The sequence below is a fragment of the Lepisosteus oculatus genome, chromosome 5 (genome assembly GCF_040954835.1).
Source record: "Lepisosteus oculatus isolate fLepOcu1 chromosome 5, fLepOcu1.hap2, whole genome shotgun sequence".
Classification (NCBI taxonomy): Eukaryota; Metazoa; Chordata; class Actinopteri; order Semionotiformes; family Lepisosteidae; genus Lepisosteus; species Lepisosteus oculatus.
In genome coordinates this window covers 58,454,047-58,579,538 of record NC_090700.1, presented here as the reverse complement: position 1 = coordinate 58,579,538, position 125,492 = coordinate 58,454,047, and the positions used below count along the sequence as shown (strand labels likewise).

The following is a 125,492-nucleotide window of genomic DNA, read 5'->3' as shown; positions in this document are numbered from 1 at the left end:
GCTCAGAGACTGAATACATTCGTTTTTTTAACAGATCTTGGAACCTTTACATACACTTTCAGGTCACCTGAATTGGTATCCAACTCTTTATAAAGACGTATTTTAATATAGTGCACAGCAATGAAAAAAAGAATGGCATATCAGATGTGAACCCATCTTCTTCAGCAGGAATCAGTAGAAAACAGACTATTTAAGCTTAATTTCTCACTGACATTTGATTAATGTAAGAATGCCATCAAGATCTTTAAACTCAAGTTTGAATTTCCTATTAAAACTTTTTCACGTCATTTGCAATATGGCAGAGCCTTGCTAAAACGAATCACAAGATTTATAGGGTATATAAGGCCGATGTTCATATTTTAAAAACATTCCTCAATGTGGATGTCAGATGTGGCAAGCACACCCTTTAATTTTTGCAATAGTTAACCATGGTGGTTATAGATTGTTCCCACTTACCATTACATGTGAAGTGGAACTTCATCGTAGGGCAGGCTGCACATTATGTAAAACAAGGTACACCAACTCTCCCTGCATTGTGAATAAAACAAGGTTTGGTGTGTCAGGGATTTAAATGAGCTTCATATTTATATGAACCTGACAAAGGGAAAAGCAAAGTCAATATCTGTTAAAGTGTGCTTGATGTGCATTATGGAAGAAATTCTGGAAGACAGCAGGATCCTGTTATGTAACTGAGGTATTAGGCCAGCTGGGTTTCATCCCTGTGTTTCACATGTAGCACCTATTTTACCCATTCTGGGACAGGGTGCTAACACTTAGCCACCCTTTAAGGAAAGGTTTCTTTAGTTTTGCTTTTGTTTTTATCCTCATACTTTGTACACTAATTCGTGTCAGGGTATATGAGTATGCTGAAAGCTAATATTCTTTCTGCTTGTGATCGGTCTTCATGAAGAAACGTGACAAGTGTTTGAGACACACAGGACAATTGTGCAAGAGCGAATCTTATTAGCCACTGTTATTAGAATTTTCCATTTTCAGTTCCGTGTTCTAGAAACATTAATTTGCCCTTTTTATTGTCTGCAGGAGAAATGCAAATGTAAAGCTAAACTTTGAAATCATACTTAAAAAGGCTTTAAAAAGCTTTCCATGCTCACATGTGTGACATACTGTACTATGGTTAAAGTCACTCAACTCCCCGCTGAGTAGGCGAGTTACAAAGGTACAGAACACTCAGTAGGAATAAAAAAGTTTCAGAGCATTCAAGAGCATTTGTGAAGTAGTTTTCAGTTAGGAGCAGCTCGGCAACCGGCATCATCCCCCTGTCTCAGATTATGAAACATTACAGTTTCTCAGACAGATGATCCCCCAGGATTTCTGGGAAGGAATATCAAGAAAAAGAAAATTGTATCAAATTATTTGCCAATGCTGTTCTTCTGACTTTTTTTGTTGGCTGACTTCAAATAGGGGAATTCACCGACAAAATGACTTGTGCTTTTACATCTTGATACAAAAAACCTTTGGGAAAATGTGGGACGGAATAACATCTCCTTGTAAGCATTCTGAGTGGACTATCGGAAATGAACTAAAATTGTCCTAAAATGTATCAATAAGTTATTCAACAATTGTTAGGCTAAAGACTTTAAGGACTGTCAGAGTGGATAGCTGAGAATTTGAAACCTTTTTAAATCAACAGCAAACTTTCAACTAAACACTTCTGCAAAACATTTGCCTCTATGGTTCTCTACTGCGTTGTCTAGAGAAGAAAGATTATATCCCATCATTCAGTCTTTATCACAGGTATTGTCTTTAAGTTCAGCATTTCTGCTCCTTCATTACATTGTAGCACTCTACACTTGTCCACATTAAAATGTCATCTGCAAGTGCTCACAAAGTCTTTAATTCAGTCTTTTTGACTTTTTGAATTTCATTTATTGCATCTACAGTGTTTTTTTAATCTCTGTATTTACTGTAGGCATCTTCAGGTACAAATCTGGAATTGTAACAGTCACAATTACCTTTTGTTGTTTAGGGATTAAGTACATTATTCTGAGTTACTTGCCTTTTCACGTCTTTTACAGGTGCACTTTTAGACTCATGGTGGTTAGTGTTTCATATGTACACCTGATTTATATAATGTGCATGTGGCACTAAATTCTCTGTATCCCTAGAGCAATAAAAGTACTGTTATTTTGTACTCGATGCCAAGCTAGTTCTCCAAGCGCAATCAGGGCAATTATAAAGATGAATCATGTCTTGCGAAGATGTAAGAAACTGAACACTCTTTCAGTGTAGAAGTCAGCTGTGAATGTTATAAATGCAATAATTCCCTTGAGTTCATGTTCAAAGCCAACAACGCATCTGAAATGTTTACCCAAAAGTCAGGAAAGTATTAATGGCTTACTTTGCTGTAACATGCAGTTGTGAAACTATTTCAAAGTGCAGCTAAAACAAGTAAAGAAAAAAAAAATTATATCTGTAAAAAAAGTAACAGGATGTTTTTCCAAAAGTACATTCTGCTCGCACTGAGTGAACCCTTTGCTACTCATTTCTACCTTTGTTCTTTTACATAATGTACCTTTAGCCATTCTATTCCAAAGAGGGTTGCCTGTAGAAATAAGGCAGGATGGTTTTCAGAAGATGTCCCCCAGGCTGAGGCCTAATACACAGCCAGTCAAATGAATAGACCGTGGAGCCTATCCTCTCTTCGTTGTCCAGACTGCATTCGTGTCAGCGTACTGTGGCAACAGTAAATGCCAAGTGGTTTGCTTTTGCCAAACTTTATCGCTTGGTCCTCATCTGCTATTTAGTTATTCAGAAAATCTTGCAGTCATCCACCTGTTTACAAAATCAGATTGGCCAAGTGTCCTGTACAATGCCTGAGGTCAGAAACCTGAGAGGATAGACTGTTATCACAAGCAGCCCTCTCTCTCACTGGCAGCAGGACTATCTTGTGATTTGCTTAGAATTTGGGTTACCCTACCTGAGCAATTTCAAAATTTATATTCTCTTTTACAGTACCTCCACTTGTACAGCAGGAAGTACTGACTGTACCTTCCACTTGAAATATGTAAATATTTACTGGCATTGATAGTAGTTAAATTTAGATAAGAAAAGGCAGGTCATTGTTTTCATGAGATTTTATACAAATTAATTCTATTTTCCAAGGTTTGAAAAACTCACTGAACATACAGTGTTTATGCTTATAACATTTCTGGTTTGGTGAGGAACAGTCTTGTATTTTGTTCTGATCCATACATGTAGATCAACAGCACGTTCTAACTTCTTTGACAGGTTTTTGTCCATTCAAGTTCCCAAGACAATATTTTCATGCTCTTGATAAACTTGAATACTCGAGGTTGACCCAGGATTAGGAATACTGCTGCACTGTCCTCAGTGTTGTAGGTGGAGGAGGCAAACAATGACCATAAGGAACCAAAAGAACTATAAGGACCATAAGAAATAAAGACTGAGGTTTTCTCACTTGAGTTGAAAAATCTGAATTGCACTTTATATCAAATAAGGGGGTTTTAAATTCAGTGTCGCCTTGGCTAGGCATCTCGAGAACAAGGCCTCCATCGCCAATTATAGGGTTAGTAAAGGCAGTTCTGAACAGGCCTGTGTGGCTTTGACCACAGTTGCATGGAGGAACTCCTCTTGCTCAAGGATATTGCATCAGCCATGATTACCAAGCAAAAAAAGTGGTATCTATAACCGTGCTCGTTTGTTGTAACCTTATGTTCGGTTTTTCAAGACTGCTCTAAGCTCTTAAATGGAAGAAATGATGAACATTGTAATAATTATGGCCTAGAACATTGATTTATCTAAAACATCAATGAAAATCTCAAACAAGCAGGTGTAGTGTTAACATAAAAAACATATGCATATTGACATGTCATGTTAGACCAGTCTGGGTTTTAATAACTATGTCCCCAACTATTATGCAGTTCACCGTCAGGTAAAAAGGGTTTTACCCTGACATCTGTGTGTCTCCAAACTGATTAAAACACAACAAATAATGCTGTCTGGTTGACTCTACAGTAATGAAAAACATTTTTAAAAAAGCATAGAAAAACCACAAAGCTGAAAAAAAAACACTTTTTTCAGCAGTTGGACATACATTACAGTAAACAGTACTCAGTACTTTCAACCTTTGCTGCATGGATATATAAAATTACTTCTTTTTTTTAATAAGTCCTTCGTAGAATCTAGGGAATTGTAATGGTCAAGAGATTGGTGAGAGAAGAAATCTATTTTTAGTGGAAACACCAAAACGACAGAACAGAAACGCTCTGTTTAAAAAACCCAGTGCTCTCCCTGCCCCCAGTAGAAAAAACAAAACACCTTGAGAAGAGCTAGCTACCTCTTGGGCTTCTCCACTCCCTACCTACAGCTCTATTCTTCCTCAGCTGCAGTCAGTAAATCCCATGTGTAACAGGAAGGAAAATGAACTAAAAATACAAGTACAAAACTGCCGTGTACAGTGTGTATTCTGACTTTATCTGCCTACAGCAATAAATTGTGCAGCCTGAGCCTCCCACATGATAAGCAGCAGTGTCAGACAGCAGTCAACAATCAGATTGCTGGGATGTGTGTGCCTTACTGTGTAATAGGAGTTTTCCATCTCTTTCCCTTAATTTCCAGACTTAAATACAGGGCAAGGTCTATATAAATATGCCAAGGAAATTATATCACAGGAGAATGTCTACCTCTTAAACATGCTGTAAAGTGGCTCAGTGGGTGCGCCAAATTATGCTCAATCAGAAACAAGGTACAGGATGAGAGTTCATGAAGTTTCTTTTTGCAGTGTTTGATGACACTTCAGTTAACATGATAAACGTCGCCAGGAGAATAAAAACAGCAAGTTTTGGGAAAGTCCTTGAATACCACTTTATTTATTATGAAAGTAACAGACATCTGAGCGCAATATGCACCAATAAATAACAAATAACTAAAGAACCTCCGCACAAAATTCAGTAAATGGGAATCATTTACCACTTTTCCGCTAATGCAAGCAAGGCTTGTCACATGTAACTTTGGAAGGAACTTTGTGTTACAATGAGACAACTTTTGGAGCAGGTCTCCTTTAGGTTTTCTGTAGGGCTGGCATAGGTTTCAGACACAGACAAGGGATTTGTTTTTGTCTTTTTGTGGGTATAGTGGGTATAGCTCACCACATCTAATGCTCAGCTTAAAGCTGATTGGCCAGTGAAGCACTTGTGATTGCTTTCCCATGCGTCCAAAGGGAACTGATGCCAGATGTTGGAGCCTGATTGGCTGGCATGCTAGCAGACCTTTTCTATGGAGATACAGAGAGCCTCCCAGTCCGCAGGGCTTATTACAGAGCTATGGCAAACAAAGATAGGCTAGGTATATGTCAGGTACCAATTGTACAGAAGGACTTGAGAAAAATCAAACCTGAGAAGCAAGCCAGTGGAGTTTACCTGGATGAAGGAAGCATGGGCCAAGCAATAAGAACTGGTGCAGGACAGGACCTAATCATGAGAAGTCTGAAGTGTAGAACCGGTTCTAATTAAAAATATATATTTTCTATGATCTTAACAATCATCTCCTATTTAAAATAAATAGCTCTCAGCATTGTGTTGCTTTCCTTCAATATTTTAATAAAATGGTAAAGTAATTAACAAATGAACCCCCATCTGAAATAAAAATTGTACAAGATGGATTTTGCTAAAAGTTTGCAAAACGGTAAAATACACCCCATAGCCATTTAAGCCAGAAATCAGGAGAACAGTTATAACTTTAAATTACATGGAAAGAGCAATCCACACAGAGATTTAAGGTATGTTAGGAACCTACTTCAATAAAGTCCCAAGCAGCTCCACAAGAGTTTTAGGATAAGCTTTTTGAAACAGTTAACTGACTTTGGTAAATACAGTGCATCCTGGAGCATAATATTTACCAAAGTAAATACTTTGATAAATTCAATTATATTCAATTCCTAGTTTCGGACAAAAAAAAAAACGATGTTATTTCATTTAAATTATTTTTTGAGCTAGGCTGTAAACACAAGTAAATTCAGTATTGACTGCAGGGCTGTGTGTTGTGTAATTCCAGCTTTCGAACTTCCAGTAGGGACTTTATTGCAGCCTCGCAATGTTCAGAAGGCTGAATTTTTATGCTTGCACCAGAAGCATTTCAGGCCTGACCTATCACGAATAACAAATGAATAATGGACTTCCAGACAGTTATATGAAAAAAAAGCTCTCAGAACATGCCACTTACGAGCGGAACCTTGTGGGAGTATGTATATGCACTATGAAAAGAGAGGGGGGATTTCGGGGATTATGAAAAGGCAGTTCAAGGGAGGCCGGTGAAGCACTCTGTAGGAGGGAATCATTAAAACCGCATTTTTGTGTGCCAATTATTACCGACACCCACACTGAATAATGTGCTATGTGTGGAAAACACAAAAGCTGGAATGAGAGGAATAACGGGAGGCGGTTTTGGTGGCGGGGGTAGCCCGTTTTTGAACGCGGGTCAGACAAGTGCTCAGGCAGAATGGCTGACATTTCGTGTAGGCTGGTACAGCGCTCCCATTTTCCCACCTCCCGGAGAGAGGTCTCACTTCCACACTTCCAGTCAGCAGTAGGTGTTTCTGATGGGCTTCCCTGGAAACTGCACATGGGTACAGGCAGCATCTGTGCTCAGGCACAAGAGCGGGGGATGGCAAACAATGTGGAGGTCCCCTGATTATCTCCCTGGAGGCTGCCATTGGGCACAGCAATGGGAAAAAATCACCCAGTGGCACTCCCTGCATGCCAGCTGACTTAATGCATCGTTATATTGTTGAAATTGGATGTGATGTAAATGCATTCCAGTATGTAACTGGCACTGTTTAAAAGGGCATTACAGTTGCCAGCAGTTTTAAATGCCACTTCTTACAATGAGCTACAGAACAGTATGACTTCTGTGTTTATTACAACCCTGTCAGGTAGGTAAAGCCACTAAAATCTTCAGCATCCTACTAAATAAAATTCTTTTAAAAAGTAAGAGATTTTGATGAGTAAAACTGTTCCCTGCATGCACCATCCTGCTTGGGTTCTTTCAAAATATGTTCACCTCTTATTTTTTATATATTTCTCTTTGGTTTATGACATTAATTTTTATAAGTAGAACTTGCATGTGATGTTTTTCAAAAGTGTGCTTGGATATCTATCATCTTAACTAATGAGAAGAAACTGTTTTTTATAATATCATAACTCTTTTGATGGGTTCAATGACAATTATTTCTTTATTAAAACATCCTTTTAGATGAGCAAAGTACAAGTACAAGATGTATATTATTATAGTAGTGAAACTGGCACATTCTGCCGTGTCATATTCATTGAACACCGGTTTAAAATGCTTTTTTCCTACCAAGAAAATCTGAGTTTTCTGTAATATATTTCAGGTGAAATTCAGATCTTATAATATTTCTTTTCATTTTAATGCGCTTTTAAAGAGCTAGGCTGTTAATTAAAAGTATCAATATTAATTAAAATACATTTACATTTTGCTTTTTTCTATCTGCAATCCAAATAAAGGCTGATTACTTCAAGCCAAAAACAGCTGCCACTAAAATGACATGAAAGTGAAGATTTTAATGAGTGTTTTTGATAAGCACTCTTGTTGGGAAATTACTGCCAAGCAAGTGGCAACATGGAGATGGGCCTGCATTTAATTTCAGAGCACAGATTTATTTGCAAAAAGGTATTGTGCCCATATAACTCAGGCTTCTTCAGCGTTCAACAGAGGATGTGAGTTTGAATAGCTAAATACAAGTGCTCTTAAGCTGTGCAAATGTTTTGTTTTTTGTTGATCCTCAGCTATTTTATAATGTACAGTATGAAAGCTGAATGGCTATCAACAAAACAAGTTGGTATTTTGGATTTCGTTTTCCCACTTAAACATCAGCTTGTAATTATGTGACTGGTGGCCCCTAAAGTTGTCGGCTAACACATGTTGTCAGATTTTTTATCCTACAGTATTCATAACACAAGGTTACAAACACAGGGGAGCCATTAGGCCCATGAAGCCTGTTTGGCAGTTAGGAACTGATTGACCTGGGGACCTCATCCAGCTGTTTCATGAAAGAAGCCAAGGTGTCAGCTTCAAAAACACAACTATTATCCCCCCAGCCCTTTTGGTAAAGAAGTGCCTTTGGTTAGGTGTTATTCCTGCTATTCTACCGATGACTTGCTAATGGAGAAATCTCGATCAGGTTAGAGACTATGGAATTCCCCATAGCTGGCACCAATACTTTCTCAGAAGGCTGCAAGCATCATTGTACCAAAGTAGAAAAGCGAATCTCTCTGCTCCCCTTTAAAAGGTAGATGGCCTTTTCGGTAGGAAGGACTTCTGGTACTACACCTTTGTGTAGCAAGAAGAGTTGATTTTGTCAAATCCCTTAGATTTCTCTACTTGCATTGTATATCTACTGTAGTACCCAAGAGGTGCTTAACTCAGAAGGGAATACTATCCAATTGCAACAGGAGTTCAATCAATTCCTTTGGCACACTTTGTGTAATTTCACTCTATTTGTCAGACTCCAAGACTGCACCACCTCTCATTTCTGCTTCCTGTTTGTCTGCCTATGCACACTATTTCTGGGGAAAATGTCATTTAAATAAACATTCTAACTGTAGCAGCCACAGAGGAGAAGTGACTTTGCAAAGCTAAAGATACAAAATGTAAAGACAGCGATCAAAGAAAATGAGGCTGTGGATCTAAAGCAAACGGGCTTTTCCTAGTGGTTGTGTTTTTTTTTACATGAATTTGTTACTTATAGATGCTTTAAGGTTGATGAGATACATTTTAAAACATTTTTGCAACAATGAATGGAAGGCCTGTTTCCTAGAACGTCACAGATCACCACATTAGGCAAGAACTGAGCTTTTACTTATCTCAGCATTAGTGGCCACACCCCCTCGCACATCTAAATGCATGTTTAGAGATAAGCATGTCCTAGGCAGAGCTGCATGTGCTTTAACCTCTCCCATTTGTCAACAGGGGGTGTCTCAATAAACCAGTTTAATACGTCAGCAACTTTCCAGTAATCTCCTAGACTTAAGCACCTGTGAACTGTGCTTTCTAGGACAGTGCAGATCAGCTCCACATCTATCTATCCATGACAATCTGCATTCACTGTATATAACATTCTGAAGTCTGTGTAAAGTCCTCCCTTTAGATTTGTGAGTGAGAGGAGTTTGAGAAATAAAAATAAATTTAATTGGTGTTTTTACAGCCTACGTCTGAAGGGAAACAGAAAAAAGGAAGTCACTTTCTTGTACATTTCGGTCCTTATGCGTTACTAGGTTTTAGCTGACTATTATATTACTGGACTGGTAAAAAGTTGTCGTTGAATTTAAGAATCATTTATGAATGTGCAGACAGTCCTTACAAGTGTACGAGCAGGATTTAGCCTTTTCAAATTTAGAAGTAACCTATATTCAGAGCATGTAAGAGCCTGATTGCAACGGAAGCATTTTTGATAAGCAGAAAAAGGTTAAGACACAATATTTTCTAAGATCATGTTCTGCATGGAATGCCACATGAATTTAAGAACACAGTATATGTTTTTAGGATCTCCATGAGCTTTTTTGTCATAATATGCCATGCAGTTCTTCGTCAACCACAGAGTTACAGCACCTAAAGTAGGTCGAGGTTATGCAAGTATGCCATTGTCTCAGAGCAGGTTTGGAAAAATGCTTTTGTTTATCCAAAATCTTATCTCACCTTATTCATGGGAATTTGAAAAGCAGATTCTACTTCATTTCATAAGCTTTGGTTTTAAAAACACAATTCTTTGTTCAATGCATAAGGATACTTGCTATTTTTCTAATAAGCTGAATCATATCTCTATGGTTACAGACTGAAAAAGTTATCTAAGGACAAGACTGCAGTGTTCAGAACACAAACACTGCCACCCATTTCTCAGTGTCAGACTACAAGCTGTTCCTGCAGAGTTGTATCTAGTGGGAGTGTAGCACACTCTACTGTGAAACGGCCAAGTCTAATCAGCTCACACGAACTGGCTTTACAAGTTCTTTATTTTCTTCAATGCGTTTCAAGTTTTAAGGCTTAGTACTCAACTGTGTGGTAAAATAAAAGACACTAAACTCAAAAGTGATACCGTGTATTAAAGTTGATTGACATTGTAAACTCTGAAACTGGTACAATGTAATAGGGAAGAAAATTTGACCATAACAGAGAATCTGCCACAAAAACACATCATGTTATATAAGAAAAATAAAATAAAATTGGATACCAGTGCAATGCTACACTCCAGAAAACACCCTATTTCAATTTTTGAACATTGTCCATGTTGAAATAAAAAAGCTAGTAATTAAAATGCAATTCACAAGAAGGCATAAAAACATAGAACATTTTGTACCAAATGGTTTGAAAGTAATGGGGCATAATATTACAAGATATGAAATGCTGTTATTTAACTCTGGAGTCTTTTAAGTACACAACTGACATGAGAACTGATATGTGATAACACACGTTAAATGGGAGTCAGAAGGTTCTGTTGTCTTTCTCTTTCAAAGACATAGACACTGGAGATCAATCAATTTTACTGCTGACACCAGTTTTTTAAAGATATTGTTGGTTTTCGTGAAAGGGAAATGCTCAATATTGAACTTTGGGCCTTATCTGTGCATTTAGCATCCTTGGGGAGCACCTATTTACAGAAAACTTGAAAAGACAGATGACCGGAACAGGTTTCATAGAAAAACACAGCAGCATTTTAATTCCCACGTTCACTGCAAGAAGAGATTGTGTTTGATTGTTCCTCTTACGGTACTAAACAAATGCGCCATGCATTACTGTTAGGAATTGGATGGACTTGAAAACAATGCTTTTATAAATTGCTTTATGAATTCTTATATCAAGCATGAGCACTGCATTATCCAATATGCTTTATACTCAGTGTTTGTGTTTTTAAAACGTGGCATTTTATAGAGCCAAAATTTGTTCTTCACAGCTTTTTCAGCTGCCACCCCCTCTGATTTTAAAATCAAAGGTTCTGAATGCCCAAATGAAAGAGAACACTCTTCACGTCTACACAACTTGACCTAAAGGTGTTCACATGGCCGAGCAGCGGATCGCATTCATTAGACCACCACAATAGAGTAGTGACAATCTTAAAAAATACAAAAAAATACCTTCTTTCAGGAATCTAGGCACACTGAGCATAGGTGCAAGAATCCTTAAACATGACGAAAACTGTGATATGGTTTCCTTCACCATCCAGGCATTTTCTCTTCTATGGGAAAATAAGGCTTACTCCACCAGTTATGACCAGAAAAGGACAACCCTGATCAATAACTGTATGTACAACCCAGTGATTGTTCATTTGTTTAAAATGTCACTTATCTGTGCATAAAAATAATAAAAGCAGAAGGCAAAACCATTCTATATCTTGAAGACTTTGAAAGCATTTCTTACTGATCATACATTCACTTGGTGGACACTAACATTAATATACAGTATAAATCTTTTTATCTCATAGTATGGTTTATGGTCTACATAATTTCTCAAGTAGTTGGTAGAAACTAAAACATGCTACAAGAAAGTGAATCCCACCAGCATTTACATTATATCCATTTATCACTACCAAAATCAAAAGCAAATTAAATACCTACCTTAGTGTATCACGGTGGTAACTGTAATCAAAATAAATTATATCAGTTTAAGTAATTGGATCTGCCCCCACGACACCATCTATAAATTCAAAACATTTAAATTCTGACATTACTTTTCCTAACATTGAACTTGTTATGGCTTGTCTTGCCTAACTGCAGTGTCTGTCTGAGACATGGTATTAAAACACAATGCAACAGTATCTCTAAGCACTAAATGAGACAGTTCACTCAATTTTTTTCTAAATGGATCTTCTTTTAAAAATCACAGGAGGAAATTGGTTAATATTCAGTCAGTTTTAAAATGTGTTTCAAGGGAAGACTATAAATATTTTAGGGTATTTAATAAAGTACACTTTGTCAGCGAAATATCTAACAAAATAGTGGTTCTACATTAGAGTTCACTGTGCCAGTTCTTTTTGTATCCTTGGCTGAGCCACCATGGTGATAGAAATGTTTGGGTTTTTCTGAAAATTAGGACCATCTTCTCCACTTGAAAAACTTACTTGAGCTGCCTGGTAGGTATTTCTTTATTCCCTTCTACGTGGTTAGTATGACCTGGAAAAAAAATTATGAATGAGAGACACCTGTAGTATTAATAAACTGAAACACAGGGAACCAAATGCAAAGAACGTCAGATAGAGCATCAGTCATAAAGCTAATAAGGGAAATTCGTTCCACTTCACAAAAAGTGCAGCCCACTCAAAGTCATGCAGGTAATGTTAATGGAGGGACTTTGATAAAACATTAATGTTTGATAAAGTATTAATTCATAGTAGTCACTATATATCTTATAGTGGTATCACTGTAAAACCTCTGCTATAAATTTCTCATCTTGTTTTATTCAAAACTAGGATCAGTAGGTCAATATGTTGGATATTTTGTCATTTATCAGTAAATCTGGTCTTGTGATACATGAGCTACCAATGGAAGAGTAGGTAACAAACTTGCAAAATACTTTATATCCAAATGCAATTCACTCTATCCCATAGGTATACACTATATGTAGAATATACAGTATATGTACTTTAAATAAAGACTTGTATATCTCTTTGTGTTGCTGATTCAGATAATCGGATGATGGAATTTTCCTTCAGTTCTGTGCAAACACATCCTCTTCTCCTTTTTTTTAAATTTACATCTAAAACTATTACATCACTGAGACAAAAAGATCATTCTGTGCTGAATTTGTGCCTCTGCAGGCTTATATTCATTTCCCAAGAACAATTTAATAGTACCCTACAGTGCAGTCATGTTTCTAAATAGCATTGTACAATCACCATAATTAGTGCTCATAAGTGCATGGTGCATCAGAAAGACCAGGCTTGTTGCAAAGCTCTAAGTATGTCTGCACATATAGCGTACATGTTTGGGAATAAGTGAGTGGCCTGCATGTTAAATCATTTATAGTAGAAAAATAAAAATAAAAACGCCACACGCAAGAGCTGTCTTGGTGTTCCACAGAGGCTGATCTCTGTGGTTGATAGTGTGAAGGGCTGTGGTTATACATTAAATGCAGCTTTTATGAAAAGACCTTTTTATTATGCTTTCTCAAGGCATGTGGTAACTTTAGGATAGAGGTTATACTGTTTTCCACAACTCTAATAAGATAGTTAAGGTACCCTGCTGTAAATACTTTTATAGCAGGGGGAAAAGTGAATGCAATGTGATCAATAGCATGGGCGTAATTCCTCAGTTTGAACTCCATAATACGTGTTTTACAATGTACAATAGAGGAAGATTCAGAATGCTTCTGTCCTGCAAGCAGAATCAATTGATTGAAGATCCCTTCTACACACAATTGCTGACTGGGTTTCTACATCACAATCCCTGGTTTCTGCTGGGCCAGAACAAGAAAGTAATGATGACGGTTTACAACAGAAAACAATAAAAGCTGTAACTCTCTTACTCACATAGAAAAAAAAAGCTGATTTTTTTCCCCAGACATTCATTCACCTTACATTTGTATGCCAGCAGAATGAACCTAAACATCAGTGAATCTAAATGATTTTTTTTTAGTTAAAACCACACAATAGAGGTTAAGGTGGGTATATCTCCTTTAACAATAAAAAAGTGAGTCAGCGAAGCGAGAACTTTAGCACAGGCATAGTTTTGCTCGTAGTTTTTTTTTTGCTCAAAAACTAAGATTGTTGCACACACTAAGACTTGTTTTGAGCATCAGTATTTTTCCAAATGAATAGATTTGACATTCATTGGACTGCATGTCAAATCCTTAATCATACAAATTGCAGGGCACAAACCGCAGGCTTTACAATGGGAAGATTTTATTGTTATTGTTTCTTTGTCTAAATATGGCAACGGTCTTCATGACAAAGATAGTAATTATATCTAAACATGGACTGTTCTATGTTTATTAAGAATTAACCATGATTGCATTTTTGCATTTTGGTAACATCTGAAGTGTGACAATGGTGCTACTTGCTGAATCGAGGAGATGAATTTACTGAATCACTGTTCTACTTTAGGGTGTGTATACTTAAGCTTGATTTGACCTTTTACGTGTGTACATGTGTACAACACCAAGAGAAAAAAGCTACTCTGGTACAGTAAGAAACACCAATATTGTTTTTCCCCTTTCTGTAACAACGAAACAGGAGATACATTTAAAAAAAAAAAATTAAAAGGCTAAAAGGGAGTTTTCTTTTCAAAGATGTGCAGGCTTCTAATCATACTAGAAGTTGCAATCTCTTTACAAAAACAAAAGAGCCTAAACATGTAATTGATTCCCCCATTTTTGCATTTCATGGAAAAAATAATTAAACACATATGGATAGATCTGTAAAGGACTTCTAACCATACTTGCAGGTCTCAGCCTTTTTAGAGGCCTCACTTTAAGTAGAATCCACTTCCGAACTGAAGACTAAAACCCTGGAACACTGAAGCACACTACAGCTACAGTATGTGAAAACTATTCGTATTACGTGTGCAGTGTATGCCAGCCATTTAATGCTAATGCATCTTATTGCAAACTGCAGGCCTCAAGGCTATGCAAAATAAAGGTTAGCTGCTTTTAAAGCCAAATGTCCCACAGTTCTCAGATATGTCCCTTACATGGCAAATATAAGAAAACAGAAATACATTACTAGTATTTGTTATATAAATCTCTTTAGTTATACATGTAGCTTTTTCACTACTCCAGTTTTAAATTTTTTATGTTTTAATAATGGAAAATAATTGCATTTCCACCTCAATGTTTAAAAGAGGCTGCACAATGGAGCGATGATTATTAGTATGACTGAAGTACAAAGTACCAAGTAATTCACTGAAAAAAAATAAAATAAAGCTTTTTCATAACTCAGCTTGATGAGTAGTAGGTTTTGTTACAAATGTTTGAAACTATCGAGAACATAAATAGTCATAACTTAAAACACTTCTTTTACAAAGCTCCTTTTTTCAAGGTTATTTTCTTCAAACAGCCCTGCAGTTAAAATAACCTACCAAAATGACAACTGTGTCCATAAGAAAAAGAGCAAAATATTGCTTTGCGGCATTTTGTGAAAATAATATAAAAATAATTTCTATATTACAATTTAACCTTGGCTTGTAAATTCCCAATGTAATCACATTCTCTAGTCCACAAACAAAACACACAAACAACTCTCTTTTTTGTAACAATAAACTAATCTTTTTTTCTTTTTTTGCTATTTACATCGGTACCTAATGTGCAAATTAATAATTTAAAGTAGTGTAAAAGTCTCAAATTAATATAAAATAACATTTTACACTTCTAAGGGTGAGAGTCCATGAAACTGTTACATACAAACGAGGAAGAAAGTTGCAGTATGTTCAGTAAAAATATGAAAGAGAACTAAGAGACAGTCACAGCTTTGACCAGGGACATTTAGTCACGATATTTGAGTACATACAAATCTATGAATGGCTGTCTAAAATGAATGTTTATTATCTATTTGGAGTATATCTTACTGTATTTAAAAATAATAAAGAAAACAGTCCTAAAGACAGATAAAAATCAAACTATTATTTTTCTTGTTAATAAAGCACACTTCATGACAGTAGCTTTGTAATATATTTTACAACCAATATTTAACAGGTGAACCTCCATATCAACTAAAAAAAAACAGGATTCCTGTCTACTGCCAAAAATATTTTATACTGAAAGTTTCAATAAGCTTTGTTTTCAGTGCTATTTTTCTGTTTACAGATATTTGCACATAATACTGAAAATGTAAGCACATTATAATTACACATAGCAACTGCTTGTGTCATTGGTACAGTACATTTTCAGCTCTTCCTTTCTGAATTAAACTCACATCCATTTTCACACTCAGCTGGATCTGCTGTGTGCGAGTTTAAATTTGCCTTTTCATTTGTCCTCTTCATCTCTTGCACGTCACATTGCCTTCTTCTTCGGGAATTTTGGTGAAGGTGCACAAGATGTTCTCAAATTTAGATACATTAAAAATGTTCTGAAAGCATTTTGTGTTACTGCTGTATACCTGAGAACAATGGCATAGCTGTATTTAAAAATTACTTTTAATTGTTTTTGGCACATTGGTTTTATGTCAGAATTTATGTGTGTAAGCAGTAACCATTTTAATATAAAGAACACTAGCTTTGGGTGAGGAGAGAAGAGGGGAAAAGGCCCTCTGTAAATGTACATAAGTCTTTAATCTAAAACGGCAAAACTAGCATTTTGCATACAACTGCATCTGACTACAGTTGTACAGCCTACAATAAGCTACTTTAAAGTTGTGTGTTGTGTCTCAATTTCTGGAAGTTTTTAGCTTCAAGCAACCAGACGTCATATCAAGAAACAAAAAATGTTGGGGCCTGTAGTTGTGGCAGCTGAAGCCTGTAAGGTGCTACAAAAATGAAAGAAAAAAGCCTTGAAGTTAGATACTATTTGTGCAAGGACATAAGGGAGGGATTATGTGAACACTTCTGACACTAAAGCAATTATTGCTTTTAGATGTATAATTCTTCCTAGACGTGAATATAACAGCAAATGCCTTTGGACAAACTATTCTATACAAACTATTTATAAATTAATCTATTCTTTACAAACTTGCAGATAAAAGTCATAAAGCATTAGACTGTTTCTAATTCACACTAAAAGGGAACTCACAAAGCTCCTCATACTCACTGTTGAAGCCATTCACTTCTGTACATATGCTTTAGTTACAGCAGAAATTACTTATTTTTAAAGTGGTACCCTGCAGTATGACCGTTTCTGTAGGTACCACAGCGCCTCTGTGCCCGTTTGATAAAAGTATTTCATTTTCTTTATTTTTCATACAGGTTTGAAATCTAATTAAATCTAATTAAAAGCAGAAAATAGAAATTCAAACCAGACCTATAATGTTACTCAGGAAGGCCCTGGCCAAAGCTGTGAACTGAGTTTCAGTTCTACCTTCTTCATTATCAAGTAACTGTGTCCTTCGATACTGGGGGAAAGGTAACAGGAGTAAAAGGAACTGTTCTTAAATAGAGTAGGAAATTTGTTATGGTCTACTTCTGCCATTATTTTTTATTATTCTTAGAGCACAAAGGGATATGTTTCCATTTTCTAAGAGAATTTCTGCAGCTAGCATGAACCAGCTGGTTATACCAGCTGGCGTGTGCTAGGGGCTATCCAGGTCTTTGCGTCTTTCCTTCCTTTTCCCTACGTTTCAGCTCCTCTTTGTAGCAATACGAGCAGTAGTTCTCTGTCTCTGGCCGGCCATAGAAAGAACAGTTCTCCTTCTTGCACCGGTTTTGCTGGAGTCTGTAAAGCGGGCACCCCGTGCTGCGGCCTTTGGTTTTGTCATGGCTTAGCCAGGCCTGGGGGGAATCGGCGTCGGCAAATTCAAGGCAATCCCGGACGTCGTTGGCATCGAAACCGTTGGTGTAGGTGTGTGACTTGTGTTCCCCAGGCATGGCGTAAGAGAGGGACTCGACTGTGTTCACTGTACGGATCCCCGACATGCGGGCAGGGCTGTAGCTTTGAGAGGACAGCGAGCGGTTCTGCTGCGGGTAAGTAGCGCAGGTCTTTAGAGTGCCTACAATAGGTTTGTAGGTATCGTCCTGGAAGCTGGACGACTGCACGTTGACATCTCGTAGGTGAATGACGCTTTGCCTCTGGATAGGTGGTGTATGGCTGTAGTGGGCTGATACCGGGATGGGCCCGGATTTTTTAGCACCATTGCTGGGGGAGGAGAAAGGGGCCGGTGTCGGGCTGTGCCTCTCCTGCAGCTTCAAAACCAGCTGGGAGGTATGGCTTTGGTGCAAAACCGGAGAGCAGCCCTCCCGAGGCGAGGTGTCTGTTTTTTCTCGCTGGAAGGCGGCCTCTTGCTCCGGCTTCTTAGAATCAGACCCGCTGACAGCAGGCTTCTTTTCCGACTCTTTCCTCTTCTGCTCTTGCTCCGCGCTGAACCGCTCCTGGGCGTTCGTCAGGTAGAAACTGATCATCTCCTCGTGGAACTGGTGGCGGTGGCTGGTCAGGAGGAGGCCGGCGAAAATGAACTTGCGTTCTCCCTGCATGGCTGCTCTGAGGATGTTGAGGCTCAGCTTGACATCAGTGCTGTACTTCCAGTGGTCCGACACCTTCTCGTACGGGGGCTTCGACGAGCTGTTGCGCTTCTCCACGGGAGACGCCCCCGAAGGCCTCTCTGTAGGGGACGGGCTGGTGGTCTTTTCAGATGAAGACGTGCTGGCCGACTGTCCAGATTCCTCTTTGCTCCCTTTGCGGGATTTCGATTCCTTCTTCTTGCTCTTCTCCCCGCTATCCCCGTTCCTGCCATTGCCGGAGTTGGATTTGCTGATTTTGCCATGGACCAGCCCCCCCAGACCCCCCATGTTCTTTTTCAGCTTGATGCCCAGGGTTTTGCTAAGGCTCCCGAGTTTGTTGGCAACCGAGTCGGTCCGGTTCTTGTCCTTCTCCTTGCGCTGCTTGTCCTTCTCCTTCTCCTTGCTGGGTTTGCCGTTGTTGACGTTGGAGTTGCTGCAGACGGACTCGCGGTCGGAGTCCATGGAATCAGCTAGTGACTGCACGTCCTCTCCCGCTGAGGCTGTGGGTGACTCTGGCTGAGCGAGGGGAGCCTTTGGGATGAGCAGAAATAAAAAGGACATGAGCATCTCATCGGCATTCTGGGAGATCTCCCTCGAGTGTCTCCTAACCAAGGGTCTCTTCTGCCCAAACATTTTTTTTTATTTTCCACATTTATCTTTTTCAGTAAGGATGACTGGCTGCAAGGGGGAATTCACCAGCATCAGTTTTAACAAATATTTGTCTTTAGTGAGTGCTTCTCAAGCTCGTTATTTACTGTAATTACTCAACATGTTTGACTCTGACCTCCTAGAAAATTCTAGAGAAGGATGTTTCAACACCCTTACTTTTTATTTTAAGTCACAGATGTTACTTGGGCTAAGAAGCAAAGATTTAATAAATATGGTTAATGTGAAACCCCAAAAACTAAATAACTAAAAACAGTAAAAAATAAGTTTAAAAATTCAGATTAAAAATATGTTATAACATTAATGGTGCATTTTATCTAAAAGAAACTGAAGTAGTACTTTTAATGAGATATATTCTTCAGGTCACAAAATAAAAAAAAGAAAGAAGTACCCTTGTTTCTGAAGGAATTCGAATCCATGTTACATTCATGTAGTTGTGCAGGAGGTTTAGTTTTGCTTCCAAAGACAGGATAAGACTGAAGAGAAACATATATGTTATTCGCCATTTCTGTATCACTTCCACAAATTTGTTTTTCTATTTCTTGTCAAATGTTATGCTACTGATCCTTGAATTGATATTTATAAAACCTTTACTACATTACAAAGGGGTTGTAAGATGTTTGAGCAATGGCAGATGCCAAATTTAAAACCAAATGATTAAAACCTAAATAACCCACGTCTATACAGAATACATTTTCAACAGGTAAAAGTGAATGTACTTAGGATGACATTAGCATGTGTGCCAGCTGATGATTATGAGTCTGCATGAAGGGGCTACAGGTGGCCTTCTGAAGCCCGTTAGGAGAAGAGTGAACGCCACACTGTCTTGAGAGCACTCCCAGGCAACGCAGAAAGTACCTAAGAGTCTCAAGTGAGTGTGACCTAATCTGAATTAACGTTATTGGCCAGCTATGTTTGTTTTAACTAGATATCTGATAAGCATTTCTGTATCAGCCTTTCAAAAACAAATTGGACATCAAGATGAAGTGCTAAACTAGATCTTCTGAAAATGAATACCTTATTTCCATAGAGGGCTGTTTCTTCCCCCCCCCCCATGCACAAAGAAACAAGGCATTAGCAGTTTTTATTACAAGCATGGCATGCGGGACTATTTCATTCGGGCTGTTTTGAATTTATACCTCCCAAGCACATTTCTTAAATCTCCATCTCCTGGCTGTACAAGAGCTTTCCGACACAAAAAAAAAATGTTTTCCCGTCTGTATTTGTTCGACATTCTAAATCATCGACTGAAGAAAACTCTGGCTGGATGCAGTGTGGCGTGGTGATTTCTCTGTGCAGACCTGCGGGCGATCGGCTGACTCACTTGGCTAGCTTTGCGTTATCGTTATCATCCTTCTCCCACTCCCAGTCCCTCCCTGGGTCCACTGCGAAGTGAAGAGGCAGCAGCTTGTGTTCGGAGTCAGTCAGTGGGATAACCGCTGGAAACAAACAAAGGAGAGGGGGTTGCAGCTTAAACTGGGAGAACACAAAAAGAGGGTGGTGGTAGGCCTTTAGTTAATTCCCTATCCCCAACTCCAGAGGCCCCAGCTCAAAAAAGGCTGTTTAAGTGCTCTCCTAACTAGAACGGGCAGAGAGGATCCAAAGAGAAAATCCAGTTAAAGGACGCTGGTTGTGCTGACATTATTACATGCTGAGGTGGCACGATTTCAGCACAAAACCATGAAAAAATATTTTTTTTGGTTGCACAGCTGAAGTGTTGCAAGTATTAATGTTTTAGGTTCACCCGAGCTGAGGTGTGGAAGTGGCAGTAATAAACACTATCCTGAGGGTAACAGACTTCCTTTTTTTCTTTAGTGCAAAGTGTATACTGTGTGGAAGGAAAAAAAAAATGTTTCACCTTTAGGAAACAAAACACAAACCAGACATGAAGGCTTTGGTTGCTTTGAAAGTTTAGGTATGGGCCTTTTTCACCAATTACATGTACTGGTCATAGGAAGCTGTTTTTCATATCTGAAAACTGTAGTGACACTGACAAATGTTGTACGTTGCAAAGGAACAAGTAATAGGTTTATTCCACGCTGAAAAGAGAAGAATATTCTTACTTTGTTTAGTAGAGAGTCAATACTGAAGACCAAACAGTAGCTGTTACGCTGGTCTCTCAACACACACAAGGAACTGTGTGCCAATAAGCCAAACTGGTGTGTCATACAAGTGTGACTACCTATATGTGACAAGGGGTAAACTGTCACAGAGCATTTGTAAAGACAGGCAGAATAACCTCAGTTATTAGACAAATATACTAATAAAATGAAGCACATGAAATGAATATGCTATTAGGCAAATGAGAAATGTATTTTAAATAAAATAAATCATTACTTATTTTATTTATTTGCACAAAGAAGGCATGTTTTACCTCCTAGTTCCCTGTGATAAACTGAAGACACGCTCTGGCTTATTTGCTAGAACTAGAAAGATACAGTTAAGACAGAAGAAGATGTCTCACTGAAGTCCACAACCACAAGGTTTTGTTTCCAATTTTAAGAGAAGATGTCTCACCGAAGTCCACAACCAGAAGGTTTTGTTTCCAATTTTAAGAGCAAGTGCACATTGTAGATTAGTTACGATCTTTTACAAGAACATCTTGCACAACACCTACATGATTTGTAAATAACATCACTGCAGTAAGAGTGAGGCCTGCCAATTCTGCGAAGCTCCAAACCAAACTGCAGTAAGAGCTATGGCTTATTTATGAGCAATTGCAGATTCACAGGATTGGTCTACTCTTAATGACCTTTACAGGCAGAGAAAGCATAAACAGAGGAATTAATATTGTCCTACACATTGAGTAAAAATGTGCACTAGGTGTGTAAATATAACAAACAGATTTACAGCAGTCTGTGCACGTTGGCTGAGGAAGCAGCCTGATTTGCTTCTTTCTGTCAGAAAGAAGAGTTATAAATCAAAATTTATTTTCAAGGCAGCAAGGAATGTTTTGCTTCAACATTGATTGCACTCCTACATAATTAACACAACATAAAAAGTTAGCTTGATTATATTTTTAGCACATGAGTATGCATATGTGTCCTACACTAAAAGAATCCTTTCTGTACCTGCTTCCCCAGTTAAAGGAGGTTATCCCTGTATATCCTAGACATGTTTTTTTCATGACTTCTCTTTCAGGTTTTTCCACAATGGTTCAATGACCGAGAAATCAGTGGAATGGAAACAATCAAATCAAATTTTGGCAAACCTGCTTCATTGTACCAAGCACGCACAAATTTAATTGTTTATCATTTGCTGCACTGCATTTAAAAAATTGGGAGTACTATAGACAACTATGAAGTGTACTTTATTAACTGAAACATCCACCACTCAGAAAGGGGAGGTCAGGTTCAGTGACAGCAAAATGTTCTTACAGTGCAACAATTCAATGCTCAGTTCTGCTTCACAACTCAGCTGAAAAATAAAAAGATTAAAGAAAATTGATTTCTGCATTTAGTTCCAGATACTACTATTCAAGCAGTTCCAAAAGATATCTACATCCTGTATGTAGTCAGTCTGGCTCGGCTGAAGGCATGTCCTGAAATGACATTATAAAATCTCCATTTGGATAGTGACATCACAGACCTAACAGAAATTTGAAGAGCCTGCCAGGTTTTTTTTTCCTGTGAGGTATTTGGACGGCTATCTGAAATGCCAAGGAGATGCTGATAATAAAGGAGAAAGGATACCTCGGGAACTGATAAAGAGAATCAAGATCGATGCTTGTGCAGTCTTGCACAGCATGTTTCATTTAGTTACTACATGTTCATTTTACTTCCATAATAAACAAAGAAGATGCCCTATCAGTTATGGTGGCCAAACGCAATCAAACCTCCTGACTAGAGTCAAAACAAATGTCACTGTAATTTAATATACTTTGTACACACAGTGGAAAATAAAATAGGCATGAAAATAACATTAAAAACTCCACAACCCTTTTACTGGGACATACAGACCTATTTTAGCAGGTCTTCCAGAGGCGAATGAAGGTCTAGTTTCCATCTGAAATGGTTTGAAATAGCAACCAAATGCTGTGCTATGAAGCAGACAAAAAATAAACAGGGAACTTTTGTAATAGTTTGCACATCTCTGTTAATTTGCCCTCAAGCTTGGCTGTGGCCTCCTTTGTACAAATTACAAGTATTTACCTGCACAGAAAATAATGTTTAGATGTTTTCATTTTTTTTTATAACAGTTCATACATTATGTCCCATTGGTATAGGAACACATGGTAACAACAGTTATCAAGTTGGTCAATTACACAAGGCTGCCCTCTGGTGGACATTAGCAAAATCTACCCAGTAAAAATACCAGTTTGATTATGTGTGTTACTGTTGTTGATTATATTGGTTAAAAACAAGATGTCCAGTTAAAATTGGAAGTAGATGAGGAAATGTGAAGAAAACAGGACTGTTACAATAGAAGTGACATATCACATAACATATCATATAACATGGGAGTACAATTTTGGGTGTCACATGTTTTGCCACCTTGATGTGTGTTTAATGCTTGAACAACAACTCCTGTGAAAAAAAGCACAGGTAGATAAAATCATCTCTTGTACAATTGTGGTTTTCTTGAAAAGGCATCATGGTCAACAGCATGCAGAAACTGTGTGAAGTTTTTTGTAAAAACTGATACAGGTGCTGACCACTGAGTCCCGTCAGAGGACTATGTTCTTGTCATCTAGAAACATGCACATGCTCATCAGTGAAGTCAGAGGTGATTTAGTCTGAAAATGATGGCTTATTGAGATCTTCCTCTCCATTCCTCTGACACAGGTGTGGACAGCTGTAGGGCTCCCCAGCGTGGCTTTGAAGACCAAACCAGGCTACTTGTCAAGTCACATTCGTGAGGCATCACCTGAATGCTGTCCTCATTCAGAGGTGAACCACTTTCTCCTCTCCTGCCACTGTAAATATGCTGCAGCATGTTGTCCTCATGCTGATCTTTATGACCAGCTCCTGGAAAAATGATACAGTATAATCCCCCAGGCCAGGGGTTCCTACTGGGATCAGAGGATCTTTCTAACACCTGCTGGTTGTTGTTCCACCCGAGCCCTCAGTTCCATAAATCAAACCCTTCATTGACTTAATAATAATGAAACGAAATTGAATGGCTTGTTTCCAGCTTTAACCACCATATTGTGTTACTGAAATAAAATCCCAAACTTGTGACTAGAAACAATGTGCAAATATTCATTTGAAGCAGCCTCTTAATTCCAGAAAGGCTTCAATTATCTCATGAAGGTGGGATGGGATGAAAATCAGCAAGCTTGTGGGTCACCAGGACCAGGACTGGGAACCCCTGACCCAGGCAATAAGATTTGGGTTAGTATGAGTTCTTTGTCACAATATACTCCGAACTGTGGCCATCGTTTTCCGTTTCATCACAGGGGTCATAGAACCTTCATACATGAGTGGTCACTGGTCCATTAGCATGCATTTAAGCTCGTACCAGATCAGTCCAGAAGGTGGCAACAAAGACAAGCTAACCACCTTTACTAATGTCTGTATGATATCATGCCACAAGTCAAGTCCTTCCCTTTTTAAGACAATGCATTGTCATCTTACTTTCAAAATACGTTCTGCTTGGTGGGATGAAAGTTTAGCTTAGAGACAAATGACTTCTTGTTTCATCTTGTAGTTCAGCAAATAAGGTAACGTTAGCCGTACCATTCTGGCACTTGAAGTAGTTGTCGCTGGCAAGCCATAGAAAAAGTCTAATGCTAAAATCACAAACTCCGCTGTGATACTGTATCTTATAATATTTATTTTGAAAGTCTATAAATGGAAGCTAAAGCTGTTGCTTTACTTGGATTTAACAAGACTTCACATTAAGCAGGTGCAACTGAATGTGTGACTTTTTCATGTTGCTCTAAATAGACCTTTGGGAAATAATGTGGGCGAACGTTGTGCTTAGCATAATGTGGAAGTGGTGATCATGGATTTAAAATAGGTCTTTTACTGGTGTGAGAGTTAGCTGATGCCAATGTAAATCAGAGGATCTTTCTAATACTGGAAGTAAACCTAAATATATCCTCATACGTTTACACAGGCTGGTTCTGCTCATACTTATTGCACATCAGCAGCCAAACCAGCCATATAAAAACCACAACTCCTGGCCTTCCTTCAGGAGGGAGCTGCAATGCAGGTACAGTGCAAGTACATCTCAACTCATATAGCCATTTCTCAACTGACAGAAGCTATTAAAATAGGTCAACTGTTCCATGTGAGAATATTCCTAGCACGTGTTTCAGTAAGTCTCAAGCTACATTTCACAAAGCATTTAATCTCCATTCTTGAAAAAAAAAAAGACTTCAAGCCTAACACCTGTGGGTTTTTTTATCAGGTATGATTTTTACAGAAAATCAGCTATCAGGTATCAGTTTTACAGAAAATCTGACACACCTTGTTTTTCTCCCACTAAATTTAAAAACCTATCAGGGATTTTTTTTTTTAATTCAAGTTGGCAAAAGCTTACAGTCTCACAGTTTACAGAAGGCCCAGTGACAACACTGTCACCCATTTAAAGCTGCATCTGGAGTCAGAGACAAAGCCCTTGAAGCTCACTGTAGCATTCGGCCTGCTGCGCAGCTGCAGATGTGTTCTGCTCTGGCTGCCACGGTCTGCACTGCTCTAATTATTAGCAGTCACAGCATGGAATGCCCCCACCCCCCCCAGCAGGAGGTCAAGACATCTTGGCACAGAGGGAAAGCAGGGTGGCAGCCAAGCTTTGTAATCAGCCTGCTCTCTCACAGAGCTCAAGCCACACAGCCCAAACAGACTCCACTTTATTAGTACTTAGGCATTACATCTCCTCCCAAAGTCTCTCCATTCACTGCAAATGAAGAGCCTAACCTCAGCTTCTACAGATCTTATACAGAAGAGCTTGCATATTCTTTATGCCCTGAATTTAAAAATATCTTTAGGCTCTACAGTGACTACAAACATACAGTAGACAAGTGCTAAAACAGTGAATTCTATTTATTCTTGCATACACAAAGGAAGGCACTCATAAGCAATTTATATATCAGACAGTACATAAAAGCACTGCCAAGGACAGTTCATTCTATACATACGTGTTCCTAAAAATGCCTCAATAAAAACTGAAACAGACACTGACCACTATGCAATAAAAAGCTGGGTGTTTCTTTCTGGTACCATGTCTAGAAAGCCATTCTTTGAACTATAGTAACTATACATACAACATTTAGCCAGCAGCCATATCACTCTGCAACTCACAACTGGCAGCCCACTGAAGCTCAGCAGTTGTGAGCTTGGTCAGTACCTGGATGGGAGATCTCCTGGGAAAACTAAGGTTGCTGCTGGAAGAGGTGTTAGTGGGGCCAGCAGGGGGCGCTCACCCTGTGGTCCATGTGGGTCCTAATGCCCCAGTGTAGTGAAGGAGACACTATACTGTAAACAGGGCCGCCCTTCGGATGAGACGTAAAACCAAGGTCCTGATTCTCTGTGGTCATTAAAAATCCCAGAGCGTTTCTCGAGAGTAGGGGTGTAACCCCAGCGTCCTGGCCAAATTTCCCATTGCCTCCTGATAATCCCCCTCTATGAACTGGCTTCATTACTCTGCTCTCCTCCCCCCCGGGATCTGATGTGTGGTGAGCGTTCTGGCGCACTATGGCTGCCGTCACATCATCCAGGTGGTGGAGGGGAGTCCCCATTACCTGTAAAACGCTTTGAGTGGAGTGTCCAGAAAAAGCACTATATAAGTGTAAGCAATTATTATTATTATTATACAAAGCCATATTCAACACAAAAATTGCATAGGCAATCGTTCCCTCCTATATTCAAGGATTGTATTTACCGTGAACCAGAGAATTCCCTTTTCCATTTTCATACCTTGTTTCCCTCTTGGAAACAGGCTATTATTGATTAGCCCTGTATTTGCTGCAGTACCATACGCTGCTCTATGAGAGACAAAGACAACACTCAGGTCCCATCTGATGCATGTGTGGCCAAGCCACTGACATTCCAGAGTGCTTAGCTTTCGGTGTACCCCCTCCAGGAAGACCTTAGATTCGAACTGGCAGCCTTGAGTTTGCAATCTGCCCTCTAATCAGAGGGATTTTTCATGAAGTGAGCGCTCAGTAATAAGCTGAACATACCCTCAACCCTGATCCTGGCCAATCAACTGTGTCTGGCAAGGCAGACTAGAGCTGTCAACACTGTCACAGGCCGGGATAAACTATTTTTCCAAAGGCAGGATAAGTCAACTAGGATACCAGGAAGTGTAAAGCAGGCTGCACCAATGACATCCTTTTGAAAATCACAATTCCAGCTCAGCAGGGCGCTCGGCAGGGGGTGTCTATTTCTCTTCATGAATGTTTCTCGCTGTAGTCAGGAAAGGGAAAATAGCAGACAAAGGCTTTCTTCCACTCAGTCTAAAACAGTGTTTTACTTCAGGAAATGAAGAAGACTAATAGTGTTTACTCTTAAATGCCAACTCAACAGGACCATCATGCTGAAGTAACCCATCATAAACACAGTTTTATCACCATGCAGGTTAGTATAAACTAACTCACTTGACCATATTACATCTGTTAGACTTCATTTCACTAAACCTGTCTTCAGGTTTGACTTTTGGTTTTGATATAACGCCACCAATACATTTTGGTAATATGGAGCATCTTTCTATTATTAGTATCTTCAGAGGTGAAAGTACCTGTGCATAACTATTTGTCATCAAAATGACGAAATACGCATGACAATTATAATTATGTGAAACAAACTATATCAGATAGTGAACGTACATTGTAATTAAACCTTCAAATATTCAGACTTTACTTGAAGAAAGAATTTAACACAAAATTAATCAACGGGTTAGGATCTTTGCAGGCTGTTTAAATTCCTTGCACCACGTAGGAAGTCACTGTCCCCTTCCCAAACCAGTTCAATATCATGGAAAACACTTTTCTGTACAGTATTTGCCCAAAGTCAAATCCTCTTCCAGTCCTTTTTTGTTCGCAGTATTTCTGCATTAACCCCCTTCAGATTCTTTTCTAGATTTAACCAGGGGGGATAACCAATACCTGGCTATCGATTCTTTATTAGTCTTACATTTTTAAGCACGCGTTCTGATCAAGTGATCAAAGCAGACTCAAATGCCATACCAACTTCCAAATAATCTGTTCCTTAAATATATCTTTCTATCTTTAATAATTCATTATATGCAATTAGATATTTTGTTCGTTAGACCAGGGTCATTAATCTTGGTTGACACTACTCTCTAGCTCATTTAATGGCACAGCATCAACCTTCTCACTTGCTGAAGACTAGTGAGCTGTAACCATATCCCCCCTGGAATTTGCCCTGGGTGATGTTCAACTTTACTGTATTTCATACTGTAGATCAAAAACATATTTTGTAATACTGGGTTGGGCTGCTCAGTACAGTAAGCCCTGGAATTTGGAGGGCGTACGATATGATACACCTGAAGAAGGCTCCACAGCTGAAACGTTGTTTTCTCTCTTCTCTTTTCAGCATGGAATAAACCTGTTACTTGTTCCATTTGATATGATATGCAGCTCTGAAGGTGCTCTCTGAGCTTTAGTGCTGAGTTCTACTGTACCAACCAAGGCAAAAGATGCTGTTAAACCACAATCAGTTATTTTTAATGTCATCTGCTGTGCCCAGGCTTCTGCCCTTGAGACCTTAGAATTCCAGGTTTTTGCCTCGTTTCAGACAACGTGAATAGATTGACTTTCAGCTCCTCCAATTACCTTGCTCTCGCTGCTGGTCTTTCTGCTCCATAGACACCAGCGCAGAAAAGTGTGCTTGGTCGTAGGCCAGGACCAGTGGGGAGCAGTGACAGCGATTTGGAGGGACTTCCAGCGGTAAATAAATTCCCCCGAATGGAATAGGGGCGAATGCTGCAAAGTCACAGAAAAGCAAAATCAGTAATAAAATCTTTCCATGCAAAGCAGATGTACAAATTCATAATTTCGTAATCCCAGTTTTTCCCCTACTATATATGGTAATGAATTTAAGAAGGAATCAGATGTTCTTATCTTTCTCCCTTAATTATTTTTAATCTTGGCTTTCCCAGTTCTAATCTTTTGCCCTACTTAACTTTCAGTATGCATGACAAGGAAGTGACTTTAAGAAAACGCAGAATGTTACAGAAGCCCTCCTTCCATAGATCAAGAAGACGATTCAATCACAAGCTCTAACTGGAGTTCGTTAATCTCCAAGTTAGTCGTTTAAAAAGGAGGAGGTTCTGGGCATGTTTTTGCCCCAAAAAACCTAAAGGACAGGATTCGGTTGCTGTCTCCTGACAGAGGTATTTCTCAACATATGTTTCTTGGAAATCATCTCACACAATGAGGAAACCTTTCGGACGTATTGCTCATGTAAGGATGACTGTGAGCATGAGTTTTTCCAGGACCCGTTGAAAAAGTCAGGGCCTTGCCTTCGCCTCCAGAATCTCTCAGCATTGTGTCTGCCACCACCACGATGGGCCGCCGAAGGACATGAGCCAACACAAACACATGGAACTCCTCCAGGCTTTCATACACAGGATCCTCTGCATTGTCCACGCTGTGGAACACAGAAAACTGTTAGAACCACTCGAAAAGGCTTCCAAGCCAAATTAACTGGACATTCTGTGCCTTTTCACAGAGATGGCTCAAGCAGTGCATAATTTACAACTGCCCTCTGATTACCTCAGTTGCTACTAAAGCTCCTCATTGAGGTTGATTTCAAAGAGCGGTTTGTAAAGCGGGGATATTTTATATTGATGCAGCTGCATTAATCATAACCTTGCAATAGGACCAACATATACTTTGTCCTTTAAAGCCACATTTGTGTGTTTTAACTCTTGCCACTCTTGAACACCAGGCACACCAGCCAAGTACACCGTGATTAATAGACTTTCTGTTAATGTGCTTCCACCTAAGGTTAATTAAGAATTATTTTAAAGCAGAGATTCCTCTATTCCCATATTAATATGCCTGTCACATACAGTACAAAAGGAAGAAATGCTGTGCTGCCATTCCCTAAAACTTTCTCAATGAGACGTCTGTTGCATGCTTGTACCCCAACAGGCACATTAAATGGTTTCCCCATTCCATTTTTAATAAAACGACATATGTAAAGCTAAAAAAACAGGCATTGAATCAAGATTTCTCCAAGTTCTTTAACAGCGGGGTTTCCTGGAAGATAATGTTGAATGCTGTGTTCAATTTTAAAAAAGTAATGAGACCAAGGGGAAGATAAGCAGCATTTACAGAGTTCAGTGGCGTTTCCAGCATTATAACCAGTGACACCCGTAGTTCTGAAGTATTAAAAATCTGTAACGCCAAAACCTGAAATACTAAACATATTCTTCTATCGTGACAAGCCTTTCTTTATTTTTTTCTTTTTTTCTCTTGAAGTGTACAGTCCCATCTGTCTTCTGAGGCTTATACAGTCCTTATTGCCACTTACAGGGAAGGTAATCACCAGAGAGCACGCGGTGTGAAATGAATGAGTTGTCCTCAGGAGCTGCTGCTGAGACTCCTGCCCTGAAACCTTGCAGACTGCAGCAGTGAACCCATGAGAGCAATGAGCCCTGCACACTGCACCCTTAACGCACATTTAAAGAGGGAGAAAAACACCAGTATCCACATGCAGGCAGCCTACAGATGCAGACAGATGACTAGCCAGAAGCAAACCTTCAGCCATGCGATCCTTCTTTCTGCTCTTCATTTTTCCTAACTGCTCCCTTACACTGGGGTAAGGCAAAGCGTCAATTGTGACAAAACTCAAACCTCTCCATGTTACATTTGAATACAGCTATAATGTGTACTGCATTCTTCTTGTGCTTTCAAATCGTAGCCATGCTTTCTGAGAGTTAGTGGATTAATACAATTATATAAATAAAATTAATATGAGTTGCATCTGCCAGTGAAATGAACTCAGTAAAATAAGTAAGTAAAAACCACACTTAACAAGAAAGACAGCTATTTGGCAGCAAGCTTCTTTTCAGGGGTTGATATGAAACCACAGATGTTTATGTAATGTGAGGCTTGCGTGTAATACAGCCTTGCTTTTAAATGCTGCTATTTAGATTGTGGCTGTAACGCTCCATCTCAGATTGGCCTAGAAGCAACCAAAATCAACATGAGCTCGTTCATGCAGGCTAAAGTCTTGAAAATTTGTTCCCTCAGTTTTACAGGCCACAATTAAAAACTTTCAATTTTTGCCCTTAATCGTGTATAAGATAAGCAGAGATCATAAGCCACTTTTGGATAGCTACAGGAAAATATATTTTCTAATACCTCTGAAATGTGAAATGATCTACTCTCTGACATATTATTTTATTTTTTATACATATTCAGCTCTGTTGCACCTACTGTAATTTAATTGGAGCCGTGGCTAAGTGCCACAACCAATTCACAGTTTATCTGGCAATATGGAGGAGATGTTCTGCGGAGAAAAGAAAGACTGGTCTTGTATGGGTGTTTATACTGTAAAGATGTATATATAGTTACAGAAGCACAGCATTTAATGAAGAACGGTGTTTGAGTTGACTGCAGTAAATTAAACATCTCTAGTTGAAAATTTCAGTGAGATTCATGTTCATTTGTCTCTCATGTCACACTTATAAGTACAAAACGCATCCTCTATCCCCCTAATCAACTGACCTTCTTACTGTATGTTATTAATCTTTTGGTCTGACTTTCAGCAGATTATTGGTATATTTTTGTTTTTAATGAGAAATGGTTTAATATTTTAAATTAACCCAGCACTAACGAACAAGACAATGTTGTCCTACACAGACAGATGTGACAATGTTTCACTAACCACATTTGTAAAAAGATAACAGTAATGAAAAATGTCTAGAGGTCACAGGAAAAGCACATTTGTCTTAAATGACACCCACACAAGAACCCAGCTGAACAAGAAAGATAAGTGCAGCTGTGAAGTGTCGTAGGGCCTTATTCTCTTATAGTACACCCAGTTATTTTTACTTCACTGTTTCCCTATCTACACTATGCTTTTAACTTTCCTCACAAAAATCGATTCAGATCCAAAGAGACAGAAATAGACACAAGACCAGCTTCCGACATTCCTACAGAGAGACCAAGGTGCTATAGCATGCTTTTAACATTTGAAGGTACAATTTATTTTTCCAATTATGCTAAAAGGGGTAAAATGAAGCAATTCCACCACAATACTACAGTTTTGTTTTTAGAGTGCTCATTTAATGCAGTGGTTTAATATGGACTTTTATTTGGACAAAGCTAAATGAGGGTCTTTCATACCATCCAACATATGGCATTAACAGGATACAGAATACTGTTCTGCTGTCAATTAAATTTCACTGTAAAGCCTTTGCAATTTTACAAAAACATGTAGCTTAAAAAACACATTTACAAGAAGCCAGAGTATCAGCTCCACCATAATGTTTTTTTGGCACATCAATGAATATATTCATCACTTTATTAATATTTGTGGGAAAAATAATTCTAAAGATCCCAAAGCATGACTCTTACATAAACATTTAGTGTTGAACTAACCTACATCTTTGAAATGATGTCGGACTGTTTAAATGCTGAGTTGAAAACAACACCTTTAACTCAATACCAGCAGATTTCAAACAAGTCAGATATCTAATGGAAATCTGATACAAGAACAACTTCTCAAAATGTAAAAGGAATTAGACCAGAAGAGTGCTCTAAATATAAGAGATTTCCATTGAGTGCTAAGACTTTTTAAATAGAAGCAGCCACTGAAAAATATTTTAGGTTTCAGTTCTCAGATTGAATTTTATCAGGCGGTTTATATGTTGACTTCAAAGGAGTCTCAGTATTTCACAAGTAAAGTACTGTATATCTCTGAACCTAAAAATATGTGGTACAGTATATGGTAAAATGAAAAATGTATATTGTATGTTTGTAATCAAGAAGGTTAAATATATCAGCATGTAGGGCAAGGTTGTTATTTCCTGCCTGGGGTGGGAAACAGAAAGGTGATGAGATTTTCTACACAAGATGCTTGTGAAGTTTCCTTTAAAGGAATTCATGAAAACATGAACTTTCCTTTGAAGCATTTCCTGTTATGTGTTCCATACACTGTGCAGGTTAATACTATATTCAGAATCCTATTAATAACAGTAGACTAAGAAAAGGGAAAATAACCAAAAACTCTACCGGCAGTATGTTCAATATTGACGCTCACATACTTGAAGAATATAAAGAAAATTCAGCCAATAGCCGTTTACAGGTAAACCTTTAAAATGTGTGTTCTATTTGTGAATGTACACAAGGAACAGGGTTTATGATGTGTATCTTGTGAAAGGAAGGGCCCACTATTGGCATGCAAGTTGCAGTTGATGGCTTACAGCTTATGAAGCATTCAGAATCATTTGGGAAATATTCCTTTCCTCCACTAAAAATTCCACTTTGGTCTTCATCGTTTTAGCTTTGAACAGCTCTCTCCACAGAAAGAAACCTACTGTAGGTTCTCAGATGGACGGTCTTGTGCTGCAGCTCCCTTGTAATGAATTAACAAGTCTGGAAAGGTCAGAGCTTTTAATTGTGCTCCCCAAATCCTACACCGAAACTCTTAATCTCCGTTGACCTTTAATAAATGTAGTAATATGTCTCCATCAAGAAGTATTTACCAAACCTGTGATGTTAGCATGAATTTTTTCCCTCCGCCAATGCACCCTCTTTGACAGTTCAGCTGAAAAAAGCCATTAATCAAATGCACGTTCTGAAAGGTCTGATTGTCTCAGCAACCGGAGGCCTGTAATGACCGTCAATCACTGAGTGGTTTCAGTCTGTGTGCCTTTTCCCTGTACAATCCTTTTTTTATTTTTCCCTCGTTCACATCTTTACCAATTTTGCTACCTGAAAACCACCCACAGATTCAATTCAGCCTTCTTCCTGTGTTTTAAGTTTAAGATTAATTAAAAAGCCATGTAACATTTCCTCAAGTGCTACCACAACTTCAAAGCATGCATTATTGCTTCCTTTAACTATTGGCATATGCTCATTCACGCCTGTTACACCTCTACTGAACTATGCAGTTTCCCCTCATTAACATGGCTAGGTAAAGCACTTGAGATGGTGCTCACAAGGGCTGTATTCAAAGAGTCAAAGCTTTGAGGGTGTGCTAGGTATTTACAAAGTATCGGGCAGACCATAAAATGGAATAGTAACCTTATTTAAGTACGGTAAACCCTTGCTATACGAGCAACTGCTACACGGTTTCGTTTATAAGAGAGGTAGTAATTCCTACCTGCTTTTTCATTTAACAAGCAGACTCGAACTCCTACGAACTGGGCTCTCGTAAAGTATTGCTGAGATTCTTCTATTCTCACATCTTCCCGGATGAAGAATTTACTTTTTATTTTGTATTAACTTTGTTTTTGTTTTTTAAACGCTAGTATGTGTTAATAGCATACAGTACAGGACAGCACTAATATTTATGCATTTGATAACCACTGTAACAGTGTAATTGCTGTACCATGCTGTAAATGAGCAGGAATGTTGTTGTTACTTATTGTTTATACAGTACATCTATTAATTGGCTACTGACGTCAAGCATGTCACTTGAATAACTGCCCTGGAATGTTATTGTTTTCATATTTAGGTACCGTTCTGTGCTGTATTAAGGTGAAGTTTGTGAAGTCGCTTGTAACACGAGAAATAACGGGAAATTTAATTTTACGTTAGATTTTTGGTCACTTTACGAGCAGTTGTCGAGGAACAACGTCATTCTCGAATAATGAGGGATTACAGTATTTAAAAAAAACTTGAATGTTTCACTCATTGTATATACATATCCTGCAAAGGTAAAGGGTCGGAAAACAATTTGAAACGAACTAAATTAGCTTAAAAATAAAACAATATGTCTACCAATTCAAACCTGTATTTACAGTGCCTTGCGAAAGTATTCGGCCCCCTTGAACTTTTCAACCTTTTGCCACATTTCAGGCTTCAAACATAAAGATATACATTTTTTATTTTATGTGAAGAATCACCAACAAGTGGGACACAATTGTGAAGTGGAACGAAATCTATTGGATTTTTGAAACTTTTTTAACTAATAAAAAAATGAAAAGTGGGGCGTGCAAAATTAGTCGGCCCCCTTGCGTTAATACTTTGTAGAGCCACCTTTTGCTGCGATTACAGCTGCAAGTCGCTTGGGGTATGTCTCTATCAGTTTTGCACATCGAGAGACTGAAATTCTTGCCCATTCTTCCTTGCAAAACAACTCGAGCTCAGTGAGGTTGGATGGAGAGCGTTTGTGAACAGCAGTTTTCAGCTCTTTCCACAGATTCTCGATTGGATTCAGGTCTGGACTTTGACTTGGCCATTCAAACACCTGGATACGTTTATTTGTGAACCATTCCTTTGTAGATTTTGCTGTATGTTTGGGATCATTGTCTTGTTGGAAGATAAATCTCCGTCCCAGTTTCAGGTCTTTTGCAGACTCCAACAGGTTTTCATCCAGAATGGTCCTGTATTTGGCTGCATCCATCTTCCCCTCAATTTTAACCATCTTCCCTGTCCCTGCTGAAGAAAAGCAGGCCCAAACCATGATGCTGCCACCACCATGTTTGACAGTGGGGATGGTGTGTTGAGGGTGATGAGCTGTGTTGCTTTTACGCCAAACATATCGTTTTGCATTGTGGCCAAAAAGTTCGATTTTGGTTTCATCTGACCAGAGCACCTTCTTCCACATGTTTGGGGTGTCTCCCAGGTGGCTTGTGGCAAACTTTAGACGAGACTTTTTATGGATATCTTTGAGAAATGGCTTTCTTCTTGCCACTCTTCCATAAAGGCCAGATTTGTGCAGTGTAAGACTGATTGTTGTCCTATGGACAGACTCTCCCACCTCAGCTGTAGTTCTCTGCAGTTCATCCAGAGTGATCATGGGCCTCTTGGCTGCATCTCTGATCAGTCTTCTCCTTGTCTGAGCTGAAAGTTTAGAGGGACGGCCAGGTCTTGGTAGATTTGCAGTGGTCTGATACTCCTTCCATTTCAAGATGATCGCTTGCACAGTGCTCCTTGGGATGTTTGAAGCTTGGGAAATCTTTTTGTATCCAAATCCGGCTTTAAACTTCTCCACAACAGTATTACGGACCTGCCTGGTGTGTTCCTTGGTCTTCATGATACTCTCTGCGCTTTCAACAGAACCTTGAGACTATCACAGAGCAGGTGCATTTATACAGAGACTTGATTACACACAGGTGGATTCTATTTATCACCATCAGTCATTTAGGACAACATTGGATCATTCAGAGATCCTCGCTGAACTTCTGGAGTGAGTTTGCTGCACTGAAAGTAAAGGGGCCGAATAATTTTGCACGCCCCACTTTTCATTTTTTTATTAGTTAAAAAAGTTTCAAAAATCCAATAGATTTCGGTCCACTTCACAATTGTGTCCCACTTGTTGGTGATTCTTCACATAAAATAAAAAATTTATATCTTTATGTTTGAAGCCTGAAATGTGGCAAAAGGTTGAAAAGTTCAAGGGGGCCGAATACTTTCGCAAGGCACTGTAAAAATGCGTTCCCAGCCCCGGGAGGTCAAAGGGCACTCCTGGCTGCCGCTGCCGCCGCCGCCGCCGCCGCGCTCAAGGCCCTGTCGAAAGGCGGGAAACCGAGAGCGACCGGAGCGCTGGGTCACGGTCACACTCACCCTCCACTGGTGTTGCCGCTCTTGCCGAAGTGCGTCCGAGGCTCGCTGGAGGCCAGCTTCAAGAGCTCGCTCCACTCCCGCTCCCACTCCTCTTCCGTGTAAACCAGGCCCGACTGCGAAGAGAAAACAGCAGCAGCAATAAAAAAAAACCCCAATAACAACAACACAAAAACCGCAGCTGGGTCTTGGAAGTCTTCCGGGGGGCCAGAACGTCTAACGTGCTCGCAAAAACAAAAAGATGGCAAGACGAGGAAAAAAACAAACAAACAAACAAACGACTCAAACCCAACATCGGCACTGTTAATTGCACTTACATTTTGAAGTTTTTGTTATTGTATAAAAAACAGACTTTGGTCTCCGTTTTTATCCTTTTCTATGCGATGTTCTGTGAAAACCTTAAAGCCAAGCTCAATACATCTGAAGCACAGAAATATTCTCAAAGACTGTTGTACTTTGTGCAGGATGTTGGTTTTTAATAGTGGAAATACAGGATTGATAAACTTTTTGTGCAATCATGAGCAGACATTTTATTAAATTCAGCTGATGTAAATATAAATGTGAAGATGCTCTAAACCTTATTAAATGGAGGCTCCAGGAAAAGTAAGAAATAAGCTATTGAACCATTATGTAGAAGCCAATATGCCTGCCACTGTTTTCACTGTTCTGGACATGTTGGAGCAACTCAGCTGAGTTCATTATGGAAAGAGCTCATGTCAGTATCCACTGCTGGTCTTTAAAAGCAGCTAGACTAATTTTTTAGATGCACTGTTGTTGTGAGGACCTTTCACTTGTGGCAGTACAAATCCCAAAGGAACTACAGCCAGTCTAAATAAATCATCTTTTCTACTGCACAGCCATCCTCCTCAATCAGATAAAAGGACATTAGGTTTAAGGAGGCAAAGATATTCCCTTTTAAGATAAAACCTGAATGAATTCTTATTTTTCATTACAAACTGTTAATGTCTTTTATAAAGTTTAAAATTAAAACAATTTTAAGTACTATCATAATTGCAAATACCAATTTGGAGTTGATTGTTTGAATAGGATAGTAGCATAAAACGTGTTAAAGGTGCAAAGGTTGCAGGTGCAACACAAAAATGTGTTTATTCCTTTGCAGTGAAGTGTTTACAGGGGACTTTTACGAATTTGCCAGGCATTTCCATTATTTTAAAACAGGTTTAGACTTATTAAAAAAAGGGAAACTTTAGTGAAGTCATCATGTTTAACAAAGAATACTGTGCAAAATAAAAAAAGCAATATAATACTGCTGCTATATAATATGTAAGATAATAGATTAAAAAAATCTAATATACTGTATATTGGATACTGCTGCTACTTATTAAAATAACAGGGCACTAGCAAGGTTTCTGTACTGGTGCACAAATGATATTGTTTTCAAATACAGCACATAAAATCGGTTAAAAACACAACAATACGTACAAAAGAGGCCCATTTAGCTGGTTTGGGTGCAGTCTGATCTGAGGACCCTATCCAGACATCTCTCGAAGGAATCCACAGAATCAGCTCCACCACCCTCGCTGTTTTCAGCATCACTGACTATATTCATCACTTCAGTAACACTTGGCGGAAGAAGTCTAAAGATCCTCACACTGCGCTGCTTTGCCATTCCGAAGCAAAGGGGGCACATTCTGCTCTTCCTGTGTTTTGTAAGGACGGTAGTGGAATTTGCGGTTGAGGCTCTGGACTCATAAATGGAAATTTGTCAGTGCAGGTCCCGAGGGGCCCATCGCTGTTATGCCCTTGGCTTGGGGACTTCAGTAAAATCCCCAGCTGCCGAAATGGATTCAGACGTTAAGTTGCTCTGGATAAAAAGGGTCAGCCAAACAAATTGATTAAAATCTTCTTTAGGAAGCCCCCCGGGGGGCTGTTTCATACAGGACAACGTGAGCTCCAGTTCGGTGGGGAGGCTGCCTTACACACCAACCTCCTTATTTTGCTGTGTCTGCTGCCATCGCCAGCGCCTCTTCAGGGCCTCTCTCTCTGCTCCGCTCTTCATCATGGCGTAGAGGGATTTCCTCAACACCAAGTCCCTGTCGTGGAACCCCCACATCCCTGAAACACAGAAAGCCTCTTTGACACTCTAAATAATGCACCAGCGCCCAAGAGGGCCTCCCGGACCGAACCCGGAGCCGAAGACTGTCTTGCAGAGCATGGGAGTTGTGATGAAACTCCCTCAGAAGAAACGGTTGAATCAGAGATACTCCGAGTAATTCATTCCAGTCGCCTTGCTTTTTCTTCCATACAGCTCCATCTTCCTTGTTGCTTTTATAGTGAAGCCAGGGAGTGTTTCTTTATCCTCACATTGTGGGCAACGGTGTATTGAGGTTTAGTTTTAAAATATAATTCAGTCTCTTCAGAATTTTTTTTCAACAGAAACAATGAAAGCCTTGTCTTTCCTCTTTTATTTCCCAAACACTGAATTTATATGTGGGATAATCTTCTAGTTATTACACTTCATCATCATGCACACAATTTCATATTTGGTTCGTGCCTTATTATTATTAGACTTTATTGTATAGTGAAATAAATTTTTAACAGTAACAAAAATGTGATTCTGAATATAACATACCTAAAGAAAGTTTCAATACCCCATGTTTTCTACCAAAATAATTTGATAATAACCTCACATTTGACATAATCCAATCCAATAAATCCATAATATGCATACATTTGCAGTTTTCTGTGGACAACACAGTGAATTTAATATACATCTTATTATATACATCAGATTAAAAATCAAAACTAGAGCAGTCTGATTTTTAAAAAATATTCACCCCAAGATTTCAAGCTCCAAATCTCTTATCTTGCATTCTGATTCCCCGCTACAGTGATAGGATGTGTTATACCTCTCTCCAGCTTGAAATCTGGTCACAGGGGACCACAGAACTAAAACCCATATGAGTGTTTCAGGAAGCAAGCTGTCTGGCTGCTTGCAGGGATGTAATAACAATTGTCAAATCAGATCACACTAATAGACGAAGTTACAAGAAAAAGGTAAAGTCGGTGGACAGTTTCTGTCCTACTTTATAGAAACAGTTACTTTATAGAAGCAGGTTGCACAAACTTGAATTTAAGCTTTTGTCCACGATAACTTGGGCTGGAAATCCTGTTTTCAATCCGGTCCTACCTTAGGCCAAACATGGTGTTTGAACTCACCTCTGAATCAGGACTAATACTGATAAGAACCAGCCATAGCAAACATTCTCATCCATTAACTGGCACAGTTTTATCGCTAAACAACATCAACCATGCATTACATTAACAACAAGCACTTTCATTATTAATAAATTACATATTCATTACTAAGTAAAGTACACAGATTGCACTGCACAGAAAAAAAGGACTCGCACATCTTACCAGATGTTTGCACTAATATGGTACAGTTTAATCAAAAGTGACACTGAAAAAAAAATCAGGAAATTACCTAGCAACAGAAGTTCAGTAAGTTGAAACATATAGCCTAACTGAATTAAAGTAAGACATTGGCCTTACTTGCTTATTATTACAGCTTATTTCTTACCAATTCGACGGCAACTTGCAACTTCTTTCTCAAGCAGGGTTAAAAAATGCATGCGGAACCAGGCACACTTACAGTGTTAAGCTACAGTGCGTCCTTATACATAGCCAAAGGTGTTATGAGAATAAGTGTCTAGGAATTGTTTTCACAAAAGCTTGAAATTAAGTTTTTTATTTTATTTTCAGTGATCAAACTCAGAATTGTTTCTCATCGGTACATCTGTTATACCAATAATTTTCCTTTAGGGCTGCTTCTTACTTCTGGAGATGAAACCAAAGTGAACTAGCCAAAGGAAGCTTGACAACACAGGCTGAGTGAAGCAACTCCTCTTCATCGACTTTCATTAGCCAATTTCATGCCTGAGATCTTATGAATCTCCCAGGTCTTCGAAGCCACTCTTCTCCCGTGTTTTATCTCACTGTTCTCCACTGGCACAAGTAATCTCACGAACTGTTCAGAGGTGCTGAAGCCATAACAGGTCTTCTCTGACTTTAGTTCTCATTTCCTGCCGTAGTTTTTCAGGGAGGCTGAAAATACTAAACTGGGTCACACTGTAATGATCTGAAAGGAGTTCTGAACACGTTTTTGGCAGCCAAATAGCTATTACCAAATAGCTCTCAACAGTACATGACCCCTCCAAAAAAAAAACCCCACAAAACCAGCAATGCTTATAGTTTTTGTCTTCCTCACCTGGATTTCCTCAACCTCTGAAGGACACAATGCAGAGAAGAGAAAAACACTGAAACCCACTGAGACTGAGATCATCACCAACAATCCTAGTCTACAGCCCCCTGCGCACGGCTCTCTTAAGGTCAATGTGACCAAGTGATTTTCCAACTGTTCTACGGAGGACTGACTAATGTGTTTCCCTCCTAACACTCCCTATCCAAGATGAGACATTACGGGCACAAACCTCACAAGAATGTGTAGAAGACATGGACCCTCAGTATATTTACAGAATTAAGGACTGAGAAGCTCCTGTCTTACCTAAGGAGGCTGCGTGAAGGAGGCAATTTCCATCGCCTGTGGTAGCCAGGGGGAGGAGACGCTTACAGCTGGTGCACATGGTGGACCACCAGTTCAGACGACCTGGAAACAAAGAGTCCATCCATCAGGCTTTGTGATTGGGTTGGACAGCAAACCTGCTCTTTATTTTTTTAAATAGACTTTTTTCCCCACGTTGTTCTCTCTTTTACCAATGGGCTTTGTTTTTGTGGCTCATAAAAAATGTGTTTGCTCAATATGACATAGATCACCTGTTATGGTTTTAAATTCTCTGATTTCGACTGTACACACCCTTTTTCGAAAACAAAAAAGGCATTTAAACCTCTTACCCAGTTCCTTTAAAGACTGTTATAGCGCCCTCGCCGGACGCTATGGCGGCTGCACGTCCACATTAGTTATGTGCCCACAAGCCAGTCTGGGAACAGCTGCCCAGGGACTGGACTAGTGGTCAGTGTGCTGACCTGGGACTGACATTGTTGTGCAAATAGCTGTAGTGCGTAACTGAGTAGCCCTTGTAAATAGTTGCTGGCGTTTATTGCTTTCCTCTTATGTCTCTGTTATCCATCGCAGGCTGTCCTATCCCTTCCTAATTGTTACCCTGAGTGTGAAAACCCCATTGTTTTTGAGTTCCAAATCTCTTGACTGTGACGTCTGACGGGCAGAGGTTTAATAAATGTGGTGCCCCTGCATCAAAGGCGTGTGCTTCATTCTGTGTATACACTCCAGTCATTTCACTAATAATAATGCTGCAATTTTGTGCAATCTGTGAAAAAGGTAAGACTGTACCTAATACCTAATAAAGGTAAGACTGGTAAGCAGGAAGAGAAAGGCACAATCTTTTATTAAGGGTGATATGGTATCTACATCCCAATGGTGTATATTGGTGTACATTCATCATTTAGCAATGCCCTTGATGGTGGCCCATGGATGAGAAAACACCTTAAAAGCAGAGCAGTGCAGCCAGAGCTTATTATAGCTGAGTACATAAAGAGAGCCCCCTCTGGAAAACACTGAGGCACAGTCGCGCGAATTTCAATGTGTCAGGACTGTGGGAACAGCACAGGGACAAAGAGCCCCACTGTCCTCATCTGTGCTTAGGATCAGGTGGCGGAGCTTGAGGGCACAGAGAATGTTGTCACGGACACACCAGCAGCCCTCTCTGCATGTTCCTGAGACAGTAAAATAGTAAAACCCCTCACAGGCTTCTGTTGATCTTCATACTGTAGATTATGCTGTATTATTTATTGTTTGTCTGTAACTCACAGTATATACTGTATACAGTAGTCCTAACTCTTTATCCTCCGGACTAATGAATGAATAAATATATATTTAATGGCATGTTAGCCCTTAATTGATGTAACCATTTATCTCGTCATGTTTGCAACAGTGGCAGCTGGTGACTTCTGAGACAGAACAGACACAAGTACCAGTTGGCAGGGAAACAGGGGGCAGTGAGCTGTGATGAACAACTGAATCCAGCTGTGACTTCTTACCCTGTAGCTAAGAAAAAGAGGGGTTTCACAAGCATAGACACTCATGTTAGCCACTAGTTATAATTTTGTTTTTAACCAACTTTGGAGAGGAAATATAATATAGCAATATATATATATATGGAAATATAGCAATCATTTTACTTTACATTAATCAGAACCAGATCTCAACCACTAAATGTAAACTACACTTGGGCAGCCAACCTGCCAACAAGTGCTACAGCAGAATCTTCAGTGACAAATATTATTGAATCACATGTTCCTCCTCATAAACATCCTTTAGTTCGGTTTATGGCTGTGTAGTTCCTCTCTACACAGCCATAAAGATCGAAATTAAGCAGCATTATTCTTGGAATTGTTCTGCATATAGAAGGAAAAAACGTTTTGCACAGCAGTGTTGAATTTATTTGTCTGCATGCTCCTCTGCAACAGTGCAGCTTGAGTTTGCTTTGCAGCAGAACACGATGTCAAGACATTCCTGCAAGCTGCAGTGAGAGGGAGGGCAGCACAGACCCCCGCAGCTCACCTGCTTGTTCTAATGCTACCATGGTGGACTGCTCGATGAGGTCGCGCTCGATGAAGCTCCTGAAGTCTTCGCTGTACACGCTGAGGTCAGGCAGCTGGAATGTGTAGATGGGCATCTCCAGGGGGAACTGCTCGCTGTTGCACTCGCCGGCCACGTGGGAGCGGGCCAGGGAGACGATGGCAGAGCTGGCGTGGGAAATTCCTCGGGAGAGGCGCTTTTCTGTCGTGGGAAGGAGACGCAGGAAGGCGCTGAGTACATCGGCCAGACCGCGGACGAAGCGTGATGCGCATTTTCTTCAAAACAAATCACCCTGCTTATGGCCACGATAAAGCAGGCCCTGATTTTTGCAGTGTTCAGAGACCCATATTCAACAACTCTTTTCTATAAGTTTAGAAAAGGCCCCCAAAAAATAAGACTTTTTTCTCTGGGGCTACACTACACTTGTATATCGTTCTCATGGTTTTCAGAATACACAGGACCGAATGCAAACTTACCATACCGTACTGTACCCGAACTGTTCATTTATTTTTAAAATCAGGGGTTCTTTGAACAGGGAACCACACCTTGAAAGTTTGTGTTTAATAGAAAAAAAAAACACAGCGAATGTCTTCATCTGCTGATCCGCAAAAATAAAGCCGTGCCTTAATAGTACTACTAGACATTTCATATGTAATGCTTCATAAGGTTGTGCACAGCAATCACCAATGAGCTCCAAGGGCTGAGGAATAAAAGACCATGATTTATGGAGAGGTTTCTCTGGGCTTCAGGCTGAATTAGTCGAAGCAGCTTTGCCAATGGGGTGGTGAGCACGGCACTCTGAGTAACAAGGCTGTGAGAATTCCTTGGCGGAGCCCGACGGCCCCTACCAACCTTGAGCAATGTCATCCTGCCTCGGCAGACTGGGCCGCTCGATCTTGCTCAGGTGCTGGGGGGTGTCGCGCTCCTGCTGCTTGTAGTAGCGGCCCTCGTTGAAGACCTGCGGCAGGTTGGCCGTGTGGACCTGCCGGAGCTGCTCGAAGTCGCTCAAGGCAGCACTCAGGTCCCAGTTTTTACCTGGGAAAAAAAGGGAACCGGCAATAAACACACAGAGGTCAGCTGCCTGTTCTTCTTCTCACGGCTTGGAGCTGTAATGAACCAATACAGCCTGGGAATAGAACAAGAGTGAATATATTCCTGGCCATACTGTATATGCATAAGCATATCGTAAAAGTCTGAGAAACACAGTGAGAAATAGCTAACTTTCTTAACACACGCAAATGCATAATGTATTTTTTTAAATGGCACACAAAGTACTAACTTAAGAAATGTAAATATGGTCTTTTTAAAGTAAATTTCAGTTCTAGTCAAATATCATTTATTTTACTCATTATAATTTACCTAGTGCTGTACCGCAGGTGGGAAGATCAAGCAAGTACCTGTGCATTTTTCTAGCAGCCAGTAATGGAATTTGGCCATTTATGCAGAAATGCTCTACCGGCTAGGAGAACAAGTCATTAAAGTGTTGTAAAAGACAGCAAATATGGCACAATGAGTGAGAATGAGTTGCAGTCCAGTAAGGAACTAAGTGAAGGCTTCACAAATGCACAGTATTTCAATTAGCCATGTTCGGAAGAAAAAGGTGGTAAACGGTATATACAGTTTATATTCAATGAAAAACACCAACTGCTAATGGTGATTAACCACTTATTTTCCAGTTGCTTTAATTTGACTATATGTACATTGAACAATTTAAAGCAAAGACCAGATAAAGTGAAAGTTATAAGGGAAACGAAAGGAGAAAGTCATGAAAATACTAAATGATCAGTATAATAATGCAAAGGGACCCCTCAAGAGACTCAATGTCAGATGTTCCTCATCATAACACATAACATTTTGCCAAGATTTAAAGACTTATATAAACACAAATACTTCATTGGATTTCTTTCATCAAATGAAATATGAATATTTCTAAATATTTTATCTGTATTGTTGCAAAATATATGGGTTTTCATCCCATTACATTAATATATTAATATTGATTTACCTGGAAATTAAAGTTCACTATCTGGAAATACAGAAAATGTTTCCAACCCAAGAAGTATAGATGAATAGGATGAATATTTTATGTTCCTTGGCATCTACTCAGATGTTATGACTAAAACATATTTTTAAATGTGAAGGTTGAAATTATTGGAGACAACACTTAAGGATATGTTTTTCGAATGCTGTTCTTTTTTTCCGAAAAAAAGGAAAGGAAGTCTAATGGCTTTTTGAAGATCACAGCATACATCTGGATTTTTTAGAACAGCACGATAAAGAAATGTATTACTGAATAAAACAGTGTTTATGGTTCACAACAACAATTTTATTTTTCAGAACTGCCTCAAAGGTTTTAAAAAGTCTTTACTTTCAAGAAGGTTACCGTAATATAGACAACTCACAAAAATCAAATCATTGCAAAATTCTTCCTGCTGCAAAGAATCAATTTCTGCTGCCATAATTAGTATTGATTAAACTTGATTTTTCCCAGGAGAAGAGGTCTCTAGCCGGTTGAGCTTGGCCTACTGAGTCCCAATCTTGGTTTCCCAATTTGTGCTGAATGTTAAAAAAGCCTTCTCTCTCTGTAATGCATTTCATCCGAGTGATCACACTTCTATTGCTCACTATGAATAAAGCAGTACACTCACTTATGCTCTATGTTAGACCTTGGTAACACTAAGACATATCAATTAAATGGTATTTCCTAATTAAATTAAACAAAAACTTAACCCACACAAAAAGCATTCTGTGATTTACTTTCAATAAACTACATTGATACCTGATGACAGCTACATAGTGGAATACCCACAGACAAACATGCTGTGCTATAGAACTATTCAGGACCCACAAAGTACATCAGTTCCAGGAAATTTGAGAATATGCTGCTAATCTAGATAGCCTATACATTAAGAAACAATACACGGATTAAAAAAAAGTTATTAAAAATGTATTATAACTGCAAAAAATTCACAAAGTTATCAGGAAAATGGCATTTTCTGTAGCAAGTGCACTGACATTTTATGAAATAGATATGGCAAAGGTAAATTCATTATGCTGATTAATATCTGTGATCAACAGGGGGTGGTCAACACTGAGTGTACTGTGAAAGTCACAGGCTGCTAAGGTATGTGGGCACTGCTGAAAACAATATACGCTGTTCATTTTTTATGCATGTTTTGCATCAGGTTGCAAAAGCTATCTAGTGTGAATTGCCTCATTACTCTCACAGAGCCTGGACATGCATGGACTGTTCCTGCTCAATCATCTCAGAGTCCTAGCAGGGTGCCATTCACCACCTTCCACTTCCAATAAATATTAAATGTCCCCATCTTCTGTGAGAGAGAACACCTGAGGTGACGACAGAAAGACTGGTAGTGTTTTTTATTCACAAGGATGCAGACTTGCTACAGACTGCGGTCAACTTTACAGTTTTTCTGTTCCTGCAAACCATTAAAGTTGTGATAGAGTGAGAGAAGGTTTTCATGGCAAATCTCCATCTTGGCTCAAACCCAAGCCACATGGTAGCCTTGAGCCAAGATGGCTGCTCAGAGTAACTGGAAACAGTTGTTAGAATAGACACACAGAGGGAAAAGAACTATTGGGACAGGCTCCAGCTGAATTAGCCCCACCCCTTTTTAAGAACCAAGAGTTACGTACCTAGAAAGAGAAACACTCTAGGAAACCTACACCTGGACTTCAATAAGGATATCAAAACTGACTGCTGTCATGTCGAAGGTCGTAGTGTTTGGTATAGAGATGCATTCCTGACAAAATATGGTCAGTCAGGGGAAAGAAAGATTTAGGACTCTATATCTAGGAGTGCTTCCTAGAACTGGTTTGCCAGCACTCTGTGGGACTTAACAAGCAATGTAACAGCTTGAGAGGACAGCAAGAATACAGAACTGAGGTCTATCACGGCCCTGGACAAATAGGTTATATGGTGGCCTGTATGCCAGGCTCAATGGAGCACGTGGAAGGAGTGAGGGACTGTCTGGTAAGACAGCAGTTTATCTTCTCACTGCACCAAAATAGTAACAGGGTCTAGATAGCATGGAGTCATTCATATTGCACGCCCTGAATCGTAACAGCTGCAGACAGATGGGCGACCTGAGAAAGTGTTTGTAAGACCTTGAGAGGGAGTTTGGAATATCTCGATTAAGAGTTGAGCAAGTTTTATAAGAACTTGAGAAGCATTTTAAGAGGGCTGGGCACTACACAAGAAAGCAGATTTCTATGCCTATGCCTAGAAAAAGAGACAGGTAAAGTGCAGACTGGCAGGCCTTATGAAGTAAATAGTAGAGAATCCTCCAAATCCAAGAGGACTCCCTGAAGGAGGGAGTCTGGAGTAAAAGAGGAGAGATGTGAAAGAAGAGAATGGCAAGACCTGTAGAAGGAAGGTGTCTGCTCATTCTTCCCTGGAAGGGAAACGATCAGTGGTCCCAGAGTGTGGTCAACACCTTGTGGCAAAGCAGTGTCAGACCACTGAATATGCTCGAGAAATAACAGAAACATACAGAGCTCCTATTTCATATCACAGTAACCAGGGACGTTACAAAGGAGGTGATGCATATCACACAGTGCCAGAATTAACAACGGCACAACTTCCAACTTCCAAGGAATTGCCTCTCTCCATGGCCTGAGTTATCACCTGATATGAGTCCAACAGGACATCTATGGGATCAACTTGTCAATGTCATCAACACGAGACAACTGTGAACAGCGAGCCATTTCCAGCCATCTGCACTTTCCCAGGAAGAGTGGTGGATCATCCACAGCTACCTGTTCAGAGTCTGACCTGGTCAATGTGTCAGCACTGCCAGAATTGTATTAATTACACACATATTTTGCATAATAAAAGGCATCAAGATCCAAAACATTAATGTGCTGGATGTATCTTACTGAATGACCCATCTTTTAAAATAAATTAAATATACCTTGAAATCAAATCATTACAAACTGAGTGTTTTTGATCATTCTTTAAACTATAAACATTTGTATCTTTTTAAACATTTTAGTGCTCCTTTTATCCTTTTACCTCATGCCATTTCCCATAAAATACCTATTCATCCTATACAGTACAGACTGAATATCTGGAAAGGAGAACAGATGACTGTTTTCTCACCTCCCCTTAGATCTCAAATGACATATCAGCTGATATACAGTACTAGTAAGATGACTTCTTGAATAATGTGGCTCTTTACCAGTCAAGAGAAACCAGTCAACCTGGCACAGCAAGATACTGATAAACAAATAAAGAAGTGTGGGTGATGCTGTTATCCCATCCCATCTGTTTCTTCCAAACTCTAGACCTGTAGAAATTTTACTTCATCTAAATTCTGAGATATCATTCTCGAAACATGTACCATGAAAACAACCTCCACCTATCAATTCCTTGTTAAAAAAGTGCGCTGCTTGCTACCCCTGCTGTAAGAGGACTCTGCAGGCTGGATACTTGATGCACTGTGCGAGCTGAGAAAGACTCAGTGCTTCTAACACAGTCTGACAGCTGTGACTGGACACATTCTAAAAGAAAGGAGTCAGACTGCTTCTTTTATCATCCTGACCACGACCCCTTCCTTCCTACTCAGGGAAAACACAGGGAGTTCAGGGTTGCCACCGGGGAATTGTTAGAGGCCCGAGAGTTAGCTCTTGAACAACTCCCTGAAAACCTGCTATGGTAGTCTAGTGATAGCACGAGCAACACTTCACATTCCAGCTGTTCAGAAATATTAAACCGCTGAAATCTCAATATTAACCTATAAAACACATCAATAAATTGGAAAAACATATAACACCTTTGAAATGTTATAGAAGCCCATAAAAATGCCTTTTCTAGTGAAGTGAGTACATAGGTAGTGCTGACATGGTGTGTCACTACAACGACTTCTGTCCTGGTTCATAACTGGACAACTGAGGCTTTGGAGATAAAACAAATGGCAAGACACCATACCTGTGCTCTTAAATTGTATACAAAGCAATTATTGACCTATCTAAGGCTTAAAAAGCAGCTAATGAGCTACACAGGAGCTCAAAGTCTAACACACAGACACAGGTTACAGTAGGTGCAGGTTATAAAACTGCAGAGCAAAATACAAGCAGTAATGGGAGAATGTACAGGAGCTGCTAATTACAATCACACAATGTGAAAAAAAAAACAGGTGAATCCCAACTATAAAGCAACAACTTAAAAGACATTGCTTTCAGCTTTGTTTGAAGGACTTAAAAAACACTTTTTCGCGTCTGAGGTTTGAAATGCAAGCAGCAATTAAAATATATTCATTACTGACATTAATCATTTCCTTGTCTTTGCACCTGCATGGCTACTGCAAGTCTCCTAAAAATATGGCTGTATTATGAATAATTAGGATGACTATTTGAACCCCATTATGGCATGATTGGTTATGATGTGTTAAGGTAAATTGTTAAGAGGTACTTCCTCAGATCAAAATGATAATCAGGTATATTAAGGAATGAGCAGAAATGAGAAGATACTCTAGCAAGGTCAGCTGTACTCAGAGTTAAATGGCTGGCCCAATGAGCTGACAGCTAGAAAACCACATCCCGGTCAGGAGTGTACCACGCTGCAGAAGAGCACCTTCAGAGGGACTTCAGGGAGCTTTGTGCTTTGAGACCAGCAGATGTCTTGGGCTCAGCTGCAAGACATGTATGTGCTGAACACAGGAAATCCCCCCGGATATACAGAAGGCAACCTGCAGGCAGGACACTCACACCCAGAATTCCCCTCCAGAAACAATCTCTCATTTTGTATATCATGTTCCCTGCAACATCTTGACCAAGGGTTGTCATCAAGAGTGGATGATGCATTTTTGGAAAATTCCACATCCATCACATTCTGAACAAAGCAGGAGAAAATCAATTTCACTCACTGACATTTTTTCCTCAACTTAAAATTCCTTATCTGTCTCTTTTTCCTAGGGGGAGTAAAACGTGGAATGTAAAAATTCTTACGTTTAAATGCATACAGAAGGAAAAAAAAATCCTAAAAACTATTCAAAACCACAATTGTGAGAACTACCAAGTGGCTCAATAAAGGTGTATGTCCAAGCACAGGGTGTGGTGGGTGGAGGGATGGCACTGTGGCTAAGGATCTGTGCCTGTGGCTGGAAGGTTGCTGGTTCAAAACCTGCGGCCGGCAGAGGAATCCTACTCCGTTGGGCCCCTGAGCAAGGCCCTTAACCCCAGCTGCTTCAGGGGTGCCGTATAAATGGCTGACCCTGCGCTCTGACCCCCAGCTTCTCTCTCCCCATCTGTGTACCTGTGTTTCATGGAGAGCAAGCTGGGGTATGTGAAAAGACAAATTCCTAATGCAAGAAATGTATAGGGCCAATAAAGTAAAGTGATCTTAGTGTAGTTTGTGAGCGAGATGTCACGATCGAGCCTGGGTCATGTCACTAGCTGACTAGCTGCTAGTAACAAAAATGTCAGTGGGCCAAACGCAGTCGAGGGTAAGAGGGGTTGGTCAATCAAGGCTCTCTCAGCTCTCAGCAACACAGCGAAGAGCTGAGAACCCCCACAGCTTCCTGGCTGCCTGAGGTTTGCAGTACTGTGGGCAGAGGATGTGATTCTCCACTAACTGGCACTGAACCTCCTGCACAGGGCTATGTAGCCTATGGTGTGTTAAACAGATTACATTTCCTCATTCTCCCTTGTGCAGGGTTTGTACAGTAGCTGTGAGATATAAAAAAATAAGAGAAATATTCTTTATTAAGCTTGTAATATTTTATTTTGTTAAATAATTTGCCTGTATTAGAACTGCTCTGAGCAAAGCACTGGAATGTAGAAGTATTATGCATTTTCTTGCAAACAGTGTTTTTCCTTCACAATTTTGTCATGGAAAGAAAATTTCCCCTGATAAAACAGACCAGGGTAATATAAAGGCCAGTAGTTTTCAGGAGCATACTGTATCAGGTTTAATTTTTGTTTCTTCTTGAGTTGCATTTTCAGGAATGGATGTGTGTGGCCAAGCACACAATCACAGTGAACATTCTACATATACTGCAGAAATGCTACTCTTTCTAAAAGCTTTTCTTAACACTTTTTAAACTTCAAGATGGAGCAAAGTTCACATTCTATTTTATTCCATTTTTGTATTTTACAGAGAGCCTTTTCATGGGGAGCACCATGAAAACAGAGAGTCCAACCAACTCTGAAAGCATCATCAAAATATTTTTGTGCTGCAATAAATGTGAGCAGGATTCTTAGTGTACATCAGACCACCTAGCGTGTTTACTATTTTTAGAAAGAATAGAGTGTGGTGGAAAAAGATGTGAATGTGGATATCTAATTTAACATGACTCTCGGTCTAGTCAACATAAAGGCGGTATGCTGGTAAGCATTTGTTTTACCGAAATATACTTTATCTCTTAAGAGAACTTCTGCATGGAAAAACACTGTGACCTTTGTCAGATGCATGTCAGTTTTATTCTCGCTTTAATGAAATTTGTAAGATTGTAGACCACATGGTGGCACTGTGAGCTTTACCAATTCTCCATTAAAAACCAGCTACCACCAACACGTACAGCATAATAGATATGGCCTGTCTGCTTTAGGCTTGCATTTTTTGTATTGCATATATACTTATCTTGGCACCCTATTTTTTTAATTTACAGTTTTTTCTAAAACGGTATGTTTTAAAAAAAAACTATAGGGCAGCACAGTGGGGCAATGCAATCAATTCCAGTCCTGGGGTTCCATCTGCATGGAATTTGTATCTTCTCCATGTGTTTGCATGAATTTCCTCCAGGTGCTCTGGTTCCCTTCCACAGTCCAAAGACATACTGGTAGGTTAATTGGCTTCTAGGTCAACTGGCCCAGGTGTGAGTGTGTGCGTGTCTGTGCGTGTCCTGCACTGCACCGGCGTCCTGCCCAGGGTGTACCCTGCCTTCCTCCCTGTGCTTGCTGGGATAAGCTCTGCCTCCCTGCCAACCGGTATTGGACGAGATGGTTAGAAAATGGATGAAAGGGGAAAGAAAAGTATACAGATTCTGTAGATTTATAAAATGTTTCTGGGGTCACTTTGATCATTTCATCGCTGATGATAGTGGGTTTGACTGTTGCACAAGCCCTGAATTACCTCAACACCAGCATTAACCTGGTGAACAATCAAGGGAGATAGGAACCAACATGCCCCGCTGTTCAAGAGAACAATGAATGTTAAGGGCTGGCCGAAGTCAGTGCACTGGGTCAGTGTCAGTGGGTCAGGGAGGGAGGTGCCATAAACTGATCATTCAGTTGTGTAAATATACTGATACATACCTGTACAGACAAAAGGCAATTCATCTCTAGAAACAGAAGCACAGAAAACGACCCCCCTGGTCTAGGCTAGTGCACTTTGGACCAGTGGCAGTCACTGGAGTTCTGTATGTTACACCTATAGTCTAACATTGAGGCTCTTACCTTTTTGATCTGCAATCCAGCTACTGTAAAAGGGAGAACTTCTCAGATCTACTCAGCCAAAGGGGCTCCATTCTCAGATTGCACCAACTTACAGTGAACAGAAGACACTGCACACCAATTTCACACTAATGAAACAAAGACACTACACTACAGATCTCATGAGCTTCAGGAGAACCTCCAAACATAAAAACAATTGCTAATATGAAAATATACTCTTAACCCAAAATAAACAATGTACCACAACATTAAACAGAAACATTCCCAAAAGGCTTGTTTGTTTTGATACACTCAGCAATTTGAATGATAGCTCCTAATGTACTCCCCCTTACATAGAACAAGTTTCTATGTACTGTAATTTACTTTTTTGGGGAAATTTTTTAAAAATTTAATCCTTGTATAATAAACTAATCTTCTGATTGCGGTTCTGACACATTAATAACTTTCACAGCTGTCGCCTGTCCATTTATATCAAAGGAATTCAAAGGATAACCATCCCTCAATCTCAGTTTAACTTGTGGGGTAATGTTTTTTCATCTTCATATTTTAAATTATCTTGTCTGATTTCTTTAGACTGAAGGAATGTTATTGAAATGTCCCCCAGCTCCTTCAGTATTCTGACATGTCCTTAAATGCCTTCTCTTCACAAAAGATGAATTACAAAGCTACTGCACTCTTATGCTGTGGAGTGATTTTTTTCCAATTACTAATACACTTCAACAAATTGTAAAAACATAACTGATAGTTGGGAAAATAATACTTCTGATATTCATGTGACTACCATCCAAGTCACATCTCAATAGTATAGCATTTGAGAAGAGTCATGTCAGGTTCTATTCCTATAAAATAAATTGACTGCACTGCTATCACTGTCAGACATCCCAGCATAAAAAAGCCAACATACACACTGTCCATCAAGGTACCCATAGGAGCAATAAAAATCGAGCATGTCATTTTAGGCCACAGTAAACCATTACATCTAAGTTGAGCAATCAACTCATCTTTGCAACTCATGATCATGTGAAATATACTGTAACAATCAGGAGTAAGGAAGTCATAGTGTTTCTGCTGTTTTTTAATTCTTTATTCTTTACTTGTATTAATAGAGTATTTTTAATATTTACAATTTGTTTTCTATAAAAACAAGTAACCAAATTTTGTGTGCCCACATTTTTGGACTCCTTTTTGTTATTTACAGCAATGTCACTGGGGTTCACACAACAGAAAAGAAACACTTAACATATGTTGTTGAGATCACCCACGTCTAAATGCTACAAAACAATTTACAAAACAGGCTTGTATCTTGTAGTATCGCCCTTTATGATAATCAATGTTGTGACACACAACTGCAAAGGAATAATAACATACTGTATGAAATAAAAAAGGGCTTTGAGCTGAAATCTTGTCGAGCACAGAGTGTTTCAGTTTTGCATTCCGATTAGGAGCACACGTGGGTGTCCAAACAGAAAACTCCAGAGAAGCTGAGATCCCACACGATCTGAGGACAGCCCCTTCAGTTGTGCACACTCTGGAAGTCCAAAGGATGCTTTCAGCCACTCCTCTGGAAAGAACTCAATTTCACATGCATCCAGATCCTGATTCCATTTACTAAATATCTTTTCAGCTGAATGTACAGCACCTAACTGCTACATCTATACCAACTTGGCCACTTTGTTCTTGGACTACTGGAACACTGTCTTTTAAAGCTGCTGACTTCTTATAAACTGAATCTCAGCATCAGTGTAATTCCAGACTGACCCTACTCTTTCGCACTCAGCTCTCAGAATGTGTTTACAAATATCACACAGCGCTTAAAAATACTCCAGTTGGGTGGAAGAAGACAGGACAACAGGCTGAAGTTAAGAGACTTTACTGCTATGTGGAGATGATCTTTTTTCCATCTGTTATGTAACATTCAATAAAGACTGGAGTGCTTATATGTGGCAATTAATTGCAAGCTGTTATACTGTAAATGAGTTTCATCGATAAAAAATCATAAACTTCCACATTATTTATTGTGCTGACATTTCTAACAGCCTCACTTCAGCTACATAGAAAACATTTTTTGCACCATTTGCATAGTAATATAGAACTGATTAGAAAAGAAATGAGGATTTTGCTAAACAGTTTTATGACCATAATGTAATTTTGTTTTTAACCGTCCACATTATTTAAAGAAATGCAGTAACACTTTATTACAGAAATATCGAAGCTTATACAGAACTACTTTCCCTCTTTGCTACTGCAGTCTTTTGATAAGGCGTTTTTATGCTGTGCTTGATTAGTCATGCTCAAAGCTAATTAAATTGTTTAATCTAAATTAAATTATTATGTTTTACTTTAAAATAAATACGGAGATGCCTTCAGTTTAATGCAAATTAATCCTCCCCATCAGATGTCCTGATTTTGGCACAAGAACCGTTACCATGGCCACCATTAAGACACACAGAGCCATTTTCTCTCTGTGACTATTGGGGAATCATGGGCCCATGTCACGTTTCACGAGTTTTAAAGTATTTACTCTCTTTAACCATTGTGACAATAATCTCTCGAATAATCTCTCTTTTTCTGCACAGAGGAAACTAACAACTACAATAAATTAATTTTAAAATATAACAAATATAACTGTTAGCATCAGATAATAAAATACCTCAACCCACTAACTTCCCAGACCTTAAGCAGGCCTCTTCAGAACTCTGGCCTGGCACACTAGTCTACTGTTGCAATACTCTGATGATGTCCATCTCCATAGAAAGTGTACTGGCCGTAGTATGAAGTAAATAACTTGAGGGTTGACCACCCAAAGCCCAATGAGTAGAATCAGAGCAGAAACCCCCCTCCCCTCCGGCACCAAAAGGTAGTTTCAGTGCCATTTCCCCTAGAGGGCAGCCCATCAACATCCTTGTCCAAGAAATGAAGCATTTCATGCAAGCCACCTCACATGGCAAAATTCTCCTCAAAGGCTAATACAAGTCCCACCTTCACTAGATAAATATGTGCTCTTTTCCCCTGTGAACAAGGACTCCCTACATTTAGACTGCAGAAAAACATATCAGTAGGGGCAAAATGAGCTGGTGCGTAAAGTGAAAAGATTTAAAGGTTATATTTTAAGGAGACTTGTTCACTTGGTGGTCTGTGCACTACTGTCTGTAGTGTTGCGCTTGAACTCATACCTCAACTGTTCAAGGTCGAGAATAAGGCTGAATCTGATCCGAACTTAAGCGACATTCCGCCACTGATCCGTGAATCCTACAGAAAAGGAAGCCTCACATCCATTACCACAAACGCACTCAATTTGTCTAGTAATTTGGCACTCCCTGAGACAGTCATGACCACAAGAAACTGACTGGCTTTTGGAGAAAACAAATGTTAAACTATGAATTGGCTACATTACTCTGCTCTCCTCCCCACTGATAGCTGATGTGTGGTGAGCGTTCTGGTGCACTATGGCTGCCGTCGCATCATCCAGGTGGGGCTGCACATTGGTGGTGGTGGAGGGGAGTCCCCATTACCTGTAAAGCGCTTTGAGTGGAGTGTCCAGAAAAGGGTTATATAAGTGTAAGCAATTATTAATTAATTATTAATTATTAAACTGAAAGCAGGGCAGAACATGTCTGAAATCCCACCTCGTCCCTGCCTCATTCCAGAAACGACATGAGGAATTTCATATGGGAATAGAAAGCTTGAATCATAATTTGCATTTTCGGTCTTGAGGGAGGGGTGGGTGCCCGGTGCACATTCATATTCTGCACGTGATGAACAGCTTTAACGACAGAGAAAAAAATAATTCAAATACAGATGAACACAAGTAAAACAACATGACCGAAAACTCCTCATCGTGTCTCACTTCAAGAGGAAAGGATCAACTCATCGCCTTCAAAATACAGGACCTTTCTGCAATGTTTTAACAATCTATGACAAAACAATCTATGTCATCAAATCAAATAATTATGCCGTGAATGAACCAAAAACAACTGACTTTGTTAAATTACATTTTGTTTTCTTTACGTTTAATGAGTCTGAATGTCAGATAAAATATGGATTCGTATTCATTAACCATAAAGCATCTGTGGCTAGAAACAAAAATATTTTGCTGAATACCATCCATTCCATTATCTGCTTTTTTTTCTGAGACGCATGTATCACAAGTGATATTTCCTTATAATTCCCTATCAAGCTTTTATAGCACTTTGGTAACCTTTTGTAACCAAAAACAGTATAAATGCATTCTGATAATTTGCAGATGTTTAACTCAAATACACTGGCCAGGGTTTAAATAAAGTATATCATTTTTCCAGTACTTATAGCAATGGGATCACTGAAAAGGTGCCAGAATAAGTCACTTTAAGCTGCAGATATACATTACAGAACACTGAGTGTGCACCTGTCTTACACTGATCAAATGAAATACATCTTATTGAAAACAATACAGGAAACCAAGACAAGCTAGATGTAGGCTGTTGCATGTGAAACATAACAGATCTTTCATTTCAAATTGAAATTTAAAAAATTGTCCTTCCATAACATAATAAGCAAACTTAAACATGACGCATAATGCGATAGGTTTTGTGCTGTTTATACTAAATATAGATTATATATACACACACTGTTATCTCCATTTCAGAGCTGTAATTTTAATTCAAGAGGAATAACATCATCAAATAAGAAAATGCATCAAGGAATGTTTATTGAGGAGTTAGGTATAAGCAGTGGCTTAACCCAATTGGCTGAGGACCAACCACCTGGCCACAGGACCAGGATGAAAGGAGCCCCATAGAGACAGAAGTATTAACCAGGAAGTAGCTGCAAAGCTGGGGAATGGGTTGAGTTGGAACAAAATAGACAGGCTTACTATGGGATGTACAGTACGGCTTTTCAAGAAGTGATGTCAATGATAATTACAAGCCGGTATAGCACATGTATAAGAGACCTTGGTTTTTCATCCATCTCAAACTTTGACACAGAGTTATACTGTACCTTATTCCTTAAGCAGAATTAACCAAAAAAAAAAAACAGCGATGAGACATGAGACACTGCTATATCTAATAAATCATCAAAATCAAAACACTTTTGATGCATGCCAAAGAAAGTGAGAAAACAGAAGCATTACTGTACCGTATATTCAGTATTTGCAAATGCAAGGCCTGTATGTTATAATCATACCCTAGACACTTGAACCTGTGCCTGGTGTGGTAATCAGCTGAAGAAAAACTTGATTTTAGCCATTCATTTCAGCGATCATGGCTAATTTATTTTTTTGTTTTGTCCTAGAGTCTCTTGTACTTAATGTCATCGTTATATCCAATAGGTTATATTATCATCAACCAATTACTGGTGAGAACTGTTCACTTGGAGACTGGTAAGCAGTGTACCTGCTGCTCAGCCGTGATGGTTGGGACTTAGAAGGAGCTCAAAAGAGCTTAGGCTTCTCTTTTGATTTATTTGGTTGTGGTGTTTTGATTTTTGCCTTACAATGTGAATCAAGGCACTGGTGATTACAACTTTACAGCTGTGTGTTTGGTGTGCCTGTTGGTTTGGAGATGCCTATTTTAAAAAATCCTGTCATGTCACACCCCAAACCAGCTATTTAAAAGTACAGTTTGTCTCTGGGTTTGTTATTACAGGGTATTCTATGGATCAATTCTCATAAATGTGTAGCATGAAGACCTACAGTCGTTCACAAGTGATTTTTATATTTTATATTTTATATTTTTATATTTTTATATTTCAAAACACCTCTTGTGACAGGATTCACTGTTTTCAGATACAATATTATAAGAGACACTCAAAACCAACAAACAAGAAATATCAAAATTATTTATAAATTTACTTTGCATTAAATTAGCTTGTCACAATATTTCTCCTTCATATCTAGCGAAGGGAAGTTTACCACAAATCGCTCTTTATTTTTAAAGACTGAACAGTGGTGAAGTTACACAAAAGACTTTTAATGGAGAAAATGACCTATTTTATTAAAGACCTGGAATACCACGTAAGATACATTTACAGATTTGCTATTTTTCCATAGATTGGATCAATTTTTATATGTCTTGTTAGAAAGTCTGTCTTAGACTTTTTACAGCTACTTTTTAAATACACCTGCAACGTAAAGTGTTTTTTTTTCTGTGAAGAAATCAAATCTACAGATATAAAAAATTGGGTAAATTTAATCTCATGGAAAACAAATGCATATTAAGCATGCATTTAATGCCTAGTGTGTATGAGTCACTCAATCCATCTACAGTTCATTGGGAAACATGTCTAAATGTCAGTCATATGTGTCCATGAACATTCCATTAATAAAACAGTGCTTAACTATGATTCACAGGTTCTCTTCCAAACACATGACACATAGACTATAGCTTACCGTTTCAGAAACCCACATACAGTAAGTCTTATAGGTTCAGTAGTGCTGAACAGTCTGGCTCACCATTCTTTTAAAGTTTTCTGCTACGTGTGGGCCAAATTATCACAGAGAAAATGTCAATCAGATGTCTATCAGGAAGACAGGAGAAATAAAGATGCCACTAAAATGCATCTAAATGGATAACTCGACATTGGATAATGGATAAAAACCTTTCACCCTGGGCATTTAGGCAAATATAGACTAAAAACACATTTCTTATTAATTCCACTGCCACAAAATAACAATCTAAATGAAACATAATCCACTATACATACAAGGAAAGCTCTTCCAGGATATGGTGTGTTCTTTTAGAGCAAGCAGCCATTGAGAATTATGGAATGTAAATATGATTTAGCACTATGTTTCACAACACCATTAAGCAGAAAAAGAGTCTATGGTTAAACAGACTTCTGTACGTACTGTATATATGTACATGTATGTATATGTATGTAACCTGTTTACTGTACACTTTCGCTTGGTGTTACTATTTGTTGCTATAATATGTGTCTGCCCACTAGCATCAATTCATTTTTCATGATTCTTCACTGTACAATTTTTATTTTTTTTTAGAAGACAACGGTAAACTCAGGAACAAGGAGTTAAACACAAAACATCTGAAGGAAAACTTTAAAGCTGCCAAACAGTGCTACAGACAATAACAAGATCCAGGAGATTCACTTTGGAAACTTCATTAAACTAGCCGTAGAATCTAATTGTCTTTTCCACTCAAGGCAAAACTGAGTCTGGAGGTTTCTCTGATAATTGGAGCGTAACAGTTCATATGCAAAATAACAGCCTCCGTCTGTACCACCGTCTTCAAATAACCATCTTTAAATTAAAAATATTTACCATCACCTATGTACCATCACCACACCTAATAAACTCTGAGGGAAAACATAAAAGGATAAAGTGTGTTGATCCATTAGATCTGTAGAAAACAAACTTCAACATGTCTTTGTTACTTAATATTTAAAAAATATCTCACAAGATATAAAGTAGGAATACGAGTCTTGATTTGGTGATACAAGCTGGAAATAAGAAGATGAGTATGTCCTTATTTAGTCATTAGCTTAAACACTTAACATTCTACAGATTAATTTCTGGTGTTCAAAAAACTCTGGTTTTATGCAAACAATCTTTGCAGTGGTTTAACTTCTTGTCAGGATACAGATGGATCTATAGGAATGCAGTCTTACTATTTCCAGATCCATAGAAAGCTATGTGCTCTACTTACAGGAATCGAAAAGAATAAAAAACAGTTGAGAAAAAAGACTGCATCTACTGCATCTAGTAAGTGCAAGGACTATAAACGATCCTCTAGCTTCGCTCTAATACTTCTGGACTTGTACAACCCTTACACAGAATTCAGACAAGTATTTTCTGAAGTTTCACGAAAGGTACACAAGAACCTTGTATTGTGTCAAGGCCATGGTATGTAAGATTCATACCACCAAAAAAAAAACAACACAGAGGACAAATCAGAGTTGGCAACAATGCTACAAGAATTTGTTTATACAACAGTACACACCTATAACTGGAAAAGGACCTTCCTGTTCCCATTCGTAGCAAAAGAAAGCAATTTTGTACAACCACAAGCTCATTATGCTTCTGTGACACCGCAAATCGTCCAAGAATCAGCTTCCTTACCTTCCAGCAGGTCTCTTGCCAGACCCGGTTCTGCCCCTGTGGACCGAACAAAGTCTGACAGGACCGCGTCCATATCAAGAGTCATGTGATCATGTGGATGTGCTGCCCAGGCTGCAGCAGAACCCTTCGTCGTCGCCAGGCTTTTAATCTCTCATCTGGAAACACAAGGACACTTGACTGAGAGAGGGAATCACTCGAGAACCATTTGTTTTGCCTTAGCCGCACGTACACCAGTAGTGTAGTTACTATAACCAGTGAGGAAGGAAAAGGGAACTTAAGAGCTAAGATTTGTGATTCATCATCATAGTTCATTAGGGCTGCTGTTCAGTCCAAGCATACATGTGGTTTATTTGATTACTCATTCTCAATTTTAAAAGTTAACATGAAAAGCCTAAAGAACATAAATCAATGTTCCAAACAGCTGTTCACTATTGTTAATGATTCTTAAATGGGTAGATACTGTAAATACCATGTAAAGCAATGTGAGTATAAATCTATAAAATGCATTCTGAAAATGCATAAAGGACAGTTATGTAATAAAACGCACTTTCTCAATATAATAATACTTTAACGCAATTTAAATTGACTACTTATTCCCTGAATAAATGTGAAACAGAGAACATGCTCTATGGTATTGCTCACACAACAGAGCAGGAGAGCTAGAATCAGGAATGTAGCACAGAAGGAAAACCTCTCATTCTGTTAGGGTCACATGTAGAGGCAGCAATAAATCCAGTAAGAAACATCACTTGTCATCAAGTGTCTTGTTCCTCACAGAGCTGGAGGCAAAACAAATGTACAGATAACCATGTTTCAAAAATACAATTTTCAAATAAAAACAATTTTCAATACTATTCCCAAATAACAACAACCTGACCAGTGAACGCTTTAAGAAGAAAGTAAAAAAAAGTGCCCCTTTTTGTGCTCAACGTCATTTTCTGAAGGAGGAACAGAATAAAAACACAGAAAATAAACAAAATGAACTACCTAAAGGGGCTCATGCACAAGCACAAACAACGAATAGAGCAAAATTAAAATGTCTGTTAACACATACTGTAACTCCCCCCGATAGACGCTTGGCCAATAAAGCAGAGACATGGTCCTATGATTCTGTTAGAAGTGAGCCCACAGCATTTCGCCTTGCAGTTATCTGCTCAAGATGAATACATGGGCCCATTTTAAGATATTTTCCATCCACTGGTGTTGTTGAAAACACCGCAGGAAGCACACTTCTTATTTGCATTAATGAAAGCAAAAGCAGCCATCAGAATGCTAATCTCAAGGAAAACAGCCCTTTACCTGAATCCACCAAGCACCTGTTACTCTGCAACCAGCCAGAAACTAAGTGAGGAGAGCCTCTTAACCCATGCCCCTCTGAGAATGACACTGATCCTCTCAATGGAAAAAGAAAAAGAAAAAAACTATTTCACGAGGTGACCTCTTCGTGCTCAGTAGGAAGTAAAGTTTCCTTTGTCAAGTGAGCCACTTGTTCCACGCGCAGAGCAATGCAATGTGTATTCAGAAGCTTACTGTCAGCATTTTGTACCATCCTCTAGCTGAGGAGACTAACAATTCCACTAGTGTGTGATAATGACTCATGTCCTAGAGAGCAAGAGCATTCACAGCTACTCGAACCACAACACCAGTGAGACGGTCCATCGTGTTTTACTTCTTTCTGTTGTGTTTTTATCTCTTTGTTTTCTTTCCTTTTTAAACAGTTGATTGTCCACTGGCTACTTGGCTTACAGTTGTCATACAGGTACACTAACCAGTGTCAACAACCTATCCCTTATTTATGGGTATTTTCTGTATTTTGTATTGATTTATGTATTTTTAGGACTGTCTGTAATATCATTAATAACAGGTTTATACTCTGTTTCTAGAATGTTACTTAAACAAGACAAACAAACATGTGACAAAACATTATTGCAGAAGTTACAGTATATAACCTATACTTCTTTGATTTTCATTATAGCAGAGGCATGCTTTAAATACTTCAAAGTATGAATCTACTCTGCATGATCCAGTGCTTGATAGGGTATTATTTTATCATTCATTACACAACTGAAACATAAAAATATTTTCTCCCTCTCTAAAGTACTGTGGCTGATTAGAATTTATCTTGGATGTTTTCCAGAAAAAGCATTAGAAGAGGTATTTTACCCTTTATTAAATAATGTTGGTTATACACAGTACAATATGGACAGACGCTAAATATTGGAAGTATATGCGAGTGGTTAGAAGTGATTAATTAGACAGCACCAGGGACAAATGACGAGCTCATTCAGTAGAAAGACTCTGAACTTCAAATACCCTTGGAAAAAAGCCCCACCTACCAAAGGATCTTATTTACAGTATTTTCATATGAACTAATTAGACTTTAAAAATCTTTATTAATGCTAGCATGTTTGCACGTTTTGTTAAATATTGAGAGTATGCTCTGACCTGTAGTTTATCACAAGAAGCAAAAAGGTATGGAATGACATCGTGGATTTCTTCTGCATAGTTCAATCAAAACTACTTTCAAATGTACATTTCAAATGTAATCATCGGCATTGTTTAAAAATAGAAAAAACAGCTTTGTCCATTTTGTATCTTAGATACACATGCTGCTGTATGTTCAATAGCAACCTTACGTTTTTTTATGTTGTGGGCTAGTGCATCCACAGGTCAAAGAAATATGTGGAAATGTTATTTGAATTGATCCTATTGATCTGTTTGGAAATGTTAGTTCAGAGTAATTTCTGGGTGAATATTCTCCCAATCTTATATTTCAGAGATATGAAAGGACCAATTATTACAAAGGTAAAGTAGTTGAGGTGGCATTCTGGAGTAGCGGTTAGGACTCTGAACTCGTAATTAGGTTCTGGGTTCAAATTCTGTATCTTATACCCTTGTGCAAGGTACATCACTCAGATTGCTGAGGCTGTATATTGAGATACTTATTTAACCTGCAAAGGAACAAGTAATAGGTTTATTCCCTGCTGAAAAAAAGAAGAAAGAAAACACAATGTTTCAGCCGTGAAGCCTTGACACCTGAAGAAGGCTCCACGGCTGAAACGTTGTGTTTTCTCTCTTACTTGTTCCTTTGCAGCCTACGCATGCTGACGCAGCTACCCTCCTGAACTTATTTAACCTGCTTTGGATAAAAGTGACAGCTAAATTAATTAATTTCAGAATCCCTCTTCATAGATTTAAAAACACTAACACACAGTCTTGTGCAGTAACTTCACAACTGCTGCTCCACAGCAAGTGTAGTACAGAGACACTATACTTCCATGCTTAGAAAAACATTTTGGTCAGTAAAAAACTCTTTGTCGTGACAGTGTACAGACAAGTGACAAGTGTGAGGACTCATGTTTCTCACCAAACCAGAAATTGAATTCTTGCTGCAAACAAGAGAATATCCACCTTAAGAGTAAGACCTGCAATAGCTAGCCAAAAAAGTCTCCTTACGTGACATTTAAGAAATCAAATTTGTTTTATCGTTAATAAAACATCTCATCTGCTTACTGATTTATTGCTGGCACTTTTATCTTAAGGGATGTACATTTCACCCATTTATACAGCTGGGTATTTTACTGGTCTGGTGAAGTGTCTTGTTCAACGGTACAACGGTACAACAGTGCTGTAACAGAAATTCGAACCCCCAACCTTCCAGTTACAAATCCAGAACCCAAACCACCACTCCACACTGCTGCCCTTTTTAACGCTTGCTGCTCATTTTTAATGCATCGGAGAAAAAGGGAAAAAAAATTCTTCCAGCTCCCTCAGATCAAAGCCCGTTTGACAAAATTGTGTTTTCTTCTCAGAGGCTTTACTTATCACAGTGCAGCATGCCTGGCTGAAATTCACAACACATGCACGGCATCCTGTTGTCTGACATGGACATCTGCCAATGAAAAGGATTTTTGTTTTATTTGCAAGCAAAAAAGGACATGAAGCAGAGCCCACCAACATTTTGAAACAATTAGACTCAACTGACAGGATTCTCAGATAGGGAAAGGACATGTCCTGAAATGCTCCATCTCAGACAGCTGCTTTTGTATGTTGTGTATGTGGGGATTTATGGACTTAATGTTGGTATATTACAATAGTCAATATTACAAATGCTGGCATGTAAAATTATGTTGTGTAATAATAGCAGCGGATACAAATAATGCTATAATCGCATAAAACTGCTTAAGAGGTGATAATAAACTGTTCTGAGTTACTGTAGCTATACACCAAATCTACAAAAAAAAAAACAGCAAAAATTCTGTTTTAATCACAATTGCTATTTATCACCGAGATAGTTCTAGAGCTAAAAACCAGTAAAACACATTGAATCCGACTCCATGGTTATGCAAACAGCTTTTCAGTTTTGTTTTTAGTATTCTAATCCAAGATTCAATTGGCTTCTAAATTCTCTGGTTTATCTTAATGATTCTTCTGATTCCTTTATAGCTTCATATAATTATTTGGTGACAAAATCTTTCAGATGAATATAACAGGGTATATACCTTTCCTTAAAGACTAGCATACTTGCACTTATCATGTACTGTATAGCCAATGTGTATATATAATTAGTTTATTACAAAGTTTAACAGTGTATTCACACATCATGTATAAGACACATATAAGATATTTACAGCTGACAAACTGTTTGCTCCACCAAATCAGTTCACATATCCTAAGTAAGTTTTGCAGCAACACAAGAGTTGTAAGGTAGCAATGCTGTCATGCTGCCTTAAAATAAAGTCTTGTCTTCACTGTCCAGCAAATGGTCTCAGCTCACTTATGGAAAAACAAATACATAAATACTGGGTTCTGTCAAAACAATAAGAAAAAAACTGTTTTTCCTTCCGAAATAAATAGGAAAACCATTCAAGTGAATTATCAAAAATAAAAAATAAATTATTATTAGAGAAATATGGGATTCATAGATATTATTAAGGGGTATGTTGAGAAATGTGAAAAATTTCAGTTTCCCACAAACAACTCTTTAAAGGAGTTAAAAAAAAAAGCAAACAGAAAGGCAAGACTTTTACCTAAAAAAAATGAAATTAATATAAAATATTATCCCTTAATGGCGTTTACATGTTAATACAGAACAGAATAACATTTTTAGCAAGGAAAAATAATTATTAATACTTTAGCTTATGCATAATTTATAACAAAGTGCTGCATTTGAAATCACCATTCTGGTTCATTTGACCCACATATCAAAAACTCCCATCTTTCTATTCATTTTGCGATGTCTTTCAGCAACATTAAAAAAGAAAGCACTCTACCTATTAAAGGGAAGTCCAAGGCAATGCTACACTTACAGCCTTTGGGTGAGACAGCTGAATTAAAACAGATTTAAAATTAAGATCAAAGCAATTTGAATCTATATAAGAGTCCTGCTACAGCTCTGGGACTGATAGAGGAGGTTGAAAATCCTAATGTATGATTTGAGGCCTCCATCCATATTTCAAAAGCAGTGAATCCAGTGGATTTTGTTTTATCAAAGCCTTACTTTATCTAGTTGCAGACTACTACAGGCACAGAACCCATCTCTTGTATTAAATTACTTCTTATCATGTATTATTTCTTTCACCGTTTATCTGAAGGATGGCCTGTATTGTGCATAAAAAAAGACATGAAAAATGCAGTCCAAATCAATACTATAGGAAAGAGGGGCCCTGTCCATTCTGGTAGAATTTCCCATGTTTCCCAATAGTTGGATCATATACTGATTAATTAATTCCCTTTCCATTTCTCAAGGCTTTGGATATGGAATATACAAAAAGTATAGCTACTGACAAAACCATCCTCATTTCAAGAAAGCCATGTGCAATTGACAGTTAGAAAGATGGTTATCAAGGTAAAAATAGGCAAAAGCCATTTGTATTTGCAATATTATTGTTACATATATTTAATACAGATAATACAGATAGGTTTTTAAGGATAGCTCAGTTTGAAATCTGGATATTTGCTGTGACTAGCCTTGACTAGTCATCAAACTTAAGGATGTTTACATAACTCAACAGTTTTGTCTGGGGAAAACACATTCTTACTTTATTATGTAATGCAACTAAAAAGGCAGAATCAGAATAACTAAGGAATTCGACTAGGAGAAAAAACTCCCACCAGTTTCTACTCTCCTTCCAAAACATGTTTTTCTGTGGTGAATTCTAAAGAAGGTCAGAATAAGTGAGTGAAAGGCTTATCCCCTGTCACATTGCTACATAAATACCAGTCCTACAAATCCATACCATTGCAAGACCCAGTCAGCTCTTTAAATATCTGATTCATGACTGGACTCTATAATTAAGGAATTGGTATTACTTGACAGCTACACTGGAATTTTTTTAACATGTAATGTATGTGTCCCTCTTCTACCAGGTTTCCAATAATATCCAACATCTCTTTATCAGCCCCAACTGTTAGTTGTCTTGCCAAAATGACCAACAATAGTCTCAGAATTGTACTTCTCTCAAACCAGAATAATCCAATTTAATTTTCCAATTAGTTACATAATTACTTGATGCAGAGAAACATTTCACATTTTCTTTTCCAAAATGAAACACTTCTTTACAAAAAGAAACAGTATAGTGTGTCGGTTTGCACTGACCTCCGGTTTACTGTACGAAATGTTGTGCATTTTAGGAAAACACGTTAAAGAAAATGATCTTCATCAGCTACGAGCAACCAAACGAGGTAGGGTATGGGCAGAACAGCTCATTTATAACTTCTTACGTTGCAAAACAGTTAAATATTTTATACGTTTTGGAAACACGGCACATGACAGATTTTTTAGACATCAGAAGGACATTCTAAAAGGCACAAAATTGCACTGGAAAGGAAAACAGACTGGGAACATATAACATAGTCCTCTGTTTAAGATTTCTTTTTTAAACTTCAAATATGGATTTCCCCGTCATGATAAATTATACTGAGAATACAATTTTAGATAACTCTCTTCTTGCATTTTCCAAAATCAAATTTCTTCAATGTTCACACCACAGCAAATAGACTTGGTTTTCGTCTTTGGAGAAAGCAAGAGCAAGGTGTAAGAAAATAAAAGTATGTCTGATGATTTGATTCCCCGAAACGTACTGGACAAAAAAGCTACTGAATGGAAAAATCACATCAAATGAGCTTGAATAGGGCACTCGTTGTACGTCTGCAAAATGAAATGGGGAAAGGTTCCCCTTGCAAGGTTTAAAAAGTGCCAGTTCTATCAAAAAATTCCACATTAACACAGACGTTGTGCATTGAGGCTTTTATTAGTCACAAGTTCAAAACAATGAAATGAAACACTTGATTCAAGCAAACAGGTGAAAAAATATGTGGGGAAATATGATTTATCTTATCAAGGAATGACTCATTATCCTGTCGGTACCATTGATGTCTCCACTTTTAATACGTTAATAATCTGAGTGTTGGTGCCACTAGTTTTGATGTGGAGAAAACAGCTGGTCTTCTGTGTGATGCTGAACATTTAGCTACAGTAGAAAAGCAACGCAAAGTCCAGCTGCACATGTATTATAGCTGAATGGCTATACCTTATTAAAGCCACAAATGCAATCTGTCAAGAAAAGTAATAATAATAATAATAATAATAATAATAATAATAATAATAATAATAATAATAATAATAATATTAATAATAATAATAATAATAATAATAATAATAACAACATAATAACATCACTTTATTAACCCTTTACAATTTCTTGCATTAGGAATTTGTCTTTTCGCATACCCCAACTTGCTCTCCATGAGACACACAGACAGGGAGAGAAGCATGGGGTCAGAGCACAGGGTCAGCCATTGTACAGCGCCCCTGGAGCAGTTGGGGTTAAGGGCCTTGCTCAGGGGCCCAACAGAGTAGGATTCCTCTGCCGTCCGCAGGATAAGAACCAGCAACCTTCCAGCCACAGGTGTGGATCCTTAGCCACAGAGCCAATAATAAGCTGAATCAAAAATAAGCTGCTCTTTATAATTAGTAGCTGTTGATAATGCTACACCAGCAAAGAGGTGTACAAAGGATTCTCTTAAAGCAAGTCTCTCCATTTCACCACAGTAGCTAAAGAAAGAAGTCAAACCTTGAGCTGAAAAATCAGTGAAATTCTACACTGATGAACTAGATGGATCTAATCATTCAAGTATGCAGAAAATACAACTGAAATATTGACATTCTTTACAAAGGACAGTTTTTGACTTAAACTCTGTATCTTTGTATCTTTTCAGAAGGTTGGATGAGTGGCCACAATTTCTACACACAAAATAGGTGAAATGATTCATGTTAAAAAAAGATTAACTTTTCATGCCATCTACTGATTTTAGCACAAAAAAAATGGATTCTAAAAAGAATTCCCAAAACCTATAGCAGTGCGTCCCAATCTCAGTACTGGTGACCCACACCAATTTGGTTTTTGTCCTTGTGGAGCCCTCAGTTATACAATCATTGATTGTTCATTGATTTTAATAATAATAATATTCCACTCAAAGCGCTTGACAGGTAATGGGGACTCCCCTCCACCCCCACCAGTGTGCAGCCCCACCTGGATGATGTGACAGCAGCCACAGTGCGCCAGAACTCTCACCACACATCAGCTCTCAGTGGGGAGGAGAGCAGAGTGATGGAGCCAGTTCATAGATTAGGAGGCCATGATTGATAAAGGCCAATGGGAAAATTTGGCCAGGATGCCAGGGTAACACCCCTATTCTTTTCGAGAAAAACTTGAAACAAAACGCAAACATTAAATTGGAACTTCTTGGATCACGTAAGCTTCATTTATTTAATTCAGGTGGTATAGAATGAAATCCAGCAGGTCTGTGGGGCACTGAGGCCAGGACTGGGAACCACTGGCCTATAGCTAGAGTATTTACAGAGGGAACATAACCCTGATTTGTTTCCTACTAATGGTCTCCAATCCAGCTCAGAGTTTCCTTTTCACGTAATTTTCATAGGAATACAAAAAAGCAAAAAAGGAAACGATCTATGACTAAGACTAAGCAAAGTATAGTGCTCTTCTCCCAAAACAACACAAAAGAGTGCCGGGCTCACCCCAGAAGCTGCTCTTTGGGAAGACCTTGCATTGCCGTGGCAACCGGGCTGTCACTCGTGCCACCCACCTGTCACTCAGCGCCGGTTGCCATGGAAACAATCTGACAGGAGACCCAGATCACCTGGGGGCAGTCACCATCTTGCCTGTCCGGGTGATTGGGGGATGTATAAGGACTGTTCAGACTCTGCTCTGGGCCCTGTCATAAAGCCAGGAATCTGAGCTTCTGTGATCCCAAGCTTGCTCCCTAGCTTTGTCTCCTGAGCTTTGGTTTGGAATCCTCACTTTGCTGTCTTGACCACAATTCCCAGATCTCCCCCTGGCTTTTTTTATGTCTTCCCTATGTTCGACCCAGATCACCTGCATTCTGAGGCTTTCTCCAGCGTGATGACTTCACTCCTGCCTGACCATCTCTCTCGGTTTGCCCTTAGTGCTGTTGCTAGTCTCCACCTCTGCAGTGAGCCTGCAGCTCCACAACCGCTGCTCGGCTGCCTGTCTGTGGAGCTGTATCCCTGCCTGCTCACCTGTGATCTCTGCTTCGCCTGTTACACCACCATCCCCTGTCAGCGTGCTGCCCGTATTTCCCCTGGGTTTCATCCACCTTTTGCCCATAAATTGGGATTCTCCTATACAGCTCCCCGTCAGCAGCTTGTCCCATGAGCTGCGAGATCGTTAAACAGGTTAAGATATTGAATAACAGAAAAATGATTGGCTACAATTTCCAGATGGCTTGGGAAAAGACCACAGAGAGAAACTTCCATTTTTCATTTTCTCCATTGTTTCCTAAATGAATATATTTAAGAAGCATTTAAGAAGTTTATCACAAAACCCAGCACAGAGTAGACAGGACCTCTGCAGTGCAGAAATAATCGATAATTCTACATTCTGCTTGCTTCAGTAATCACCCAAGGATAACACAGCCAGCCTTATCGATAGGCGATCTTGTCTGTCTACTCTCACTCATACCCTTTCAAATCAAATATGGACTGCTCAGGCATCCCTAGAGCACCTGATGTCCTTGGAAACCATCAGCCTGACCACTGATGTTTTCATAAAAAGAATGACAAAGAAATGCAAAAATGGAAACCTGACAGAAATCCACTTCCCTGTCAATCAAGTTAAAATACTGAATTAGGCAAACCTACGAGAACCTACAAAATATCCCTGCCTTCTATCTATCCAAGAACTATAACATGAGTACAGCTTTATCCTGAGTTAATTTTACAACCTGTCTTTTTATTATAGTTCACTTAAATTACATTTTTGGCATTAGCAGATAAGTGGAAATTCCTTGTTTCCTCAGACAAGTTAGATTCAGATTTCACTGTTTTTCAGGAGAAAGTACTTGATACAGCACTATCAGCAGCCCAGAGCAACTAGGGCCATTAAAAATACATCAGTTTTCAGCATGTCACTAAGAGTGAGGGTACACAATCAATGTAGTTTTAGGAAGAATTTCAGGTACTTGTTTTCCATAACTTCTTAGATCACAACATGATTACTTAATTCCAAATTCCAAATGTCCATCTTAGAAGTAAAATTAAATGTTCCACATCAGATGTTTAACTGTCTTTTTAGGAAGTTGACACGTGAGTACCTGCTGATAGGTACTGTACTTTATGAGCAGTGTCTCCTACAGTTACAGACCCAGTGAGTGAGCAGGGCTTGAGTTATAAATCACCAGAAAAAAAATCCTTCAAGCTACTTCTTTACTTTGTTGTTAAAGTAAGAATAAGAGATCTTTCCTATATATTTCTTTTTCCATGGCACTTAGCAATCTCCACATAATTGAACATGGTAGCATTTTGCTAGAGAATGCCCCCATGATGCTTAAAAAAATGTGGTATACAATATAAAAGCCACAAGATGCAGTTATATACAGTAAGACCATGGGGAAAAAATTAAATTGCAATACCACAGTAAACATCCAAAATAGGAAAGAATTAGCACATATTGTACTCACGTTTTTTTTATAACTTTTCACTGTGGTTTCTGCGATAACCTCCTAATGGACATGTTTGTGTCTGAGCCTGTGCTGGTCATTTTAGTTCTGTGGTATGAGAGCGAATGTTCACAAGGTGGTCTCTGATGAGGCCTGAAAAACACAAATCAGAAACATGATGGGGTTTGAGCACAATTTCAGAGAAGCAGACACTAGATCAAAGTGTCTATATTTTGCTATATCAGGAAGGACAGTATAATATATACAATATACAATAAAAGTATGATCAAAAATGACATAAGAATAAACATATAAAAAACCTTTAGTCTGTCCAGTCAAAGCTTTTTTTTAATGAAATGACTAAACCTTTACAAAACTAAAATTGACTGTCCTCAAAAAATTCTATTGAAAATGATGTTATAAAAGTTCAATTTTTCAGTTCAGGGTCAGGTTACTCAAAAGGAAATGTTAGTATGTACATACAAATTAAACAGCAATGGTATTCTCAGTTTGTTCTTCAAGTCTTTTTCATTCAGGAAATTGACCTCTGAGGCTAAAAATACATTTGTTTTATTATTAAGCCCAGACTCGGTACTATCCATTGCAATCAATAGGTTTGATTATATGAGAAATAGACATTTGTCTCAATGTTGCTTAAGATATCAACTAAAGAGAATTTATCTCCTTCACAACAATAGGCAGTCCCCTTTGTGCTATCACATTTAAATCAATCAGTTACAGTTAGAAAATCTATTGCCACAGGTCAGCTATGATCACAGTCCTGACTATATAGAAGAAACAAATGAAACACTTGACCAATGACAAACCAACACCTAAACAGTGACTGAGAACAGAACTGTCAAAACAGCTTGAGCCAATCAAGGCCTCAAACTGAATGCAAACAAAAAGAATTGATTAGCACTTGTGTAATAGAAACAAGACACTCTTATGTATCCTGTTATTTTGCTCAATATCCTGCAAAACAAAAAAGGCAAAATATTTGCTGTTCCTGCAGTCTCTTACATGGAAATCATATCCTGGAAAGCCAATTTCAATATCTCTTTGAGCTGCCAATCTTTCTTAAACTAATCAATAGAAATCATAACCGAATGTAAATACGTTTATTGAAAAATGAATCAATGGAAAGCACTAAGTGAAGCATTCATCAGAGCTCGGGCTTCACCAGTAATGTCTGCAGCGCAGATTCAACCATTAGCCAGCTTCCAGAGTAAGCGAGCACATGCAGACTCTTCCTTACAGCACAGAAAATGAACGTTAACATGTCATGTCAGTGGAAAAAGCAAAAGACGGATTAATGCGTCTGACGAGGAAGAGCAAAAGGAAATATAGTGGGCCTGTGTCTCTCAATTACAAATGCTAAACACATACAGAGCATACAGGAAGTCGACGTGACACACCGCACAGCTATTTTTATCACAGCCACTGTACACTTAGAGCTGAAGGACTTCCTGCAGGAGTTGAAGTGATAGGGTCAGGACTGTCAGGTATGCGCCACAATACCTCTGAAAAGGACATTTAGATCTGTGTCTTTAAACTGATCATTTCCATTGGCTTCCAAACGCGAAGACAGAAGTTGTAATACATATTTAACATTTTTTTGCCTTACAGAGCCAAAGGCATATTATGGTGTAGGACGCTACAAGTAGGCAGTGAAGAGAGAAGGGTGGAGGACATGTCCAGTGTACAGTCACTGAGGAGACACTGTAGGGAAAAACTAGAGCTTAGTCAGACAGCTGGAGACAGCCCGGGAGGAAGGGTGAGATCAGAAACAACTGCCAACAGCCTGCTGAAAGTACTGCAGGGGCGGCACAGAGACCAAAGCCGTGTTGACGACTCGACACTTGCTTGAGGAATGATAATAATAAAAGGAACAACAAACAAATGTCACTGCAGATTCTTGTTTTTTTTTAATAAAAAGCGTGTCGCCACAACCTGGCCCTGCTATAGCAATTTGCTAATTATCTTTTTAATTGCCTGTCATTGTTGAGACAGTGGATGAAAGCATTATCTTCTCTATTCATCGTTTTGAGGTTACTGTGTGTGAGCGGAGAGCACTTGCCCCACTGTCACTGCCTACACTTCACAGCCCTTAGTGCGCTCTGCCTGCAGCACTACTGAGTGTCTACAAGCCTGTGGTCAGAATAGGTGAAACACAGAAGGGCCAATGGAGATCAGTGACCTCTTTTACACAAGATACAAAAAACTAAAGATTCACTCCAGTACTGTAAGGCTTCCAATCGCGAGACGTGAATATAGTATGCATGCCGTGTCAAAATGCACTCAATTTATTGCAATTGTCAGTATCAAAACACATTTAGTCTTTTTGGATTTCATTATGAGAACCTCTTAAAATATTTTCTGTAATCCTTTGTTGATCACGGTTGTCGAGAAAATAAACTTGACCTCGCTTGTCAGAAAACGGAGAGAATCTGAACCTGTTGTGAAAAAATGAAAAGACTTTCCTATTCAAGTCATAATATCAACAGACCATGCTTTACAAGTGCCACAAAAGAGTGGTTTAGCTGTGACTCTGCTTATATTGAAACATCTGTTACATTTTCCGTACAATTGGCAATATGTTTGCTAAAGAAATTTAATAGCCCAGAGGACCCCAATCTTGACCTTATTACGTGTCTGGGTCTCAAATTGGACTGATTTGAACTGTTTGATTGTTTTCAGTTTTTAAAAATGGTGGTGGTTGCCTTGTATTTCATTGGTACAGCAAAACCACAAGCTTCAGAGTAGAAAAAAAACTTGCAAATGTTTAAACCAAGTAACTAGTTTAAATAGTTCAATTAAAGGGGAACTGCAGCCCCAATTTCTCAGACCAGGTATTAAATCTCAGTAACAAAATAAATCAATTGATGGTATGACACAATTGTACAAATTAAGCACAAAATCGTGAACTTTTTGAAACTCCTGTATGGATGTCATTGTTTTCGCAAACCCCTAGTCTCACCACAGGCGAGAGCGAGAGTTCACGAGAATTGCAACGTGAAGCGGCCCTTCCTGCTCACTAGTCCCTGCAGTGACTAATGTTAATGTGATGTAAGAGCAAATCAGTACGAGTTGTGCAGGAGACATTTCACTGCTGTAATGTTCCAACATGATCTGCATGCAGAGTTAACAAGTAGTATTTGTCGGCAAAACCATCTCGATTTGTCGGCAATATTTCTATTGGATTAAAAGCGAGGTATTCACAAGCTTGCTTCTTTACAATGTCATAGGGCCTCACACCTCACACCTTCACCTCACATGAACATCTGTTGCCTTGTTCTGAATCGCAGAATATGGCACTGCGCACACCTGGAAATTTCATCTAGTTTTACATGTTACTGTATACATTTTACTTTCACTGTAGTTTGAAATGCACTTATTAATGCTGATTCAATCTAAGCCCAACATATAAAAATGCTACTCCTCTTTAATGCTTCAATTAAGGAATTAAGCTATTAAAACTTCAGGACCAGGACTGGGAACCTCTGTGCTAGACAAAAACCAAGCTGGCCAGTGTTATCATGACTCACTCAACTAAGGTCAGTACTGCACTTGCATTGTGAATTCAGGATGACAGATATCACCCTGGCTTTAAGTCTGACTAGAAATAGTTCGCAGTAATTTTATCTAAACATTAGATTTGAGTTTAACAATATGGCTGAGATCCTATGTTCTTTAAGCGTCACTAATGTTCGTTAAAAACAAGAGGAACATGGGCCATAAAATACCAGTAACATTTAAAAAGAAAAATTGTGTAGTCAGTCAGGGTTACTTTTTTCCAACCAATTGTTTTGACTTTTTAATCAGAAGTGTTATAACACTAGTACTTCACAGCATGAGTATGAATTTCCTATTCTAGATGAAAACATGCAAATATCACTCTGTTGTTTTTAACTTAACCATAACCACAACAGACACAACACAAGCTACAGTTTTCATACGTTAGGTGTTAGGTGAGTGTTTGTAAAGTAAATTGCACACAAAAATTTCTAGTACACCTGTGTGTCTAATGGAAGAAAAAAAAAGCCTATTCAGAATATTTTATGACAGGAAGATATATATTCGCAGACGTATGAAGGCACTTATCACATGTAGCAACGTTTCTTTCTAGAAAAAAATCAGAAACTTTTACAAAACGTAAAACACCATTTTAAAAAGAGATTTCTAACCTCTAGACATAAATGGACATTGTAATTATTGAACTGCTCTACAATATATAAGGCTATTTTTGTTTCTTTTATACAGAAGTATTTCATGGTTATTTAATAGCATAAATTGCAAAAACTTTTTAGTGCATGATCAGTCTACAAAGTTTATTTATTTTTATTGTTTTGGCTTATCCTCTTAATAAAGGAACTCTCTATCAGTTAGTTGTATTCAAATTATTAAAAATTTAAAAAAATGTTTTCAAATGTACTGTAACCATCATTGTATAGCAGCTTAAGTTTAAAAACAATAACCACAGAGCATGCTTAGTCATTCTATAAGAATTTTGCTGTCACCATTAGTTTGAAAAATACCTTGCATCCTTGGGGCACTTTTCTGATTGTTTCCTATTCTAGAAAGTGACACTTCAGGCAACCCGAGACCTAATGAAAAGTTTGCGCAAATTGTGTTTTTTATTTCAAAAGCAGCACTTGATGTGACAAATGTCTGAGTTGCACAGAGCTAATAAAGACTGCAGTTTGAAAACCTTTGCTTTTGGCAATACCAGACAATTTCAATTATGCTATCCAGTTAAATGATCTGCTAGTCAGATAAATAAATTAAACTGCACATATGAAATAAAATATTATCTGTGTTTAAAGGTATGTTCTATAGTTCTGGATCTACAAAGGTTTTATTTGATTAGCATATTTCATATCAGGTTAAAAATCCCTGTTGATTTTTATAAGGGCATTTCTACCTAGACGTTGTATGAAAAAATCTTTTTTCCCAGAATAACACTACTTACAGTACTTTATAGAAAATCCTACCTTTGCAACACCCCAGAAAAATGAATGAAATCACTGCTTCAATATCTCCTTAAACTTCAATGTACAGAGCATGAGGCAAGACTTACAAGTCATGAAATGTGTCTGAATGTAGTTAATATTTGACCCCAGTCTGCAAAAAGCAATGAAAACAGAGCACAAGAAAACTTTCCGGCCTTTCCTACAAAACCACTTTTTCAAACTGTATTTAAAAAAAAAACATTTTGTAGCATAACAGCCTGAAATCAAGACAGAATAAATCAGAATTTATTTTACTTTTATTCACACATTGTAACATGCAACCTCCAAATGAAATATAAATGCTTAAACATTCCAAAAAGAGAAAGAAGAGCTATGAAATGAAATACAAATGAAAACCCAGAAAAATGTGTTGGAAAAGTATGCACAAAGTGTGTTACTTTTGCTAAGGGCCTGTGCAGTCTAGAAGTTTCATATACTTGCAAGGGTCCCATTATTATTTATGTGTTAAGGTTTGAACTCTATAAAAAATCCACTCCAAGACATAAGCTTTCTTAATTCATTCATCGTGGTCTGAAAGAGAGAAAGCATATTTTATCATTAACAAGGGTAGTCTGATTGATACAAAATATCTGCAGCAATATAGTTACATTCTCGTTGTTTCTACTGTATATATAAGAGACAATACTATGTTCAGATGGCATAGTAAATGAGCATTAACAGTATTTTCCCCATTAAAAATGCAAGCTAGTCTTGTGCCACATGTATTTTTTCGCTGACAAGAGATACACATCCTCACACAAGCATGATCTCATTGTCAAAACAGGGGAAATTAGGTGTTCACACTTAAACATTGACGTTTTTAACAAAACTTGTTCTTAGCAACTTGTTTCACAAGACATTTTCCATTCCCCTAAAAAGGCCTGATGTGCAAAAAAAACGTTTTTTTCATTCATTTACTGGGACATGCTCAGACATGACAAAAATAGCATCTGTGAAGAAAAACATCTTGCCTTCAGTGTGAACCATCACTTTTTTTAGCTTTAAGTATCAGACACACATCCTACAAACTTAAAAGTTGCCAGATCTTTTTTTAAGGTTTTGTTTTTATTAAAGAGTTAGCCTTTTCCAAACGCTGCAAAAAGTGCATTAAATGCCAATAAAATGACTTCTCTACAGTGAGAGAGTCTTAAAGAATCTAACAAGACCATTAACCCTCTATGGTGCTAAGATGCGCCTATTTCACAGGTTACTATGAAATATCATGAGTATGATAGCAAAGTACATAAAAGCATTGTTTGAGAAAAGCTCAACATCAGCAGCATGAGAGTTTGCATTTTTATCCTTTACTTTGTTAACAGAATTAATTTCAGCATCCTGCGTATTTTATGATTTCATATTTCTTCTTGCTGGTCTTAGTTAGTAAAATCACTTTCAACTTATGTTGTACAGTATATGTCAGTGTTTGTCACACCTGACTGTAGCCTCCACAAATACTGTAGGAATGTTCTTCCAAAATTTTTGTATCGGTTTGTCCAAAACCTTTGGACGATATAGTACAGACCACTTGCATTTTAAAATGAAAACTACAGGAGAGGTTGAACAGTAATCAGGTCAGTTAAGTTTTTCTGAAAAAGTCACATTTGAGGAGCTCTGAAAAAGAGGAAGCCAAACCACAATACAAAATTGACAAAAATGAAACTTGGACACTTTGTTACCTCAAGGCCATGACGTTATTGCTTCATCCATTACAATTGAACAAGGAAAAAAGACATTTTTATTGCTAGCTTAAGACTCATAAAATTCCAATAATGGCTTTGTTTTAAAAGAATGAATTTTCCTTTATCTCATTGCTATAATAGAGTTCCATCTAATTTACTTACTTTTATTATTTATATGACATAGGCTTTATTATGTCACCTTTAATCCTTTATCTTTTACAACAAATTCAAGCTCATGAGTAAAAATGATCTGCCTGCGAAACAAAAACCAAGAAAGGTCTTCCAACTGGATGATGATAAATACAAGTGCAATACTGATCAACTTCTAAAAAAGCAAATACCATTAGAAGGATTTTTTTTACGTCCTCTAAGATGGTGAATGGGTTCTGTTTAGGAAGTATAAATTTCAGTATGATACACTGAAATAGTATCAGTGCATTAGGTGACCATAGAGAGGAAATATCCAAACAGATGCTCCCCGTCAAAGAGCCCAGATAAGATGAAGACCCTGGCCAACAGAACTGAACCCTCTGTCCCTAGCCCAGGACTTCAGAGCTCTAGTCTGGGAAAGCCTGTGTTTTCACTTGAAGTTGTAATTGCCTAATTGAACTCAATTGTTTTCACTAAGCTTAGTCCTTTTCACATTCTTCAGCAGTTGATGATTTAAATAAACTAATACAACCTGCTAGATGTGGCTCTCAAAACACCTTTAATTGTATTCTCTTGTTTTAGCCCTCTGAAATTAAATAGCAAACCATAAAATGGTAAATTGCATGAAAGATGAAATGAAAGGTTTTCCATTGTACAGTTATTATTCCTTGCACATCCTAATGGCCAGTACTTACAGTACTCCTAAAATCTAAACCTTTAAATTTGACTTTAATAGCAAAGAATCATCATCATCTTTTTTACCCCAGAAAATAAACTGATGGAAAAAAGAAATGCAACACCTCCTCTTCCACACCCTGGCCCTCCTGTCTGCGTGGAACAGGCTGAGGAGTGACTCATCCATGAAGAGGACCTGATGCCACTGCTGACAAGTCCATCGCAGCCTCTGTCTGGCCCAAGCCAGTCAGGTGTGACGTCTAGGAGGTGTGAGCTGACATATCGCCTTCCTCTATGGCCAGCAGCATGGAGCCTCACTGTCCTGTCACTGATGTGGGCATTGTGTCTGCTGGCAGCTTCAGCAGCAGTACGGGTGGCAGATCTGAAACGATCTCTCAGATGGACCAGTCTGATGTGCCGGTCCTACTCTGGTGTGGTCACTCGAGGGCAGGTGGATCTTGGACGGTCATCTGTCCTGCCGGTCTGCTGAAACCTTCTCTGCAGTCGGGACACAGTGGAGCGGCTCACTCCATAGTGTCTGGCAACGCTGGCACATGACAGGCCTGCCTGCAGCATGCCAATGGCCCCCTCCCTGGCTTCTGGTGACATTAGAGGCATTATGGGGTGCACAGAAAACTGACAAAGTGTGGCCTTTTTCTTGCAGTGACCTAAGCTTTGAATTAAGGCCTTTTGAATTAAGGTGACCTGATCAGGCATTGTTCCACCTGGACCTTGTTGGGTAAAAGTCTGCAGTGCTCCAAACCAGTAACACTTTGTATCGACTGGACTTTCAAGTGGAAGCTCAAACGTAACTTGATTTTAAGTGGTTGATTCTACATTGTTCCATTAATTCATGTATTCAAAAAGCACAATTATACCCTTCTTCACTGTCTAATCATATGACTGTACTAAGGTCAGCTAGACCTCATTTCAATGTTTTAACCAGAAACTTTAAAAAGTTCTCTTCATGTAAATTATAATTAAAGAGTGTTTCACAAGTCTGCTTCCTGGAAGTAGGGGAAATTGTCTTCTACAACAAAAACTATACACCATTTACTGATAGCATCTCTTCTCGTTAGTTACATTTTACATGCAGTCTGAGTGACTGAAGCACATCTTGGAAAACAATGGAGGCACAACCGTTGCAAAACCTTCTTTGCTTATTCCTAGACTGTTATAAAGTTATGAAAATAAATTCTGTAACCTTTCTGAATATGTCTAGATAAAGAAATCACCCTCATTCAGGGAGTAAATCTGGAAATTAGTGACAATTGCAGGAAATCTAAGCACAGCAAACCCATTATATGCTTTAGACTCTTCGTTTAGCTGAATTTAGCTGTAAAAGACGAAGGGATTGTTTAAATTTACCCAAGAAAAAGAGTTAAGAAAGTCAAAATACTGCAGAAATAGATTTTACTATACAACTTCTCATTTTAAGCACATTTGAAAACAGAAAGTATAAATACTGTACATACTTTTTCTATTTGAAAAAGTAACAGGTTTAAGCTAGGCTCTCTTTCCTAGCTTAGACATGTAAAGGTCTCCAAGGAATATTATCACATTGTTTTGAGCATTATCACATGTGAAAACAGACTGAATAAAAGTATTCTAAAATTGTTGTAAAACTTATTTTACAACACCTAATATTCCTAGAATGTTCACAGGTTAAAAAAAACTCCATAAATACTTTGACCTTAAAATACTTTAATTGTAGCAATTCTACTTTTTGAGTTATTACAAAGGTTCACTCCACTTGTAATCCTGCAAATTGCTGTACTTTTAAGGAAGAACTCCTTTAAAATACTCAGGAAAATATTAGTACAGACAATCCCAATATTACTGATGGTGACAATTCCCCAGAGGAAGGAGAACTGTTAATCAGGTGTCTGCTTTAGACAGATTTAGCACATACAGTTTTCTGCTCTGCAGAAACAACATGCGTCAAAATTCTCAACTAGACTGACACAAAGATTCAATTACTCAGCAGGAAACAGCAATCAAACATGCAAATCACAGGGTGGGTGAAAGTTCACTAGCTTTAATCCAGATTTCTTATGCATCAATATACTAGATAAGGAGTTTATAAAACCTGATGCATAATTTAGACCCACTGAGCAGTATTTTTAGAACACTTTGCTGGTTTTAAAAGAGAACCGACATACAATTGTCATATACGTAAAGGAAAAATCCCAAACCAAAACCACAAGGTTTTACACATTCGGTAAGATCAAGTGACAATCTATTTTTTGGAAACTTATTATTAACCTTTTGCTACTTTAAAGTATTATTTGAAAATTAAATTCTCAATTTTATTTGAAGATTATACAGTTAAACATTTATTAAAATAAATCAGGAACAATATAATTTAAACAATGCACTCGCTCTAAGTGCAGATGTAGGCTCTTCCACTCAGAAGCTTCACTTAAAAACAGAGACAGGAACTTCAATCCACCTCAAATCTGATTAAATCCCACATGTTAATCCTCCAATGAGGCAAAAACTTTATTTTTTGTAGTCTTCAGAAAGCTAATTTTGTAAAGTTTCCCACAATATCTTTGCCAGTGATTCAAACTACTATTCATTTCATATACTCTACACCACAAAAGTTCTAGTTTTCATTCAAGCATTGTTCTTTTAACCCACAACAGAACTAAGTAATTATTTGGAACAGTTTATGTCTGCTATACAGTATATAATCCAATCCAAGAACTGGGTTTGAATGCTCCACTTCACTTATAGTCCACAGAGTTGAACACAAAGAATAATTTAGTTCTAATAATATCATGGATGGGCAGAACTAGCAAAACAATCAAACACAGTGTAATATCATTCATATTAATTTCATTAGCCCAAAGATTTCTTAACTGTAAAGTACAAATAACTGTTTTAACGTTGCTGTCCCAATCTTATAGTTCTTCACAAAAAGTATTATACTGCAGTCGCTCCAGTTGTAAAAGAAGTAGAAAACAGCATTTCCTTCGATTATTACCGACACTCGTAGTTTTAAGCTTCGAGGAGGAATGTATATTTCAGACAACACCTAGTTCAGCCTTTTCGTATGCACAGTCTGGATGTAAATTAAAGTGGCAGAGCTATACAGCTGAGAGGTATATGAACTAATCAGAGGTCTTTTTTATAGTCATGCAGAAAATGTGAACTATCAGAACTGACTGTAGCTGTGAAGAAATTATTTAACTTAGGATGTCTGCCTGATGTATCACACATGAGGAACATGTCCTGGCCGAAGGTGAGCTATGCTCCAGTCACTACCTCTCCTATGCTCTGTTCCCAAGCTACTGGTGAAGCAGGTGCTACAAGTCCTGCTTTTCCCCTAAGTGGTGCTCTTGGCATTGTCCAACTGCAACTAAACCAAGATGGGCCCTTTGTACAACAAACTGAACAGCCAGACCAGAACAGAATGACTTGAAATTGTGTGAAAGCCTTTTCAAATTTCCTCTCTAAGGCTTCTCACACACTTGTAGTCTCTGTGGTGTTTTTTTTTTTTATTTCAAAGAATCCGGTTGCGCGTTTTCATCCAAAGAAGCTTTTTAATTCATCCCACTTCAGCTACAGATGAGGTCAACCGAGGATTCTTTTAACATCTGCAGCAGTGCAGGAAAGGGAAACCAAGAAACTCCATTAAAAGTACCAGCAACGTGTAATAAACGGGCCTCGCCATGCACTTCAGTAATGGAGGAATTAAATAAGGGAACTCAGAACATCTGTAGTTAAATGATAAGAGTCCTGTGTGCACCTTTATTACTGATTTACGTTTAAACATGGTGATCTTAAAAAAAATAAATTAGGTTTTGAATTCCGTAAAAGAAAAAAGTCTTAGCAAGAGCTTTAGTGTGTGAAAAAAATAAGAAATGTAATGTAAAATAAGCAAGAGCCACCCCCAGGTTTTGAGAAAGTTACCCTATTTTAAAATATGTATTTCTTTGTGTTGTTTATCCTTACCTGGAAAGTAACTGTGAAGAGAAATCCTAACACCTGATATCTGATATTCTTAAGGCATGATTAGAACTATTACATTACTCTTTGTTCAGTCCTGAGATCTTGCTACATTAGATTATCCTGCCCCTTGCACTGCAGTTTGTATTGCATTATGTTTTAACATTAACTACATCGTATCTCTCTATGTACTTCTCTAAATGACTTGACTTATAGCTCACTATGAAATTATAACACCTTATTACACAAACCATGATTATTTCTTATAAGTCACCTTGCATGAAGGACTTTGCTAAATAAAGAGAGGGGCTTATGTCTGTGGCACTGGGCAGCATGAATCAAAAGTGGCTAAAAAACTTATCAGAATGACAGCTCGCATCTCACAGGACATGTGTATGTGTGCAACATGTACCTTAGTCACTGCGGTGGGATGATGAGTTGCTGGACTGAGCCGCCGATAAACATTCCAAACACGGTTTTAACAGAGAGAAATTCTGGGTTCTGTACTTGTACACTAGTCTAAACCTTCTGCAAACAATGAAAATGGTTTGTCTCTAAACTATACGGAGCAACAGAATTCATTCAACAGCAAGAGCATATCCTCTTTTGCAATAACATTTGTTTCGCAGGAAGTCTTCTGTGAACTAGAAGCCCCAAGCTATTAGAATTAATTATATTATTGGTCCATACAGTGCTTTTCCAGTTTGAAGCATTATGACTTACGGCACAATCAATTTCTGTTTTAGTTATTCCCCTTCTGCCTTCAGCTCTCGCATCTATAAACATTCCCATGCTCCTTATGCAAGTATCTTCCAAAAACCAATTGAGCTAAAAGAGTAAAGTCAGGCTTAAAGGAACTAAACAATTTCAGTAGCATACAGTAACATTAATGTTTGAGACAGTTTACTGCTTATTTTTCTGTTTAAAGCTGGGTACTATACAATTCTTTTGGAATACCCCAGAACTACTTTAAGCATCTCTTAGTGTTTATCCTAGGATTATCCTTAGGTGGTTAATACAATTAAAAAGGATTCCCTTGTGCTGTTAAAAGCACCAATAAAGCTCGAATTAAACCCTAAGTGTAGTATAGTATACCACGGTACATACTGACCAGTTCTGTTGACATTAAAATATCAAACCTTCTGCTTGAGAACAGGTCCAAGTCATTTGTTTCTCTAAAGGACACAGTAATAACAAATATGCAAAGCAAATAACTAGAAATCCTGTAGAACTGTTACAATGCCACAGTGAAAACACTAATGGAAAATGATGTCATGATTTTGTACTTGTAAACACTGCAGATGCTTCACTACAGCACATACAGTATCTGAAGTTCAAAGTGAACTATAAGTCCCTTAAAAAAGTTCTTACAGACTCCAGAAAACGCAAGAAGACTCTACCCATTCCAGAATCCCTCCATTCATTCTCAGAACATAAAGTGACGATTGTCATCCTGGAAACCAATTAACCTTAAGCCCCCCCCCACACAAACACACCCATTAAGCAAATTAAAGCCTGAAAACTGGAAAGGAAGAAATGTATTTGTTTGTGTAGAAAAAACTATTAAACATGCAAATAGGAGAAAATGTATGCTTGTGCATGCCTGTGAAGTTTTGAGAAGCTGACAGTTTTCATCCTACAGTTCTCAAAAGCAATCAGAAGCTCAGAGTACCAGAGAAAGGAGGCAAAATTAAATAAAGCTGTACTGGAAGAGTAACTATATTGAAGTCAAACAGATCAATTGACTTAATGTTTAGCTTGATGAACTAATTCCTTCATTTCTATACCAGTAATGTTTCATTCAAACATTGTTAATAACATGCTGTTAATGAACTCATTTAGATCCACTGAATAGACTCATAAGCTGATGAAGAATGCTTAAGTTTAATCAAGGGATTACTGTACTTATTTTGTACAAGCATCATTTTTGTGCACTTCGCTGGGACCGTGCCATTCCAATAATGAAACACATATTTTGCAGTTCCTGTAAAAAGACAATCCTTTAAACTATGACTAAACCTTCAATCTTGATGAGTACTCACTGGACTATCAGTACTGAACAGGAGAAGAACTCAACCAAAAGAAATTGGGTTGATGAAAAATAAAGTTCCCCCTCCAGTTATTTTATGAAAATGTACTGGTAATCAAGTCATAATACTGTCTGCTTGACACTGTTGAAAGCTGAGAGGCTACTGCTGCTGACCAGCAGAATCTCTGGGTGTGCACACATGTGAGTCATCCAGAGCAGAGCGGAACTGTTAAAGATAAACCGTGCTCTGTGCCCTTGGAGAAAATCACACTGCGTTTTTTTAAATACCTGCCACAGGCCGTCGCCCATTAAGAATGCCTTCATTTAAGCAATGCATTATAACTGCTAGAATGAACTGTTAGCTGTGTGCTGGTGGTCTACACAAATGAGTCACTACTCTACTGCATATGGTAAATGGCTTGTCTTCTGTTAATTTGGGAAAAGCCTTGTACAATCAGGGCCTGATTTGAAAGCCCTTGTGTGATGTAAACAGCAGGTTTACAGCTGTATCTCTTTAAAAAATTAATCATATACTGTAGTTTACAGTGTCAAAAGAGTAAACAATAAGGCTCACAAACACAAGGATTGTGTTAGATGTGACTTTTCTTTACTTACCAATAAGAAAAACAGTCTGTGCGGGTAAAACCATACATTTACTGAAGTGCCTACATTTTCCTAAAAGCAAATTATTAAGCATTCTGTTTTATGAGCTCATTAGTTTTGTGTACAACAGTTTAAAACAGCCTTGTGAAAGACCACCTACCTTACATCTAGCGATTACTGGGTGTGTGCACCACTATAATGAGACAGTTGAAAAGGGAAAATAATTAGGACTCTCTATTTCAGTTAGGTTATTTAATCTAATAACATACATAAAAGAGTAAGAAAACATGAAGTAGGCATATTACCTACTACTTTTAACTTTATTTTGTAAGTACAGAAGTGCTGAAGTACCGCAGAGATATGCTCAATGGCCATAATATTGCAGTCCTCCACTGGGGGGTGTTAATAATTTTGCTGGTTTATATTTTTTAGGGATTTCTTTCAATGTCAGATTGTATAACCAGGTAAGAGCCTGGTTGATAATTGATCATTGCATTTTGATTTCCTTGATTCTCGGTTGCTTCTGAGCTCTACAATACATACTGTCTTGGCCTATATGATTCTTTATCACCTATATGATTTAAACTGAAATACAGAAGTTGTCATATTAAATTATTATTGACACATTTTAGTGCTTAAGAGCATTTCTCATTTGTCCTTTAGGGACCCAAAATTATATGTACAGTATATGCAGAAGTCCCCCAATAAAACAGATTTGAACACATTTACAGTAGATCAAAAATAAAATGATGAAATTCAAACTACATTATTTGCAAAGAAGAAGATACCCCTGCATCAATATGTCAGAAAGCCTATAATTTAATAGAGGATGGGTTGGCAAAACCTGTTATTGGTTTGATGTTAACAGATACAAACTTGACATGATGTTGACTAATATGAAGTACTTGTGCTAAGAATGGTATATTATTTTGGATCTGTTTCTTGAAATCAATTCTTTTTTAACCTGACAGGATGAAATTGTCTGTCTGCTTTGCAAAGCGAAATGCAAATTGCTGCTTTTTTTAAGCACAAACTTCACAATGTGGGTAAGTGCTGGAAGACTTGCTACTGACAAGCCATCTGGTACCTTTATTGTTATGATGGAAAGGTTTCTTGAAAAAGAGAAGCCAAGCTCAATCTTGTGATACTTTCCATTTTCCACTATGCAAAACATTCAGTGATCTGCACAAACACCCTGCTGGGACTATAACATGTTTCAGTGCAGCGCAGCACAAGTTTAAAGATTTAAAAAACAAAATCCACCAGCAGTATTAGCACCTTTTAGTCAAAATAGATATAGCTTAAAACTTCAAGCAGAATGTTTCAGAAACTGAAAATTTTGAAAGGTCCATTTTCCATTCTCTTCCTTTAATTTTTAATCGTTTATTAATTTTACAGGATTCAAAAACAGAAACGAATAGGACCAAAACAACAAAACATTTTAAACAGGTTCCTGGATCCAGGACCTCCTAAATCTAATCAGACAGCTGTGACAGAAGTACCATGTCATAAGGATCTGGCTGTGACAGCAACAGACGCCCAAACCCAGACTGTCTCAGCACCTTGGATCTACCATCAGTTAGACAGGGAGGGGCACCAGGGGAGGAAATACAGAGATTCCCATTGCAGCACCAACAGCTGCTATGAGACCAGCCAGCAGCTTCCTGCTGCTGTTTCTGCTGCTGCAAGAGGCCAAAACTGGCATTAACATTTCACAAAAGTGCTAGGTGAGAGCAATGAATATCCCTGCTCAATTGACAAAGCTAAAACAACTGTCCAGGGACAAGAGAGATAACAAAGAACCCAATAAAGGTCAAGCATAACATACATTATGCTGATGATTGTTTTCAGAACCCAAATTTATATTCAATTCAAGCTTTATTTTCCTCTCAGGGAAATCTTTTTTACAGCCGAGTCCAATACAACAATACAACAGCGAGAGACAAACATCACTAACAAAGAATAGAGTACAAGAGTGTTACCAAAGATAAGAGAGCAGTTTTACACCGCTGAGAGTGCGATTGGAGAAGGAATGAAAGATATCCTGACTCTGTTAATCTTACATCTGGGGACAGACTGGCATCACCCAGATGGGAGTGCTGTAAAGTCACAGTGGAGAGAGTCAAACACCATACTGTTCAAAATACTGTTTCAAGAAATGTCTTCATCTGTAATGTTCAAATCCCTATTCAAACTAGTGACAGTTAATAAAGAATGAAGCCTCAAATTAAAGAACATAAAACAGAGTTCTTAAAAGAGCTCAGATTATTTATTGGGCAAACAGACAACCTCATCTTTCAGGCACTCGCTGTCCATGCCAGGGGACAGGGACTGTATTGTGATCATAAAGTCCTGGAATGAGCAAGGGCTTTATAAATATTTGCTTAAATGTTTAGAGTACAAAGAGGAATTTACCTATATGGAGTTCATAGTTATAAGAGGCAACAAAACAGAATCAAAATCTTCTGAGATTTTGCAATTTCTTTACTTAATGTCTTAAGGTGTATCTAAGTGCATAATTATAGGTCACAAATGCAAGCTACAACGTCTATGGGAAATTTAATAAATTAAATTCTGGTGTCCATTATTATTAATTTGCTTAGCACTCGGACATCAATATACAGTGCATATAGACCTATATGGAGAGCCTACACTTTCTTCCAAAGAATGCCAAGAAACAGAAGCGAAATAACTTAACCAAACAGATTGTGCTTGCAAGACAAAGGAGTAGAAGTAAAATTTGTCGTCTGGCAGAGATAACCTCTCCTTATACTGCAAATTGCACATCCTTCATACTGCAAATTGCAGAAATTAATATTCTCTGCATATTTAGACATTAGATTTCAAAATCCTAAAGGGGGAGACAGTGGAATAACAAAAAAGAAAAAAGGCACAGCTTCTAAGCTACAAAAACAATCGCACTATCTAGAATAATTCCATTATTCAGAAGATATAAACATGACAATAAAACAACCATTTTCTAATTTCCCATTTTCAGCATTTCACAACAAAGTGGATCGATTTTCATTACTCCCAGTTCTTTCCTTCCTTGACTTGAACTTCTGATCTTGATCATGGAGGCCGGATGTGTCTGCAGGTTTTTATTCAAACTGCACTCTTCATGAGATACAGTAAACCAGCTGGTTACTGGCTTACTTGAACTGATTTCACATCTTCTTCAGCTCTTCAGACACTGCTGCCTTAAAGACACCCTGAAATCTTGCAGACATACCTGTCCTCTAAGACTGGACACTAAGACAACACTATACAACACATAACGGTTCATCAGAACTATACCAGGCTAAACGTATGAGCTATACTGTACCTCAGAGTGTGACGTTGCCTTTCTTCTTAACTGCCTAGACCACCTCTCCATCCTATTTTACTAACCATATAAATACTTATCAAGTTTGATAGATAGATACTTTATTGATCCCGTGAGGGAAATTGCAGTGCAACAGCATCTTAACACAGACAACACAGCCACAGTGTAACGAATGATACAATAATAATAATAGTACAATAGATACAATCCAATCAGTACAGTGAGGGGTGCACTAAAAGAGTTAATCACAGTCCAGGACACACAAAGAACAAACTAGACTGGACAAACTAGCAGAAGCTGGCCTTAATACTAACTTTTCTACTGTTACTTCAACCACGATTATTTGAAGTATTCCTAGTTGAAATCATCATGAAACACTTCACTTGCCATTCAAAAACAGTTTTTTTGTACAATTTATAAATTTAGAATCGTTACAGCTCTGACTCATAGAAACCACATGGAAACTTCAGCATGCACTTGAAGACAAGGAAAAAAAGAATGTTTATGGCATTCTTTTCTGAGAATGCAGGGTGTTGGGCACTAAACACATTTATTAAACCCCATAAAGATGATCCTACTCTTGATCGGTGACTATTAATGTACCATTCAAGCTTCAGTTGCAGATGTGATAAATTATTGAAGTGAAAAAAACACAGGACAATAAAAAATAAGAAGATAATGGTGTTTCTAATATATAGACATTTTTTAATGCTTCAAAGACATTAATAACCCAAAAAAAAACAAATTGAGAAAATTTCCGAGCTAGGAAATACAGTCTTGGACTTAGTAAGTTTAAGTTATTTAAGCTATTTGCTCTTATTTCATTTTTTATGCTTTCATCCATTTTACTTGTATCATATTCTTCACAAAACTACCAGTTCTGCACCCTGCTAAGATGAGTGACAAAAACAGTCATCTCAATGCTATTTTTCACACAGGGTAAAAGGCATACATTGAAACCTCCTGGTTTAGCAAATGCTGAAAACCCAAGTGGACAATTTATAAAAGATGTTAGGGTTACTTTTGTCAAGGGTTTTGGCTTGATGCGAGTCTCTCTGGTCCAGTTTAGCCGTCATAAAACCAGAACTCTTCAAAATGAAGTGAAAGCTGGATCTCATGAGCAGGGAACCAGAGAGGAACAGCCAATTTGCACCCTCATGTTCATTAGGCTTTGTCTGTCTGAACAGGCGATAGTGATCAGCTGGAATTGACAGAGAGAATGAGGTGATAAAGAGGACAAATGGAGCGCGAAAAGACTTTGCTCTGGATAGACACCCCCCCCTTCGCCCCATGTTCCTTTGAGAGACAAGGGCACTCGAATAAGAAGGTGATGAGGGAAAATGACAATTAACCGACTGACTGGAGAAAGGCGTATCAGCAGCACAAGCTAAATAGACAAGGAATGTTTTTCCCTTTGAGGACAAATTAAAACTAATGTTAAATTCAGCATCAGATTCATTTAATGGCTTTTGATTACCTGGGAGAGGGACTTTCAACAATTTTTGTTTGCTTTTTCGTCTTTAGATTCTCAAGTTGCTCTCCATAATGTAAGTTACAACACGCAGTTACAACATGCTGTACTTCAGCACCTGAATATTCAAAGCAGCTATTTTACATGCCAAACACCCCCATACTGTCACCTGAGGCCAGCATCACTTGAAGTGGTACTTCAAAATCAGATCACTTTTGGTTTCTGCCTAGTCACACTGAAAAAATGACTTTTTCATTCTGATTTAGAAGCTTCTAAGATTCACTCTCATAAGCCAAATGAATGACTGGAATCTGAAGACTAGGTCAAAGCTGACAATGAATTATCCCAACGCTGGTTCAGAATGCGACACACAAATACTGTAGCTCGTTTGCCTGCAGCATCCTGTCTTTCCATAAATAGGCTTTAGAGACTGCAGGCTAAACTCATGCAACCTCTCCAAGAGCAAATGGCCATCGCACTCCAAGCTGAACCACTACCTGTGGCCAAGAAGACCAGATGGGCTTCCTGCAGCACTACATCAGAAAACAATATGTAATTCAGCGACAGAGGCTTTCAATGGTTACAGACAAGCCATTATAATATACACACTAAATATTGAAACAAAAAGCTTTAAATACAAAATATATTAATTTAGACAGAAAGCTCATGCACAGCCTAACTGAAATCATTATACATGCTGTAATTAAGTCCAAATTTTTTTTTTAAAAAGGTGCCTGTATACTGTAAGTACACTGTGTCCTCAAGGACTTCTGTCGCTCTTCTCATAAGAATGGGAAAAACAATTCATGCTCACCATGAAGTCGGGATTGTGGGGAGGGATTCTCCACGTCTTCAGAGAGACATGCCCCAGTTCCCGGGTCTCTCACACTGTTCTAACCTTCTGCTGCAGCCAGTTCCTTTGAAGGCTCACCTAGGGAGACAGGCAAAGAAAAGCATGAACCAGGAGACAGAACCAGCACTAACTTCATATAGCTTATCACAAAATGTCTTATCACACACAAAATCACAAGCTCAGTTCTTTTAAATCAATTTGCAATATCCATCACAACAAAGAATATTAATACCATGCATGTCCTTAATAATACTTTATACATTTCCATTAAGAACATAATTCTGGAGGCTCAAAATAAAGAAAACTGAATTTCATAAGCTTTTTTTAATATTTAATTGGATTTAGAGAGCTCCGTCAAACAATCTCCAACCGCTCTCACTGACAAATGTGTTCTATTCCATTTTATAAACAGGTTCCCAGATCCATCATTGGACTACCAATGAGAAATATAAATGAATTTCAAGGAGTGATGGGACTTTGTATAATTATAAAAAAATCCTGTGGCATGCAAGGAGGTTTGAATGAGCATTTTAGGTCCATAGCTGAAGGAAAATGTACGAGAGCAGACTTTCCCTTTTTGTACCAATGGAACATTAGTCTGCCAAGCTGGGATTTGCTCATAGATGATTTTTGATGGCTTCAAAGGTACCAAACACTGTGAGCTTTGTAGCAGTTTAAATTATTTCTCCTACATTATGCATCAGTAACAGCTATTCTGATACAATACTTGATTCCTTTTTTCAAATGCAGTTGAGACACAGATGCAATTATGCAGATTCTGCAAATATGCTGGCAGCTCCATATTTCTGTCTTTGCTTAGGGAAGAAGAGAGTAGCCGTGTCACACACTAATCAGCTGTAAAGTCATCCAGAAGAGCAGGATATTATAGACTGCAAACAAATGTACAGTACATTTCCTACGATTTGTAACAGTACTTTATACACGGATAAAAAGTTTGAGCAGGGAGCTATGTCAGTGCGCAAGACCCAAAGAATCACATAGGTCAACTTCATGCTATGAAGTAAAAGAAGGAAAAAATGAAGCCTTCTCCTAGCATATGCACATATGAAACCTTACGATTTTATAATCCATGTGAAACAGGAATTATAGTTATTGTCTATGTTATTCTCTTTTTGCCTAGCCAAACTAAAAAACGAACAGCCTGTCCTGAAACAAAACTGGGATTAATGTCCAGCAGCAAAAACCCGAGGTTCTCTCACGTAATCCAATGTTGAAAAAAGAAGAAAACCAATTAGTATAACCTGAAGACTAGGTCATAACCAATAACAGACCATCCACTTAACTGGTGGCTTGGTTTATCCTGAAGACTCTGTGTTCCAGCAGAAGGCAAATAGAAAAAATACAAGAATGGTAGCAATAAATCCAAGAAATAAACAAGATTTCAGGGCTGTGTAGCTGCAGGCGGGAACAGTGTCACAAATAGCACAAATTCTGCTGGTTAGAATCACTTGTTTTGGAACCAAGGCAGTGACTCTTTCACATTAATGATGACAGCTTTCTTCCGCAAAAACAGACGTCGACTGTTTCAGCGCCTGCTTTTTCCACTAACAGTTTGAAAAAATGGGAAATGGATATAGAATAAGGATTGCATTCATCAAAACTTGAGGAGCATTTCCTACTTAGTGAAATGTCAGCTTCTCTTTCAGCTCAGAAATGAAATATAGACAAGGATTAGGTAAGTATTTGGAACACCAGTGGGCATTAGGGCTATCCTATGAAGTCTTTGTCCTTGGTCATACAGGCAGAATCTCTTCTCACAGTGAAGGGTAGAAGTATTTTGTGGTGATGAAAAACCTAAGCCCTCCCTTTGTTCTTTCTTAACTTGAATCATTACTTAGACAAAAATATAGAAAATGATCAGTAGAGTTAATATAATTAAACTTCACAGCTTATCAGCTTTTCTTCCCAGTTAGTTGCATGCAAAATGACTTGTGGTTCCCTCTGAAGTAGACCAGTTCATTAACAGATCTGTCGCTGCCTTCAGTTTAGTTTAGGTGAAGTCACAAGGGTTATATCTCCGCTGTGTTTTTTGGTCATCACAGTGTTGCTCTATGACAATAACAAAGTTCACCCTCAGATCTTTAAAGTTTGTGCCTATCAAACTGCTACAACATATTACATATCACTCACAGCAGAGCTGACAATTCCAGCCTGGTTTGGCTATTTTAAATTCCACCCATACAGCTGCAATTCCTGTAATTCTTTTATAACATCCAGAAATTGAAATGATCAAGTATGATGAGGTTGATCCTGCTCATATTTCCTTTGGAGGAGGAGTATTAAAAAACACAAACAACAAATGACAGTGTTTCAGAATTCTGTTGAGAAAGAAAGCCAATTAATCCATTAACCACAGTGTTTTCCACTGGCACAAAAAACACGAGGCTTCTCTGAAAATGTCAAAACACAGAAAATGAAGAGCACCTAAAAACGGTGATTCACTGCATATTTACTCCGCCTGCAGCTTTTTCCATTATCAATACATACTAGTGTTCTCTCAAGCATTATAGCAAACAAGCAGACTAGTTAATGGCATATAATTACGTTTTCCATGATGCCATACAAGCAGGCTAGGTGCTTCAGGCTCTTGAAATCCTCAAGATTCAATGTCTGAATTTCAATGCCTACTGCAAAATAACTCTTTCACACTTGCAACCAACCATTCACTCACTCATATTCTCTTCCTCTCATCACAATTCTCTTTGTACTCTGATAGTGAGACTGCATCTTATGTTCGAGAAAAAGGAATGATCAGATCCACTGAGATTTGGCAAAAGACTTTAAAATCACACATTCCCCGTATGTTGGTTAAAGGGCTGGTACAGCACCTGAAAAATGAAAGTTACAAAGGTACAGTACATCAAAATTCAAAAGCAAGTTTAAGAGGCCAGTCATTCAATTTCCATGTATTGCTTTAAAATGATTTTCAAATCAATAAGCATAGTACCTTTGGAGTAAAGAGATTAACATGTTAAGGATTCCCAATGGTGAGAACACTCTAATTTTTTCTTCTCACATTTACTGTCTATTCTAGAATACCTGTTTAAGGAACATGGTCTGTCCTATGCATTTACAAAACTTTCTAAGCAGGCATTCATTTTCCATCATCTTACTGGCATCTGGAAAAAAAGCAGCACTAACTTCAATGTATAAAAATCTCTTATCACACACAAAATCAGAAGCCAATGTTTTTATCTGTTAGTGATCTCCATCACAACAAAAAACACTAATACAATGCTTGTTCTTAATAATTATTGTTAAATCTCCATAAAGAACATTCGTCTGAAGGTTCAAAATAAGGACATTTAAATTTCGTAAGCTTTTTTTCAAAATGCACTTGGATTTTGAGAGCTCTGCCGATCTCAAACAGATGACAAACAGTAGATGTTGCCAGCTACAAAAAGTCAGCAGTTCAACCAGACAAACACATTTTAAGGCCTTTCCTTTAGAAGAACCTATCTATGTTTGCCTGGTTGCTAACAAAGGACTCAAAAATATAAATAAAACACAGCCTGAGAAGGGGTTAACCCTGGAACTAATCTGCGGTACGTGCAGTTCCTGAAGACCCTGAAATCAGGGGGAAACAGACAAGAAGGCCAAGGATCAATAGGAGGAAAAGCCATGAGCAAATGTTCTATCCATTCTAATTAAATAACAGCTGGGAGCAAAGGAGTTGGATGAGAAGGAGAGAAGATAGATAAGGAGCTGAAAATTACATTGTGTACATCCTGAATAAGCGACCAATAATGGTGTTTTTAAGACTGTTCACACTAGCATGTAACCGATCACACTATTGATCTCACACTTAGAAAAACAAGGATTACAGCCGACTTCTCAAACTCCTTCTCCTCCAGGGCCTCGTGTTCTCTGGTTTTATGTTATACCTGAGCTCTCAGCTACTAAGTTGGTCTGATTGTTTAATTAACTGTGTAATTGCAATACTTCTCACCAGGCTCAGAGGTGTTTAGTAGGTGACAGTACCCTTAATGAAGAGAACATTGTTAGCAATCAACTATACAAGAATTTATGAACAACTCGTATGTATGTCTAAGAACATAATCGGGTCAATTCATTAATTAGCTACTCCATCTGGAACAGAAACCCAGGACCCCACCTACTAGACAGGTAAATGAAAAACAGTCAGAGGAAGTCAGCCCTCCCCTCCTCAGGGAATAAAATTAATTTTTCAAGTGAAGACACTAATAAGAAAGCCTGGATCTAAAGCAGCAATCTGCCGTCTTGCCATCAATGGAATGGGGTCTAAATCAATTCATTTAAACTCTGAAGCTTTAATCCAATGCTAATTTGTCGTGTGCATTTTAATTCATAACAGATACAACTGCAAGGTCACCACACAGTATGCATGGATCTAGTGCCATTTTTGTCAATAACAAATGTTCCCAAGAAGCAAGCCAAATCGGCTGCAAGAACTGCACATTTGGAAATCTAAAACAATGGGCCATGTCTGGTTGAACTTGATCAAGAAAGGACAATCCAGTCAGATTTAAAAACAATGCTCAACATCTTAACGAAACACAAACCCTGAACAACTCTGAGCTAAGCCTGTCTGGCTCATTACAGATGCTGGCTGCTTCAATGTGCTGGAAATGATGCCATTGTTCAATAAAGGGGAACTACAGTCTCAAATTCTCAGACCAGTTGTTAAATCTCGTTCACAAAATAAATTCATTGACAGTATCAGAAAAGTCTATGAATCTCAAATGAAACACAAAATCGTGAATTTTGATTGCATGGTGTCACAAACTGCTGGGCTCACCACGGGAGATCGCAACAATTCACGACGATTGCGACATGAAGTGGCCCTTCCTACTCACTAGTCACTGTAAGAAATAATGTAATGTGATGTACAAGAGAATAAGTACAAACATTTCAATGTTCCAAAGCGATCTGCAGGCAGAGTTAACTAATAAGTAGATTTTGTCGGCAAAACCACCTAAAAATCGAGAGCAATATTTCTGTTGGATTAAAAGAGCTGTACTGTATTTAAGAGTCTGCTTCTTTACAGTGTCATAGGGCCTTTTCACATCTCCAGAAGTTTTGTCACCTCATTCTGAATTGTAGAATATGGTGCAGCACATACCTGGAAATTTCATCTGTTTTGTGATGTGAATTGAAGGTTTTACACATTACTGTGTACATTTTACTTTCATTGTGGTTTGAAATGCACTCAATGCCGATTCATTCTCACCAGAAAATATAAAAATAACATTGCAATTCCCCTGAACATGAAACAATCATATCTGGGATGTACCAAAGCAATACATTTAAATTTAGAGAAATGTAGAGATAATGGATGATAGATGTACCTATCTGTAGATATACATCTTAAGTCACTACAATAAGAGCCAAGGAGAGACTGTAGTGACATGATGCCATAACCTGTGTGCTCACACTACTACAATGATGAGTTGGGCTTTCCCACACTTTCATACAAACCAATTCAGACCTTTCTCTACTTTGAACGTATCTGCAGAAAGAGAATACATAAGCACAAGCATGTTTCTGATTGTTGTCCTACTTACTCACAGTAAATCTCTCTAGGGATAGCAGCTTTTATACCCTGCTTTTCCAGTTTAAACTAGTGAAAACTCAAAATCACGTAATTAAATAAAAGACAATTAAGCTCCAGGAGACTAAGCCAGAGAAAACATATTTCTTTTAAAAAAAAATTCTTAAAACATTGCAGGAAAAATTCTATCAATAGTCGTGTACTATAATTGTCTAACAACTGGTGATTTTATTCTGTAAGGTATTGGTTGATACACTAAAACACCATGGATATCGGTATACTACACTAACGTAAAGAGTTTTGATGGAACCATTTTACTGTATTTGCATTTTAAACTCTGGGACCACTCTGGGATGATTACTGAGCTATAAGCTTTTTTTTTCTTAAGCACCAAAGAAGTGTAATCTTTTCACATAACATAAAATGTAAATGAGTTTCCCAGGATTATAATAATGCACTATTCTGCAGCAGCTATTACAGAACTAAATTCCATGGAAAACATCCTTTGAATTTACATGAAAGGAAAATGGTATAGAACGACATATATGTTCATGGGTAGTGCTGGAAAGAATTTAATACATTTAGTTTATAGTCTGTATGTTGATTAAAAAATTAATTTGGCAAGTTCCTATTTGTCAGATTTAACACAGATTTACAATAAAATACTGTATATGAACTATATTAACCAGCAGAGATACTTAAGACACTGTGCCTGAATGTCATTTTTGACTGCAACATGACTTCCTATCCAGATGCAGTATTAATAATTTGGTAGCCAAGTGGTAGCAGCTATTTAAAGTCAGATCTGAGCTGCTAAGTTCAGGGGAGGAGAAGACTGTTTGAACACTAACTAGGTCTCCTATTACAGATCCTCACATTTGTGGAGCAAAAGCAGACACTTTAATTGACACTCGCCATAATCCAGTGCTCTCAGACCTCTGATGGTCAACACTAATGTTAGTGGAAGAACTAATACCGTAATCTGATTTTCATGGATTTTCAGATCTGTATTTCAAATAAGTGCTTTTGCAACGATGAAATGCACTGCTGTTAGATGGGTGTCCATACACGGTAACTACAAGTGACTTGATGCCTCCAATACCTAATGCAATTCCCAAAATGTAACATAGTAGACTTCACTTCCTTCATAGATCAGTTCATATCTTTTTACAGTGCAATTCATTTAAAACGATAGGTGTTCTCCTTCATCCCTATTCCAGATCAAACTGGGACTTAGATCCTATTTTTTAGGATCACCCGATGATGAGATGTCTCCATCTTTACCCGTCTCTTACGGTTCTCATGGTCCCTGCCTATCCAGCGTTGAGGGAGATATCCAAGGTTCTACCAAGCTTCACAAGCACGTTAAAAGAATGAGCGAGTTGAAATGCAGCCTTACAGCTCTGGTGCTTGGTGTGGCTGTGCTAAATCGGCAGAATGCCACAGCAGCCTCTTTCAGCTGTGATCAACCATGGTCATGTCTCCATCCTTTTCAAAGTTGCTGACGAGGCAGGTCAGCCTATTAACGATCTTGTGGTTTAGGTAGCGTTCTGGTGTTGTCCAATTGTCAGGACAAGTGCTTGACTAAGAACATCAAAACAATCATGGTATCATTACAGCTGTCAAGATGTTATTATAGTCATATATAGACATATTGTTCACGTCGCCTGGATACTGGAGGTGGGTTTTCTTATGATTGTTTTCATGATGAAGTTAATAACTAGTAGAAAGTGTGGTGACGATGGTGTGTAGCCACCATCCTGATATCAGAGACACAGATATTATTCTTCACACAACATCAGGAATTAATATATAGTCAACTGAGGATCTTAATTACTTTTCAGGTTTATGAACTTAACTGGTATTCAATAATCAGCTTCAGTGTGAAAATCGTCTTACTACACCATCGGCCATGGCAAAACTATATATGCTCTTCCCTGCCTTTAGAAAACCGAGGATATTGATGGAAAAAGTGTTCGCTCAAAGTAACAGTAAAGCAATTCTGTGCACATTGCTGTAACTAATATGGATGCTTTTCTTGGAATATTGTCTGCCAAGCAGTAGACTCCAGTCAGCTAGAATTCTTTCTGCCCAATGGTGTTCAGAAGAGCACAAGGATTAGCGATCAGGATGTTCCTGCCATGTTTCAGAACCTGCTGAACTTATTTGGTCTACCCCCGGAGCACCGTTGATTTCGCCATTCCATATGGCTGTGCCTGCAGTACCTGTCTATGAGGCATCTCATCTGTGTTCGTGTTAAGTTGAGGGTTTGGCTGGTACAGAAGTTTTTTTACAGTGGTCCACCCAATGTGTGTTCTGTTTCTTGACTGCGAGCAGTGCCTTCTTGTCCTTGCGTTGGCCTCAAACTGCCTCCACTTGAAGTGATTCTATTTATAGATTAAAAGTAGAATTTCTATGAAGAATTTGGCAACTTGTGCACAGGGGCTCTCTGGTTTAGCTAAAATGTGGTTTCAAGACAATGATATCAGACATATTATTAGAGCAGTAAAGTGAATATTGATCTAATTACTTTATCTGTCAGACTCCGGACACAGCAAAAGTCAATGCTTTATTTCCTGCTACTCATAATTTTACAAAATAGTATTGACTGCATCTGAATGAACAAAAAGAACATCTTGTACAATGCATCACAGCTTACTTTAGGGAATAGCCCAATTGCTAAAATTTCAGATTTAAGCATCTCTCTCGCAGGCTTAGTTGGGGATGTCCTCAGACCTGTATAATTTCTTATTATATAATTTATTTAAACCCAGATACTGGCTTAAATGACTGGCCTTTCTTAGGAAGCTATTTTAGCCCACAAAAACTTAAAAACCTATGGGCTGCTTAGGAACTGCAAATCAATGGCAATGGTAGATAAAGTGTTAAACAGCCCTGCAAGCTTCAGTTTCATCATTTAATCAATTAAGCCACACCCAAGATTTTAAGATGCAAATTACACTATTCTGTTTTTGACACCCTAAGTCCTAAAAAGTCTAAGCTGTACAACGAGTGACATATTATTTGCATCGTAAAACAAAATGGAATTGTGTTACAAGGTGCAGCTCCTGCTGGTGCAGCACTAGGATTCTGTTTTGGAAATTAGATTGTCAAGATTTGAACTGACAAGATACAGTCGATGCTGCAACTCTAGAACGCTACATAAAACATAATACAAAAATTAAACCATGGCAACTAGAAGTACAAACGCATAAAATCAGATAAAACCAAATCATATCATTTAAAAATCGTTAACAGCTGATTGCGAGTTAAAGATACATTTGTACAACTTATTTTTCCTTGCAAATGTAAAAACACAAACTGGAAAATGGAACGGGTTCACAATTCAGTTGAGAGATGCGAGTGCTATATTCTTCTAGCCCAAGTAGAAATGGTGTCTCTTGGAATATTGCAGACAAGTTCTGAATTTTAAGCAGAATTAACACAGCGCAGCTGCTAACACTGTGACAGCTGTTGTCAGTTCTTGGGTACCGTTTGTCTGCGACAGAGTGTGGTGATGACATCCCAAATAATGAAGAAAGGCAAAAGACGCACCTCACTCCTTTTAAGAATGCAAACATGCCAGGAAATAATGGGTGACCCCATATGCATTTGACATTATTTCACAATTTCTTATAAAAAGACGGAAGAAAAAAGCTGTGTACCGCACCAGCATTTCAGAATAGACCGATGCTGGTAATTCTTAATAAGGGATTGTGGTCACATCCTCTGGTACAGCACAATGAATGCACCCATTGAGAAGAAAGCATCAGAACATCAATAACTGCTCAATGACAGACAATGTTCGATACTTACAAAGTCTCCTTCCAAATTCTAAGGACGTATCCCCATTTTCCACTAAACTGCATCAATCCATTAATTCTTGAGACAATTAATGAACTATATCATGGCGCATCTTAAGAAATGTCCCATTCAATTAACATTAATCTTTTGGAAAGAGCAGCAACCAAAAAAATAACATCCAAGACTGGTGGTGATATAAGAATGTCAGGACAACTGCAGATCTACAATTTTATTGAACATTTCTATGTAAACAATCCTATCCATCATGTTCAACACTCGCTGTTTTTTATTTCCTGACTTCCTGAAGTTAATGATGCCAATAACAAAATTCCCTCTTCATCCCCATCAGATTCATACAACTGGGAGTGCCTTCCATGTGTCAGTAAAAATTAAAAACTGACACAGAAGCCAGTATTTCAGTCAGAATTAATCTGGATAAAATTGGAGACAAGAGTTAAAATACTGTCACGAAAACGTTTTTAAGTTTTGGGAGGGCACATAGGAGAGGATAAGTATAAATTTTGTTTCTGCTACTGATCTTGTAATCGGGTCTTTAAAAACATGAATATAGCCAAAATAGTCATTACTAGTTTGAAACTAAATTTAAGATTACACTTTTTGTGAATTTACTTAAGGCTTTAAAAACAGCCATTCCCATTCAAAAACCAATGTGACAAAGTTTGCAGTAGTTCCAAATATATTATGTATTATGTACATTTGCTTTATACAACATATTTCTGTACCCTTTCCTCTCTTGATCTGATGTAAATACACATACTGTATATGTTTTACGGCACATGATGAATAACTGGGCCCTATGCGGTGACTAATGTATCTCGAAAGAGCTAGAGGAGTTACAAGGAAAATCAGAGCGCACTTATCCAAATCGCAGTTCAAAGGCCGTGGTCAAAGACAGGTTTGTAGGTCAGGAAGCCAAAGGTTCAGAAGTCAGGTAATTGCAGAGAAATCTCGAGAGGGAGATGAGGGGCTCCACTTGGTGAAAAACCAATACTGAGCATTGAGGTGAACGTGGTGATGGTTTAAGAAATAGATAAGATCACTTTATTAGCCATACACAAATGTACAATTTCTTGCAGTAGCAGTTTGTCTTTTCACATACCCCACCTTGCTCTCCATGAGACACACAGACAGGGAGAAGCTGGGGGTCAGAGCGCAGGGTCAGCCATTTATACAGCGCCCCTGGAGCAGTGGGGGTGAAGGACCTTGCTCAGGGGACCAACGGAGTAGGATTCCTCTGCTGGCCGCGGGATACGAACTGGCAACCTTCCAGCCACAGGCGCAGATCCTGAGCCACAGAGCCACCACTCCGCCCCAGTGTGGAGGGTGTGGTGATGAAAGAAAGGTCTGATTGGTTGATTAGTTAATGCGACGGCGATTGCTGGAATGAGAGAGGCCTGGAGCCTGATTGGGAACAATGCAGGGTCATCTGCGTAAGGCTGGATTCTGACTGTGGGCAGTAGTGACAATATAGTATATGCCCTACTGGGTATCATCAAGCTACAACAAGTAGGGTTATGAACAACTGGAGTGAAGGCCAAAGAGAAATGAATGTAAAAGGTAGCCCAAGGATCTGAATGGAATCTAGATGAGAGTATACAGTACATATAGCTTCTAAGAGTAACACCTGGCTTTTTGTAGCAAGTTACCTCCATCACAACTATTTTAAAAATATCATTATATTTCAAAACACAAAAACAAGAGACTCTTTTTTCCTACTATGGGGACATTTCTCTTAACACAGCAGAATACAAAAATGAGTAGAGAGAAATATATTTTGCTTATACTTTAGCTCATGTACTTTAAATTTAGCTGATGTACTTTAATAGTTTTCACCTCTAATGCAGGAGATGGATGACATTGATGAATGGTAGTTTGGATTCCAACTTCTCTCTTGATAAAACTACCCAGATGGAAGTCCATCTATAAATCAGGCCATTACTATAAACTATACCAAATTTTAAAATTGTGTGGTTTACTGTATGTTAAACCATAGACTCAGCAAGGATATTGGGCTTAGCTTAACTAACATTTTTACTGAAAATGACATTTGAGATATTATACGGCATTGTTTTTTCTTTTTGAACCAAGTGGTGAATTTGCAGATTACGTTTTCACAGAAGTACAGACTAGGGCATTAAAGGGAGAAAAATATTACAGCACTTCAAGGCTCAAGACTTAAAATGTCTTCTTGTCATAGTTGTATTAGCGCTCGTTAAATGAATTCTAGTCTGAAATGAATTCTCCAAACAACCTCTTTCAGAAATGAAAACAGTAACATTCATTGGGGGAAAATATAATTTTATTTCCAACCTCACCCAAATCTGAATGAACATCATTACTCAGCTGTGGACAGAAAACAGAAGAACTGAAAACACAGGAAACCTACTTGCATTTGCCGCAATTAGATTACAGTTTCATTTATTTTATAATCAGAGTCCAACTTTCATATTTCAGGTTCACAGGTTCATTATTTTTTGTACTGCTTTGAATCTAAGTTCCTCAAGCGAACTAATAATAGTTTAAACTGGACAAATTAAGCATAGTCTCAGGGTCTTAAACTGTTGATGATTCACAGTACCCATAAAACCTGCAGGACCGAGTCCCTCAAGGACCAAATCTTTTTAACACCCCTGCTTTATGTGAAAATTGGGAGTTCACTGCACCTCGTAAAACCAACTTGGATCCCCTTGCCTGATGAACTCCGAGGGCAAACCAGAATATGAGTTATTCCACCTGGGCTGTGCGCATTAAGGTTCATTAATCAGAGTGGAAACACCAAAATGAAGTGGCACCTTTGTTTGCACATCTGTTACTGCACATTCGCAACATGGGAGCTCTGCAGAATGAGAGCTGCAGTGTAGTGAGGGGGGAAACAAAGGTGACCTCCATTCTTAAAACTACACTTTAAACAGGACAACAGGGCAACTGGAATTGTGGTTAATATCCCCTGCTGTAGTGTGCAACCAAATAGAAACTGTTAAGGCTTTTTGGGAGATGGGGCAGCACGTCTCCAGAACATTGCACTGTAAGTGCCAGAACAGCCTTTTAAATGTAGGATGTTAAGCCTCAGATCTGGGCTGAATTGTACCTCCTACCATTAGTGTTACACTGCCGTGAGGACCAATTCCAAGCTTGAATGGGACATGCTGCCAAAGTCTGTTCAACTTAGGGTCCATGCGATATGAAAAACTTTAAGCAGTCTCTCTGGTCAAATAAATGTTTTCTTTTCGTGTCAAACACCCCAGCTATTGCTGAGGCAAGAACACGACATGACCCCCTGGCTCATGTTATAATTACTTCAGATTAAATTTACTGAAATCCCCATCACATTCTTCTGGGCTTCACTCACCTTATTAAAAAATAAAATAATAATATCTACAGGCAAACACATTTCCCAATTTATTGTAATGACTTTAGGGTACCCCAACCAGAAAAGTCTATTTAATATGGGAGGGATGGTGGAGAGAGGAGACATTTAAGCTTCTCTGGGGCACTGTTAAATAGCACGTAAAAAAACTGAAAATGTCTTGTTTGGTAATGCTGTAGTGTCATATAAGGCTACAATATTTGAGAAAGGAAAACATACTCGGAACTTCAAGGCTTGCAAAAATCGGCTTTCCATTTACAGCTCTATGTGTTAGAAGAACCCACAGAGAGTGGAAAAACAAGGGCCTTGAAATTTAAAGTGGGTCAGTAAACCCACTTGAACTTCTTAAGACCCGTACACCAGCAAAAATGTGGTTTTAGTCACACATCTATGATGCATTTGTGATAACAAGCAAGTAGGAAGTGCTTTGTGACTAATCAACCAAAAAGCTTTAATAGGGAATCTTGCTTGGCTCATAGTCTTATCTAGGATGACCACAAAGATATTTATTTCTGTAACACATCCAATGATAGGTGTCTTTAGCACTAATGTACAAATTCCATAACTTTCACTGTTGGACTTCTTTTTGGGAGTGGTATCAGCACAATGACTGACTCATCTGTATCTATACCGCAAAAACGAATAGCTGGGATTTCTGTTAAGCAATACTGTCATCTGTGTTTTCACTACCTTACTAGCAAATAAGAAAAAAAAATTCAGTCTCTGTGTTTGCTAACTCACTCTCCGAGTTCCAAAAAAATACTTAAGTACTTTTATAAAAACATAAAGATGTAAACAAAAAAAAGATGCATTTACCATGAAGTAACCTCCAGTGTAGTGGCTCATACAGATGTGATGAGGAACTTTGAAGAAGAATACAGTTTCTCCAGACAACGCACTGAGTAAAGGATGTATCAAAAGTAATTTAATTATTCCAATAGAAGTTTAGAGAATCCATAATAGAAAGAGGAAGATACAGCATCACGCATGTCCATTAAGTGAAAGTGTCAGCAGAAATCCACTGCAAAGTCACAAGGTCCATTCTGAGGGTCAGCAGGAGACATATAATAAGACACAAATGCAATTTGGAGAAGGTAGACCAGATTTAATTCAACTCAGCAAGGGTATATTCTGTTCCCATCAGTGACAGCTTGTGAGCTAAGCTTTCGCCTGTCACACAAGAGTTCTTCCTAGCCAGTGGTTAAATCAGTGTCCAGACATGCCATGAAGCTCAATGTGTCTCAGCTGCCTTTGGGCAGCACCAGAACAGGCCTAAGACTGAGGAGACAGAGCTCAGATGTTTGACGTTAATCAGGAAATCACAGAACATGCTGGCAGGCTCTCATAAAGCTGCTCGAAAAGCAGAAAAGTAAATAGAAGAGAACAAAATTTCAAGTGTGTAACAATTATTAGATGAAGCAGGCTCATTTCCGGAAGGCTTCCTAAAATGCAGGGTGTTAAGTTGAGGGTGTAAATGCAGTAGTTTATAAAGCCTGGAAACATTTTTAAACAGAAGTGAAGGAGCTTTCTTTTTCAAGACATTCATTGCTGTTGCAGCCTCAAAGTACATCTCCTCTTGCTTCCATTTTTACACAAGGCTGCCTAACATCCTAAACTAAAAGCATTTTTTAGCAAAACTACACACTGTCTAGTATGTCACACTGCGTACTGAACCCAGCCAGTCTGAACAGAACAAAGGGCTCAATGGACAGGACATTTAAAGCCTTTACTGGTGCTAGTGCATCCCAAGGGAAAGTACAGACTCCCTGAGAACATAAAGATGGTTACACACATTGGCACTGAGGGCATGGAGACCATCAGGCTTATTTGTTTTCCAGAACCTACAGTCCTGATGCAAGCATCCCATCCAGCTGTTTCTTGGAAGAAGCCAGGAAACTGGCTTCAATGACATGGCTGGGTGACTTGTTCCATGCTCCCACAAACCTCCATAAAAGCACTTTCCTTTTTTTTTCCTCTGGTGGATAGTTCACTGTTGATTCTGAAGACACTGACCTTGGTCATGGACTTGTGGTTTTTGAACATTTGTGCTATGCCCCCACAGGGTCCTCTATGTTCAAGAAGATAAAAGATCAGTTCTTTTAATCTGTCAGTGCTAATGGATAAAACAGAATTTCCGAGAGATGTTAACTTTCTTCTGTCGGTGGAGAACAATCTCTTAAACCTCAGAATGTATCTGGTTGCTCTTTTCTGGAATTATTGCACAGCTTCAATATATTTTTGTAATGAGGTAACCAGAATTGTACATAATATTCAACATATAAGATTTTAACATTTAAATTCCCTTAATTTAATTTCTACATTTAACTACTGTATATCATTAACATTATGTTTGCCTTTATATTGCTTCCCAACACTGTCTAGGAAATGCAAAGGATGTGTTAACATAAACATCTAAGTCTTTTTCATAATCAGCTTCTTCATTGTCAGTTTTTATTCCCCATCATATTTTACATTTTTGCTAGTAGCGTCTTATACTCTGCACTAGTCTACATTAAATCCATTTGCTAGATCACTGAATTCAGTCCTTGAATTCTGTTTGAATTGCAGCTTTTACATTATCACAGGATCATCTGTGATCTTGACAGGTTTACTTACCATGTTAGTATCTAGATTATTGATATAAATAAGGAAGATCACTGATCCTAATAAAGATCCCTGCAGTACTCCGCTAATCACATCACTTCAATTAAAGCATTTATCTGCATTTTCCTCATTCTGCTTGAGCCCAGCAGATGATTCTAACCAGTCTCCCGTATACCACAGGAAAACAACATTTTAGATTAGTGTAAATTAAATTAGGAAAACAAAGGCAGTGTGGTCTGCCCAGTGGTGGGGAGCCATAAAAGGTACTGCTTCATAGCCGAGTCTCAAGACAACAAATACACAAACTCAGACATAAAGGTAAAAAGAAACAGTGCTCTTTATTTAAAGTTTATTTAAAGCTCCAAAGCAACAAAAAAGCCTAACTGAAGAACTTAATGTACCCACTTCATAAATATAGCCAGACAGCTATGCTTCTTAATGACACCAAAACCCCCAAAAGAAACCACAAGTACTTTTCCAGCTTTCTGGGGAATGTAGTTCAAGCAAGAACCACATCTCTACCTCCAGCCCTTTAACAACTAATACATTGATGCAGACATATGATAAAATAGTAACAACATACGACAGAACAAAGAGGCTATTCCAAATGTGCTTGCTTGGGTCTAGCTTACTGAGGGCAAATATACAGAATGCCATATTCATCATTTGTTATTCTTTATTTGAACTTATTACGAAAACCTATCAGAAACATGAAGCAGAACTAAAATTTGCAAATTAAGTAGATCACAGTTTTACATGCAGTCATTTTAAGTGCAAGATCAAATGTTCTTTGTTAACTACATAAAAGCATAGATCAAATTATACAAACTGCAAACTACAAAATTTATCCCACGACTGGAGTAAAAATAATCTCAAAACTCCTCTGTAAATTCCAGCAAAAATTACAATATTCACTCCTCTAAGAGTAATCAAGCTGCTGGTCAGATCTTTGTCACTATCTAGTCCGTCAAAGCTTGTTTATTGTGCATGATTTCATATTAAAACCCATCCTACCCACAAATCAGGCACTTCCTGCAGTGCTTTGTGTTATGCGAAACCAGTGGATCTTATCAAGAGGCAGACACACTGGAATGTTCCAATCAGCCACAGTAAACCTATTTAGCTCTTGGCTGCCTTTGAGACTTTGAGACTGCTTGATCGAGACACAATTAAGTATGTTTTTCAACTATCCAGACAATCATAAGTCCTCAATGGTTGTAACTAAACATATTATAAAAAAACATTAATTGCCACTTGGAGTACATTTAATTTCAAATTGGACTGAATTCATATGGAGTAGAAACTAATTTATGCAAGGACATGAACCCTTCCAGTGGTGTTTGTGGACTTTGTCCTACTTGATTCGCCTTCTACAGTGTAAGAAAACCTGACACAGCTATGTTATAATACTGCACACCAATATTAACTGAATCTGAGAACCACCAGATTATTTTAATAAATACAAAAAATACAAAGCAGAAAATGAAAACAAATATTTTATACCAAAAGTACCACACAGGCAAAACATCAGGACTGTTTTATACGAACCCTGTATCACCAAAGGAAGCAAGCAGAAACGGTCAAATAAAGTAGCAGGAAACCTACTGTACTGTACTTGTTCTGACCTCCGAAATCATTAAGGCACTCCATGTCCTCACCTCGTTCAATTTTCATTTTATGGTTTCCTATGGGCTGGAAGTGTGGTCTAAAAGCCTTGCTTACTCAGACACATGAAATAGATCAAGCCACAGTTCCTGCTGCCTGAGTCAGCACAATCTGAACAATTTCTGTCACCATCTTCTTTAAAGTATTCCAGTTCTTTTAAGAATCAGCCCACATAGAGCCATTAGTTTCATTCAAGCTGCATGACTGTGCTCAACCATTATAACAGATTAAGGCATGTCTATCAAACAGGAATTAATAATAACAACTCCTTGCTTTTACATAGGATGTTTCCATCCCCAAGGATCTCCAAAGCACTTTACATATAGGAAGAAAGAGATTTCATCTACCCCTGAAGTGCAACATCTACCTGGGTGACGTACCACACTCATGTTGTACCAGTACCCCCATTACACGGCAGTTCAGATTGAGATGCAAGAAGTTTCTTCACTGTCTGAATTAAAGGGGTACATTAGGAAACCCAGATTGCTCAAGCCATCCACCCTAATGACCAATTAAACAAAGGCATCAGTTTATTACCTATGTCAGCAGCTATATCACCCTGAAACTCACTACTGGCAGCCCACTGAAGTCTAGCAGCAGGTGTGAGCCTGGCCAGTACTCACCCTGCTCACCCTGCGGTCTGTGTGGGTTCTCATGCCCCGGTATTGTGATGGGGACAATTATACTCTAAAAATGGTGTCATCCTTCAAATTAGACATAAAACCGAGGTCATTACTCTCCGTGGTCATTTAGAGTCCCGTTGTGCTTCTTGAAAAAAGTATACCACCAATGTGTAGCCCCACCTGGATGGTGCGACAGCAGTCAAAGTGCACGAGTACACACACACCACCCATCAGCTATCAGTGGGGAAGAGAACAGAGTGATGAAGCCAATACACTGATAGGGATTATTAGGAGGCCATGATTGGTCAAGGCCAGGGGGAAATTTGGCCAGGACACCAGGGTTAACACACAGCAGTTACTTTCTTTATTATACATTACTGTGCAATCATTTACAAATGTATATGCTAAGGGACACAATGACATCCACACTATCAACAGTGTTCTAAAATGTATAGCATGGTGATATGTTTCTGGCTTTGCACTCTTCCGTATTGTTACACTCATTTATTTTTACTTACTATTCGTTTTTGACACATAGGCAGGACTTGTTACTGGAACTTCAGAGATGGCTGAGGATGGCCTGGGTAAATGCACAGAAGCTTATTGAGGAGCAGGCTGTGCTAAATAAAAAGAAGACTGTTTTCTTACCACATGGCTGTGCATCTATTATCCCACAATCTATAAAACAACCACTGCTATAGCCCTGCTCCCACCCTGCTCCCATGTGTGCCACAAAACTTTAAAATAAGATTTTGAAAGATTTTTAATATTCAGACAAATCTCGGATGCAAGATTTCCACCGAGCTTTCTGAACTTCTAAAAGACATTTATTTAGGCCATAAAGTGTAAACAATCTCGTTATCGGTCAGAGGGTTATTACATACGTTTTTTCTAGGACAAATCACAGCTTCATATAAATGCAACAAAAACTACAAAGCTGAGCCTACATGCCATCAAGCCCTGGCAAAATCCACAAACCTGACACCTGTGTAAATATTCTTTAAAGTAAAACTGCAGGACTTCATGAATGACACACTTAAGCTGTCTTTCTTTAATTTTGTGCTTATCAGCTACAGCAGAGTGCTACATCTAATACAGGCCGCTCTTCTCCAGAATAATATAATAAAAAAGCATTCTGATAAAAAAAAAATATTTCCCAACTCATTGCTCCCTTATCTTTCTGAGCCATAATACCGGGATTGATATTTATGATAACCTTAAACAGTCTTTTCTCATTTATTTTTCCACCTTTACCCAGATATGAAGTCACCCTAGTGTACTGTACATGAGATTCCACAAAACATTGGTGTACTCTGAGAGTAGAATATTGTAGCACTAGAACTGTAGCAACCTCCACAGGGTAAAACTGGAAAACAAAATACCAAAAATAAATTACAAATCACTTCACATGAGAGGAAAACACCGATTTTATTTGTAAGTCAACTCAAACAAAAATCTACTTAGTGTTACAAGAAATGGTTACCGATAAATATTTTAGTTAGGTCATTCAAACAGCCTTTAATGCGTTGAAAGAAGAGATGGATAACACCTATTTAAAAATACTTCCTTTAAAAACCGCCTTGTTTTTATTCTTAAATGTCAGACCCTGTCAATCTTGCCTTCCTTAAAAACAACACAATGGCACTTTCAACTCTCCTTTGTGTCTCTTTCCTTGAGTTGTTTTGACCTTCCCACCAAGAGCATGCAAGACAAAATTGACTTATTTTAACAGGCAGCATTCGCTGTCAAGCTGCAGAAATTTGTATTTTATCAATCAGCTTGAAGTGGTGAGCTCATTCCTCTAATGACATTCTCCTTTACCATATCAGTCTATAGGCACAGTGTACCATAATAAAAGAAATTCATCCTTCGTTTGTGCTTTGAATGTAAAGACATTCGTTTTCACATGGAACTCCTCCCCCCTTGATCTCACTGGTCACTCCACTGCCTCTGGTCCAATTTCCATCGTCATTATTTTACGGTACTACACCACATTTCACCTGCATGGCTAATGAGTCCTTTATTTATGAAGTTTAAATTAAAAAAAACTATTTTTACATTTTAAACAAAATTTCAAAAACCTAATTAGATAGGTGCTTAAGATGCAAAAAAAAAAATCTCACACTCCCTTCTCACTTAGACCTGAAAATAATCTCTTGCGGAGAGCAGAGATTATCATGTGTTCACACTTGTGGTATTTCTGGTATCAAAAGACTGTCAGACATACTGTCATTTTCGGTTCCAGTACAAAAATAATAAAAAGCACTTTAGATGACACTTCACTCTAAAATTAATTCTGACAAGTAGGGGAGATGTGCTGTACAGTAAGAATAAATGAATCAGAAAGTCATATGCTTGCATAACTTCACTTATAGGGAATGCAAACAATGCCTTTACTGACACCCACAATGGTGCTGACTAACAGGTATTCAAATGTAACTGGACAAATAAGACCCCCTTTCATTAGTATAGCATACTTCAAGAAGAAACTTCCCAACTATCACACCAGAACACCAGGTCACCAGGACAACCTGACTTGATTAAAATGCTAGCTAAAGAAATGTCATATTCCCCTTGCTGCTTTAGATGTATTTACTGATGCAGTACAGATGTGCAAACCTAAGTATTCCATCTGTGAAAAGTTTAAAAGTTCTTTGTGTCTACAATGGTGAAATAATGAAAACGCAGATGGGACACTGGCATCACTGCATGAAGTGGTTCAAAATGAATCACGTTTGTGCTACATGGCAGAACGAACTGAGTCCTTTTTCAAATATTTCACCTATTCATGCTGCAGACACAAGGAGACACCAGACATAACATTACCAGACATTGGGTTTAGGCTGCAGTTTCTTTCAGTGTATGGAAAAATGGAAGTCCTACAATAAATACAAAGGCAGTACCTTGTAGTTATTGTAAAAATTGAATTCCTGTCAAGGTCAATAGTTTAAATGCAGCACACAGCCAGATATAAGGACCATATGTCTTTTCTGTAGCATGTTCTGAATACATCTACCATTAACAATAAGAAAATAACTATAAAATGATTGGATGAAGAAGACTTTCCTCTGCTTCCTCAAGCCAAATCACTATCAATATGATTATGTTCAGTTCTTGAACTTGCAGAGCTCTAAAACACTTTCCCCGATTGGGCAGAGCATTCTTAAAGACGGAATCCTTCTCGAAACAAATAAGTGGTCTTTAACTGTCCTTTGAAGTTCTACAGATGACAGTAAACTTAATATTCTCCAATTAGGACATGAAGGCTTTACCATAAAGCACATCTGCAACCTACTGTCAAACAAGGTGAATTGTGTTTTATATACAAAGCACTTTTACTTACAGACCCGTATTCATTTGTAACTAGAATATGGTTTGCCCCAGGGAATGGAAGAGCACAGTTACAATCTACTCTTTGATAGACTAACTGCTGGACTGAACCTTAACACATTTTATTTTATTGAGCTTATTGAGCTGGAGGAAGTCAGGAAGCAGCAAAGTAAAGTCTTGCTGCCCTTCTACCTGACTTTTTTGTAGCCTTGCAATGATACCTAGATAACAATGAATTTACCAAACTCAGATTTACCTAAGCATACATATACACAGTTTGTTTTTAACTGCATACATAAAAGTAAAAGTATTCTAAAAAGAAGATGATTTACAGCCCCTTACATGATACCACAAACTGTGAAACATTTGTTTCAACTTTTGAATGTTTCTGTTGCAGTAGTTAAAGGGAGAAGGTTCAACTTAATTTAAGGAGAAAAATGTGTTCTAACCTTTTAAAAACACATTGGGTGAAACTCATAAGACCAGTCAATGAAAGTGGTTCAGTGGAGTAGTTAGTGCTTCTGCTTCACAGCTCTAGGATTCAATACTGGCCTGGAGAGCCTTGTGTGTGGAATTTGCACATTTCCCCTGCGTCCAGCCAGGTTTTCTCGAGATATTCCCATCTCCCAGATACAAGCTGGCATAGTTGACTGGTGTGACAGACTGACATCCCATCCAGAGTGTGGTTCTGACTTCTAGAAAAGGTTATAATAGTACTAATAGGGCCTCAGAAGCATTCTGTCTTTCATGGTGGAAGCGAGCAATTAGAATAAGTGTTGGGACAGTAAATGGACAGTTTCTATTAGCATGATAAATGGCAAAACTCTCCTGGTTTCTATAATTACCCAGAGAAATGAAATGGTCACAACAGGATTTGCTCCATGTTGTCTAGGGATTTATGACTTTCTTGATAATAAATAAAATGGTTGTCTCCACTTCCTGTACTAAGTTGGCTAACAACAGAAAATACTTTTTCACTACACATATACAAAACATCCAGAGATTTACTGCTTGGAACATGATGATGCATTACATACTTCTTATTTGGCTTGTTTATAAAAAGCAGATTTACGTGGAAGTACTCCTAGCTTAAACTCGTTTTGCAGTAAATGCCTTCAAGTCATAAAGAGAATAAGAATTCAAAGCCATTTCAACATCAGAAGTCTAATATAAAAAGAACACAAACACTACAAAGTACTGTCTATATAAATTCTATACTGAGCCAGGCTTAAATCATTGACATGGCGTTGTGCCTTTAATTTGATTTTCTTCACATTAACCTTTTGGTTCAATTGAGACAATGTTAAAAAAAAAACATCACCATAAACCAAAAAAGCATTAAAGGACACTTATATCCGACATATTCATTAACATGTCTGTAATATCCTGATTTTAACATATTCCAAGGAGGAAAGACTCTATAACCTTTTAAACAAATACTTTTTCATTTTTCATAAGGACAACTTCTCCAAAACTGATTTTACTCACCATTTTTCAAAGGAACCAATTAAAAAATCACAGTTATCATCTAGCAAGATAGGACATAAAAAGAAAAAAAAAATTTTTAATTCTCCCCATCTGACATGTATTTTGGGAATTTTAGCTGGAATTGTCATAGTTAAGAGCAGATGATGTACTGAAACAAACACCCTGAAAATCACTTTGCATTTGCCGATTTAGAAGATTGTTTATGCTAATGATCAAAGTGCTATTCAATCTATATTGTGAGAAAATCCTATACACCGGCTCTGAATTCATATGAGCAATTGAATTACAATAAGACACAATCTCTGCCCGTGTGCTCAAATGCCTACAAGTGCCCTACTTTAATGTTTTTACGAAAGTGTCTGAATTACATTATAAATCAATTAATTGATGCCTTGCTATATCACACAAACCACTCTGGCATACACTGAATCATAAAGCAAAACCTTTAAATGTCATACAATGCAGAAAAACAGTAGAAGACGACACTGAAGACAAAGCAATTACACTGCATAAGCAATTGCTTTGTACAGCCGGAGAAGGTTTTCTTTATGAATTTCCATAAATGCTTTACCAGTCATCACTAAGACTCACTGCCATGGCTGCTTGACTGCTGAGAAAATAATCTGCCTTCAGTGCTTCTAAAGGTTGTCCTGGTGCTGTGCAATGCTGCGATATTAGAAGCACTACAGCAGCTGGGTTTAAAGAAAGGGCAAGTGTATCTCTCCTGCAGTATTCCGAGGACAAAGGGTGTGAAACCTCCTCATTCAGCAATAAATGCTTTTCCACATAAAGGTATTTCAAAATACCCACATCGTTCCTATGAGGCAAAGAACGCTCTAGTTGCAAGACCCCTTTTTAGCTATTACACTCAATAAGGACCCTTTAGTTTTCTATTTAGGTCATTAGTTAAAGAAGGCTCTTACATGAAAGAATACTGTTCTTCTTGAAAACAGCAGCATCAAGTGCTCACCAGAAATGATCAGGATATACTCAAAAACAAATATTGCTCCCTGTGCCCAGTCCTGTAGTACAGGCTATGAACTACAAACAGCAGCCACTCAATTAGCTGTGCATGCTTAGCTTGCACGTGCACTGTCACTATTGCTTCTGTGTCTGACTTTGCATTTGTCGAGGAGGTATGGCTTCATTCTAAGCCCAGATGTTGCATTATAGGGGAATTATTTCAAAATGCTTAGCTCTGAGCTCCCACACATACCAGGTCAAGCTTCCTGCAAATGGTGGATGCTTAACTCTGACTGGAGCACCGATTCTTACTCAGCAACCAGTTTAAGAGTAGACATAAATGGCTTCAACTGCATGACAATTTAAAATACAAATAAATAAAAATATAATTAAGCTGTCTTGAATCCCACGATATCACAAAAAGCTTTAATCAGTCAGCCACATATTTGTTGAGTAGTTACCATCTAAGTACACATTTCACGCTTTTAAAAAATATCTGAATATGGAAGGATGATTTTTGAGCAAACTAAATTCATTTTATTACCTTGCTTTTCTAAACTGCTGAAAATTGTCTACTAAAACACAAAAATGGCACTGCTATACAAATACAAGTAACGTAATGAATCCAACCAAATACAACTGAAAGAATGAAGCAACAGTTAAGTATTACTTTACAACTATAATTAAGATAAGACCAGATCACTTTATTGGTCATATGCAATTTCTTGTATTAGGAATTTGTCTTTCGCAGACCCCAACTTGCTCTCCATGAGACACACAGACAGAGAGAAGCTTGGGGTCGGAGCACAGGGACAGCCATTTATATGGCGCCCCTGGAGCAGTTGGGGTGAAGGGCCTTGCTCAGGGGCCCAACAGAGTAGGATTCCTCTGCCGGCCGCGGGATACGAACCGGCAACCTTCCAGCCACAGACGCAGATCCTGAGCCACAGAGCCACTGCTCCACCCGTAGAATGTTTTTTATACAATAAGGTGAACTACCATTTACTTGCACAGTATACAACTGTTAACACTGTAGAAATACTTACAAAAGAAGCATTTTTATGCTGTTGTGCTTTATTGCTGCCTTTAAGGTACAGGCTATATTACAGTTTCCAAATACTTTTCTAGAATGCATAATAACGAATGACAGAACCACACTTCTGACTTTCACTGGGCCTTCCTCAAGCATGACTTATATCTTTGCCAGAGCGGGGACATGGACAGGACTAGAAGCTGGCTGAGGCAATGCACAATACAGCAATAGCACCGTGCTTCGACATCAACACACTGCAGCCATTTTAACCTAAATTGTTCTTACTCACAGGATTTAAACATACTGATGAGACAGGGTGAAGAAACTCTATATATTATTGAAACAAAGCACATGTTACACCTCCATGTTTTTGTTTCATTCGACATTTTGTCAGATCTAAGCTGAAATTGGAAATAGCACTAGTACAAATTTGACTTTTTCATGGTCTAGAACAAATCTCCGATTTGTGTGTTCTAAAGAACAGGTAAACCCTTACTTTTATCAACACTGTTTCAGTGCCGGATGAAAAGTACTATTTCCTTAAAAATATTCCATAGCAATATCAATCATCCAGGAGGGAAATGGCAATAAGCAATGAATGGAAAATTAAAAATTGATTAAAATAAAATACTTCAAGGTGCTGCAACAGTCCTGTGAAAAAATGAATTACCTGTCTTGGCAAGGTAGGAGGTCTCTAAAGCTGTGGTGTAATATAGCAAAACAAACTTACACAGAATTTCCCTTCCTGAGAAACAGTGTTTATACTCCATGAACACAGTCTTTGGGGAGCTGAAGTCAAATCACAGCTTTGAAGGAAAAAGAAAATTTTTTGTATGATTAAAATACTTTAGTGGGACTTCTCCATTCTAGGGTCACATTTCTTCATGGAGATATTTTTGCATGCATTTTTTTTTGTTCTTATTGCATTGCATACAGTAGATCCCAAGTGCAACATCCAAGTGTAAAATTCTAACCTTGGTCTATTGTGATGTCTATATATTCTCACTGCTTTCAATACATCACAACCATTTTCTCATGTAAGAGTCCATGAAAAGAAATTGCATGAAAACGTGATTTTTAAACCATCTGCCATTATAGTTCAAACACTTTTTTTTTAATTTCTCAGGCTGCTAAAATGATTTCCAATACTAAACCCAAAGGTTTCTATATTTCTCGATTTCTTACTTTCTTGTTATGTTCTATAGGCAGCAGAGATATCACGCTACCACTCACAACTGGCAGCCCACTGAAGCTCAGCAGGTGTGAGCCTGGTCAGTACCTGGATGGGAGACCTCCTGAGAAAAACTAAGGTTGCTGCTGGAAGGGTTATTAAAGGGGGCAGTAGGGAGTGCTCACCCTACAGTCTGTGTGGGTCCTAATGGCTACTATAAAAAGGCACCATCCTTTGGGTGAGATGTAAAACTGAGGTCCTGACTCTCTGTAGTCATTAAACAAATCCCAAGGTGCTTTTTGAAAAGAGTAGGTGTAACCCCTGAGTCCTGGCCAAATTTCCCATTGGCCCTTACCAATCATGACCTCCTAATAATCCCCATCTATGAATTGACTTCATCACTCTGTTCTCCTCCCCACTGGTGTGCTGGTGCTGACTACCAACACATCATCCAGGAGGGGCTGCACACTGATGGTGAAGGAGAGTCCTCATTACCTGTAACGAGCTCGGAGTGGAGTGTCCAGAATAGTGCTACATAAGTATAAGGAATTATTATTATTCTATATAAGTTTGAAAGGCTTCACCAGAAAGCCCAATCCTAACAAGAGTGAAAGTCAAAGGTCAGCTTCTGGCAAAAGATCCAGAAATCAATGCTGAAATCAAGGATTAAGGATCTATATTTTTGAAAATTGTTAAAGGTTAAGGATTTATATAAAAGTTAAGATGGAATTTAAGGAAAGTGAGATTCCTTTTGAGATACTGTACTGCTCATTTTTCTGGAAGCGCTTTAGAACTTGGCTAAACTATACTACAGATGCTGAAATATTGCACTTCTCACACCAGAAAACAAAAAGGAAGGCAGCAAGAAACTAAAACAGTAATGTAAATGATGTTTTCTTACGACTCAAGAAATGAATGGCCAAGAATAATGATTCCTCATAATTTTACGGTGCCCATGACACCCTCCAAGTTTGAGCCACGCTGACAAGTTTGTGTCAAGCACACAACCTGCATTTCAGTGGAGAAGATATGTTACATCCCCAAAAAACTAAGATAAAAACAAAGGTCAGCAAATTAAGTGTCACTTAACAATGTGGAAAATAACAAGGGGGAAGAGAAAAGAAAACATGTTCTTGTCATTCTCTTAGATGGAATGACATCTGGTTGAACTGTATCATAGCTTCCTGACAACACAAGGCAGGCAGAACACAGAGCCCCTGCAACAGAAGGACACAAAGGGTTTCAAAAGAAGGCAACCAAATCAAACCAGCTTGGATCCGGACTGATCTTTAGCACCAGTTATTTGGTGATTTTCAGTCAGCCAGCCATTCATAAGACTCGGAGCCCTGGAGTGTCACCACTCAGATAAATGGAAAAAATGGACCAGGAAATGTGTGTTATGGGGAATGCAAGGAGCTCATCAATCATCTTCTTATTGTAGACATGCATGGTCCATTTTAAAAGAGTTTCACTCGAACGTGGGGGATGAATGGAACAGGCCACTGAGGGACAAAGCGAACTACAGCCATCTGAAAATCAAGAGCTGAGTCCACTTTGGTGATGCTGGACGTGAACCTATTGCAGGAGGTGGAACAGAGTGACCCAGGTGCCCACTGAGACATATCCAGTCAATGGAGGGATTCCGTGTGATCTGTAGCATCTCTAGCTGACTCCTGGCATCCACAAACTGCCCCCTGCAATTTTAGACAATCACCAGCATAGACCAGTCAATGATGATTACAATTTGAGGCAAAATTAATTCTCCACAAGAGTTTAAGTTAATAACATGCTATTATAACTGAGAGCTAAAGTAAACCTTTTGGGTTTTTTTTTAAATATATACAAGAATTAAAATGCAAGCTATAATGCCCCCATATTTACTCCATTATATGAACAGCTCATAATATACTGAAAGTACATCTACATCTGAACTCCCCAGCTCGTACAGAAAGGATCATCTTTTGTCAGGATAAAAGCAAAGTATTAATCATCATCATCCACTGTGATGTTGGGATGTGACAAATCCTCTTCACCCGTTAATAAAACACCCCGTCTGTAAGAACGCTGAGCAAGGCTCCTTTGACGAGATGCTTCTCAAGTGAACTGCCAACCCTCAAAGGATAAGAAACGCCACATGTTCTGTTTGAAAACTGGGTTTTTTCAGATGTGAAAAGTTCATATTTAGAGGAATGACAGTGAAAACATTACAGGCATATATGTATATGATTTTATGTTACGGGTCACAAAGGTATTTGTCATATTGAGAGAGTCCTCTTTGCAAACTGACAGATGAGTGCAAGACTCCCTCAGTACCTCTTCAAGACTCCTACAGTCATGCTTTATCTGCTCAAGCTCTCCTAGTTTAGCTGATGGTGATGCCTGCCTAAAGCATCCTGACCCTCCTTCTGCAGGACATTCAAAAACAATCAAATTTGCCTGTGGAGATGGCAAGACTGTGCACAGCAGTCCCCGGTTAGGCAAAACAATAGCGCTTTCCTTCTTGTTTCTTTTTTTGCTTATACCGTTCAAAATTACATTTAAATTAAACATACAGACACGGGTGAAAAAAAACCACCCTTCTTGGTTAATACTGTATATATTGTATAAATAATAGTGTATTTCTTGGTCACAGTGTATTTAGATCTGCCTGCTGTTCAGAAACCAAAGACATTATTAACTAAGTGCTCACCACAATAGCTTCTAAAGGCCATTCAATTATTTTCGTTTGCAAATATATATGTATTTCTAGCATTACGCATAAATAAACCAAAAATTTGAAAGTGTATCCACGCATTGCAAAGACGTCTATTGTTTCGCTCACGTTTTTTTTTTAGGTTGCCTTTTTATGTGTTATTCTCTTAACTAAGATGTTTTTTATGAGGCAAAGAACGCGCGGTCTCCATAAACTAATCGTTAAGGTACAGTACGGCAAAGAATCAGATCAAAGTTGAAGCGAGAAGTTACGATACAGGATACTGTTCTTCGGTCACGGTGCCCAAATCGCATGCCACCTTGTCAAGGTTTCAAACAGGTCACGTTAACATCAGAAATAGGGGGTAAGGTAGAAAGCCGAGATACAGACCGTGTAAGCTTTCGTGTCTCTGAAGGTGTTTGTGTAGTGCCTTGTGTACTGCTACATCCTCCACCCAGGTACCACAGACCAAACGCCAACCTACAAGCTAGCCCACAAACAACAGCACACCTTGCGCGACACGACAGCGGTGTCTTTTTAATCGCGGCCGAAACAACCATTACAATTAAGTTAGCGACATGCGAATGGAGCGCCGTACGGTTATGCGAGAGTATTATCCCTGCGTGACCACACAAAAGACTTTCTTTTATTCCTGAAATTTCCGGCTTAGATCGCTATCTCGCCGCACCGCATCCCCAAAACACGGCAACTCTCCGAAGGGCTGCTCTGAGCCCCCCACCAGCTCCGTTACGGTCACGGTGCACCCGCGTCACCCCTTGCTTAGCTTTAGGTTTACATACTTCACGAAGAGCAAATGCATAACCTGCCAGATGCAAAAAAACATTTCAGAGACACTCTTACATTTACAAAACCGGGGCGCACCTGTTCAGGTCTGCAGTGATTTGAACAGCTGACTCTTATTCAATATTTAGACTTTATAGCGATCCCGTAAGGTAGAATACAAAAAAAAAAGCAATATCTTACCGTCATGCATTCAGTCATTACTCCCCATCTTACGCGTTCCCCCTCAGGCCCCTATATAAATACTTGTTATTATTGCCTATAATAAGCAAACCGCTCCGTCCCCGTCTCTCTCTCTCTCATCCTCTTGTCATTCTCCGCTGCAGCAGAAGCCCAAAGTCACTCCTCCCCCCATCTCGGCCACACGGTGACGTCACAGACCCCCAGCGCCCAGCCCTCCTTCGCCGCGCCATTGGCGAGCCCCTTACCTGGCGTCGTCTTGCGCTGCAGCGCCGTGCGCCGCCGTTCGCCTGCTTTCACGTCAGTTAACCGCGGGAGGTAGATTGCTTTTCGCCTACGGACAGCGCAGGAGGAGGAGGTGGTGAGGGGGGGGACGGAGAGACAGTTTAAAATGGCGTTGGGATGCAATGTACTTGGGGGCTGCATTACTGCATATTTGTGTCGCGCCGAGGGATGGCGCTTGATACCTCACTTGTGCTGGAGCCTGAGTGGAGGCGATTCAGTGTTTCGGAGCGACACGGGGTTGGGTGCAGGATCTGACTTGACTTGGTGGCGTGCAACTTTCGCTGGATGTAAACTCAGGTTTAATCTTCCCAAGTGCGTATGCGCGGAAAGATAAAATAGATTCAATACAGAGTTCTTGTTTTTTAACAAACTCAACGGTGCATGTACCTGCGATACTATTAGGAAGGAATCTGTGTCTGTTTGATTACTGAAATAATTATTTTATGCTTTCGTGAATGCGTCTAAAACTGTAACAGTGAGAACTTGGTTACATAAGATGAGTTTTGCGCAGAAGTCAGTAGAACAATTCTGTAAAAAAGTATCACAAAGGTTTGCTTATTCACTCCTTTGCTGTTACAGAGTTAAATCCAGTAAGAACTCAAATTTCCGCAAGTCCAAATTAGTTTTCCTGTTGATTCTCATACTCCGGAACAGCAACAAGTCCACATGAGAAAGGCGGTGGTTGATTGCCAATACTGCTGATAGCGAGAATAACTCACAGGCTGGCAGCCTCCAGTTGTGCTTTGCATGAAATCAGTTTTGACTACAGAATTTGTGAGTTGATGTAAGATCTGTATAGTGTGTTCTGAATTTAAACACAGAGGTACATTTCATACAGGTATACACACCTATGCAGTTTTTAAAGGTGGTTTTGTTGACTAGTGCCTTTTGAAGAAATACCTTTATTTACTGTGTAATGAATGTCCAGTTTCACAGAATAAAATTGGACTTCTTTCAATGCTTTATTTTTAAACCTCTTGATTTAGGATTTTTGTCATCGGCAAAATAACTGTTATGAATAATTCATTATTATTCAGCTGCCTTAAAGTGATCAATACCTCACAATAGTTTGTTTCTCACGCTAAAGTACCTAAGTGGCAAAATCTGCATTGCTTCAGGACTGAAAGTTTAAATTTTGAAGGGTTGTTGTCTCCAGGCAATGTTGTAATGCAGGAGAATAAAATACCCCAATCACATCCAGTAGCGCTGAAGAGGTTTCTAACCCTATGATCTGATGCATGACCCCGTAATGAACCTTATGCAGTGCAGAAAATAAAAAAATGTGCTCATGATTCACTCAGTCATATCGGAAAAGGTAAGTGGAAATTGTAAAGTAAAATGGTCTGATTCTCCAATTCCAGTGCCCCCCCTTCCCCCAGGAAAAAGGCTGAAGTAGACTGGCAGTACATTCTCACCACCTACACACTAATCAAAGCCCCTTAAGGAACAATGTGACTAAGCAGTCAAGCACAACAGTGTTCAAATTGCTTATCCTAAACCTGTGCTTTGAAGTAAGTAATGCACTGTAGTTGAACAGTTAGGCCCACTTCGCTGGTGCACCACAGGAAAGACCCAATAGTGTTTAGACACTATTTGCTTGCAGCCTTCCAAAGCACAGTCCAACCCTTGGCAGGCTGGGAATGTGTCAGCGGCTGCAAAAGAAAAGCATAAACAGAGAATATTTTCTTCCAAGGATAGAGACTGTTTTCAAGCAGGGAAAACGAAGTTCTGTACTACATGCTGTATACTTTAAATTATGTACAACTCTAGATGACTGCACATTTTCCGGAGTTAATTGTTTGGCCGTTTCACCGCAAGCATGGATTGCTGAACACAGTTTTAAGTGCTTTTTTACACTGCATGTGTATGAACGAAATCTGAATACTGGTCGTCAGGCTGGTTATTGTGAATCTCTGACCTACGGACCCCAACACCATTCCTTCCCACAAAAAGTCAGGTTTCAGTTTGAAGACTGTCCATTAAACTATATTCAGATCCATTTATTTTTCCTTCGCAGTATTCACACCTAGTCTCTTGTTTACATACTTTCATGCTTATATTTTAATACAGTTAATATCATACCAGTTGCAGATAAACAATGGTTTTCTGATATGATAGCAGAGCACGTACCTTTCCTGGGTGTTAAAATAGTTTCTGACTCGATCAAAGTTCTGATTAATTTGGTTGCAACAAAATGCTTATGCATGTGAATGTTGTTTACTATAAAAATCAGCTAGCACATCTTATTGTCATAAGTTCAATAAGCTCATATTGTCTAGCTTTTGTTTCATTATTTGTGATTATCAATCAAGAATGCTACATTTTTCTCTCTCCAGCTTCCTCAAACACTGACAGTTTTTTCTCCCGAGACAGTCTGTTCCAATGGCAGTTCCTAATAATTCTAGGAATTTCTCCCAGTCCACATGAGCTCTGAAGTTAGGAAGCTAACAGAGGAAGTTGCCAGGAGGTGCTTATTGCTGAATTAGGCAGCATTGATTTGTCTATGAAACAGCTGCTGGGTCTTCACCAGAACAAACAATATTTGACACTTTTTATTGCAATCTCTATTTAATGCTCACCATCTCAAGTTGCTGGGTTGGCTGCCATCTGCAAATACGAGAGGAATGCATTCATTATGCATGGCAGAGCCATTAGCTTCAAAAGGCTGGTGGAAACACAAAAATCCCCAGTACCGGAGCTCTTGTCTCTCATTAATAGCAATTGCCTCTTAAGATCTGGGTTTCACAGAACACAATTTCAAAGTCTTATTCCTACAAAGCCTAGCTGTTACAACGAAAAGAGGAAAACAGATGCCTGCATTATAAAGTGAATACTAGCCTAAGTCTTAAAACCGCAAAATCTTCACTGCCCGATCCCGAGACACTCCACTGCCTGGCAACCCAATTGTGAACGTCCTGCAGTAGGAATTCCTCTGCATCAGTGATTATACATAGCACTACCCCTCTAGTTTCATCCTCTACCTCTGTTCCAAAAGCTTTGTATAAAATACCACTTAATTTAAAAAAATATATTATTACCTCTCTAACTATCCTGGTGGTTTTCAGTCCTAGCTATTGTCCTGATTCCCACCCTCTGCTTCCAGGACAGGCTCTGTGTCACTCCATGACCTTATCAGGAATGGGCACCTTTCTCATAATGGATAATGGATGTTATTGATCTTTTTGATCCTGCTTAAAAGGAACAAACAAAAAAAATGTTTTTGCCTTTTTTGTTTGGAAGCAGGGTCCCTGATTCCTAATATCGATATTGTATTGAATTCCTCTTTCTGCTACCAGTGATGAGAAGTAGAACACCTTGAGTTACTTTTGAAAGACAAAAGTATGTTTATTTCTGCTTTGGAATCTGAGAACTGGCAAGAAACCAGTCAGTGGAGTGTCCCATAAACACTTGGCACAGACCTTCCCTGAAGGAAGAAAAGGCATGCTTTTGGGAGACATTTCAACAGAAATGCGACTGACCAAAGTGGAATAGCATGGTCACTAGGTTAAAATTACAAATTAAAAAATGTCAGATTTGTTCTTCTATTGTTTTAACAGGTGAAACAGCATTGCTTTCTAAACTACAAACAAAATCTGTGGTTTTATATTGCTTGTTCATCAAGCAAGACGGCACCATCTACTGGGAATATTTGGCAAGTGCTGTTGACCTTGAAGGTGTTGACCTTGGTAAGAGAAAAGACGCTAGGACCCTTATCCGTACAAACATGAATAAAAAAAAAACGTAACTGGAATTGTGATTTTTGTTAATAGGCAACATTTTTCCCTTTTCCCTTTTGCCGAAAATCATTATTCTCTCATTAGTGTCTCGGCTGCCAATATACTGTAAAAAACGGTAGTTTGATCAGGGCTTGTCACGATGTTAAAACCACTACTCCAGTAAAGCAACGCAATTCGGAGTGCTACTAAACCAAAAGAACTGCAGTTGCAGATGTGATGTTCCACTTCTAGTCCATATTTTCCCAATGTAGCTGGTGTGATTGTTTAATGAGTCACGTCAAGCTGATCGTATCTACATAATTTAGAGTTGTGACTGTGACAAAAAAAAACAGACATACAGGCAACTACTGGCCCTCAGTGACTAAAGTCTGGAGGAAGTGCAGTGATCAAGCGCACCAGTGGAGGGAGCTAGTTTAGTGTTTTACCCATGTTGAGCTTCCATGACAGAAAATCACATAACATTTATTAAGATAGTATTGCAGGGGTACTCTGTTATTTTGTGCCCTTCCGTAATACAGTAATAATATTCACGAGTTGTGGTTTATTTTTTATTTTAATTATTCTTTCTTTGCTTATTAAGAAATTACACTTAACTACCTTCACTTTCATGACTTGCCCAAACTGATTTCTTTAGCTTTTTGGGATTTAACTGGCTTGAGACACGGAGTGCTATACCGAATTTTACCTGTTTAGTGGTTAGACTTTAATACAGAATGTCATAAAGTAAAGGTGTAGTGTATTGCAAGTGAATAAACCAAAACGAAATAATGAATTAATTTAATTAATCTAATCCTACGCCTGTACTTTACTTTTACAACATTACTAAATACAACTTTCGCAAGTTTAAGAAATTTAAGAGAATGTCCCTTAGAATGTCTTTAAACAGCAGTTTTAATTTACATGAAAAAGAACTATACGTTTTGGTTCATCAAGAAGTGAGTTAAGAGAA

The 125,492-nt window shown here is 38.5% G+C and overlaps 1 protein-coding gene across 5 annotated transcripts; it reads right to left on the bottom strand.

The window, feature by feature from the left end:
* Positions 1 to 13,868: 13,868 nt before the first annotated feature.
* otud7a (OTU deubiquitinase 7A) lies at positions 13,869 to 120,850 on the bottom strand. Of its 5 annotated transcripts, XM_069190720.1 has the most exons (15): positions 120,525 to 120,678; positions 91,190 to 91,306; positions 85,740 to 85,772; positions 71,499 to 71,630; positions 60,498 to 60,652; positions 43,883 to 44,065; positions 43,013 to 43,231; positions 40,979 to 41,080; positions 38,399 to 38,526; positions 36,454 to 36,566; positions 29,229 to 29,356; positions 28,540 to 28,689; positions 20,122 to 20,236; positions 19,189 to 19,273; positions 13,869 to 18,662 (listed from the first exon to the last, which is right to left on the bottom strand). In XM_069190720.1, the coding sequence occupies exons 5-15, from the start codon at positions 60,580 to 60,582 to the stop codon at positions 17,214 to 17,216; spliced, it is 2,757 nt and encodes a 918-aa protein (XP_069046821.1). In that variant the 5' UTR covers positions 60,583 to 60,652; positions 71,499 to 71,630; positions 85,740 to 85,772; positions 91,190 to 91,306; positions 120,525 to 120,678; the 3' UTR covers positions 13,869 to 17,213. The 5 variants fall into 5 exon arrangements, with proteins under 5 accessions (XP_069046821.1, XP_015199242.2, XP_015199241.2 ...); XM_015343756.2 differs by lacking the exons at positions 85,740 to 85,772; positions 120,525 to 120,678 and adding an exon at positions 120,770 to 120,850; XM_015343755.2 differs by lacking the exon at positions 85,740 to 85,772.
* Positions 120,851 to 125,492: the final 4,642 nt, after the last annotated feature.

Excerpts from the sequence above, each read along its gene's own strand:
- otud7a (XM_015343756.2), bottom strand. The coding sequence starts at position 60,582 with ATGACTCTTGATATGGACGCGGTCCTGTCAGACTTTGTTCGGTCCACA. Across the intron at positions 36,567-38,398 it reads AGACACAGCAAAATAAGGAG|TCGGGCCTGGTTTACACGGA; the intron begins GTTGGTGTGTAA and ends TTCTCTTCGCAG. Across the intron at positions 19,274-20,121 it reads GATAACGCAAAGCTAGCCAA|TCTTATCCTGTCTTTGGAAG; the intron begins GTGAGTCAGCCG and ends GTTTCTCTTCAG.